The sequence below is a fragment of the Haemaphysalis longicornis genome, unplaced genomic scaffold (assembly GCF_048455015.1).
Source record: "Haemaphysalis longicornis isolate Haplotype H1 unplaced genomic scaffold, Haemaphysalis longicornis Haplotype H1 scaffold_12, whole genome shotgun sequence".
In the NCBI taxonomy this organism is placed as follows: domain Eukaryota; kingdom Metazoa; phylum Arthropoda; class Arachnida; order Ixodida; family Ixodidae; genus Haemaphysalis; species Haemaphysalis longicornis.
This window is the reverse complement of record NW_027526225.1, coordinates 112,782,903-112,926,608: the sequence shown is the minus strand read 5'-3', so window position 1 is coordinate 112,926,608 and position 143,706 is coordinate 112,782,903. Positions and strand designations below refer to the sequence as shown.

The 143,706-nt window shown below is 48.3% G+C and overlaps 4 protein-coding genes across 5 annotated transcripts; 2 read left to right on the top strand and 2 right to left on the bottom strand.

Moving 5' to 3' along the window:
- Positions 1 to 30,269: 30,269 nt before the first annotated feature.
- On the bottom strand, positions 30,270 to 36,987 carry LOC144163290 (uncharacterized). 2 transcript variants are annotated; one of them, XM_077694195.1, is made up of 2 exons: positions 32,962 to 36,987; positions 30,270 to 31,328 (listed from the first exon to the last, which is right to left on the bottom strand). In XM_077694195.1, exon 2 carries the CDS (start codon positions 31,271 to 31,273, stop codon positions 30,314 to 30,316), a length of 960 nt encoding a protein of 319 aa, XP_077550321.1. In that variant the 5' UTR covers positions 31,274 to 31,328; positions 32,962 to 36,987; the 3' UTR covers positions 30,270 to 30,313. The 2 variants fall into 2 exon arrangements, with proteins under 2 accessions (XP_077550321.1, XP_077550320.1); XM_077694194.1 differs by lacking the exon at positions 32,962 to 36,987 and adding an exon at positions 31,709 to 32,951.
- A 4,830-nt stretch (positions 36,988 to 41,817) lies between these two features.
- Mei-9 (DNA repair endonuclease XPF mei-9) lies at positions 41,818 to 103,295 on the bottom strand. The gene is made up of 21 exons (XM_077694193.1): positions 103,026 to 103,295; positions 102,823 to 102,919; positions 101,331 to 101,413; positions 98,113 to 98,235; positions 86,038 to 86,095; positions 85,567 to 85,719; positions 83,465 to 83,578; positions 82,700 to 82,848; positions 81,495 to 81,548; positions 77,266 to 77,335; positions 75,713 to 75,791; positions 74,283 to 74,434; positions 72,951 to 73,151; positions 70,227 to 70,406; positions 68,035 to 68,172; positions 63,948 to 64,085; positions 57,111 to 57,197; positions 52,598 to 52,771; positions 50,072 to 50,212; positions 46,010 to 46,111; positions 41,818 to 42,211 (listed from the first exon to the last, which is right to left on the bottom strand). The coding sequence occupies exons 1-21, from the start codon at positions 103,097 to 103,099 to the stop codon at positions 41,993 to 41,995; spliced, it is 2,586 nt and encodes an 861-aa protein (XP_077550319.1). The 5' UTR covers positions 103,100 to 103,295; the 3' UTR covers positions 41,818 to 41,992.
- Positions 103,296 to 128,379: 25,084 nt separating this feature from the next.
- On the top strand, positions 128,380 to 135,517 carry LOC144161790 (membrane metallo-endopeptidase-like 1). The gene is made up of 3 exons (XM_077692390.1): positions 128,380 to 129,597; positions 130,330 to 130,581; positions 135,434 to 135,517. Exons 1-3 carry the CDS (start codon positions 128,380 to 128,382, stop codon positions 135,515 to 135,517), a joined length of 1,554 nt encoding a protein of 517 aa, XP_077548516.1.
- Positions 135,518 to 135,848: 331 nt separating this feature from the next.
- LOC144161789 (uncharacterized) lies at positions 135,849 to 142,143 on the top strand. The gene is made up of 2 exons (XM_077692389.1): positions 135,849 to 136,313; positions 141,201 to 142,143. Exons 1-2 carry the CDS (start codon positions 135,849 to 135,851, stop codon positions 141,522 to 141,524), a joined length of 789 nt encoding a protein of 262 aa, XP_077548515.1. The 3' UTR covers positions 141,525 to 142,143.
- The last annotated feature ends 1,563 nt before the right edge of the window (positions 142,144 to 143,706 follow it).

Below are 143,706 nucleotides of genomic sequence, written 5' to 3'. Positions count from 1 at the left end.
TTTCCATAACTGAATTATTTTTGTTGGATATATAGCATAATTCGCTCTATCCGGGTTCGTTATAGCCGGGTCTGACTGTATATCCACTGTGAGCAAAATCACGTTCGATATAAAAAGTTTTAAATGCATGTCATTTTTACCAGCATTATACAAGGGTTCGATATAGGCAATAATTCGATATATCCGTGTTCGATATAAGCGGGCTTTACTGTATTTATTCGGGGAGACAGTGAAAAATGGGAAGAGCTTGAAAAGGTGCCAGGCCAGCTTGATACCACCGGCATGCTTCCTGAGAATCGGCAATGATGGTCAGGTAGGGCTGTTTTTGGTGGGTGGTGGTCGCGTGAGCGACGGCGAGTGCCTCTACTTTGGGAACTGGTAGATGCTTGTAGGTTGGTGCAGTGGCGAGATGGCCGGCAGAGTCCAGGGTGACGAGTGTGCTGTGTGAACCGTTGGGAGTATGGGCGATATCCGTGTAGCGCATTTGAGCGTCGGTTCCATGTCGCCTTGTGAGCGTTCTGACACGAGCTTCTCGCTTTCCCCTATTGAACGTTGGATGCATATGTTTTGGGATTGGGGCGACCCGAAGCCGCTGGCGAATGTGAAGAGAGATGCGTTGAAGTTCGTGAGTTGCAGACGGGGTGGACCGGGCAATGGTGCGAAGCACGCTCCTGCCAGTCGGAGGAAGGGCCAACCGTTGTAGCTGTGAAGTTTTTTGGGCTTCCAGAATTTCGCTGAGGGTATTATGCAGCCCAAGTTGAAGCAGACGGTCATTGGAGGTAAATGTAGGGAGGCCCAAGGCAGCTTTGTAAGTTTTGCGTGCTTCCGTTTACACGAAAGCCTATGTATGCATACCCCCTGTATATTAATGGTGAAAGGGTGTCTTATGTGAGGAATCACAAGTTTCTCGGCATAGTTGTCGACACAGGCCTTTCTTGGAGCGCTCATGTTAACGTTCTAAAGAAGAGGCTCTCTGCAGTGGTGCATGTGCTCAAACTCATCGGTGGCAAGACGTGGGGAACACCACTGAAGTCAATGTTACAGCTCTACAACGTGCTGTTCTTGGGCTATCTGCGATACAGTGCCCCTGTCTTTTCTGGAGCGTGCCGCACAACTACTCGGGCACTTCAGGGTATTCAAGCTCAGGCCCTGCGAAGCTGTCTTGGCCTACCACGATGTACGTCCACAGCAGCGACCATTGCCCTGGCTCGAAATCACCCTTTGGCAACCTTTGTGGACGTCGAAATACTCAGGACACATATCAGGCACCTCGCCCGTCTACCTGATCATCACCTCGCGGGAATAGCAGCGACCCGTCCCCAGGCGTCGTTCGCAAGGGTAGTAGCTGCCCACAACACCAGCGTTCCATCGAACTACACGCCGGCGATGAGACCGCTCGTTCCGCTGTGGTGTGTGATGCAGCCCCGAGTGTGCCTAGATATCCCAGGAGTGACAAAAAAAAACGTGATCTTCCAAATCCGGCCCTGCAACAGCTCGCTTTGACGTACATGCACGAGACATATAGTTACCGAACCCATGTATACACTGATGGCTCGGTAACATCGTCGGGTTCTGCCGGAGCTGTCGTTATACCACGACTGTCACTGTGCAGCAAATTCAAGATAGCCAATCTTACGACATCCACGGCTACAGAACTTACGGCCATCCGTAGCGCTCTTCACACCATCGAGCAAAGTTCGTGCCGCAGATGGGCTATCTTCTGTGATTCGAAGCCTGCACTTCAGTCACTCCAGTCAGCGCTGTGCCGGGGACCTCACGAACAGCTCCTGACAGAAATAAGAATGGTATACGACCGTGCTGCCCAGGCGGGTCATGATGTCACCCTACAGTGGCTTCCTAGCCACTGCGGCATTGTCGGCAACGAAAGTGCGGACGCTGCCGCCCGGCTGGCGCATCAAACAGCGACAACTGTACTCATCCCATTGTCTAGGACGGACGCAGCTAGGGTCCTCCGCATTCTTGCCCGGGAAACAGCTATCTCCCAATGGTCTCCAGAAGATTCCACATGCGCACGCATTGGTGCCTTTGACCCGCACCTGCAACGTCCCCTTCCACTAGGCCTCCCACGGTCTGACGCAACTCTTCTTTGCCGTCTCTGGCTGGGGGTGGCATTCACAAATGCTTACTCGTACTTAATAGGAATGGCAGCAAGGGCGGAGTGCGAAACGTGCGGCACATCGGAGACGATACGCCAAGTTTTATGCGAGTGCCCACGCTACTCGGCTGAAAGAAAAAAGCTGTCGTCAGCGCTGAGGAACCTGGACTCTCGGCGGCCATTTTCGGAGGGAAAGATTCTGTGCCACTGGCCTTCTCAGTCATCCGCTCAGAAGGCGACTAAGGAACTATTACGTTTTCTACGGGCGACGAACTTGAACACTAGGCTATAGACAGAGAGCTTCCAGTGTCAATCACTGTCAGTGCCTCAGTGCTGGGCATACGTGTCTGGTCCAACTTTTCCTCTTTTTTTCCTCTCTCTTTTTTGCCCATTTCCCCTTTCCCACGTGCAGGATAGCAAACTAGGCTCTAGCCAGGTTAACTTTCCTGCCTTTCTTCTACATTCTTCCTTCCTTCCTTGCGGATTAGGGCGTCCAGCTTGCTGTTTTCTTGGGGTCTGAGATTCACGAACGGCATTCCGTAGGTGAGACGGCTTACCATGAGGGCTTGGACTATACGGCAAGTGTCTGGCTCTTTTAGACCGTATGCAGATCCCCGGATTCGGCGTACGAGGTGGATGAACTTGGAGACTGTTCGGTGCAGTTGGGGGAATAGGGCAGAGTATGAACCATCCCAGTGGAAGGTAACGCCTTATAACCTGAGCGTGGTAACTTTGGGGATAAAAGAGCCACTTATAGTGACCTGTGGGTCAGCGGTGGGCGCAGCCGGGCGGCCTCTTGTGTGGGCGCGGAGGACCAGTAGGGCGCATTCAGATGGCTCGCAGGTTGGGCTGCAGGCAAGCAGTAGTGGTGTCGACTGCTGACTGAAGGATGTCCTGTTGTTCACCGCTAAGCCTCGGGTGGTCCAGAGAGTCAGATCATCAGCGTAGAATGCGTGGCGGAGGCCGGGAATGGCTAGCAGTTTGTCAGGGAGGTAAAGCAGAGCTATATGAAAGAGAAGAGGCGAAATAACCGATCCTTGTGTTGTGCCCTTTGCGGGGGTGTGGAAAGTAGGCAAAAGTAGAGGGCCGAGTCGGAGTGTAGCTCTTGTTTTCTCAAGGAAGGCTTTTACAAAGCGGAATGTATTTACGTCGCAGTTCGTGGTACTGAGGTTTTCCAGAATGGCTTCCTGGGTGACGTTGTCAAATGCACCCTTGACGTCGAGTGTTAAGATTGTTTTGGGGGAGGTTCGGCTCAGGTGGTTGACCACTTGTTCCTTGAGCTGCAGGAGGACGTCTTGAGTAGAGAGGTGTTGCCGAAAACCAAGCATTGTGAAAGGGTAGAGGTTGTGGTCTTCCAGGTATGCGGTGAGGCGCTGATGTACTAGGTGTTTGAAGAGTTTACCTATGCATGGGGTCAGGGAGATTGGTCGAAGAGTAGTCGGCGTCAGTGGCTTATTGGGTTGTGGAATCATCATGATCTCCGAGTGTCGCCACTGCTCAGGTAGAGTTCCCCCCTGCCAGTGATAATTGTAAAGTTCGAGGAAGTCTTGGAGTGTGTCCTCGTCGAGATTGCGGATAGTGCGGTAGGTAATATGGTCTTTTCCTGGGGCGGTGTTGCGGGTGAGGCGGGCCAGGACAGCTTGAAGTTCAGTGAAGGTAAAGGGGGCGTCTAGTGCTTAGTTAGCTAGGCCCGTATAGCATGTGTCAGGGATGGGTGGGTAGGTAGTAGGGTCGCCAAAAAGATGGTCACGGATCAACTTGAGGAGTTCTTGAGAGGGGAGACCGCTGTTGCGGATTAGTTGATGGATTCTATGGTTTGTGTATTTCTTAGTATTGTTGTTATCTAAAAGGGAACGTAGGAGATGCCACCTTATCTTTGTGTGGAGAGTGCCTTGGGGCTGATTGCAGAAAGGGTGCCAATTTCGTCGCTGGAGATCGGCGGCATATGCTTGCGCCTGCTGGGTTAGGAGGGCTATGCTCTTGTTAAGTTTACGATTATGCTTCTGCCGTTTCCAGCGTTTAGTAAGACTACGACGAGCGTCCCAAATGTGCATAAGGTGTGGGTCGACTGCCGGAGTGCTGTCAGGATGTGCGATTTCTTGGGTGTGCTTTTTGCGTTCGACGGCCTTGGTCCAGTCACTTAAATTTTGCTTATTGCAGGGATAGGGGTTGGATCTTTATGGAAGGCGGACCAGTTAGTCAGGCGTGCGGTACCCGTCCGGGTCGTTTTCTTTTTGCTTGGGAAGCGAAGATAGAGGAGGTGATGGTCACTTCCGAGTGTTTCCTAGAGACGGGACCACTGGATCCTGGAGATGTTTTTAGTGAATGATAAATCAGGTGTGGTCTCTGGTGACATTGTTGCCGGTGGGGGTTAGAAAGGTGAGGTCGTTTTGGAGGATCAACTGGTGGTTCTGGGTGGCGCGTAGGAGGGCCGCGCCTTTTTTGGAGGCAAAATGGTAGCCCTATGCAGGATGTGGGGCGTTTAAATCTCCGAGAAGTAAAGGGGCGTCCTTAGATAGGGATGTGGCTTCGCAAATCAGTGCCTCAATGTTGTGGAGGTTATCAGATGGGAGACTGTAGATATTCAGGATGAAGATGCTGGAACCAGTTGGCCTTGTGGAGATGAGCTCTACAAAGGTATGAGGTACGGTTTTATTAAGACAATGTGGTTGGGCCGGATGGGAGTTTGTACGAAAGTGGCGGTGCGATGCTGGGGGTCTTGCGTGAAGGCGATATAATGCGGTAGACGGGGGGGTAAGAGTATTGGTCTCTTGCAGGGCAATGACATCCGGAGGATCTTGTTTGGTAAACAAGTCTAGCTGGTGTCGCTTGTTGTTGAGGGAACGGCAGTTCCACTGGAGTACGACGAGGTCGGTATCCGGGGGATTAGTCATGGTAATGGTGAAGTTTGAGTTTCTTGGGTTGGTGAGTCGAAGCCAGGGAGTTCTGTATGCCTTGAATGGTCTGCTCTAATTTGTTTTGCCGTTCAGTGATTGCCTGGATGCCACTACATATGGGGGCCAGATTCTTGGTTTGTGATTCTATCACTTCCTTTGATTCATTGATTGTAGGGTTGAACTCGCCGACGCAACGCAGGCCATGAGGCGCGCTGTAGTGGAGGGCTCGGGGTTAATTTTGACCACCTGAGGATATTTAACGTGCGCCGAAATCTCGTACACACGGGCGTTTCTGCTTTTCGCTTCCATTAGAAAAGCGGGCGCCGCGGCCGGGAATCGAACGCGCGACCTCACGCTCAGCCATCAGTTCTTTTATAGCTTCCATTATTTTCGTGTCAATTAGTGCATGAATCTGTTCAGGAAGGGGTGCTGGGGGTGGGCGGCGGGGCCAGTAAAATTTCTTAGTAGAAGTGAAGATGTAAGAACAGTTTAGAAGAACTTAATGAAAAAAAAATTCGTGCGCCGCGGGACAGAGACTCTGGAACTTTTACGGGAGTGCCGGGGAATGGCAAGTTTTGTCGTCTTTGTATGTTGTGTTTACTATTATTTTTTAACATTATCGTGGTGGGTACAATAAAAGTTTATTCCTCCTTAATTTTCAATTTTTATTTACTTCCATTATTATTCATTGATTAGTATAGTTAATGACATCAATTAATAATGTTTTAATTAATTTTATTCATAAAAGACTTTGCGTACTTGTACTATCGCTTATTCTGCATTTCAAAAGTACAGAAAACTTGCGCGCACCGCGCGATTGACAAAACTGGCTCGAAAGCTGAAAAAGGCATTTCTACCATTTCTGCATTTGCTCCTCCAGTGAAGCAAATGCGAACTGACACAAGTGAAGAAATGTTATACGAGTCGACAAGAAAATAGGCACGTGCAAGGTCATTATCGCAGATTGACGAGCTTCATGACCGGCACTACAAGAGAGCGTTGTGAAGGAAAGGTTGTCGAAGAAGGCCGAGGTTCTGCAGTTCTAGACACATAACTCTTTCATAACGGCATCCAAGTGCAATTCCGCAGTTCTCCTCTTGTGCACATGGAGGACAAGGAGGTGTGTCAGCCTCTCCTTCATCATTCGATAGCGCAAAAATGTTTTTGTAGCGTGAGCTACACCGGCCGAGGTTGAGCAGTTTCGTGTGGCTCCTGGAGAGTCGTGCTGCGCATGCGCGAGGAGCAGTGACGTCTCACGGCGCACAGCTGGCGCACCGGAGCCGCCGCCACCGCGACTGGATTGTATTGGATTGTACGGGATTAAATGGATCGGATTGGATTGGAAATCGTTTCAGCAGCAGTAAGCATGATAATCAGCAGACAAACAGGAAACCTCCGACCAGCTGAACCTTAGGTCGCGCTACGTATATCCTGGCATAGCCGAGCTAAGCCACAGCTTATTTTACCCGCCTCAAAGCACGGGAATATCGCTCTCCTGGAGCTGACGCAGGCACGGGAAACGAGAGTTGCAAATACCGGACAACCTGGTCCATCATCTCACGCATATCTACAGTCTTCCCCTGCATGATCTGTAAAATGCGTTCACTTGCAGTCGGACCATTGTCGCGAGAAGCAGGAGTTGCGCTGAAAGCCTGCTGATGTCAACATCTGCAGCGTGTGCACGTAAAAGCTCATTAGGGTCGTTCGGCCAGAAGTGTCTACCTTGTGGGAATCGTGGAGAACCGCGACCTGCGATCCCGAGCCAGCGCGCGCTTCAGGAGAGACGCTTGTGCGCTGGAACCGGTCCGGCGCTCCGCTGGTTCGTCGGCGTCCCCCGAGAGATGGCGCCACCGATGTGTGCGGGGATAGGCGCGCGGGCGCGGGCGGCGCGAGCGTGCGCGCACTGGAGAAGAAAGTCTTGTCGGAGACCCGGTCGGGGCGAGATCGGCGGAACACGGCGGTGATGGATACTTGTGTCTCAGGTGGGAGCTTTGTCGCGCGCCGTGAGTGCCTGCCTCCCGTTCGCGGTCACGACCCGGACGGCGTGATTCGTGAACGCCGTCGAGCCCTGTGCTCGCATGCTTTGGGATTCCCCAAATAAACGGCTGTGCTTCGGCACTACTGTCTACTGTGTTCTCGTATCGCCGAACCTCGCTGGGCTGCCGTAGGCATGGGAGCCCGCGTGGTTGACACGCCGGGAGCTAGCGTGGTGGCTTACCCCAGAGAGCTGGCAAGGCCCCCGAGGAACCCCTCACATATACCCCACATGGCGCCCGAACGTGGGTCTCGTATTCGGACGAATTCGAGGTTGCTAGCTCTCCGAGAAATGCGTTGCTGCAGTCGTAGCCCGCTACCCTTTGTCCGGAAGACTTCGGACGAAACGCCTCGCGCCAGTCGGTTGCAGGCAGACAGTTATGATGCCCGATACAGCCGTGACGGCAAATGTGTAAACCTTCCTACACGCACCAGGCGGTGAGTCAGTAGGATACCTCCGGGCACCGCAGTCGCGGCCCGCTTGCGAGGCGGGAGGTGCGTAGGCCTTGTTCCAACATGGCGGCGGGTCGCCTTCCTCGTAGGGCCGTCCCCGCGCAGTCGTGCCGGCGGCGCCGGTTGAAGTTTCCCGCAGGCGCGGCGGACACTACCGAGCGAGGGTGCGGTGTTTGGGAGTTCGCAAGCCGCACGATGAGCCGCCGCTACTGCGCTTCGAGTCCGAGGCGGAGTGTTTGCCGATTTGACGCCTGACAAAGAGCGAGGGGGATCGCTGAAGAATCAGTCTCCTCTCGCTGCGGTGGGAAGCGGGAGCAATGGGACCGTTGTCTCCGCGCTTCCGGAGTGCGTGCGTCTCGATGCCGTGAAGTCTCCGCTCGAGATTGCGTTTAGGCAGTAAGAGCTTCGCGCGGCTCGGCAGCGGGCTCGTTGGTCGCGAGAGATCGCCAGTCTTAGTAAGAGACGGACTCTCAGGCGACCTATACCGGTGATTTGCGCCCGTAAGCCGCTGGTATTGCGGTTGGCGCTGGCTCTACGGCAGCTTGTATTGCTGCGAGTGAGTTGCAGGAGCCCCGCCTGCTTGATGCTGACGCTGCTTTGCCGACCAACGCAACGCACCAGGCCGAAATAGCTCGGACGGGCGTTTCGATGCCGACAACCCGTAATAGTCAGGCGAGCTGCCTCCAGGCGGGGGTGGCGGCTGGAGCACAGTTGCCGGACTCGTGATTCCGCGAGCAAGCGAACGTGCAAGGGGGAGTCCCCTCGGGCATCTTTGTTACCCTATTTGGCGAGATCGTCGATAAGGTTTCCGGCCAGTCACAGGAGATTGCGGAGTCCCGCTGCTCCCCACTTCAAGTTCGGGAATCGTTTAAACTGGACGGTGAGAGCGAGACCTGCAGCATACGGATACCACCGGGAGCCACGCCAGTCACCACTGCCACGGACAGCGAGGGTGGCTTGCTGAACCACCGGCGGGGCCGAGCGCGGTTCGTGGAGCTGCTACTCCAGTTGCTGCTCCGGCCTGCCGGGCGGCAGCCAACCGTTCGGGAGGACCTGCGGCCGAAGCGGCCAGGGAACCCAGGAGGCGGCGGTATCTGGCGCCTACGCGAGCGGCGCGAGCCTTCGGGCAGCCGCAGTGGGCGCGGCCGTTCCTGTTGCCGCCTCGAGCTGGGAGTGGGGGTCGCATCATGGCGCGACCCCGGCGTTCGTCGGCTGCGGCTGCAGCTACCCCCGGGCCTGCCAACCTGCTGTGCTGCCCAACCGCGAGAGACTTGGAACCATTGCAATGTGTTTGCGGATTTGTGAGGCGAGCATCGCGACGGCGGCATCGTGTGGCGAACTTTGGTGTGGAGTGGCGTTCGGTGGCTGTTTTGCTGACTTGAGACGTGACGAGTGTGGTGCACCGTGGCGTCACTCGAGCTCAAGTGGCGTCCAGTTTTAGGGGGGAGGAGTGTGGGAATCGTGGAGAACCGCGACCTGCGATCCCGAGCCAGCGCGCGCTTCGGGAGAGACGCTTGTGCGCTGGAACCGGTCCGGCGCTCCGCTGGTTCGTCGGCGTCCCCCGAGAGATGGCGCCACCGATGTGTGCGGGGATAGGCGCGCGGGCGCGGGCGGCGCGAGCGTGCGCGCACGGGAGACGGGGGAAGTCTCATCGGAGACCCGGTCGGGACGAGATCGGCGGAACATGGCGGCGGTGATGGATACTTGCGTCTCAGGTGGGAGCTTTGTTTGTCGCGCGCCGTGAGTGCCTGCCTCCCGTTCGCGGTCACGACCCGGACGGCGTGATTCGTGAACGCCGTCGAGCCCTGTGCTCGCATGCTTTGGGATTCCCCAAATAAACGGCTGTGCTTCGGCACTACTGTCTACTGTGTTCTCGTATCGGCGAACCTCGCTGGACTGCCGTAGCCATGGGAGCCCGCGTGGTTGACACGCCGGGAGCTAGCGTGGTGGCTTACGCCAGGACTGGCTGAGGTCCCCGAGGAACCCTTCACATATACCCCACAACCTTCAGCAGCGTCAGTCCAAATGCGCTCGAGGCTAATCAGTTGCTCCTTGCCAGGCTGTTCAAATCTCCGTCGGATCTCGCTGGTGATACGATCGATAGCAGTGTCACGTGGACGGATGGTGAGGTTGTCTTGACCAGCTCAGAGCGATGGACGCAGGAAAGCCATTGACGTGTTTAACAAAACATACATTTAATACACCCCCGGAAAAACCCTCAAGCAAAGCTCTCAAGCAAGTAACTGCACACAAACTATAAACACTCAAACCTCAAGCTAAACATCCCAAAAAATACAATTCAGGTCAAAACCCAAATATCTCTACAAAAAAGTTCATATATAGTCCAAGCCAAGGACCCCTGTCCTTACGTTACTAATTAATAACCGTATTTCTAGTACTCCCTCTATAGGTGTGTCTAATTACTCTGTCCCTATTGCGCTAGCCTACCCCGGTCGTTGGCACTGACATGTCGCACGCTTGCGTGGCCGCGACTAGGTGGTTGCCGTCCTCGTCTTGCTTCGATACCGGCGTTCGATGCGCTCGGTCGTTCCTTGGACGGCGTGGGCTCCGCGCGTCCTGACGTTTCCTCTGTGGCTAGCCCCTGGTAGCCGCTGCCGCTGGAGGTCCCAGGTAGTCTCGGCACAAACGTAGCCTTTCGGTGCCGGCGAAGCGAAGGTCGACGGAGCGTAGACGTCGGCCGCAGGTTCCCGACCGCCGCCGCTGGGGTCACGAAAACGCAGGTTTGTGGTGCGCCTAGGATGCCGCAGCCGATGCGAAGTCGGCCCGCTCCGGCCCAGGCTCGGATGGCATGGCCGATGGCCTGGCCGCGTCCCCCTGGCTCGTTCCTTGAAGCTTACGTGCTCCTTCCGCCTCCTGGTTTCTTGCTTCCCCTTTCTCTTTGTGCGCCTGGCTTTTAACCCCTCTGGGCTTGAACGTGGCGCACTCTCATTGGCTCCTTGCCTTTTAAATGCAGAGCATTTCTTTAACTCGCATGTAGCGTCCGCCGTCCGTCCGCAACAGCTCAGCACGCAGGTGCGCCCTCTCCCCCACTCCTCCTCTCCCGCATCACGCTACCCTCCTCGCTCTCAACAACAGGTCCGCACCCCTCCCCCTACACTATATAAAAAAAATTGTTATCGGCGCCTGGTTTCGATCCCACGACCCTGTGGGCGGAACGCGAGGTACATGGTGCTCTTCCCACTGCGCCACAAAAGCGACACAGAATCAAAGGGTACGAACGCGCCTTATAACCTTGACTCATTCAAACTACGTCAAGAAGCTGCTGATACACGGCAGCAGTTGCATCGATCTCGTCTTTACCAGTTGCTGCAACGCACGACCACTGCTTAAAGACCCCTTAACAGTACACTTTAGCGACCACGAAGCCGTCGTTCTCAGCGTCTAATACAACGACAACAGCAACAAATAAATAAATAACGACTTCCGACAACCTACTCCTTGCCTTCACTTCTCGCGTCACAAAAAAAAGAAAAATTGGGCCCATCTCTCCACGAGGGGGGACTCGAGTCGCCAAATCTCGAAAGTAATAATTAATATATGAATGAAATAATAATAATGAATAGTAATAAGCAATAATAGTTAACACATTCACTACCACCCCACCACCACCACCCAAACACTAACGTTAACGCAATACACCCACCCCCTACGTGACGCATTTACTCGAGTACCCCCTCGTGGAGAGATGGGCCCAATTTTCATGTCCATATATGGTCGCCACGCCACTGGTCTCCTGCGCGGCTTTCTCTGATTGGCTGTCCTGTGCGCCACCATACTTGAACATGATGCCTCGGTGTTTCGGCGCGGGGTTCCTTCATTGGTGCGTTCCTGGCGCGCACTTCAAATGGCCGTTTCTTCGTTCCTTTTTCTTTCCTTTTTCGGGGGATTTTGATGCCTCCCCTCTCAGGTGGTGCCCTTGACACATGACAAGCAGAAAAATACTCTTTTCTCTGTGACAACTTGCCGTCAAGCGCTGCAGGCTCCTCGGGCTTGCGGGTGAATTGAAGCTTTCTAGGCGGCTACGAAAACTCTTGGCACACGAGGTTCCTCTAAACCTAACTACCCTACTCTTGAGTTTGTCCGCTGCCATAGAACGTCAAATGAGGCGTCGGACCGTAGCTTTTCCAAGTGGTCCCAAAAAGCTTCTGCTGCTTCTTTTGTTCCTGCAGCGCGGTGAACTGGGCGTTGAAGCGTCCATTGCTCGCATGAGCCAAACAGGGGTATAGAAAGGTTAATACCCAGTAAAGTTTCCACCTTCTTAAATATTTTCTGGCTGTCTTGCTGGTGCCACTGAGAGAGGTTTGAACTTCTACCAGTCCCTGCAAAGTCGCCTGTACCCTTTCATGCTCAACGAACCTTCCTGTTGACTTTACTCTTACTGTCCACCTCGTTGGACACTCCTGCTCTTGGAAACAATCCTGAACATGAACTACTACGAATTTTCGAGGCGTTCATCATTCCGCGCATCATGTACGCAGCCCCTTACATGCGGCTAACACGCACTCAGATAGAAAAATTAGAAACGCAACTGCGCAAACCTATTCGTGTTGCCTTGGGACTCCCGAATTACACCCCGCTACATGAGATTCGACGAATGGGGGTTCACACTCCAATATCACTCCGCATAGACATCCACAAAGAAGCGCAAGAGTCTCGGCTGCGCGCCTCTAGACAGGGACGAGCTATACTCCGTTCCATAGGGGCACAAATCGAGGAACCAGAAGGCTACATTACAGAACGCCCTCCTTGGGAACACCTGCCAAGGCTGACTGTACATCCTATCCCCCGCCACATGAGTGTGGAAAACGACCACGAGCGCAGAGCCCACAGAGCGCGTGCCACCCGCCATTTAGTGGCGCAGAAGATAGACCAGGGTTACACTCCGGTCTACACCGACGCCGCCGTATCAGACGACGGTATAGTTGCTACCGCCGCGTACTACGGGAACGGACAAAGTACTCGTCGCTTCCTAGGAATTAGTGATCCCGGTCATGCCGAAGCGTTAGCCATAGCAGATGCCATCACGAACTTCACCGGCCGACGGAAACTGCTTATACTGACTGACAGCCAGGATGCGATCCGCCTCTTCTGCCGCAATAAAATAGCCACGCACATTCGCAACATTCTCGAAGTGCATCTAACCTCCCAACCAGAGCTTTCGGTTGAACTCCGCTGGATCCCAGGTCATCAAGGGATACCAGGAAATGTGGCGGCTCACCAACTCGCGCGCGAAACTCTCTTCCGCGAGTCTGAGCCTCCAATTGCGCTGCCGGAGGAATACGACCGCCACACCAGCCGCGTCGAAGAAAGACAAGCCAGGCACCAAAAGTTGGTAGACCTTCGCACCGATCAAGACACACACTGCGTTCCTCCCATCTCTTGGCCGCGATCGAAGACAAGTTGCATCCGCCGAGCTCAAGCAGGTGTCCTACGCACCCCACATATCATGCACTACATAGAAAATAAACCTGGCCACCCTAGCTGCCCACACTGCGGTCACGGGTACCCTAACAACCAGCACTACATGTGGGACTGCTTAGAGATTATACAGACAAGAAACATATACACAGACTCCCTTTCCCCTACTCCTGGCACTTGGGCGGAGTGGCTTGACCCCCCAGAGGATCCCCAAAAACAACTCAAACTCGCTCTCCGCAAGCGGACGAAAAGCGCCGGCCGGTACGCGCCCTCAGTCCGACAATTGACCACCTCCTCATTACGACTGACAGAAGAGGAGCACTGGGAGGCCCTCCTCCAACACATTGAGGCAGTTCTTGGGGGCGACTGGTAACAGCAGCTCCTTCCCCCAGCAACGCAGAAGCCTTTATAGAAGGGCAAATAAAGATGTTTCTCTCTCTCTCTCTCTACCCACAGGAGGTACAACGCTCGAATAAACAGTATTCCTGTTCTTCGATCCCAGGATTGCATTAGAAACGTCCTTTACAACGACATCGCGGCTCCTTGCTGCCTCCGGGAGTGCCAAGTCTGGGCAGTGGTTACTGCAGTGCACAAATATTCACGGGGGTTCAGAGTCCGTAATCCTTATCTGCACGCCAGAGAATCTGCCTGCCATGTGTTGTGTTGTGTAATTTAGTTGTGTGCATGCCACCAGGTGGCGCACAGTGCTAAGGTGGCCAATTTCCATTGTCATCATCAGTAACCACAGCCCGGTTATAAATAGCGTGTAACAAAAATAAAGGCTCTTTTCCGTGGGTATGAGGTGGCGTCTGCATCTCTCTGCCACGTATGGTTACTCGGTGGGCGTTGGATACAACTTAATGGCGACGAGGATAAGATGTTGTGTTGTGTGACATTGTGCTGCCCCTTTTTGGGAAGAGGGAATGTTGTGTTGTGCAATTTAGTTGTGTACATGCCACCGGGTGGCGCACAGTGCTAATGTGGCCAATTTCCATTGTCATCATCAGTAACCACAGCCCGGTTATAAATAGCGTGTATTAACAAGAAAGGCTCTCTTCTCCGTGGGTACGAGGTGGCATCTGCATCTCTCTGCCACGTATGGTGACTAGGTGGGCGCCCGATACAACACCATGTTCGCGGCCCCGTCAAAATAGTACCCCCTTAGGTTGTGGAAGTTCAGGGTTAGACGCAAGGTCATGTCGAAATCGAGGCTTCGACGCACGCCCGTCTAAATCATGCCCCTCGAAATCATGTCCCTCAAGGCTCAAAACAAGGTCTCAGCTCTGATGTGTGGCGCATTGTACATGCCAAGAAATTCCTCACGCACCACCAGTGTTGCCCCGTCTATACAAGGCGCTCAAAATGTGAATCGCTCGTTCAGCTATGATTCCATAAAATGGACTGCATCTGACGTCTTCCGTGATGCCACGCTGAACGCTGTGCGCCATAGTTTCTATGAGCTCGCTCTGTGTGCCGCGGCTCCAGCCATTTCTTCAAAACAGGCACTTTGATCGTTCATCTAGCCGGTCGAGAAGGTTTCCTTCATCCTTCGTGGTGGTGGTGGTGCCAGACGGTATGACTCATACCCACTCAGGGGAATTGGCCAGGAAAGGGGCGCTCACCGAGAGAAACTATATACTCAGTACGTACAGAAATACATTTAACGAATGAAATTAAAATACGCATTTGGGGGGGATTAGTAGTGGCTTACTCGGCTGTGCCAGGATATACGTAGCGTGAACTAAGGTTCAGCTGGTTATTCTTAGCTTTCCTGGTTGTTTAGGATTAGCTTATCATGCTTACTGCTGCTTCAATGACACACACACGGCACACGCATTATGTGATACATGTATATTTATCAAGCGGCTCCGGCGCAGCGCCACCAATCGCCCCAGAGCTAAGCTGGTTCCACAGGCGCACGCTGGTGTTGCTGCGACGCACGAGACATCGGTTCCACACCCGGCCACCCCTTGCATGACCATCAAGTGGACCGGGCCGCCACGTGCGGAACGGAGGTCGGCGAAGACGCTGGGCGCGTGGGGGCTTGGCGGCGAGCAACGTTCTGTGCGCCGTGTGACGTCACTGCTCCTCGCGCATGCGCAGCACGGCTCTCCAGGAGCCACGTGAAACTGCTCAACCTCGGCCAGTGTAGCACAGTCTACAATATCCTTCGTTTGCCCTCGCAAAGCTTGTCCCGTGCGGCATAGGTAGCGCACCGAACTGACTATTGCGCGCAGTGCCTGCCTGGCTTCCTCCTGCTGTTTGCTGCTGTGTTGAGATAATGACTGCACTATACAGGCATTCATTTTTCTCTCGTCAGTGGGCGGCTTGCGGAGACGCAGTGAAATTGGCTCTCCCCATGGCACTGAAGTTTTACAATACCCTTTTTTTCAAATACTGAACCAATTGAAAATAAAACACAGTTGATGATGATGATGATGCCGCCAAAGCTTTTCTCAACGTTTTTTTTTTTTATTTCTCCTCTTTGCTCGAAGGCAATTTGACACAAGTTGCAAAACACGACCTTGCGTTCGTAGTCGTACGACAGCCGCGTGAATTTCTCGGACCATGCATATTTACAGGACCTTCCGCTGTGGTTGCTTGGAAATTTGTAGCCCAATTTGGCGGCAGTGATCGAACTTACGGAGGCGTGTCGTCATGGCTTGCGATTTCCGCTGGAGCGCGGGCGCCGGAATTGTACTTGCAATGGATCATCGGCATTTTCAAAAGCATTGGACCACACAAACACCAGTTTGAAAAATTTAACTATAACTCTTGTCAAGAATTTGATTTCACGTAAACGGTCGGAAAGGGGAAAGGGGAAGGGGGCTTGCCCCCTCTGAAAAAATGTGGGGGGGGGGGCACCCTCCCTGTTCCCCCACCCCCCGTTTCCGGAGTCCCTGTCGCGAGAGTCAGTTACAGTGGGAATAGATTAGACTTTTCAATGAAGCGCACAAAGGCAAAGCAAACATGTTTTGTAGCGTGAGCTACACTGGCCGAAGTTGAGCAGTTTCGCGTGGCTCGTGGCGACCCGGTCCACTTGATGATCATGCGAGGGGTGGCCGGGTGTGGAACCGATGACTCGTGCGTCGCAGCAACACCGCTTGGGTTTACACACAGGAATTTGGTTACAGCCGTCCACACCTACGTCTCAGAGACAAGGCGCGTACCCTGTTAGCCGCTCTTCGTGAGTTTATTTGAGCTATAGACAGACGAAAGATGAGCCTTTTCTTCCAAATTCCCGCATGCCTTTTCTTGCAGATTCCCGCACAGTGCGCACTTTTCTTCTACAAATTCCTATATTTGTTGTGCGATTATTCTAAAAAAAAGTTTCTCTAAATTTTAGTTTCCTAAATTGGGCACATTAACCCCAATAAAGCTCCCGATCCTGGCCAATCCCCCAAGTGGGTATGCGCCACAAACAGAGGAACAACAACAACACCGGCGTGCGCCGGTGTAATGCATAATGCGTTCAAAACTTTCGACTTTTTGTCCTCAGAATGTGAGATTCTTGGCATTGATTTACTTCTGCCGGGATGCCGCCCTGTGTCATTGATAAATGTCTATTTTCCCCACGGAGTTGGTGAAGTTAGAGCTTTAGATGCGGCCCTCTCGGTTAGCCAAAAAGCTGTGGTTGTGGCGAGGGACTTCAACTCGCACCACGTATCTTGGGGATATAGGACTGACACCCCAGGGAGACGTCTTTGGGAATGGGCAGGGGATAATAACCTGCGCTGCCGAAATGTAGGCAATGCCACATTTATAAGTGGTAAATCTCGTTCTGTCCTAGACCTCACTTTTGCGACCTCAGGGATTGTATCCTCGTGGACCACAATTGACTGCGAGACTAACAGTGACCACACCCCGGTACTTTTTGACATCGTTTGCGCTGCAAAAATACCAAACCACAAAGTACATTCGTTTGTCAATGTTAATAAGTTCTCCTCGGAGCTGTGCAGAGCAATCTCAGCTTTTTCACTTATGGAGCAGACAATCAGGGCTGAAAGCGTTGTCTCAGCTATTAAGGATTCCATCCTTCGAGCAAAATTTACGGTATCCGTAGCACCGCTTGTAGCCCTTGGTGGAATGAGGAATGTACTAGAGACTTCCGGCGTAGAAAAGCCGCCTGGCAGCAGCTTTTCCACAATCACAGTCCAGCTGACTGGATTAATTTCAAATTTCACCGCGCAAATTTTAAGCGAACTGTATCACGTGCAAAGGAAACATTTAATATTGTCCGATTTTCCGCCCTATCACAACCGAATCGTAGACAAGCTTTATTCAAGTTTCTCAGGTCTAGGAAATCATCTCCCGTCTCTCGGAACACACCCTCCCTGGTTCGTACACCAGAAGAATCCGTTGAATTCTTAGAGACCATAGCGAGTGATCTACAGCTGCGGTTTGCGACAAGGATTCCGTCGACAGGCTGTCGAAATTTCGGCACGGCTGACTTTGAAGAGGTCGCTATAGGCGAGCTAGATAGCGTAATTTCCCGTCTTCCAGCGTCTGCGCCTGGTCCAGACGGTATCACCGCAGCGATGATTAAACTGTTGTACAATGAAGCCCCGGCAGACCTGTTGAATGTGGTTAATATTTCTCTTAACAACGCGTGGATACTTCCTGAATGGCGCTTGGACAAGATTTTGCTTTTTTTAAAGAAACCGGAGCTTGGATATACAATTGATAATGTTAGGCCAATAGCACTGACATCCACCCTTGTAAAAGTAATTGAGCGCGTATTGCTTCTCCGTATTAACAAGTTTTTGCGTACAAGGAACATACTCAACTGGAGACAAATTGGTTTTAGGGAAGGATGCTCTATCTGGTGGGCGCGTATAGACTTGGAAAGTCGCATCCACTGGGCCAGACGAAATAAGCAGATCGCAGCATTGGTCAAGTTGGACATTTCAAAAGCTTACGACAGTGTGGAATATGGCATCCTTCTAGACCTCCTAGCTCGCTATTCGTTTCCGGGGTACATTACTGCGTGGGTAGCGGCTTTTTTGGAAAACAGAGAGTTTTTCTGTTACCAAAATGGTTACGCCTCTTCCCGGTATAAGCAGGCACGTGGAGTACCCCAGGGGTCTGTTATCTCCCCAGTGCTGTTCAATGTGCTTTTGAGTTCCATACCCATTCACCGAGATGTGCATACATATTTCTATGCAGATGGCATCGCCTTTTTCTCTTCACCGCAAGACATTCATTCCTTATTTCATTCCATTCAATCATATTTGAATGCCCTGGAAGCATGGCTGGATACTTTGAAATTTTCTTTAAACATTGACAAGTGTGCCATCCTCGTGTTCCCTCTTACAGACCAAATATCGATTTCGTTATCGTATCACCAACAAACCATTCGTCAGGTTGATTCGCTAAAATATCTTGGAGTCATATATGACAGAAAATTGAATTGGCGCCTACACATTGAACATATAGCTGCGAAAGGCTCCCGTGCTGTAGCTCTACCGAGTGGTTCTAGCCACAAAAGAACAGGTCTGAGGGTAGATACGCTCTTGATGATTTACAGCATGTATGTTCGACCAATTTTAGAATTTGGGTGTGTTGTATTCTCTGGCGCTGCGACCTATAAGCTCATGCCTTTGGTGAAGCTGGAACGACAAGCTTTGCGTTGCTGCTTAGGCCTACCCGGTTACGTCCCGATTCGGGTATTGTACTTGGAGGCCGGAGTCCCAACGCTGAATTCCAGGTTTAAATATCTCACCATCAGTGCATTTGCAAAGTTCTTAGAGTCACCGCTGGCCAGATCCACGGTGATCACAGGCTGTGTTTGTCCAACACGCATTTGCGTTTTTCGGCTCTAATTGGTCTCGTATCCGGCGCCCGCAGGTCATTTTTGCCAATTCTTTACTTCATCCATTAAACTCCACGCTCCTATCAGTTCCCGTCTTGCAGTCTCAACCCACAGTAATGGAGGTTTCTTTTGATAACATTTTCCCGAACATGCTAAGTTGCTTCCAACCAACTTAATTAAAAACATTCTCCTGGCTCACCAGTCTGAATACCCATCGCACGTGGTTATTGCAACCGACGCCTCTGGAAAAAATGAGGAAGTTGGGGTGGGTATCTTCTCTCCGGCATTGAATTGGTCTTTTTCATTGCGTCTACCAGATTATATTCCCATATTTTATGCAGAATTTCTGGCTATTCTTCTTGCTGTTCTGAAACTCGATTCGGCGCAATCTTCAGTGATGATACTCACGGATTCCCTCTCCGTGTGCATGGTCCTTTCTTCAGAAACTGCCAGTCCCATGCTTAAAACTTTTTACTCCTTCGTTCCCACGTATGTGCGGGCAATTAGGCTTGTCTGGCTGCCTTGGCCGGGAGGTTCCCGTTTGAACCCATTCCCATTTCGCCCTTCCCGCTTGTTCCGTACCGTTTCAACCCGGCGCAAAACGACCTTCCCGTTTCGCCCTTTCCCACTTGGCCCGTTCCCGTTTGAACCCATTATCATTTCAACCTTCCCGTTTGTTCCTTCCCATTTCAACCCGGGGCGAAAGAACCTTCCCGTTTCGTATTTTCCTATTTAGTCCGTTTCCGGAATAACATACCCAGTTTATGAAACGTTATAAAAACATTTTCATATTGTTTTTCATTTGGTTACAATTCAAGTCATACCAATTAAAAAATATTTTAATCTTTTAAATTAACAAAGCCTAATAAACAAATTAACAATTAACAAATTAACAAACAAATCTTTTAAATTAACAAATAAATCTTTTATATTACACACCAATTAACAAATTAACAACAAATTAACAAACGCGTTGCTTCTGAAAACGAAAACAGCAAAATACCTAAATGCACTTAACTAAATGTATTTAGGTCGCGAGGGTCGCCCCGTGTCTGCCTCGTTTGGACTTGTTCGGTCGACTGACTGTCGTCTCTAGCTTCTTTAGATCCACCCCCAAAACACCAGGCCCTTACGTTTTATTACATTAAACGACGCCATCATGGCCGTGTCCCGAAAGAGTGTGAGGAGGAACTACTAACACACACGATCAACCAAAGGTTTATACACAAACATATATTTTATCCACACTATAGAGCTAACTTTAACTCAACTTTAACTCAAGCTTCAAGATATTTCTCAAAGGACGAGTAAATAGCTAATAAAAATAAATATTTTAAACCCCCCCCCTCCTCCAGAAAAGACAACAAATGTTAACAGTGAACTAAATAAATCAAAACTATCTGATACTCCGTTACCAAAAATGATAAAATCAAAAAGCCCAGAAAAGCGCCGCGGAAGCACAAATAAAAAATCGCAACTTTGAAAGAAATCGTATTTGGCGGACTAACACATTTAATCGTTATAATAGCACAAGTGTACATCAATGCCGAAAAGAAACTGATGAAAACTATAAAAGATAAAAAGATGTATAAAAATAAAGTAACCCTATGTATCTGGATACATATGTCACATCTGGCTATAAAGAATCGCAGTCATGAGAAGCGGCGAAAATTATAAACTTAGCTTTGCGTTTTATTGATTCTGTTTATTCCCGTCACTCTAGTATACTCAATTTGCATAATAGCGCAAACCTTCAGAAACTTAAGCAGCGCAGGGTCGTCTCTAGCCTAATTTTTTTTTACTACACAAACTTAAAATTGTAGCGGGAATACTACCTCCAAGGGCATTTCAGACGTTCAGCGGGAAGACATCATAGTAAGAATATTAGGCAGCCAATCAGCTGAATTACTATTCGAAAGTTCTCTTTGTTTCCTCGTGCAATTTCTTACTGTAATAAGTTAACTGAACGAACAGGAACTCGGTATCGTTAGAAGAATTTTCCCCACGTATTGGAAATGTGTGTTCTGGTTGAATCGTGGTGTTTTAAAATTGGAATACATTACGAATGCATATCGTTGTTCCGACCCCTTTGCGTTCGGACCTCTTTGCGTCTATTACATATTTATGTCTTTTACTTATTTGTGTTGGGCGTTTTTAAACTACGGCAACCAATACTGATGTGTTTTATGTTCACTCCTAGATGAGCCCGACCAGGCCGTAAAGTATCGGTAAATAAATAAAAAATCTGCCCATTACTCGCGCAGGAAAGGCATTAGTAGTCGATTCTCGGATTTATGCACATGTTTTTGCCTTTTTTAAAGTCTCTCCTACGGACATCTTTGATCTAGATCTCTCAAACCCGAAGACAAAGCTACGCTCCAAACAATGAGCATACGAGTGGCTGATAAATCAATTTTTGCAGCACGTACGAACACCAACTGCAGAAAAATTCAATGCGTGCATTACTCAAGATATTGGGTATCTTTCTAGTACACTTTCGCCGCTACAAATTTTGTGTCAAAAGGGCAGTATCGGCCTAAGGCATTCAGAAACTTTTATCGGCCGGAAATATCGGTCGATTCCGGAAAATGTCCTGCATAAAAGTTTTCAGTGCATGACCTGTTGCTTGTAAGCACATTTTGGAGAACAGTTTCGAAGACGGTAACGCATATTTTCAGAAATACAAATGGGTTGGAACGATGCGGGTTCAAATGAGAAGGGCGCTTCGGGAGCGGGTTGTAGCGCGAAGGGCGTTTTGGGAACGGGCTGAAACAGGAAGCGCCCAAACGGGAAGGTCGTTTCGGGAACGGGCGCACACGGGACGGGTAAAGCGGGAAGGGCGTTTCGGGAATGGGTTCAAACGGGAAGGGGTCAAACGGGAATGGGTTCTTTCGGGCTACACCCACCTGGCCTCTGTGGATTAGCCCTTAATGAAGCCGCGGATACGTTAGCGAAAATGGCATTCTCGTTACATATTGTAGAGGTGCTTCCCCCGTTTGCTTGCGTGTTGCTAGCCCGTTATCGACAATACCTGTTGGCCCAGGACGTGTCCGATCACGGGCTGCACACCTCCCCGGAACTCGAACACCTCAGGTTTCGGTGGAAAAGAAGCCTCTGCCAAACTCGCTCGTGCGAAGTTTCGCTGACTTCGTTTCGCTGTAGTGTTCCCCCACTTAACAGGTATCTATACCGGGCAGATCTAGCAACCTCACCCTTGTGCCACTTCTGCCATGAAATTGAATCGGATGAGCATTTCTTCCTTTTTTGCCGCCGATTCTCGCATCACCGGAGAAGGCTGCTGGAGGCTCCCCTGCGGCGTCTTGGAATACCACTAACCTTGCCAGCGCTTTTGTCTTTTGGAGGCACGCAGCTAGGCCGCTGCCATGGGGATGTCTGTCAAGCCATTCATTCCTTCATTTCAGAGACGGCTCGTCTGCCTTGTTAAAATGATTCTGATCAGGCTCTCTCGCTCCTCTTTCTTGTTCTATTTCGGTCTGCAACCTATATACTAAATTCTTTCTTTGACTGCACCTTTTTGCCTATCTGGTTTTTTTATAATAACAATTATAAAAAAAACTCTTCTTGGCCAATCCCCCTGAGCGGGTATGCGCCACTTTATGGGCCACCACCACCGCACCCCACGCGACCGGCGTCTTCGCCGATCTCCGTTCCGCACGTGGCGGCCCGGTCCACTTGATGATCATGCAAGGGGTGGCCGGGTGTGGCGGTGGTGGTGTTGGCCCATAAAGTTGCGCATACCCACTCAGCGGGACTGGCCAAGAAGATTCTTTCCCATTAAAAGGAGCCAGATAAGGCAAAATAGTACAGTCGAAGAAAGAATTTAGTACGTAGCTTGAAGAGAGAAATATAAAAAGAAAGAGGAACGAGAGAGCCTGATCGCAATCGTTTTAGCAAGGGAGACGAGCCGGTTCTGAAATGAAGGAATGGATGGCGTGCCAAACATCCCCATGGCAGTGGCCTAGCTTCGTGCCCCCCCCCCCTCCCCCCAAAAAGAGAGCACTGGCAAAGTTAGCGGCATTCCAAGACACCACAGGAAAGCCTCCAGCAGCCTTCTTCGATGATGAGAGAATAAGCGGCAAAAAAGGAAAAGATGTTCATCCGATTCAATTTCCTGGCAGAAGTGGCACAAGGGTGAGGTTGTTAGATCTGCCCGATGTAGGTACTGATTAAGTAGGGGAACACCACAACGAAACGAAGTCAGCGAAACTTCGCACAAACGAGTTTGGCGGAGGCTTCTTTTCCAACGAAACCTGAGATGTTAGAGTTCCGGAGAAGTGTGCAGCCCGTGATCAGACACGTCCTGGGCCAACAGGGATGGGCGATAGCGGGCTAGCAACACGCAAGCAAACGGGGGAAGCACCTCCATAATTTGTAAAGCCAATGCCATTTTTGCTAACGTATCGGTGGCTTCATTAAGGGCTAATCCACAGTGGCCAGGCAGCCAAACAAGCCTAATTGCCCGCACATAAGTGGGAACGCAGGAGTAAAAAGTTTTAAGCATGGGAATGACAGTTTCCGAGGAAAGGACCATGCACACGGAAAGGGAATCAGTGAGTATCATCACTGAAGATTGCGCCGAATCGAGTTTTAGGACGGCAAGAAGAATAGCCAGAAATTCTGCATAAAATATGGGAATATAATCTGGTAGACGCAATGAAAAAGACCAATTCAATGCTGGAGAGAAGATATATCCACCCCAACTTTCTCATTTTTTTCCGCGGCGTCGGTTGCAATAACCACGTAAGATGGGTATTCAGACTGGTGAGCCAGGAGAATGTTTTTAATTAAGTTGGTTGGAAAAAGCAGCATGTTTTGGGAAAATATTATCAAAAGAAACCTCCACTACTGTGGGTTGAGACTGCAAGATTGATCTGAAAGGAGCGTGGAGTTTAGTGGATGAAGTAAAGAATTGGCAAAAATGACCTGCGGGCGCCGTATACGAGACCAATAAGAACCGAAAAACGCAATTGCGTGTTGGATAAAAATTTCACCATCTTCCCGTGGGGAACCCTGAGTAGTATGCGAAGCAGCCATGGGGTCGGCTAAAGTCCCCATTAGCTCAGCTGCGCCAGCCCTCGTTGCATCAGAAGCAGCTTCTTGGCGGCGTTGACGTTTCCTTTCGGCTTCGCGAGCCCGAAGTTCGGGATCGGCCTGTCGCCGCTGCCGTTTCGTGGCAGGGGCTCGAGCCCTCTTCTCCGCGGTGCTGTCCGCGGCGCTGACACTGGCGTTGACGCTGACTCATCGCGGCGTTGCGGGAGGAGAATAAGGAGAGCGGAATGAGTCATTCATACCGCGGAGGTCCAGTGGCGCCCCCAGCGGAGTATGGAGCGGCTACCGCAGGTGTTGCCATTCGTTGCGCAATCCAGGAGAGGAGAGGAGCTTCGGAGAGGAGAGGAGGAATGCCGGAGAGGAGAGGAGCGTCGGAGAGGATAGGAGGAATGCCTCGCATACTACTCATGGTTCCCGTACGGGAACTTGGTGGTTGAACGCGAAGCTATCTCGTGATGGATTCTTTGGTTGGCCAATCCCTAGGGGCATCCTACCACAATCATCATCAGCGGTGCCTGGTCAGGCATGCGCAGTGGGGGTGTGGACGCCGCACGGCGGAGGGAGGGACATAGCCCCGACCATAAGATGCTCCGCATCTAAAACAGCGCGTGATCTGGCCAGTGGTGACTCTAGGAACTTTGCAAATGACTAAGGTATAGGCTTGGGCGTGTTGGTAAGCATTCTCGGAACAGCGCAAAGGGACGAGGACGAATGAATTGATGGTTAGATATTTAAACCTGGAATTCAGCGTTAAGACTCCGGCCTCCAAGTACAATATCCGAATCGGGACGTAACCAGGTAGGCCTAAGCAGCAACGCATAGCTTGTCGTTCCAGCTTCACCAAAGGCAGGAGCTTATAGGTCGCAGAGCCAGTGAATAAAACACACCCAAATTCCAAAATTGGTCGAACATACATGCTGTAAATCATCAAGGCGTATCTACCTTCAGACCTGTTCTTTTGTGGCTAGAACCCCTCGGTAGAGCTACAGCACGGGAGCCTTTCGCAGCTATATGTTCAATGTGTAGGCGCCAATTCAATTTTCTGTCATATATGACTCCAAGATATTTTAGCGAATCAACCTGACGAATGGATTGTTGGTGGTACGATAGCGAAATCGTTATTTGGTCCGTAAGAGGGAACACGAGTATGGCACACTTACTAATGTTTAAAGAAAAATTCAGAGTATCCAGCCATGCTTCCAGGGCATTCAAATATGATTGAAGGGAATGAAATAAGGAATCAATGTCTTGCGGTGAAGAGAAAAAGGCGATGCCATCTGCATAGAAATATGTATGCACATCTCGGTGAATGGGTATGGAACTCAAAAGCACATTGAACAGCACTGGGGAGATAACAGACCCCTGGGGTACTCCACGTGTCTGCTTATACCGGGAAGAGGCGTAACCATTTTGGTAACAGAAAAACTCTCTGTTTTCCAAAAAAGCCGCTACCCACGCAGTAATGTACCCCGGAAACGAATAGCGAGCTAGGAGGTCTAGAAGGATGCCATATTCCACACTGTCGTAAGCTTTTGAAATGTCCAACGTGACCAATGCTGCGATCTGCTTATTTCGTCTGGCCCAGTGGATGCGACTTTCCAAGTCTATACGCGCCCACCAGATAGAGCATCCTTCCCTAAAACCAATTTGTCTCCAGTTGAGTATGTTCCTTGTACGCAAAAACTTGTTAATACGGAGAAGCAATACGCGCTCAATTACTTTTACAAGGGTGGATGTCAGTGCTATTGGCCTAACATTATCAATTGTATATCCAAGCTCCGGTTTCTTTAAAAAAAGCAAAATCTTGTCCAAGCGCCATTCAGGAAGTATCCACGCGTTTTTAAGAGAAATATTAACCACAATCAACAGATCTGCCAGAGCTTCATTATACAACAGTTTAATCATCGCTGTGATTATACCGTCTACCAGGAGCAGACGCTGGAAGACGGGAAATCACCCTATCTATACTCGGTTATAACTCAAGAACGGCACCACCTCATGTAGTGTATCACTCCGTCAAAGCGCCGGACCCGTGACGTCTGTGCGGGCGCGTTTTGAAATGGGTTTGCTATGAATGCGTGATATCGTCTGCCTTGTCTCACGCAGTTTGTTTGTCGTCACTGGAGTCGTTTATAAGCATATTAAGTCCAAAAAATCGCGGGAACGGCTCACGCCATGTTCGAAATGTTCCTAGTAACGCCCTACTTGCGCCGTGCAGAGAAACATCCGGCTACGGTGATAAGGCACAGCGGCAACTTCCGGTGCCGTTCTTAAGTTGTCACCGAGTATAGCTCACCTATTGGCGGTGAGCGCGACCACGGGCGGCGCTGCGGAGCGCGCCTCCGTGACGTCGGCTTAGGGATTCTCGCATTTGTCGTCTGCTTCACTCGGGCTCGCTCTCTATGCTGTTTCTTTGCGCGCGGTTGAGATTTTGTGCTTGTCCGCAGCAGATCTCGCGAATGCGCAACTTTTTTTTCGTAACAAAAGACTTAAAATAGCGTAAACTAGCTCAAGGCGTGATTTTAAGTATAGTTTTTGATACCGCTCCGGAAAAAACATTGCCGACGTCGCCCATGCATTGCTGCGATGCTGGTCCTGTGCGGAGCGCGAAGAGTCGGAGTTAGGCGTCAGTTTCTGTGTTCAGCAGTCTTTGGAACAAAGGTAACAGCCGCAGGCTGACAACCGACAACAGCGAAAATGAAAGACCACAACAAATTCCAGGCCTTCGGGGCTGTCGGCTTTGGCAGAAGGCATTACGATTCCAGCTAATCGTATGTAAGGTAAAACAGATTTGGAAACCTTGCCTAACACTCGAAACTATTGTATCAAGTCACTTTACGTTGTTACGGCATGAAAGTGTGCCGACATGCACTATGGGGCACAAATAATGTAGGTTGATTTCCAAATAACCTGCTGTGTGTAGGCGCGTGCTGGTTTTATACCAGGCTTCTAACCAGTATGCAGGCTTATTGAGCAAAACGAGTAACCTGTAAGGCAAACATACAGTAAGACTATGTTTGCTTAGATTTGGAGGGATACTTCGATACATTTGCCACAGCCATATCATCCCAATATTCAGATAGGCGTTATAGTAAAACTGCACTCAAGAGGGGGAGGACTAGGAGGAGGAGAAAACTTTAACAGTAAAATCGAGCTGGTAGGTGGGCAGGCTCCTCAGTCCAAGACGAGAGAGTAAGATTCATTCTTCAATTCACCGAACGTCATCCCGAGTAGGCCAGGATTTGTTCTTTGCGACTGAAGGGGTCTGAAAACAATAAAGAGCTGTCTGGACATATTCACTGGTTTCGAATTGTGTTATACTGAAAATTGGCATTTGTACTATTTATTGCGTTAGTTAGCAAGTATATCAAGTTTTCAACACCGTAATGATGTCATAACTTTTCGGGTTGAGATTGAGTTCGTTACGATATCGATGGTTCGATAGAAATTAGGTGCGCAATTAAACGCCGCCATCGAGTACTGTGGACAACGTTATCTGCGCCGTAGCACAGATCTTATTGCATTGAATATTCGCACTAACTTTGTGAGCCTCGCAAACATCCCCAAACCTTCTAGGACGTTTAGGACGGTGCAGAAAAATGAATGCGTTGGGCACCGAAAAAAAAAACGTTCATCTAACAAAAACGAATTGAAAAAGAAAACACCCGTTTTATTTCCTGCTGTGCGACCCGCTGCTTGATGCGTAGCATTAGACTGTTGAGTCTTCATAAGAGCATCTCAGAAATAGTTAAGGGAAGCCTACGCATTTTGAATACTTATCGAGGAGCTATGAGCGCTGAAAGTCGCAAATACGCTAGATAGGACGAGGGCGAGTTACACACGATTGTCTGAGCGATGCTCTCTGAAAGTCATTCTCTCTCTCCTCGTGTGTTGTAAAATTGTGCGGGACAAAGCTTGAAATTATTCAGAGCCGCCAGAATCTGATTGAAAACACGCTTTTTAAAGCACCAAAGCATCAAAGCGGGCGATTTCTAGCAAAGGCACTGCTGCCAGTCAGAACCGGACGACCGCGGCGCGGGTGTAGCAGCGGGGCGAATGTAGCAGACGACAGCGGAGCGGGTCCCTAAGCTGACGTCAGATCCAGGGGGCGCCACTCAAACATCTCACCGCCAATAGCGACCTGTTCAAATTCAGCCGTGCCGACATTTTGCGGCTTGTCGACGGAATCCTTGTCGCAAACCGCAGCTGTATATATTATGGTCTGTAAGAATTCAACGGTTTCTTCTGGCGTACGAACCAGGGAGAGTGCGTTCGGAGAGACGGAACATGATTTTCTAGACCTGAGGAACTTGAATAAAGCTTGTCTACCATTCGGTTGTGATAGGGCAGAAAATCGGCCAATATTAAATGTTTCCTTCGCACGTGAAACAGTTCGCTTAAAATTTGCGCGGTGAAATTTCAAATTAACCCAGTTAGCCGGACTCTGATTGTGGAGAAGCTGCTGCCAGGCGGATTTTCTGCGTCGGAAGTCTCCAGTACATTCCTCATTCCACCAAGGGCTACAAGAGTTGCTATGGACTGAGAATACCGTAAATTTTGCTCGAAGGATGGAATCTTTAATAGCTGTGACAACGCTTTCAGCCCTGTTGTTCTGCTCCATAGGTGGAAAAGCTGAGATTGCTTTGCACAGCTCCGAGGAGAATTTAGTACCATTGACAAACGAATGTACTTTGTGGCTTGCTGCGCAAACGACGTCAAAAAGTACCGGGATGTGGTCACTGTTAGTCTCGCAGTCAATTGTGGACCACGAGGATACAAGCCCTGAGGTCGCAAAAGTAAGGTCTAGGTCAGACCGAGGCTGACCACTTATAAATGTGGCATTGCCTAAATTTCGACAGTGTAGGTTGTTATCCCCTGCCATTCCCAAAGACGTTTCTCTGAGGTGCCAGTCCTAAATTCCCAAGATAAGTGGTGCGAGTTGAAGTCCCCCCCCCCACAACCACAGCTTTCTGGCCAACCGAAAGGGCCGCATCTAAAGCCTCGCAAACTCCGCGGGGAAAATACACATTTATCAACTACAAAGGGCGGCATCCCGGCAGAAGCGAATCAATGCCAAGAATCTCACATTCTGAGGAAAAGAAGTCGAAAGTCTTAAACGCATTACGACAGAAGTTAATAGATATCAGTGAGCCGCCACCGCGACCTTGACGGTCCAGGCGGAAAGTTCTGTAGTTAGGGGACATAAAAATTGTGCCGGAGTCCAACCAAGTTTCCTGTAGAATAATTATTTCAGGTGCAAACCGATGGCTCGTGCGTCGCAGCAACACCGGCGTGCGCCTGTGGAACCAGCTTAGCTCTGTGGCGGAGCCGCTTGATAAATATACATGTATCACATAACGCGTATACCGTGTGTGTCATTGAAGCAGCAGTAAGCATGACAATCAAGCTAATCCTAGACAACCAGGAAAGCTAAGAATAACCAGCTGAACCTTAGCTCCCGCTACGTATATCCTGGCATGGCCGAGCTAAGCCACTGCTAATCTTTTTACAGAGGACGAGGCCAATGCCACTAAGGGAGGTTGGCCAGAAAGAGGGCGCTCAACAAGGGAGACAGTGCAGGGAAATAAGAAATGTATAAATATCTATTGCGCAAAGGGGTGGTCAGTGGCCCAAGAAAAGAGCGGGTGGTTTGGAAGGGGGTGCAGGGCTCTTCTAGGCTTTAAACCCTTAGGGCTAAGCCTGATTCTCTTGCAAACTCAGACAGGGAAAGTAACGTCGCCTTGGCATTCGTGGCGTCGTTTACTCTTCATACGATCGCACTTGTCGGGCGTGTCGGACTCGGACCCAAAGTTGGCGGAGGACCTGACACGACCTCCAGGACAGGGCAGGACAGGGGCAGTTGGAGGTCAGTGGCAGAGCCATTCGTCCTGCAGTGGACCTGAGTAGGTGGATGATGATGGTTTCCCCCTCGCCAATGAGCATGCCAATAAAAGGGGATTGGTCACCTGAATGAGCAAAATTAAAGGACCCGCGAATACAGGCGGGATTGCCCGATGTTTGCCCACTTCAGGAGGAGGTGAAGCGCGTTAGGACGCTCAGCTTTTGTAGCGTGAGCTACACTGGCCGAGGTTGAGCAGATTCGCGTGGCTCTTGGGGAGCCGTGCTGCGCATGCGCGAGGAGCAGTGATGTCTCACGGAGCACAGCTGGCGCGCCGGAGCCGCCGTATACCCACCGCGATTGGATTGGAAATCGTTTTAGCAGCAGTAAGCATTATAGAATTACCGACGGAATACGGCGCTTTAGGCTTTTATTTGGTGCACTAGATCGCAAACAATTGATGTATGTTTTAAGCCCATAGGCCGGTCATAGTAATCGAATGGTATTAAGTTGTGAGAACTCGCTCTTATCGAGAACGTTAACCGCTGCTGTGCGGACGAACGCACGACACGCGGCAAGAAACGAGAGCGGATGCGAGTGTTGGCCAGTGGCAATTTAGGATGGTTTATTGGCCGATGTTGGTCCCGGATCTTTCACGGGTTGGGCACCAAGATGAGGACGACGGTGGCCGTGTAGCCAGGCATTCCCCGGAGCAGCAGCTGTTGCATCTGCGGCGTGAGTCCGGTGTTGGTCAGCGGCTGGGACATGACGATGGGAGACTTGTTGCCCGGCATGGCGGGCATGCCCATGCCGCCCATGCCCATCATGCCCATGCCGCCTCCGCCCATCATGCCCATGCCGCCCATGCCCATCACGGGGGACATGGGCCGGGAGCCTCCGCGGTTGAGCCTCTCGCCGCTCATGTTCACGACGACCGTGGTGGAGGGAGTCTTGAACGCCATCGGGGATGAGCCCGGCCCCAGGCTGGTGGTCTGCGGGCCCATCTGCTGCGCCACGTCGCGGGACTGCATATTGCCCCACATGCCCATGCCCATGGGCATTTGCATGGGCCGCGGCGGGGGCCGCCCGTAGCCGTAGCCGTAGGGGTCGTCGTAGGGACCGGCACCGAAGCCGGGAGCAACGCCGCCGCCACGGCTCCGGGGCGGGTAGCAGGTTATGTCCACGTAGAAGTCGTCGTCGTACCCGTCATCGTACATGGACTGGGCCTCGCTGTAGAGGCCGCCCATCCGCTGCACGGGGCCGGCGGCCCCTCCGCCAGCGGCCGGAGCAGCGCCAGCGCCAGCGCCACCCGCAGCGGGAGCAGCGGCAGCGGGCGACGCCTTGGGAGAAGAACCGGCATCGGAGCCACCTCCGGATCCAGCATCCTCGGTAGCCGAAGCTTCGCCCTCCGAGGCATCTCCCTTCTTGGGCGACTTGCCCTTCTTGCCCTTCTTGTCCTTGGAGCCGCCCTTCTTGCCCTTCTTGTCCTTGGAACCGCCCTTCTTGCCCTTCTTGTCCTTGGAACCGCCCTTCTTGCCCTTCTTGTCCTTGGAGCCGCCTTTCTTTCCCTTGCCGCCTTTCTTCTTGGCGTCATCATCTTCCTCCTCGGGCATGGTCGCGGTCGGCGAAGGGTGGCCGCGGCGACGAAACGGGCCGCCTCAGCGGAGGCTGCGACAAAAGCGGCGCAAAGAAAACAGCGCTTAATCAGCAACCAGGACGATAACCGTTGGCCCGAGCGCGAAACACCGACGAGAATCAAAGCAGCGCGCGTGAGAACCAGAAACGTTTTTTAAAAAGCGTAAAAATTAAAAAAAAAAAAAGAACACATTTATGTGAGCGCAGCACGCGAGCCGCTGAGCAGGCGCGCTGGTGGACGAAATAACCCGATCGTCCATGCAGGACCGTGCGCGAGGCCCGGTGTGCCACGTCAACCCAGCCGAACGTTCGAACGCGCAGCGCCTGGCTCAAACACCAAGAAATGGGAGGGGGGCCAGCCCGAAGGCGAAGCGGAAGGCAGACCGCGGCGCCCTAGGGGTGGGCAGGCCTACCTGGATGGAACAGGGCGGGCTCCAAGGAAGCCTAAGCAACCAGCTCCCCGAAGGCAGCTGGCTGGGCCCAAGCTATAGGGCAGGAGGCAGCCCGGGCGTGACCGGCCACTCCGACGAACGCGTTCCGACTGGCGGGCGCAGCGGGTGGGCGCGAGGGGCGTGCATGCGTAAGCGGCCACGAGGGGCTCGCGGGTGGCACAACGCACGTGCCTTTACCGCCCATCATCATCGTCGTCGCCGTTATCATCATCACTGATGGATAGACAGTGCAGAAACCGCGGGTGGTTCAAAAATGTTGCGGAGAGGTGCCTATATAAAGAACGCATGATTCGCGAGCCTTTTTAAGTTGCCGGTTTGTATCACGAACTAAGCCTGAAGGTCGTTAAGTGAGGAAACACGTGGCTGCTGCCCAATCAGATCAAGTTGCTAGGCCAACTACCCACGATGTTTTTTTCTTTCACTTTTTTCTCGCTAAAGGCGCATAGCAAGAGGTAAGACATCTATGCCATCCCGTAACCATGATGCTTCCAAAGCACACAATGTGACAGTCTCGTGCTAGCTTCGTGTACTCAGTGGTTTGCTGCTAACCTGCATGAATGTAGTTTGCGTATTCAGAAAGTCGCTTTAAATCAGATTACGAAGATTCTAATTAACGAGATACGAGCTGAACAGTGTTTAAGCTAAGACTAACACTGCCACTGCCGTGTCTGACTCGCCCTTTCACTTGAAAGCTCAAGTCCCTGTGCGCCCAGCTTTCAGCAGCCGGAACCTAGCGCCGCTAAGGAGTTTCTGAAAAAAAAAATAGCAAAGCCCCGCTCTCGATTCCCGCTTCCAAGGGTAGATCCACAAAAGGGTTGCCAAGTGCGCGAGGACTACGTCGCCTGCTCCGAACCTTGCACGCCGGAACGACTCGAATGCTAGTTCGCGAGAAATTAAAGCAAGCCTTTTGTGCCACGAAGAACGAGCCTAGCTGAAGAGCTGCAAGTGTGCTATCGAGCAATGGCACTGTCCACCCTAAAAGCGAATAAATGCGCTAGCCAGGAAGAGATTATAAGCGCGCGAAGCCGGGCGCGAAGGAACGGCCACGTTGCGTTAAGAGCTCAAGAAAGAGGAACAGGTAGGTGTAGCAGCTGCGTCAGTAATTCGAATTCAGGTAGTCGCGGAGGGGACCGCGGAGGACCCGACCTGTCGAGAACGGGGGCTCGGAAGACGCGAGGAAGGGACACAGGACGAGGGAGGGGCCGCCCACTTACCAGGCGGGCTCCTCGGGGCAGGCCGTCGGCCCTGGCGGACGCTTCGGAACGCGACCGGTCAGCTGGCGCGGGCCGCGGCCACTGCTCGTGCAACGGAGCGAGCCCAGCTCGCGCCAGAACGAGCTGCCCCGCGCCGTCGGTTGGTTGGTTGGTTGGTTGGATCCTTAAGTCATCGCGCGTACCCACGCGGGGGATTGGCCAAGAAGCTGCCTGTGATGATTAGGCTGTTACCCGGTTTATTTTAGAGAGAGAGAGAAAAAAGTGAAGTACGAAAAAAATATCGAGAGAAGGAAAAGCAAACCTTTGGATAGAACAGGATAGTCAGGAAAAAAAATGCGAATGAAGATATAGCTGTCTAGTAGAGCATCCGGCCTGTCGCCGCAACAAAGAAGTGAAAGGCGATCACAACATCTCTGTGGCAATCTTTAGAGTGGAGTTATTCGCTGCGAATCCCGCATTACACACCCATTTTTATGGCCGAATTTTTAGCAATTAATAGCTCTCGCTCTATGCAAAGTACCGCAGCATGTATCAAAAATTATCATATTATCTGATTCGATGGCAGTTGTTGTTGTTGGTCCAAAAAAATGGCTCGTACCCACTCAGGGAGATCGGCCAGGAAATGGGCGCTATATCGGCGTTAACTTCCTCTTCGGAATCTCCATTGTATCGCACACTATTATTTTTTCTTCCCAGGCACGTGAAGGAAGTACGCTTGTCTTGGGTCCCTGGCCATACGGACATCAGGGGCAACGAGCAAGCGGACCATTTAGCTAATCTCGCCGTCACAGCTCCCATTCAATTCGGAATTCCTAATCTGGCTCTATTTGCATCTGCGAGACTAAGACGATATTGGCATTTAGACGCCACCCGTTCCGATTCGCTTTTATCATTTGAAGAGTTCCAACATTAAAAGTTCGGGTGGAATGTTCATTTTTGTGGCTCTCGGCAAGGCGAGGTGACCTTCACCGAGCTGCACTGCAGGGTTCCAAGGCTTAATTTCTATCTGTTCAGATCAGAACTTTCACCTACAGAACTATGTGTGCGGTGCCAGGTCCCCGAAACAATCGAGCATTTTTTTCTCGACTGTCGCCGTTTCTCAACAGCTAGACAACTGTTTTTGAAGGAGCCGATTGAGCGATTGGGGTTGACTTTATCGATAACACTTATATTATCTATTGGCGCATCAAAGCTGGGGTTTGCAAGAAGGATATATAATTTCATTCAAAATTTTCTTTCTGCCTCAGGTCGTTTGAATTGCTAAACGGTGCTGATTAATGGGTAATTCGGGTTTCATTCTTAACTAAGTTTCCTTTTACACCCTCTTTCCGGAAATAAGTATTTTGAAGTCCCCACATTTTTAACCAGTTTAGCCCTGGCCAATCCCCCCTTGTGGGTACGTGCCAAAATATTTGAGGACATCATCATCATCATCATCCTAGGACGGAAGCACCCAGGGAAAGAACAACGGTTAAAGATAAAGGGAGATTCAGCCGATTAAACGTGTATTCAAGGTGCGTGCGTCGCATCGAGGAAAAGCTGCGGCAAGTTAAAAGAAAGTGTTCTATAGTTTCGAGGGCCTTGCAGGATGGGCATTGGGGAGAGAAAGCTTGACCATCTTTGTGTAGATAAAAATTTCAAGGGGGGATTTAAAGGGGGGTTGGTTGGTCGGTTGCCTCAGACCACGGCGCATACCCACGCGGGGGATTGGCCAAGAAGCCTTATACCTAATCAGGATGTGACCTATATTACTTTAGATCTCAGAATTTAGAAAAGACAATGCAGAACAGATTTCTTTATATATATATGTATATGAAATATGAAAGTAGAGCCAGGAAGAAAAATTAAATAAATGTGAACGCTTAGCTGGCTAGCAGAAAAACCGGTCTGTCGCCCGCAACATAAGAGTGAAGGGCGGACACACCTTCACCGAGCTGCACTGCAGGGTTCCAAGGCTTAATTTCTATCTGTTCAGATCAGAACTTTCACCTACAGAACTATGTGTGCGGTGTCAGGTCCCCGAAACAATCGAACATTTTTTTCTCGACTGTCGCCGTTTCTCAACAGCTAGACAACTGTTTTTGAAGGACCCGATTGAGCGGATGGGGTTGACCTTATCGATAACACTTATATTGTCTATTGGCGCATCAAAGCTGGGGTTTGCAAAAAGGGATATATATATATAATTGCATTCAAAATTTTCTTTCTGCCTCAGGTCGTTTGAATTGCTAAACGGTGCTGATTAATGGGTAATTCGGGTTTCATTCAAAACTAAGTTTCCTTTTACAGCCTCTTTCCGGAAATAAGTATTTTGAAGTCCCCACGTATTTAACCGGTTTAGCCCTGGCCAATCCCCCCTTGTGGGTACGTTCCAAAATATTTGAGGACATCATCATCATCATCATCAGACCCCTAGCGCGGCAGCGCCTAGTGACAGAACCTCGGAAGTAGATAGCGGAAGGTGGAGGCGCTTATAAAAGCTTGACTCCAGATGCGTGCGTCGCATTGGGGAGAAGCTGCGGCAATTAAACAGGAAATGTTCTATAGTTTCCAGTTCGCCGGAGAAAGGGCATTGCGGAGATGAAGCCAGACCAGATTTATAAAGATAAAAATTTAATGGGGGAATTTTGCACCGAAGTTTAGCGATTGCTACCTCGCATAGCCTTGATTCACAAAACATCGGTTTCCATGCATGACGAAGGTGGCTATAATCTTCAGAAGAGAAAATGGCGTGTTGCCGATAAGCCTGGACTAGTTGTAAACGTCTAAATCTCTCCCCCCAATAGAAAGCCATCATTTGGACATTGCACGACCACAGGGCCACCAAGAGACATACTGGCTAATGGATCAGCCACTTCATTGTATGAGATTCCTGCATGTCCTGGAGCCCACACTAGCCTAACCTCACAAAGCAGACGAGGAACAAATGACCGGAATGCGCCGTCGATTTCCCAGAGCCATAACAAGAATGGCTCGTACCCACTTTGGGGGATTGGCCAAGTCTGATTGCGGCTTCATCGTTGACGAAGCATATGAATTCAAACTAAGTACTTATTACCCAAAATTTCACAATACGCTTCCCTAATTAAGTTAATTATTTTCTCGCTTTTTTGTGTACCATTTATTTCCTTTGTAACACTTTTTAAAGCGAAGCTGTTAGCCTCCACTTAGAAGGAAAATTTCGTGTCGTAAACAAAAAACCCACAGGCAGGACCCAGCAGTTCTCGCCCAAGACGCCGAGCGCACGCGTCCGGCTAATCGGGCATGCATCGTAGAGCTCAGAATTCGTTACAAAAACACAAAACAAGCATCGGAACCGCATTATGGATAGGGCGCCTGTGAATAACGAGACCCCCCTACCATGTGTTCCTGGTAAAGATTACGTTTGCAGATTATGTTTGAAGGCAGCTAGGCAGGACTAGTGTCACTAAATAGAGCAGTCTTTGCCCAAGACGCCGAGCGCACGCGTCCGGCTAGGCAGCACCCAGCATTGGCCGCCGGAGAAGCCGAGCGCAAGCGACAAGCCCGCCGAGACTACGAGAAACATTTAATACCTTACCAGATCAGCATGCGTAGTGGTTTACAGCACTGGACATTCACGTTCGCAGGGCGAAATGGTGACCATTTCTTGGTATTAATCTCGTTTTCAGGGGTGCACGAAATACCCTCTTGTTTTGGCCAATTCCCCTAATAGTGGGTGCACTCCATTTTATTTTACGGCACCACCAGCAACTGTGCTATCGGCCGCATTGAGTTTCTCGAAGGCTTTGCCCAATAACAGGAGTCCAACCCCGGCGATGCAAAAATAAAGACGTTCTCTCTAACACACAAAATATGTAGAAAACTATATGCTGGTATGCGTACTAGAAGGCCGATACGATGTCACGAAGATTTGCCAGTACACAGGGGCCAAGTCCCCGCTTTTTCCTTCCTCGCAACCCCTGTTACTGGCCACCCATCCCCCCCCCACCCCCCCTACTTGGCCCACGGGTCCTCCCGTTCCATACTAAAAGTGCCACTACTGCCTTTTCCCCTTTTTTGATATATTTTTTTATATTTGCTAATTCCCTCAGGGGGGGGGGGGGGGGTGCGTCATGAAACAAACAAGAAAAACGAGGGTGGTGGTGGTGGTGCCAGACGATATGGCTCATACCCACTCAGGAGGATTGGTTAGGAAAGGGGCGTTCACCTAGAGAAACTATGTGGCCCATAAACTGACGCATACCCACTCAGGAGGATTGGCCAAGAAGATTTTTTTTTTCATCAAAAAGAACCAGACAAGGCAGAACAGTACAGTCGAAGAAAGAATTTAGTACGTAGATTGAAGAGAGAAATAGAAAAAGAAAGAGGACCGAGAAAGCCTGATCGCAATCGTTTTAGCAAGGAAGACGAGCCATCTCTGAAATGAAGGAATGGATGGCGTGACAAACATCCCCATGGCAGTGGCCTAGCTTCGTGCCCCCAAAAGACAAAAGCACTGGCAAAGCACACCCAGCTTGTCGGCATGCTGTAGCAGCTACCAGCATCTGATGTACGGTTTTCCATCCAAACTTCTGCATGCGCAGGGGGGTAGGGGTCTCCCTCCCCCGCCCTTTATGACCTCTGGGTAGAATACAAAACCAAAGGGAAAATAAACGTTTATTGGAGCAAGCAGTGCTGGTTGAGCCCTTACTCGATGGGATGCGCTGGTCTCAGTCGAGGTACCCTTGGGCCCACACACGGGTAACCAGATTTGTCTAATCTGCGTGGTCAGAGCTGGTCTTCTCCCACTTGTCAAAAGAAGAGTTGGGGATGGGGTCCAGAGACAGGACATGTTGGCGGGCCCACACCATGTGGTAGGTGCTATTTATTAGAAGGGCAGAAGCGACAGCAGGAGAGATTTAATGGAGGATTATTTTGTTGTAGCAGGTATCTGCTTGTCGGTGATGCCAGATGAATGCTTCCTCCTTGGTTAGTCGAGGGCGTCTCTGCCACGCAACAGCGATACATAGTCTCTCCAATTCAGCAGAGCCAACTCGTGGTTGTTGTTTATCAGTGCCTGTGCTGCTTTCGTTCACGGCTACACCTCTTGGTTTCTGCTGACTGTTGTGTTTGGGGCCATTCAATCGTACATCAGACACCGGGTGTCAATCCTGTCAACTGCTCCTGCCATAATAATCATTAGTTCCCCTCGTCTGTAAATTAAATTTATTTTTCTTTTGCAATTTCATCCGTTATCTCCTTTTTACCGTTTCCCCTTCATGTTTATTTGTACCATTCCGTTCTTGCCTTGTATGGTCCCAAAAAGCGGGGGTTTCAACCCTTACAATGCCTAACCTTTTCTTGCGGTACAATCGTCAAAACTGTTAACAACAACAAAGCACGAGGTGCTTGCCTACGCACAGAATGGCAGCTCACGTTAGCCACAGCCGTATCTTTGGTACCTGGTTATCGGCCCTCACAATGCTGCCCTACTGCACTCGGGTGCTTCAGTGCATGTGTACAGCCTGGCTTAGCATCCTGAGAGCTATCGTAAGCTGCCGCTCTGTGCATACACTGACACCTCATTCTTTGTTGTTGGTAACAGTTTTGATGACTGTACACTCTCCATGGGAATGTGCCATAGCGGAAAAGGAAGCCACACAAAACGGAGGATAACTAACTTGTCTCTGGAAGTAGACCCGACAACTGATGCCTGTTCTGGCTAATGCCATGAAATTGGATGGCGCTTATCTAGCCAGGCTCCCAGAATTATCTGGCAACCACTGCAACTTCTTATCTGCTTCGGTGGGTCAGTGGCTATGCCTTGTGTGGCTGTATGGTCACAGGTTTGAATTGTGGCTGAGGAATTAGGTGGTGATTTTTGTAGCCGAGGTGAAAAACAAGATTCCTGTGTGTACGAGTTTCGGACACATGCTTAAAGATTGCCTGGATGCTTTGATTAATCTTAGCTCTCCCCTACGATGCGTCCCACAGACCAGGTGTTTTTCAAGTGCAAAGCTGCAGAGCTTTTTTTTTTTTTCTCTCTCTCTCTCTGCAACCGTGTTTCCTGCCGACACTGATCGGCAGCGCGCAACCTGATGCAAGGAGCATTGTTTGTGCTCCTGTACTTTCATATCAGTGTTTGCTAAGCAATAGCCTGTAATTGGAAAGAAATGAAATAATACGACTTCCATCTTTATCCTCTATCCACTACATCTAAGTCCTCCCCCACACAGCCCCCCCGTTTTGTGAAAGCCACATGCCCTCTTGGCCAGTCGCCTCGTCTGTTCACGCACTTCGTCGGCCGGCTACAATTCAAGACATGATGATCAACCTCTACACATTGAGGCCTGGAAACAGCATGCATGCGCACATTATCTAGCCGTCGGCTTCTCCAAGCAGCATGCTTAATGTTAGACAACTCCTTTAATGGGGGACTTGGCTCTTAAAACAATTTCTTCTAATTTTTAAGTAAACTCTGTGAAACTTGTCAGTCTTGCAGCTTTTTTTCCCACTGATTGCAAATATGGCATTATTTTTTAAGTCAGTCAATTAGTTGCCAGGATAATTAGATATAATTAGCAATTTTTGGAGGAACAATAGACAAAACAGTGTTAGCCACAAAACTGCAATCTTTATATTTTCCAATGCTATGAACCCTGGTGAGTGCAATAAGAGAATTGGATTTTCGATGCACTGCTTGGAACTGATTTTACAGCTCATTAAACTTTGGTTTTTGAAATGGGCATTTAAAATGGTTCCTCGCAACTGGTGCCATCAAAGTTCAATGAGCTGTAAAATTAGTTCAAAGCAGTGCATCAAGACACCGATTCTCTCATTGCACTCACCGGGGTTCATAGTATTGGAAGATATAAAGATTACAATAGTATGGCAAACACTGTTTTGTCTATTGTTTGAACAAAAATGGCTAATCATCTCTAATTATCTCGGGAACTAAGCGACCAACTAAAAAAATAATGCTCTATTTGAAATTAGTGGGGAAAAAAAGCAGCAATACTGACAAGTTTCCCACAGTTGACTTAACAACGAAAGGAAGCTGAAGAGCATCTATGCAGCTTTGCAGCATGTTTGCCAAGCTATTGTCAGAGACTGAATGTTATTGTATGCAGCGCTGCTTTCCTGTTACAAATGCATGCATGCTGTCGCATTTAGACAGCGCATTGACTAGAGTCGTTGTCACTGCTGTTGTTCCTTCGAGTATGCACATACCCAATCAGACGATTCGCCAATCATCAGTGATTGGAGGAAGAAAAGAAGGTTCTTTTACATACCCACAGTCAGTTTTTCACGTTCGTTTTATCGTAGTCATCATCACCATTATGACTCCATTAGCGTCCCCTGCAGGGTGAAGGGCTCTTCCACGCTCCTCTCAATGCTCCCATATTGCAATTGCCTCATCCATTTCTTGCATCAGAATTTTCAGATTTCATCCCTCCATTGAGTAAGCGCTCTTCCTCCGCCTGTGCCTGGCTTTCTCCTCAAGCTAAAAATTCAGAGCAGCAGACAAAATTTACCTGCATCCTATTAGAAGAGGCCAACAGAAATACATGCGCCACACGATGCAATGGCTCAAAGAGACTTGAAGTGTGGTACTTAAAGGTGCCATATTTTCAATGACTTCCAAAATTGTTTCCTCCGTGTTTCTTAACACCACAATGTTTGCCAAGCCACAACACATTACACTTGCACTCAGTGGCCAGCTGGCCAGTGCTTCTCTGCAAGGGCACGTGTCATCTGATAGCCATGACGATGGTCAATCTTTCCCCCTTCGAATGCCGCCAATTTTGCCGACACCTGAAATTTTTATTTCATGGCCCTCTGAAGATTTCTCTGCTTTCTCCTTTTTTCCACATTAAGACTTCCCGATGCAGGCGATCCCTCGGACATTGCACCATCTTGTTCCCAGTTTTTCCTCATTGAAAAATTTACGACACTCAACATTTACGACAATTTTCAAGGTTGGGTTTTCTGTGGGGATTGCCCTGTACTTATAACAACCAAAGTCAAACTGTTCGAAATAGTGTCCACAAAAATGCGCCTCTCTCTCTTCAACAATTTGTTGCTCTTTACTTAATCGACTGCTTTCTGCAAGTTCTACCCCCGTCAAGGATCTCCAGAAACAACAATACACCCCCTGATTATGTGCAAATCATTACACAGCCAGACAGCAACGACATAACACCAAAATAGCAACAGTAAGTAGGGGGAAAGCAAAGCCAGTTGTTTGCACCGCACATTTTCACTTGCTGTACAGCCACGCCAACACTATTAAAGCGAGGCCACAACCCTCCGCCCACTCTGGTACTAACAGAGAGTGTTAAGAAACTGTTTTTATCTTCACCGTCAAAACCTATAGACCATTTATAATGTAACCGCTTATATCGCGGGACTGGTTATAACATGGGTTTTCCTGGTCACCTGTAACTCTCCCATAAAGCTGAATCAGGGTCATTTTTTGAAAAACGACCCTAATGCAATCACACCCCCCCCCCCCCCAACCCCTTCGTTCCCAATTGAGAAAACTTACCTTGAAGGGAGAGTTTTCTGGAAATGGAAATTCTGGAAATGGCAGCTTAAAGGTATGAGCAAGAAAGACATAAAAGGCAATGTCTAGGCCATATTCAGGTAAAAAAAAAAAAAGTGCTTCAGCAAAACATGAAGCTCAGAATGCGGAAGCCTCTATGACAAGCCTAATGCTGTAACAAACATATTTCTTCCTAATACAGCATGCCAGGCAGATCACCTAGTTATAAATGTAACCAGAGTATAGCCTTTGTCTTAATCCTTTAACTATGCACCACTTGCAGTGTTATAAAATTTTTGATGATTACGAAAAAAAGTTTGCAGTGATAAAAGTGACAAAACAAGTTTCACCGAAGTGAACCATTATATTTACCGCAGTGCTGCATTCAACTCAACAACCTGAACTCCAACAAGAAAGGCACCTCTGCTGTCAAAACATCCAGATAGCACTTCAAAGCCGATGTAAGAACGTACGCAACGGTCTATGTACATTTGTACACACACAACAGAAGAGCTGCAGTTCCAGCTACTTCTTGCGATACTTCCTCTGTGGAGCCAGCTTTTGTGGGTTGTGTTCCATGGGGATGTGGATGGCTTGCCAGAGAACCTTGGCCTGCGTGGCGTTCCCCATTGCCGACGCCAGCTCCTCTTCAGACGCCTTGAACATGTCTGCCAGGCTTGTGAACTTGCGCATCAACAGGGTGTAGTTCTTCAGGTTCACTCCAGGCAGCTGAAGCAGGAAGTCCTAGTGTTGAAAAGAAAGAAAGAAAGAAAGAAAGAAGAATCAATTATTGATTGATTGATTCAAACCTTTATTGGAGGAAAGGGGAGGCCCGGAGGCCGTGCATGGGGGAATGGGAAGTGAAGGGATGGGGGTAGCAAAAGCTCTTCGTCGCACAATTGAATGTCCCTTCTTTGAGCACTCATTTTGCGTCCATGATATTAAGGCTCTTCGCAGGATGGGTAGTCACCCCCACGCTACACTAATCTCGCAAGGCCACTCTGTATACCATGTACTCTGTAGTCCTTGTATACAATCTAGAGCCTTTCCAACCACTTGGAAACACTCAATTGTTGCACCCATATTTAAGTCTGGCGACCCTTCCCTTGTGGTCAATTATCAACCTGTGTCACTGATTTGCTCTCTGTCCAAAGTTCTGGAGCTTATTTTGTACAGCCGCCTTTACTCTTACTTCTCCCAGAAGCTGTGTACACAACAACATGGCTTTATTCCTCATCGTTCACCTGTGACAAATCTGTGTGCTTTTCTTAGCAAAGTGGTCCCTGCAGTACATTCAAGACACCAAATTGATGTAATCTACTTTGATTTGTCAAAGGCATTTGACACTGTGTCACACTCCTTGCTGTTACAGAAACTGGATAACTATGGAATATGTAAGATGTACTTGATGCTTTTTGAAAGCTACTTGTCTAACCGTACAAACATTGTACGAGTTTCGGGCTGTTTCTCTGGTGAATTTCGCTCAACTTCTGGAGTGCCTCAGGGAAGCAACCTGGGCCCCTTGTTGTTCTTGATTTTTATCAATGACTTGGCTGAGTGCATGCAACACTCTGAAATGCTCCTCTTTGCTGATGACATTAAGATCTTTTGGCCTATAGACAGGGCTGGCGAGTGCTCTCTTCTACAAGATGACATTAACACCGTGTCAGCCTGGTGTTCAGCAAGCATGCTTCGCATCAACCCATCAAAGACCAATGTGATATCATACCATCGCCGACAGGTGCCGATTCAATTTTTGTATAAGCTGCATGGGGGTTCCATTATTTGAGCGTCAACAGAGCGGGACTTGGGTGTGCACATTGACGCATCACTAAGTTTTAAACACCACATTGAAAAAACAGCCAGCGATGCAATGAAATCCCTTGGACTCGTAACACGTATCACGAAAGAGTTCACTGATCCTACCTGCTATTTGTCCCTCTTTTGGGCTATTGTACGTTCCCGGCTAGAGTACTGCTCGGTTGTATGGAACTCTGTTCCTCAATACTTGTCACTGTCTCTGGAACGAGTCCAGATGAGATTTGTTCGAATCTATTATGATCGTTACCTTTTCAGGAAAATATATTACGCATATGACAGAATACTCGACCACACTGGATTAAGCAGACTGAGTGACAGAAGAACACTCCTCGATATGTGCTTTCTTCACAAGCTCATTCATGGAGCTGTTGACTCTGCCGATTTGCTAACTTCCATCAATTTTCATGTCCCCACACGATGCCGTTCCTCGCCGCTACTTTATCCTGCCGTCAATCATAAAAATCCTGTCCAGAGAATGCAACTCCTTTACAACTCACTTGAAGCGCCTGATCTGAGTATCTTTGATCGTTACAGCACTTTTGTGCAAGCTGTTAAAAATACATCTAAAGCCTGAGTGTGTACTTTTAAATTGTAAAATCATGTGAGTGAGCCATGTAATGTTTATTCCATTGAGGTTATTTTCATTTCTCATGCTCTTTTTTCGCATCTTCTGAGTGTGTTCTTTTGCGTTGTAGAATCATGTGTGATTCAGCCATATAATGTTTGTTCCATTGATGTTATTTTTATTATATCTTTTTTCTGCATTGTACACATCTCCCTTTCCTATCCTTTCCTTTGTTTCTCCTTTGCACCACGCTGAAGGCATCATGCTGTTTGTGGGCACTTATCTAAATAAATAAATAAAAATAAATAAATAAATAAATAATTGCCTAGTGCTTGCAGAAAATCGATGTCGTGATTTGGAGGGTGCAGAGTGTCCGTGTCTGAAGGGACGTGATGGAACAAACCCCGTCTTTGGAGCGCGAAATGGCTGCACACCCACATGAGGTGGTGAAGGTCAGATGATATGTCCTCTTGGCAATAAGGGGGTGGGTGCCCATTCGGATGGTACCATTTCCTCGTAACAGAGGGCGTGCGGGCACTGTTACAACAACACAAACAGCTTGTCCTCAGTTTATTTATAACTGATATTAGCCACTCCCAAGGCTTCGCGAAGGCTGATGTACAGTCCTTGTCAAAAGTTTCTAGGCCACGCCAAGAGTTAGTAGGCCCCCCAAAACTTCAAAAATACAAGCTTGCCCTATTAGGTGAGACTGAAATGTTATACACCAGAAAGCTGGTGAAAGCAGTTTATTTCTTACTGCCATAACACAGTCACACTTGAACGTTAAGTTCCTGCTTTCCCTTTTTTGTGGCCTCAATTTCTGTCAAGGCCTAGAAAATTTTGACAAAGACTCTATTTTGCTTGGAAATGCAAAACGCCTCAGAGTACTAACCTCACCAATTCGGTCAGCCCCCCCTGGCATCACAATGAATACCAAACAGTTTTTGCCCTGAATGACAGTACCGTCAAGCAGCCAAACAAATTTGTCACCGATACTGCCTTCTTGCTGTCACAACTCTCGTCTTGTCAAATATATTACAGCCCATGTTTGACGTGGCAAGAGCAACACTTCCATTTTTTTCCCACTTGACCTTACACACAGTTTTCTTACATTGTGGAGCGAAGCACCCGCCAGTTTTTTCTGCCAACCTTTTCTGATACCATCACGTTTTAAGAATCATGAAACGATTGGCGTTCGACGAGCGTTTACAAACCAAGAAGTGAGCAGGACTCCACGAGCCCTTTATCTAGTCCTCCCATTAAGAGACTCTTACAACAGACACTGATTCACTTCAGCAATGTTTTGGAGCAAAAGGTTAATCATCATCATCATCAGCAGCAGCAGCCTACTCCAGTCCACTGTACGGTGAAAGGCCTCTCCCACTGACTTCCAACTCCTCCTATCCTGTGCCACTCGAGTCCACTCTTGGCCACCGCAATTCCATATTTCGTCCCCCCATTGGGTTTATGATTATTCGTTCCATGGCCCCTTGAGCTGACCAAGTTTTGCCTCTTAGTTGCTTAGTAAGGCACAAAGTTCCAGCTCCGTATGTCATCCCCAGCAGCATGCACTGGTTGTAGAATTGTTCTTTTGAGTGACAGAGGTAGCCTACTTTTCATTATTTGGGAGTGCTCTTGCCGAGTGCTCCCCAACCCATACTTATTCTGCGCCGGATTTCTCCTTCGTGGTTGGGGTCAGCACTAACCATCTGTCCAGGGTAGTTATATCCCTTTTACTTCTTCTAGCGTTTCATTTCCTAAGCTGAAGAGGGCCTTTTAATACGCGTATTTCTCATTACTTTCGATTTATTCATTTAATTTTAGCCTCATGGCCGTGCTTTCTGAATTTAGTTCCTCAGGCATTTTTTGCAGGCGCTCTGCAGTCTTGCTTAGCAAGACTATGTCGTCTGCAAACCTCAAATGACTCAAGTATTCTCCGTTTATCCTTAATCCTGTGTTTTCCCAGTCAAGCTTCCTAAGTACCCCCTCCAGAGATGCTGTGAACAGTTTCGGCGAGATGGTATCTCCTTGTCTTTCGAATCCGAATCCTTGTCTTTCGAATCTGTCGCATTACTTGCGAAAAATTATCCTTCAAAAGAAAACCAGCTGGATACATTAGGAGAGCATTTGCTGCTGTGGTGGACAAACAAAATTACCTGGGGGCCAGGATTGTACTTCTCGCTCGACCTCCCGCTGTCCTGGAGCTCTTTCTCGGTGACTGCTTGCGCCTCGGACACAGTCGGCTCTTCCTTGCCATGCTGGACGTAGAAAAAGAGGAAAGAATCAGCATTGTGGTTCAGTGTACAGCGCAACAGCTTCACCGGGTCGCGCTAAGCGCCAGGTGCCCCACGTCATTAAATCGAGTCAGTCATTCTGTCTCAGTGCGAATCCTGTCAGCCAAGCTCACAGAGCGAAAGAACGCAGCACGAGAAAGAAAGAGCGTTGCTAGGCCGCTAGGCACAGTGGTTGCTGTATGTGACAATGGAGAGTGTGATAGCTGCATAGGATGCACAGAAGACGACAGCATGGACACGAGGTTAACATGTATAGCTGGGTTTCGGCTCACATGGCCTTATCTCCCCATGCTAGTGCAGCGTATCGCCTTGGCTGCTTTTATCGTCTTGCAATAGTTAAGAAAAATGGGCGGGCCAAGCACTCCAACTGATGTGGATGTTCCGCATTGCAGTTGTCAAGATAGACAGCAGCATATGTGACATCAAGCTCAACATGCGCCCATTGACCCCAAGCTCCAGCGTACCAAAGACGACGAAGGGGTGCGCAGGATTTACACTGACGCAGCTCTTCAAGATGATCAGGTCGCCATAGTGTGGTACTGCGACAAGACCAAAACTAAAGGAGCCAAGGCTCTCCGTGGTACCCCATCGGTGAAGGAAGCGGAACTGAGGGCGTTACTACTAGCGACGGAAGGAACGCACAGAATTGCCGCCACAAGCCCGACTAAGGCACCAACCACTTTCCTTCTCTACACGGACTCCAAGGAAGCCGTGAGAGATTGCGGCGTTACTACTAGCGACGGAAGGAACGCACAGAATTGCCGCCACAAGCCCGACTAAGGCACCAACCACTTTCCTTCTCTACACGGACTCCAAGGAAGCCGTGAGAGATTGCGGAAAAAATACCACGCGCAGTCGGATGGTCGCAAGAATTCGTGCAGTCGCAAGGGACCTTCGACAAGTCGGCCGCACAATTACAATTCGCTGGGTCCCTGGCCATAACAGGATACTGGGCAACGAGGAGGCACACAAGGCAGCACAGGAGGTGCTTTCCAACCCCAATAATTGCCAGAAACCTCTGTCGCAACCGACGAACGTCTTCCCCGCTCTCCAAGCGTCGACACCTCCATCTTTGGAGCTGCTGCCCGACGAGTTGGAAGAGGACGGGTATGACTACAAGGAAGCCATTGCCAAAGCACGTGCTGAGCGACGTTCCGCGCTTCGACTTCGTCTACCCGAAGAGGATGACCCTATCCCATCCGGCTACAACCGGTGGGCAACGGTCACACTCCGACGAATTCGGACGAACACTGCCTTCGTGCCATGATGTTACCATCATGGCACGCTTTCGTCTACACCCCAGCGACGGTGCCTGCAAACTCTGCGAATCACCTGACAGCCAACAAGTTGCTGACCTTGACCATCTGCTATGAAGCTGCCCTGCCTTGAAGGACCAGAGAAACCGCGCACACGCGCTCATTCCTCCTCAAGTCAGGCCACACACGCTGCGGGAGTGGACCCATCCCGAAGGGTCTACAGAATACAGGAAGATGGTCCTCGACTCTTTCCTCGTATATGTTCGAGAAGCCGCCGTGCAGTACCACATTTAGCCGGGACACTCACTGCCTCCCCCATTGTAATTAGGATTAATAAATACATTTTACAACAACAACAAAGTGGTGGATAAACTAATTTTTAGAAAATAGAACGACAGAAACAGCAAGATAACTAAGAATAACGAAATAAAACATGCATCAGTTAAAAAAGAAAAAGGACAGCAGTGCGTTCAATCAACAGAATTGGGGCCCCATTTACACAGCAAGGAGGGATCCTAAAGAAGCTTTTGCAAATTGTGTGTTTTAGTTCCAGCTTTGCAGCTCAGCCGTCACGGCGTGCTGCCTCAATGCGAACTTTCAAATTCTTTAACTACCACAAGGCAAAATTTTTATGTAAATCTAGCAGGTGTTTTTTTGCCATACACTTACCATATTTCCTCAATTCTAAGGCAACAGATTTGAGGAATATTATTTAAACGTGACCAGTTCCATCCAAACCCCCAAAAATTCCGCAGAAATTCAGAGAATTGTCTGCTAATGCATAGCCTTCTTATACCGCTTGTTTTGAGTGTGAGTTTCTACAGTCAAATTTTTTGGGTGTTCTAACTCCTGTCCGACCAATTATCTCCATTTACGCCATAATAACAATTTGAAGTGGAACCTCCGCGAAATCTGCATTATTGTGGAAATGTAATTCGTTATGAGTCTTTCCATTTTTGGTAATCTTTGTATTTTCCTTATTTTTTAGTTTTTCAGAATTTCGCCCAACCAATTACCTCCATTTACATTATTATAACGATTACATTTAGAACTTTCCCGAAATCTGTATTATTGTGGAAATGCAGGGCGTTACATGGTCCTGGCTGTGGGGGTACTCGGCCAAGAATGCTATGCATTAAAAGTGGCTCGCAGATAGCACCACCTGGAGGCTCCACTAAAGGGAGCATTTAAGCCAATAGTATCTGCACCCGCAGCCAACCAAAGCGCAAACGACAGGTCGCCATTTTGATCATGCTCACACAGTGCAAGGGTGGATGCCAAAGTTTCTATATCAGGTTGGCAGTGCAAGTTTGCCTACTTGGTGCCACTACATCAGTAGCAATTTCATTGTAGTGACACATTTGAACAAACAAAACGTTACCCTCCCTTCTTTTAACCAAAGTTGAGGGAAGCACAAAAGCTTTTTCACATCAAAACCTTCGCTAAAACTGCGTCCCACATTCACTGAAAGTGCTACCAATAAATCATGAAACCTTCAAAGACCCAAATATGCGACAATTTTTTGCGCACTAAGTAAGCACAACTACGAACTATTTACACGTATACCGACACGTGGTTTACGAGATAAAGGTATGCTACGGTACTCCTCCTTCATGATCGATGCGTGTATTGTCTTATCTAGAAGTGTTCCTTTTTCACGCTTATCAAGCAACCGTTTTGACACAATAGAAGCCCGGTTTCATGCACATGCCATGCGTCCAGAGGTCTTATCAAAGCTTTTCGACCGGCCAACCGGTCTATGGGGAAATGCATCAGTTTTTTGACAGGACGCCACTAGTTCTACTAGAAAGCTTTCGCTTTAAAAGTTGTGCTAGTGGCCGAGAGCGCGCCGAACATCTAGGCAAGGTGTGAACTCAGCATTGATAAAAGAAACGTCTGCTTTGGGGGAGGTCTCGAGACAAGCCTGGGATGACATCCCAGAAAGCTTGAAGGCAAGCTCACTCAACAAGTGCACCATTTCAAAGGCATTTGACAGCACCGACTATTGCTCCTGCTCTACGAGGGTGGAAGCTCCAGGGGACGAGACAATGAAGCCAGCAACGACAACAATGTTGAGTGAACCCGAGCAGGTTAGTGGTTGATACGGTACCGTATTTACATGATTGTAAACCAACTCGAATGTAGGTCCACCCCCCCAAAAATGCATCCCTCAGAAAATCGTATCCCAATGATACGATTGATACAATGATACGGCCTAGAAAATCGTATCACAATGAGAATCTCTTCCACAACTACCAATACCCCCCATTCGGCAGCTCTTCTATCAATGATCAATGCTCACAAAACAGCCGTGCGCTCATGGTGCGCGCAGTAGATGTTAGCAGTTGTCCTTGTCTAATTTGCCCGGCTTACATTCAAAATTTTTTTTTTTCTGGCCTTCCAAAATTTCAGAAGTCAGCTTAAATCAAAGCCAGCCTAGATTTCAGTACTTTTTCTTAGATTGAGTGCCTGATTCTGCTTTCACTGTTCCCTACACCCAAAGTTCTTTCCTTAAAATGGAACCAGTTGTCGCTAATTTGTTCAAAAATCAATAACATACTGTTGCCTACAACAATTAGTTTTGCATGGCAAAGATACAGCTTCCTTACAAACGTTTCCTTCTCGGTGGATGAGAGGGCAGGAAAAGGAGGCGCTGGACACCACTCACCTTCAGGATGTCGAAGATCTCCGCCGTTGCATACGGGCTCTGGCACCACAGTAGCCGCAGGCGTGGGAAGTGCATGGTAAGCAGGATCAGCTTCGACACAAAGTTCTGCGAGCTGGTCTCTGATATAGGCAGGTGCTTGCCCTGCAATAAACGTCAAATGTGCCGTTGTTTGCCCCCGAGTCCACCAAATACATGAATCAGCTCTCGAAAGCCAGACAAGGGGTGAGGTTGGAAATTTGGGAAGAAACAACCAACCACCCACATCCCCCTACCTACAAACACAAGACTACATTTTTCGCCAAGATGGTTTTCATTACAAAACAAGGTATACAGTCAACTAGTTACAGTGACTTTGATGAGACCGCCACAAATTGGTCCCATAAGGTGGAAAATAAAATCCCCTTACATTGAAATACGCATACCCTAATGAGTCCACAAGAATTATTTGAATTAAGTGATGATGATTGATTTGATTTGATTGTAGTGCTTAACGCGCCGACGCAACGCAGGCAATGAGGCGCGCCGTAGTGGAGGGCTCCGGATTAATTTTGACCACCTGGGGATCTTTACCGTGCGCCGAAATCTCGTACACACGGGCATTTTTGCTTTTCGCCTCCATCAGAAAAGAGGGCGTGCGACCTCGTGCTCAGTGAATTAAGTGATGGAATCACTGGATTAAAACAGGTGGAATTATTGGATGTCAACTGTGTTGTGCAGACACTGTGACACTACAGCACACAGTGTAACTTCACGGACGTCTGTGCTCGAGGACGTGGGTTCGATCCACAGTCGCGGCGGCCGCTTTTCTGATGGAAGCGAAAGGCACAAACGCCCGTGAGTTCAAGATTTCAGCGCGTGTTAAAGATCCCCGAAGCCCTCAAAATTAATCCGGAGCCCTCCATTACGGCACCCCTCATCGCCTGTGCAGTGTCAGCATGCTGAACACCACAATCAATCAAATTCATGGATGTTAAAATTTTTGAAGGCGCTTCTACAACAGCCCATTAGCCCTGTAATGACCTGCCTTTTTCACAGTTGCTTCCATTGCCATTCTGGAGGTCACAATCAGTGCCTCAGTCATACTTTTTCTTTATTAATTAATGCAAAAGCATTAAGTAGCCCATTAGGAAAAGAAGTGGCCGTTCCACAAACACAGGACGTAAACTTCCATTGGCGGCAACGCACTCCACAGCGCGTGCCTCAGACATACAAAAGAAAATGCGCGCACCTCATACCAAGCATTTGTGACAAACTCCAAAGCAGTGAAGCACTGCCCTTTGCAGCAAGGAAAACAAGACGTGAACAAACAAGAGTTGCACCCTTCACCAAGAGATGGCGCTGGATGAATAGGGAGAAAGTGCGAGGCCTTTCAAAGAGACTGAACACAGAAAAGCTTGAGCAGACCGGAGAGTACCCAAACTCGAGACTAAATACCACAGAAAGTCGCCTCATTTTTTTATTCCTCAAGCTTTTCGTTGACAGACTCTTTTTGATATGTAAGGCACAATACATTACAGTTTTGCAAAGATGGAGGAATTAACCATGCTGTTTTAACAGCAAAGCTGTTGCTGGCCATAATGTATGCGGTGTCAGTGTTGGAAAACTTATTCATAATTACTCCTGCCATTTACTACGCACGTGAGCACGCGCCTCACGAGGAACGCCCGGTGTCATTCAGGCTTGCACGTGGCGCTCGCAAAAAATACCAAGAAAACAGTTCATGCACGTCCGTGCCTCAAGGGGAGAGCACTAGACAGCTTGCACTACAGACGCCCAGTTCGCAAAGCCGGTTGTCGCCGGTTGTCGCCGGTTCTCGCGCATGCTGACGTGCTCCACTTTGGGAGAAATGTGAACGCCTGCGGACAAAACGATCCGGGCCCGCCAGTCATGCATGGGGACGACGACAATATAGATGGATATGACGATGACTACCACTACCACAGTGAAAAGCGATGACGGAACATGTAAATAAACAATTTCAAACACAATGCAATGCGTGGAGGTGTGTCCTTCAGTACTTACATGGAAAGAAATCCTCCAGCTTCACCATGGTTCAAGCCTTAGGCGAATTAGTGCAAGCTTCGCAAATTTCTTTACCTGCCGTGGTGGCTCAGTTGCTAAGGCGTTGTGCTGCTGAGCACGAGGACGTGGGTTCAATTCCCGGCCGTGGCGGCTGCTTTTCTGATGGAGGCGAAAAGCAAAAGCGCCCGTGTGTACGAGATTTCGGGCATGCTAAAGATCCCCAGGTCGTTAAAATTAATCCGGAGCCCTCCACTAAGGCGCACCTCATCGCCTGCGTTGCATTGGCGCGATAAACCCTACAATAAATCAAATCAATCAATCAATTTCTTGTATTCTCAGTTTTCGTTTTTGACTCGCGCAGAAGTGCCAAGAACCAGTCGAGGCTGTTAGCTAAGTTGTTTCTTGGCAAAGCATGCAGACTGTGAGCCAACCACGGTGCCAAACACTAGCACTGGCGGCCAGAGACAATGCCGGCTCTAACATGCGTTCTAGCCCAACCCGTACCTGGAGGCTGAAAGGCTGGTTCTGGGTGAATTCGATGAGCAGCACGGGGCGCTTGTAGTAGCGGCACATCGCCTGCGCCTGGTTGTAGAGCCGCCCGCTGTTCAGAGACCCGATCAAGTCGTTCAGGCTCTTGCGTTCCACGCAGATCTCCGGCGTCAAGATGTAATCCCCAACCTGGGACCAAACACAAATGTCAAACCGAACAACATTGAACTCGCTCTCAAACAAAACACGAACCTCTAAACTGATCAGTCAAATCCGCACACTCCTCCATTTTTCTACTATTACCAAGCATACTATTTTTGCGCAGGGTGCGTGGTTTTTAAAAAAGGTGGTCAGTATGATGCAGCACAAATGTGCAATAAGAGCGTGTCCTTTTTTTTTTATGCAAAGGTCACTTCCCTTTTTCACACAGTGTTTTCTATGTGTGGAACAGCCTCTGGCACTTAAGTTCGCACATTTCTTTTCTTTCTTTTATTTTGCGAATGCCTTCTTACTTGGCATTTAGTCTTTGCATTTGCAACACACAATTACCCACTGTGGTGTCTCAGTGACTAAGGTGAGGTGCTGCTGCGCCCAAGGATGCGGGTTCGATCCCAACCAAGGTAGCCATTCTTTTTTATGGAGGCAAAAAACAGTAACACCAGCGTGTCGAGATTTCGCCACACATCAAGGATCTCCAAGGGATTCAAATTAATCTGAAGCTCTCCACTCCGGCGTGCCTTATAGCGTACATGTAGTTTCGGCACGTAAACCCCAACAATTTGGAAAGGACTTACACAACAGAGTTTGCACAAACGATGAAGACATGTGGACATACCACGCAAGAGCCGATTCCAGTGCCCGAAAAACACAGGAGTATACTCTTGCAACTACCAAATGCACATGTAACAGTGCCTCAAAAAGGGCATCCAAATTGATTGATTGTGGGGGTTAGCACGCCGACGCTACACCTGGGCTATAAGGCGCGCCATAGTGGAGGGCTCTGGATTAATTTTGACCACCCAGCGATCCTTAAAGGGGCCCTGCAGCACTTATTATTGACTTCTCAGAATGTATTTTGGGGGTAAAGTCTATTGTCCCAGGTTTGAAACTACACACGATGAGAAATCAGGCATAATTGTTCCCTCTCAATTCGACCGCGGATAACACGAAAAAAAGCTGCGTGCTCTCTCGCGGAGAGGGGGGCGGCTCGCGGCATTCTCTTCGGCGGCCTTCATTATATTGCAGGCCAAGGAGTTTTCTACTTTTTTACGCAATGTGGAGGGATTCCAGTCTGGTGCCACAAAAAGCAGGCATGGCTGCCTGCTCGCAAGCACGCACTCAGGCTGGTAGGGCCTTTTTGAAGCAATAAACGTTTCTTGTCAAGTGGTCTGGTTGAAAGGGAAGTATTGAGCTCATCACTCAAACTCCGTGCGCACTCAAAACACAAAAGAAACGCCAAACCTCTGCGTACAGGTTCAGGCATAGAAGAGGTTGGTGCACAGCGTTGACGACGGCAGATCGTCACAGGAAATGCTAGAAATAAGCCACGAAGTTGACCAGCGACAGCCAATAGGACTGCCATGGCCTCAATGACGTCGTTAGGCCATGCCAGGGTTGCATAATGAGGAAAATTGAAGACAGCGCAGTTGGTTTTTCCGCGTCTTTCATAACAATTTGCGCGCTCACTGCTTCACGTGCACGTCTAATATTTGGCTCAGGTATTTCTGGTGGTGTAATCTAAGCGCCGCGCAGGTTTACTTGCACTGCTCAAAGAGTGTTGCAGAGTCCCTTTAACGAGCGCCGAAATCTCGAACACATGGGCGTTTTTGCTTTTCACCTCCATCAAGAAAGCAGTCACCCCGGCCGGTACTGAACCCGCATCCTTGGACTCAGCAGCACAATGAAATGTCTTGCTTAGACAATGAACTACCAAGGGCAAAAAGGTCACCTTTCTAACCAAAATGATTGCAGCTGCTTCTCTGTGAGCGTCCTTTATGTGTTGTTGCCTTTTACAGGTGACAAACTTTCTTGCAAGAAAGCAAGACATGAGACCAGTGTTTGTCTTAGTGGTCTACACGGTTGCTGGACTTCAATACACCTGGACGCACACAGATCCAAGTGCACCCATAACCTTCACTTGTGCAAAAAGGGTACACCCTCATCCCCACTGACAGTACAAATCTTCGGATCATTAATTACACATGTTCCACAAAGACATTGTTTGCTGAAGAAGGAAATGTTTGTCCCCAGTCATAGACTAGCTACCACTAGAGGGCAGTATTTGAAAATCATATATGCATGGGTGGAACAGGGTACATGGGTTTGGGAGCAGTCCTGGGAGCAGGCATAAACTGCATTTTGCAGTAGGCTTGGAGCAGCCCGAAAGCCCATTTGGCGGTGGGCTGGCACAGGCTGTTGTGCTAACCCCCTGCCAATTGAGTTTAATCTATTCATCTACTATATCGGGTGCTCTGTTGTGCACTGGAACTTACTCCGAAACAGGAACTCAGTTCTCGTACAAAATCCAGAAACTTACAATATGCCGAGTTATCTACTTTTGGCCCTAGAGAGAACGCGTTATTACCGTGCTAAACCCATAGGGTTTAGCACGGTAATAAACCCATTACTAAACCCACAGGGTAAACCTCACATGCATAGTCGAAGGCAGTCATTTAACAGGCCTTACTTTGTGTCCAGTTGGCAGCAGTGTTAAGCGAACTCACGGCGGCATTCCATAAAGTAGGGCGCTTGCTTGCATTTTTTCTATCAAACAGCGGTTTCAGTGTGTGCAAACCACAATAGCTTTGCCTTCGACCGTCACAGGGTGTCGAGAGTCGACGAACATACGTAGTAGACTACGTAACGAGAGCACGTTAGAAGGCGTAATTAATGCTGAACCATCCTCCACATAAGCAAAGCCAATCCCAAAGTTCACAGGCGGAAATGAGTAATTACCTCACAACAGCGGTGAACTGAATTCACAAGCAAGGGCAAAGTGTCCAGGACCCTGTTTGTTCAAGACCATGCAACTACGCTCGTCAAAAATGGTCAACTAAATTGAAGTTCACCTCTAATAAACTACAACCTATCACGCGAATATTATTCTGTTTTCTATCCGTCTGCGATGTGACACAAAAACATTGCACTCAGTTTTGGTCATTTTTCACCGATTCTGGCGCAGCGGCCGGCACGGGCAAACGAAACCCTGCAAATGCGACACAAATGAATCAAAACTGAAAGCGGAGACGCGCATAGTGCCTGCAGCCTTACAGCTTTTTGCGCTCAATGGCACAAATGGCGCAGCTGTTCAACCCCTGTATATGATCCCTGTATATGACCACAGCCATGATAGTAACTTCAACACGGACTCATTGAGATGAAAGCTACTAACATCTCAAAGTAAAGACTTGAAAGAACAATGCACTACACGAAGGTCATGACCAAATTTATGACAAGCCAAGTATCCCCGACTAAGTTACTCGCTGCATGGACCCACAATCACATAGCTGCCTTTGTTCAGCAACTCACATCAATCTTTAACTGACACAAGGCCTTTGAGAAAGCGAATTGATACTTCACATTTAATGTCCACCAGGAGATGGGCTAAGGGAACTGTTAATAGACAGCTGTTGCTGCATGCCCACTTTTACAGGCACAATTACAGTCAGTCCCCTTACCAAAGTGCACGGCCTCAGGGTTTAGGATTATACAGGTCATTCGTGACTTAGATTATCACTTTGTTGCGCAGACTGTGAGTTCCTCTGTGTCAGTGAGCTAAGCTCGTACAAGAACAGTGGAGGGGTTAAGGTGAACAAACGCTGTAATACCTGTGCTACACGAGCATTTGAAGGGACATTTGAGTCGAATGGCCTTAGAAATTTCAAATGCCGCTCAAACTGGAAGGAGTTCTGCCGATCTGCACCACAATTCTCAAAGGCAGTTTAAAGTTTCTGAGTTCGCCCGTCATGTTTTGCCCTGTTTCGTTCTTGAAAAAATTTAATTTTAGAGTTAAAATGGGCAAAAAAACAATTATTAGTAACCAAATTGATAACAATCTACAAGCGTGCACAAAACCGCCACTTTTATTTATTTTTCTTCGCATCGCTCGTGCTGAGTACTAAGTTACCATGTAACCGTAGAGCGAGTGGCAGAGAACAAAAACAACTTGAAAATTATGAAGATTGTGTACTTTAAACACCAAGTTTTACTCATAAATAATTGTTTTGGAATTGCAGCATGCAGAAACTGCGGCCCAGGGTACGACCGTTTGCGTTTCAAAGGCTTTTGAGAACCTCAAGGGTCGTTGGTGGTGCTCCTTTGACCAAAATGGCATTTCAACCAAAGGCCTTTGAAAAACGTCGTGTAACAGCTCAAAGGTGCCATTTGAGTCAAATGACATTCGACTCAAAGGCCTTCAAAACACCCGTGTAGCACTGTTTTATTATATTGTCCACATATGTGAGTCCACTTATATTGTCCACATATACAACCAGGCAATAAAGAGCTATTAGGAAGAGCGTTTTCATACCTCTATTGTGACAGGCTGGACACTGATGCCACGTCTGTGGATGAGTGAAGGCAATTCACTCCGAAACTCTCGCAAGTCCACAATTACCTGCAAGGGCCAAAAAAAGCTATATAGGCACAGAGAAGATTGTACACCACGCAAGTTATCATTAGGGCATCCCAATGATGCTTCTTCTACTTGCAAGTGTTACGGGATTATCGATCTACCGCAGTCAACCAATGAGCAAACAGCGTGCACCAGAGTGCTGTCAGTAACTGGGGTGTGTTCATAACGTGCAGGACACTCCCAGAAAACAAACACTCCTCTTTGTGTTTCAGCCCTTACCGGTTGACAGATAAACATCTCTACAAAGTAACAGCTTTGTACCTATAGCATAAGGCACCGGGCAGCCATATTGCGTCCACGTTACTCACGGGCGATAGCTGGGTCTCTAAACACGCCAAGACACGTTAAGCACCAGGCGCCAGCAAGCGTCCACACCATAAATGTGCCTCCAAAGCATGTCCCCTTGTTGTGATGACAAATGGTGCTACACCACGTGGACACCCTAGTGTAGACAACATCTCACCGTTTCTACCGACCAATGAATGGCAGGCGTCATCACCTAAATTGGGTGCTCACGCAAATGGCAATTCTTACGTTCGAAGAAAATACAAAGTAAACGAGTCATTTGTCCAAAGAATTGCGAATTGAGCCAATATTTTCTAATGAAAGCAAACAGTTTGCACTCGCCTATACATAAACTGAATGTTTATAGTATATATTCTCACATGAACCTGCGTTTTAGGGATGCCGGCTTTTTCGCTCAATGAGCCACATAACACTTTCGCACCAAAGAAAAGTCACAAATGGCGGTATCACAAAATTTTGTTTCATTTCTAGGCACATGGGCCATTCATGCACAAGGCACAGAAAATTGGGCCAGGCTTTTAGAACCTCACAGGCACTCCCTGTCTACCTACTCGTGTGGCAGTACCTCATATATAGGAGATAAAATAATTTGTGAATGGTGTCGGCTTTTAGTAGCGACACTGCATCAATTTATTGTTATGAGCATCCGCCCCACAAATACCCGCACTAGAGCCACTAGATCAGGTTTCAGAGTATCGGCACTCTTTTCTCTCATTGTTGTATGCCGTCAACAGCAGTCATTGGTGGAACCACGTCACGTGACATTAGTTTAGGCCGGAAGACTTAGGGGTGCTGACATCTTGGTGCCCCTGTGTTGCCACGTGAGCGCATTCTTTGATAAATCGTGATTTTCGGAGCGCAGTGTGGCTGTATGACACGTCGAGGGCGAGTTAAAAGCCCAAGGCAAAGCAGCAAAGTCGTGATGCTCTGTACCCGGTTGTTTCAACCGGCCAGACAGTGGAAAACAGCTGCTTTGCTTCCCGCTACGAAAGAACGGCTGTGGCCTAGCTTAGCCTACAGCCACTAGTAAAGCATGCCGTGCGGGCTTAAAATCCTCAAAAAGTAAACACAGCTGTCATGGTTGCCAAGCGCTGCCCGGACTAATTCCGCCCGCCAATGTCGGCCGGACTATGGAGCATAAAGCTGGCTACTCCGGTGTCAGGCACCATTATGGCTGCCGCCTTGCGTCAGTGTCGTTGCTCTTAACTCTTTCGTTACCACGCCTATTCAAATCGATCGCCGGTGGTCGATGATTTATACTGCCTATTTCGACATGGTGTAGTCCTTTCTCGTACCCCTATTGCGGCCAGTAGTTAGTCTAGGTTTTGCACTTTTGGAAATCGTTTTTAAATTTTCCCGCTCCGGCGACATTGAGATTTTTGACGGCATTTTTTGCGAGCTGAGGTGCGTGTGTTTTTGAGGAAGGGGGCGTGGCTGCTGCACTTGACAAAAAAAAAAGGATGCGGATCGTGGTTACGCTGCATTACCATAATATTTTTTTGTCAACAGGTTCCTGGCAAGTCAAGTACCAAATAATGTTGTCAGCTTTGTAATCCGACAGCGTTGAGAGGTGATAATTACTTGAAAATGACACCAGCTATTCACTATAGTGATCTTTGATTTGGAAAAAGGGCAGCTTTATTCTGCCAAAGCTTATTTCTGATGGTCCCCCGCATGTCTAGCAAGTGTGCCTGGCATCTTCAGCCACTTTCCAGCAGTTTCAGTTTTGTTTTTGCGTTGCGAAAATCTTCTTTGGCGCTATTACACAGTTACTTAACTGCGACCTCATTTGCCATGGCACGTTCGTTGCCCGCTACTGTGCCTCGAAACAGACGTGCCGATCGTGCTTACACTTTATTTACGTCTTACTGCTGCGATAACAGCTCCCGCTGAAGTCAAAACCTAATGCCAAGTCATCGGGTATTAGTTCAGACGAGGAGAACGCTTTCAATTGGCCTTGAACACCACCAGCTGTTCACCGGCCAGTTTTGGTTTCATACGAGGGTATTTCCGGAGGTCTAGTGTCGCTGCTTAGAACTGTCTAGTCTGACAAAGTCTCCAACAGCGTTGTATTTGCTTCTTTCCAAAATTGTTAGGTGGTGCTGCAATGCAGTAGGCTCGTAGTGCTTAACTCGCTTCGTAGCACGACGGCGGCTTGGTGAAAGCTTGCTGGGCACGATTCTAGCACATTGTACCTTATTCCTGCAAGCAGGGCTACCATAGCGAGTCAGAACATGATAATAAACCACAAATGAAAGTTCTGACTGATAGGTGGGCATCTGAACATCAACAAGCATCCACCACAGAGTTTGGTTTTCAACTCCAAGCAGATTTTTTTCGTAAGACTTGATTGCCTTCAATATTGTGATAGTCATAATCATTGACAAAGTGTTTTTACATCACGTGGAGGCTAACTGGGGCCTTTAATAATGTCAACCCACCAGATTTCTTCTAGAGAACCATCCAAAATAGCAAAATTTGAAATACTGGTTGGGCTTCACCACAAGGCACGGGCACCAGGCAGGCTCACATTTTCTTTTATATCCAACAAATCGCACCATGAAACTCAATTTTTTTTCTAGGAAGGGTTTTTGAAATGTTTGCCTACAAAATGTATATTCTAATTTTTTCTACTACTGGAGGTTTATTATACACAAGTTACTTTTTTTAATTTTCTTCGACGCCTGGACAAAAATTTCGAATTCGATAATTTTTTTCGCTATCATTATTTATGGAAACATTATTAAAACTGGTGTCGTTGCAAAGCGCATGGAATCATCTGCATTTTATTTCATTGCAATGTGTGTACAACCAATATGTATAGCACAGAAAAAATGTTTTGTTAGACCCCTCAAAATTGGTCTATTTCCCATGATAACGAATAAGCATAGCTTATTTAGTCACTCTAATCCGCACTGCACACATTTCACACACAAATTTTCGAGACAGCGACATACACGGCAGCAGTTGACCGGACGGCCACAAAACAAAACCGACTCCACTGCCAGTTGTCAAATGCAGTTCGTGCCACCATCAAGCGCTTACACAGATGCCTGGTTCTGCTGGCCAGCCGCTGCTGAACAACTTACACCACCAGTGGCTACTGCCACCACCAATTTAACATTTTTCAGTCCTTTGCTGGCTTTAATGCTAGAGTACAAACCAATTACATGCATCAGCTCTCCCCTCCCTTTCACTTGCACCTCTCTCAACACCATGGCAATCCCAAGAATCTGCACGAACTCGTGGTGAGAGTTTTGATCCTAAAAGTTCTTGTCCAACATTTCAGGCCCAAAAATTTCAGAATAGGTTCTGTCAAGGGCATTTCACGCCTAACTATGAATTTAGTGAAACAGTGCACATGCTTTCTTGTCTAGAAGGTGTTGACCGGGTTTGGTTTTGCGCACCCACACCACCAGTGTGTGCTGTTGGCCTCAACAAAGAGACAAGGCCCCTTCCGAACCCTTTCCTTTCATCCTTCAGCGAAGAAAGTTGCAGCCCATGCTGCCAATTACTACCTTCCCCTACAGGCGCACACGCATTGCGGGGAAGCCTGTCGTTACAACTGAGGGCAATCGGCACAGTTGGACAGTGGTTGTAAAAGCTCAAAGCGTGATAAAGCTGAAGCCTAGTAAGGGATGCATTTTGCATGTCTCCTTCAGAAGACCATTCCTCAGAGCTAGCACGGGGGTAATTTCCACCCCGCAAGTGCATTCAACCAAGTTGAACTCAGTGCAGTCGAGTATCTACAGTCAAAACCGACTATATCGATCCCGTTTACACCAACTTATCCTGTATATTCAACTATTTCTGCACATGGAATATTCGAAATGGGAATACAGTCGAACCCCGCTTCAACGAAATATTTCCAATTCCCCGTCAGCTAGCCATAGAAGTCAATGCAACAAAGTCCTCGCCACAACGAACCATTTGTCAGGCTTGCTTTCGCTTCAACGAAATTTTCGATGATTTGGGCTGGGTTTGAACAATTATTTGACAATAAAATAAGCATAGCGCCAACTATCTGTAACTTTTTATACATTCAGGACGCTTAGTTTCACCGAAAATGCGCGTTGCGACCACACCGCCACCCAAAACAAAAAAAATAACTCATAGGCGCACGCCATTGCTTGATGGTGATAACGATGTGGCTGGCCGTCTTTACACGAGGCGCAGGCCCGCTTCGCCAAGGCGGAGCCCCAGAGCTACAGCCAATCCGTATCCAGTTGAAATTGCATGAATGTGCTCCGCTGCTGGCGCGGTGCCGTCATGTATGCGTTGTGAGCAGCTGTCCTTGCCGTTTTCCTTCTACCATTCTTCATAGCCAAGAGCAAAAATCATGTTTGCGCGTTTGGTCTTGAAGCCTAGTCATCCTATCTTAGTCACGAGCGCACGGTCCTGTTAACAAGCGTGCACGTCTTGCCTGCCAAGGTCAGTAGCTGCCGTGCCCTGTCAGAGGATAAGATAACAGCACTGCTCCTGCCACAAGCGAGAGGGGGGCTTCCCACGGCCTAGCAGCTATCTGCAAGTAATCAGCTCGGTGGGCACGCCTTGTTGTACAGGGATACGTTTTGCGCCTGCATATCTTCACCCCCCTTCGTAACGCGTTCTTTGGGTGGTGAAAAAACATAACCATTGGTATGTTTGTTATTGGTATGTTATGTAACATTGTATTATGCTGCCAATGTTGCGGAAACGCACGGGGCTATTTTTCTGGCCTTTCCGTGGTGTGTTGGGGCAGATTTCGCCTGAACGAATTTTCGCTTCAACGAAATTTTTCGCACGTCCCGTCAATTTCGTTGTAGCGGGATTCGACTGTACCTATATAGAAAAGATTGCGCTTATATCAAACAATAATATGATCGACCCCCGACATATCGACCTGCTTGAATATTGAGCTGTTCAAAGTAGGCTTGGGCAGATGTTATGAAAGGAACTATCCGAAACTTCTTCAGACATGCTTGCTTGCACATGCTGGTGATGACTAAGCAAATCCTGAGGAGTGCAACGAAGCCATCAATGGTGTTGCCAAAGTGTGGAGCGAGCCGTCGGAGTTGCTGAACGCCACTGCCGGATCAACAGTCGGTGAGTTTATGAGTGTAGATGATGGTGTCGCAGCCACGGGAGAGGTTTTAAGACTAAATTGCCCACATCACACCGAGCGCAAGTGAAAGCGGATGCAATGACGAAAGCAACGACGGTCCTCAGCCTACATGCTCCGAGGTGATTGGTGCACTCGCACTAGTCCAGCGCTTCTTCGCAAATGTGACAGTTTGCGGCCTCAGCTACTTTGACTCTTGAACAATATGGAGAAGTGCATACAGTCGCAGGCAGCAAAGTTGTTCAAGCAGAAGAAGATACAGGACTATTTCACACGTAAGCAAGGCAGTTTCACCAATAAAGCGTTTTTATAAATGGTATTTGCTTTTATGAGGGCCAATTCCTTAGCCTGCTTATACTGAATTATGTCCTACATTGAACTGATAGCTGTTTTAACAGCAGATCTGCTGTTACTGGCTGTAAGTAGGCAGTTGCAGGGGAAAATGCCACGAAAATTCTGGGCGCTCATGAGCGCGCGCATCGCGGCAGTGGCTTCAGCAGCGAGCGAGCGAGCGAGCGAGCGAGCGAGCGAGCGAGAGCGAGAGAGAGAGAGAGAGAGAGAGAGAGAGAGAGAGAGAGAGAGAGAGAGAGAGAGAGAGAGAGAGAGAGAGAGAGAGAGAGAGAGAGAGAGAGAGAGAGAGAGAGAGAGAGAGAGAGAGAGAGAGCAACTACAGCGCTGTCGTCAAACGCTACTGCGCATTAAAGAAAAACAAAAAAAACTCCAGCGCTAATGCTAAACTTGAAAAGACACCCTGCTTGAGAGAGGTCACCGCAGCCACCGCATTCACTAGAAGCCATTATGGATAATTGGAGACATGGCTACGAGTGTGCCAATCCTTCTTCCCGAGACGATGACGAAGAGCTGGTGGAAGTCTACAATGCTGAGGATGACTTTGCATTCACCACTTGCCGCGAAGAAGACAACGACCTCTTCGATGCATATGACGACGATTACTAGCACCGCACCTATGCAAATAAACAATGACACTGAAACTTCGCTAGGTGTCCGGCAATGCTCACCCACAGCAGCTTCCCCAGTTAAGTCTTGCAAGTGAATGCAAGCTTCCCTGAATTTTTTTTTTTTTTGTGAGTACAATGTAACCGGGTTTGACTGTATATGTATTTTCAAACTTCAAATCACTCCAGAAATATCTAGGTTTCCGAATACTGCCCTCTCATGCAATCCCAAACAAAATACTGCACTACTTGCTTTGGTCTTTGGAAGTTTTTAACATTTGCACACTCCTCCTAAGCAACACTAACAGCAGGGTTCTAACCCTACGACGTTGACCTGGCATGCCTGATTTATGAGCAACAGGTGCTCACCCTTCGCGAAGTCGATGCAGCCTGGACCGCACCGCCCGCCTTCCGCGAGCTCACTGGCTCGTCTGACCTTCCAACGTCGTCCACAAGGTCGGGGTGATACTCCCCTTTTCCGTCCTGTTCCTCTGGGATCACCATAATCTGAAAACGTGGAGGTTCGTTAGTGCTTGAGCTTCAAGCTTACTTCAGCCCAAACATTTCTTTAACACTTTCCTGCACACGCCTATTCAAATCGATAATATTACTATCAACGCTTTCAAGTTCTAATTTTGACGTATTCCCATTCGAATTTGGCGCTTTCTGAATGCACTCCGAGAGCTGGCATCATCTACTGAGTAGTAGAGACACTTATATCCTTTTTAATTTATTTTTCTGCACGCTGCAATTTTTTAAAGCACGACCCGTGTCATGACGGCAACTCGGACGATTCAAAGATGGCGTCGACATCACACGTTACGGCGTCAAAAAATGCCACATTTTTAGAGATTTGGACACACATGCATCACAGAAAACCAAGGTTTTGTGCAACGCATGTGCGGTCAGCCTGTTCTTCACAAGTTCAAGGAATTGCGTTGCATGGTGGCACGAAACCCACTAGTACAAACATTTTTTTTTCGAAAGTTCAGAAATTTTACAGTTAGGCGTTTGATATTTGCAGGAGTTTTGCACTGATAGTATACGTACAAAATCTATAATCTTAAATTTTTGTGTATTTTTTTTCTGTGTGGAGCAACACCGACGTTTTTGCTTATTTTGTCGTGTTTGCCCCGAAACTTTTCTCTACAGCGTTCTTTCTTTCTTTTCTTTTTTTTTATTTCAAACAAAAAATCCTGGTTGAAACGATTTCGACCAGGAAAAAAATTGCTCGCTAGACTACCCAAAATCACTGCTTTTCCCACGGGCAAGAAAGTGTCGAACACTTAGAACAAGAAAACCATGAATCATAAAGTGATGATTAGTCAGTTTTGCATTCTAAAACCTAAATACGGGTGTTGATGGACTCTACAACAAAAATACTGACATATACATGCATCCTACGACATTCGTATACTGGAAGCTCACAAGGTCAATGTCTTTTGAAAGTACGTAAGCGACATTAACCCAAAGGAACACACACATAAATACGAGCTAACAATCAGTTTAAAGCATTGCAGGTGGGCGCAAAAGAAAATTTTACGTAGCCCACAATTCGAGCTTGCTACCGATGCTCGTAAGACATGCTCTTCAATTTCATTCACAAGAAGGCTAGCTGTTCAAAGTACGAGAGCAAATTAGCAATGACTTAACGTCACGAGAAGATACAATAAGTCAAATGGACATACAGTGTAATCTTGATGATACGATTCTGGGTGATACGAATTTCGGGATGATACGAATTTCCGAAAAGTCCCGGTGAAGTTGCATTGTTTGCAATGGGAAAAATTTCGGCTGTTTACGAACGGACCTGCGCGGCCCGGCGGATGATACGAACGAGCCGGTGAGGCGCCCGACTGCCGAATGAGCAAGTGACGGCTCTCTCTCCCTGTCACTCTTTCTCCAGAAACGGCTGGGCTGTTGTTTTCTGCTCGCGAAAACGCGCCGCGCACGCCCCACGCACGCTGACACCGCCGCGAAACCACCCGCACGCTGCGCCCGGCGCAGCAGGCGGCGCCAACATGGCGGCGGCTTCCGCCGCGAAGTGGCGTAGGCGCTCGAGCGACCGCTTCTAACTGCTCTTTAAAATGCAGCTCAAGGCAGACACGAAGTTGCTTGTGCGGTAAAGGAGCTGATAATGCATGCGAAAATGGTACTATAAAACATCATCTGCGCCGCTAGTGAAAGCGCCCATGAAATATTTGCCGAGGTGCTAAGCCTAACCAACTCCGGCGGAGCCAACGTTTTTAGATTAGGTCTAATCTAAATTAGGCCTAATCTAAAAACGTTGGGCGGAGCCAAGCCGGCTGTCTTGCGCGCTTCGCAAGTCGTCAGGCTCCTCCAATCTGCCACGCGCGTCGTGCGTCATTTTCTGACCGAGGTAGGAGCTACCGCTGGCGCGAAATCGTTGATGCGGGTGTGAAAATACAGCGCGCACAAAGCCAAGGCGCGCGAATCGCGTGCAAAAACACACCATGCGGTTCACGCTTGACTGTTGCGGCGTGTAGCGAGCTTTGGCACCGTGAATGAGGAGACGATGCGCGAAGCTTTACGCGCTCCAGAAAAGACTGCTTTGCGACATGGGGGTTAAAAAAAGCAGAAAAAATCACAAATTTCTTCACGCGAAAGTAAGAAAAGAAATAAACAAAAACTTTTTACAGTGCTCAATTTTTTTGTCTGTGTTGGTTCATACGAATTTCGGATGATACGAATAATTTTCGCGGTCCTGCAAGATTCGTATCATCGAGATTTTACTGTATGTATCAATAAAATGCTACATCAGCAGTTCGAACCGCCATTAAGTTAACCTTCGTGTTCCCAAAGTTATGGACAAGGTGGCAGTAATAACCAAAACTAAACTGTTACCTGCATTTATTACCACTTAACAAGGTCAACCATACATACCTCAACGGTTTTTTGAGCAAGCACCCACACTTAGTTTTAGTTACAATTACAAATTGAGCATTAGGGTCTGGATGAAAGAGAAAACGTGAGTAAACTAAATAACCTAATAGCAAAAATTAAATACCCTAATAGCAGAAATATCATTCAGGGCATTAATGATTTGAGCTTCTGAACACATAACAATAACAAAAAAAATATTAAACTGACAGCCTTTCACGTAAGTAAGTGTAATTTGGCTGGGTTAGGCTGGAAGCAGCATTGGCCTAAACTATTTCCATCGAAACTCAGCCTGTGTTATTCTTTCATCTGCACACATGACCTGTGACAGTGGATGTACAGTGTAGACCACATATAACATGACCGGTTATAGTGTGGGACCGGATATAATGCAGCTTTTTGTGACCACCAGTTTGCCTTCCATAGAACTCAATGCCTAAGCATATTGCTTATGCTCAAAACACAAACACAAAGGAAGGTAAAGCCACGCGCGCCATTTTTAAGTCCCTACAGCAGTGGCTGATGTGGAAAAAAAAAAAAAAAGGACCGTGCCTCTGTCTATAAGTGCCGTGTGTTCGAGTGATGATAAACAAATTACTTGAGAGGCACGTTGCGACGTGGTCAAATTCGTGCATGCTTTGCGGTACCGCTTATAGTGTGAATTTTGATTTGATTAACGGTTTTGATTGATTGATTGATTGATTGTAGGGTTTAACGCGCCGACGCAATGCAGGCGATGAGGCGGGCCGTAGTGGAGGGCTGCGGATTAATTTTGACCACCTGGGGATCTTTAATGTGCGCCGAAATCTCGTACACACGGGCGTTTTTGCTTTTCGCCTCCATCAGAAAAGCGGCCGCCGCAGCCGGGAATCGAACCCATGACCTCGTGCTCAGCAGCGCAACGCCTTAGCTACTGAGCCACCGCGGCGGGTGATTAAGGGTTTCAACATGCCGACGCTACACACGCAATGAGGCATGCCATAGTGGAGGGCTCCAGATTAATTTTCACCACCTGGGGACCTTTAAAACGTGCGCTGAAATCTCAAAGACACAGGTGTTTTTCCTTTTCGCCTCCATTAGAAAAGCGGCCACCGCGGCCTGGAATCGAACCCATGCCCTTGTGCTCAGCAGCACGATGATGCGGATTTTCGCAGCTCTTGTGACATACATTATAAGCGGTCTGCACTGTATATATATATATATTTTTTTTGCCTTTTGAAAATGTCGAGTGGGTGAGGTAGGAAATGAACAGAAGGATTGCCGCAGAGAAAAATAACTGCACAAGAAGATTATTTTATGCGGAGCAACTTCAGAACCACTGGGCATTTACCCAAACCTTCGGTGAGAAGTGGAGCAAAAAATGCAGCTTACAGATGGAGACGCGAAGCAACTGACAGCCACTCACAAAATACTTCCTGTATTTCAGAAAACGTATAACCTTGGCCCAATATCGTGTCACAGTTAAATGTATAGAGCTGCTGTCTGTGAAGACCTACCATAAAGCATGTTAATCCCTAAACTTTGAGGTGCCAACAGGAGTTGTTCTGGTACCCACGCTTTTTTCCTTGATGAGGAACTCAAAGGCGTCCTTCTCTCGGCGAAGGGCGGTGAGGTAGCGCTGCTCGTCGATGGAGTCCTCGTACATGAGGAAGTACACACGCAGCACCTCCTTCGCCCTCGTGGCTTGATACATCTGCGGGAGAGGCCCAGCCTTGAGTTCACGGGGTGCCGCACATTGAGGGGACAGTGGTAGTCAAAGGTGGCAACGTGAGAGCAAATAACAAGATTCGCAGTTTTTCATACATAATAATGTCCTGGCCACCCATGTTCCAATTTTTTTTTGTAAATGGGGCACGATTGTTCGTTTGAGTATACAGTCAACCCCCGCAATAACGAAATCCCACGGGTACGAAATTCCCGCAGCAACGAAATATTTTCGCATCCCCGGCCCATGTATTTCATATCTCGCGGCAATGAAACATTTTTGGAAACTGGTCCCGCGTTAATGAAATTCGCTGCAAGATTGGTCGGCATTTTACCTACCCATTGGAGGTTAACTGTGTACAAAAAGTGCTCAAATGCATTTTTTTCTTTTTGGACTCAAGGTGCATAAACTTCTGCCACAGCACACTTGCATGGCCGCCGCCATATTAGTTTGCAAAAGACCGCGCGGCGCGCAGCCAGCGGCCGGGGAGGCAGCCTCGCAGCGGCACCACCAGAGGGCGACACATAGTGACTCAAGTCGCGGCTTTGGCTTGGGCTACGCTAGCCCGCTACTGCTGAAAAGTGCGTGTGCGTTTGTTTGTGTGCGGCGATCGGCATGTTTGCTCTCAGTAAAATGCCTTCGCAAGCCCAAAAGTGGGTTTTTATCGCAACGAGATAAGGCAGCCATCATCGCCCAAGTCAGTGGCCCAAGTAAAGGAAGGGAGTATAAAGGGAGGATAGCGCCGACGAGTTTGGGAACGCCTGCAACTTGCTCAACCATTTTGAAAAGCAAGGATCCCACCACTTCTCAATGGCGCACGTGCACAAAACGAAACAGTGATGGATGTGGCCTTTTTGGACGTCAACAAAGTGGTGCCCACTTAGTTTTCTATATTGGTGTAACGATGTGCCACTCTGTCTGGCAAATTCGTAAAAGAAGAAGCTGGGCTTCGCTTGCATGATCGGACATACTCGGTGCCGAGGGCCAGGGCGAAAAACGTGCAGAGAAGGTGAACCCACGGAATGTTTTGGATGCGTCCGACATGATCTCGTCGTTCTTAGGCGCGCACGATGACTAGCAATGAACCACTTGTACAGTGAGAGCTGAACTGTGACGTTGGCTGCAAGGTAAGGCTTACGAAGTAATATAACCGACTTTAGAAAATAAATTTTTGGTTTGTGGCCGATTTTCCGGTCGTTTATGTTTCATTCTCGCGGCAACAAAATTCCCGCAGAAGCGAATTTTCTGGCTTTCCCCAGCAGTTTCGTTATTGCGGGGTTCAACTGTACTGTTAGTTTATGCTTTAATCCGAGAAATCGCGGCAGAAAGTCAAGGCTTTTCTTGGTAACGTGAGACATAGATCATTACGGAAAATTCAGCCTACATGATCCTAGGGGGAAGTTGGAGTAGTATGAACTCAGAATCTGTAGTGCAGTTAAAAGCAACTGAAAGTTCAGAAATGTAGTGCAGATATATATGTAGAATAAGTTTTATTTTGAACATTTTTTTTAGTACGGTTTCGTTCAGGAAATCATCCTTTAGATTGCCTCTGCCCCTGCCGAAGATATCGCTTCCAAAAACTGTTACAAAACCTTTAGCCTGTGCAACATGTGTAGCAGAGCCTACTCTTTAGCATTATCGTCCCTTGCAAAATAACTCTGGCTACTTCTTTCACTGAGAAGAACTGTGAGTTGGGTGAGCTGGTATAGATTCACGGCAGGTAGAAGCACTAAAAGTCGAAGACAACCAAGTACACAGGACGAAGTAAGAGATAAAGCGGTGCTTCCTTTGTAGCTAAGCTATTCGAAAGGGCAAGCCAGCGAATTTTGGTATTTGAGCATGGGTGATCACGTCACCTTCATTATTTTAACAGCTCAGATGAGCAGTATCACCCATCCCATTGACTGGTTAGAAGGCAACTGTCTCCGCAGCACCCCACTTTCTTCACTCTTTCCAGCCGTCAGCCGTTTTTTGGTGGCCACAATGTGCTTCGACACGTACACTCACACAGACATGCGCGCTTTCTCCCAGTTTCAGCTCACCTCAATTTCTCTCACTGTGGAGATGTTGACGTCGTAAAGGATGATGTATTTCGGCTCGCACGAGAGAAGGAGCTGCTGGAGCGCAAACGGCGGCGACTTGAGGGGGTGGAAGACGGTGTTGGGAAAGTCCGGCGGCATCTCCATCCCCTCCGTCTCCGTCTCCGTCATGTCAGACCCTTCCTGCAGAGAACCCACCACAGAATGAAACATCAGGCGTGCACACACTCGCATCGCATCAGCTGAAGCAGGTGCCTGCTTTAAGGGGGCACACTAGTCTCAAACCAGAAAAGTTTATTTTTGCACTTATGATGATCAAAATTGAGGGGCGTATGTAGTTTTTCATTCGGATTGTAGATATAAAGTTTGTTTTTGTATAAAATGACTGGATTCAGATTTATCCTGATTTGCATATTTGATTTTTTGACAGCCCTTGCGAAAGAACTGCTGGAGGAGGAGGAGGAGGAGGTAAACTTTATTTAGTCAAGCTCTGTTACGGGGACGTGGTGGCCGCTGGCTTTAGCCTGGCGGCGACAATGGCAGCCCGATTCGTCAGGGAGGCTTGAACCTCCGGATCAGAGCTGCCCTGCCCAGCGCCCTCTCCCAGTGCTCGTCGCATGTGATGGAGGGAAAAGGATCATTGGGACAAGCCCACATGGCGTGGGATAAGGTGGCGGGAATGCCGCATGATGGGCAGTTCGGGGAGGGAAATAAGGACGGATGAATGCGATGGAGCAGCGCGCGACAGGGGAGGCTGCCTGTCTGCAGAAGGCGCCACGTGCGTTCTTGCACGTTGTCGAGACTGACGTGAGCAGGGGGATATACACGGCGGGCGAGGCGGAAATGTGTCGCTATGTCGTGATAGCTGAGTAGGCTATCTCTAGCTGATCTGGCACCGTGCGAGGGGACGAGGCTGGGGCCGGCTCGGAAAGTGAACCCTCGAGCAGCAGAATGGGCCGCCTCATTACCTCCTAGCCCGGCGTGAGCAGGGGTCCAGATCAGTTCTACTGAGGTGGAGGGGGGATTTTGAGAGAGAATTTTGAGTGCCTGTGGGGATACGAGCCCCTTGGCGAAATTTTGAATGGCCGTTTTCGAATCCGAGATCACAATTGTGGGAGTCGGCCGGTGCGTTAAGGCAAGCGCTATTGCCGCCTCCCCCGCCGTTGCAGGATTGATGGTGCGGACAGAAATTGAGTCAACTGGTGGGGCATTAGGGCGGTCAATGATTGCTACCGCATACGCATCATAGTGGCGGTAGTCAGCCGCGTCCACATAAAGAACTGCTGGAGAGATGCAGCTGAACAAGGTACCAGTGCACTGTGCACAAATAAGGAGTGCAATACGACTAACAGTATCATTCTATCTGGTCTGTAGCAGAAGTTACGACTGTTCGAAGGTTGGGCTTGGAAGGTGGGAACCAGAAAAACCAGAAAAACCCCCTTACGATTTTAATGCGGAAGTACTGGTTGAAAATTTGGCATACCTGGCATACAAACAGCGTAAAAACTGTCCGACAGATGGAACAAAAATGGCCAAACAATAGAAAAACAAAAACAGTGTAATTAAGTTGAAAACAAAGTTCCGTAAATTTGTGTTGGGGTGGGATATGAACTAGGGACCTCCCATACGCGAGACAGTACGCACCCCCAGCAGCACCGCAGCTTGGCGAATCTAGTTGACTGCTAAAGGTGGATTCAGTGAAAGCATTTCGACCCTGAACTTTTGGATGTGTTGGAGACATGCCCTGATGTCTAAATGAGTAATCTGAGCATGGTGATTGCACAAGTAGCAATCAGGTGAACTGCAAAGTATGTCGCCGCTACAAAATGTCCTCTGCTTGGCGATGGAAATGCAAGTATGCGCCGAGTCATAGTAGCCAAGAGAACAAAAAAATGCGAAAGGAAAAGGATGTTGATATAGTAATGAGAGACCACGTTTGACAATTGGATACTCATGCTTCCGTGCTAACTACAGCATAAAGAATGCTTGGGTGTCCTCAAAAATTACTGAAGACGATAGTCTTTCTTGGGGTGCTTAAACACAGAAATTTTGGTCTGTCTGTCTGCCTGTGACTCGATTCAGCCACCTGGCCAAAGTAAAATAGAAGCTCTGCAATAGTCTCATATACCCACAGCCAAATCTAAACATCTAAGTCCGGTGTTAATGTTCATACTTGTCAACATTGTTGAACAAGAACAAGGCATTACAATAATATAAGGCAGAAAATCAATGTATAGGTGATATATGTAGGGTCCCTTAATTTAAAATTTTACAGATGCTTGGTTATACTGCATCAACTGCAGAAAACCGTCGCCTGCTGTTTCCCACGCTACCTGGCGGCATTTGAGAAATCAAACAGCAACAGCAACGAAAGGTTTCACTAGATAGGTCTCACGTTCCGCTTGGAACGCTCGTGCAGTTGGGAATCATGGTTCTATAAACGTTGTAGTAGGGTGCCTCAATTCTCACGCGTCTCCGCCGTACAGCAGCGCTAGCATCGAGGCACCCGACTTGGAGCAATGGAATGCGGTAAACATAAACTGACTTCAGCAAACATCTAGCGTGTTTTCTTTTGAGGAACAAGATGGGAGAGTAACAGCATGAGTGGTGAGCGGGAAAGAGAAGGGAGGCATTTACTTGGCAGGGGCCCCCACCAGTCGACTATCGTCTTTCGTCGACATTTTCAACGAAAGGAGCAGATAAGCGGCCTTTTTTTTTTTTTTTTACCATTTCCGAGTCTTGGTTGCCCTTCTTGCCCGCCTCGCCCCGGCCGTGCGAAGAACTGTTGTTGGCCTTCTTCCTTTTCTTGCCCGGCCCTCGATCTTCACCAGCGGAGGAGGAGAGGGAAGGAAGCTGCACGCCGTCTTTGTCCCCGATGGCCTTGCGGTACAAGTTTTGCAGAACCACGTCGGCCCCGCAGCACAGGTACTGACATGTTTGAACCACAAAACAAACATGGCATTATGCCCACAATTAAAGTGAGGGGGAGGCGGGGTGCACTGGAAGGTGACAGAATGGCTAACTAGCAGTGAAAGATGCTAGAATGGAAACAGTTTTTTTTCCTGACAGCTTAGAATACTACAGTTGAACCTCGTTATAACAAACACTGATACTATAGCGAATCATTGGCTATAGCGAACTAAATACGAACATTGGTTGGTCACGCTTCCTTTCAATGACACTTATTCTTTTATAACGAAAGTGAAACTTTGAGTGCTACATGCACTACCGGATGTAACGAAGAAATATTTGACCAGTAGGCTTAGAAGCTACTTGGAAAAGCTTCCAGCGTCCGAAACTGCAGAAGTAGAAAAGGCCCCTTTGTTCGTGGACACTGAGGAAAACTTCATCCTGCTCAGTGCTGTGAATAGCCACCAGGCAAAGATCACGTCCTTCCTCGAAAAAATAGGAACGCAGGTCTGTTTTGTCAAATGAACTTTGTTCTGTTGCAATTTCCCGTTTCATGTTCTGGTTCATTGAGCTTGAAGTGCCACAAGGAGAAAGATAAGGGTTACCTTGTTTATAGTAGGTCCGAAGATTAGAATAATGCGTCTTTGCATCAAGGACATTTGTGGGAGCCAGATTACCGACTGGTTTGAACCGATTTTTAGCTCTACCGTTACAACGAATATCGGATATAGTGAACTTAATTGCTGCTCTGATACTACTTCATTTTAACAAGGTTCGACTGTATTGACATAACAATCATGAAAACAAAGGACAGGGTGAAGCAGCTTGCAGAACGAGTGTATAACACATCGCTGTGTAATACTTCGAAAACTCCAGCTTGGCTAACCAGCGTTCGTGAGCTGCCGCCCTACATTTGTGCAGCAGCATCATGACATCCCTATATTCCTACACCAACTTATGATGATGATTATCATGATCACAATGACAACGATGCACCGTATGCATCGTAGAAATACACATGCGCTTATATGTGCAAATTTTTCCTGGGATACCAGCCATACATACTGTTCCATGATAAAGCCTGGCCGTGGCACGCAGCATAAGCACAGAACTCCGTGGCTTGGGAAAGGGCAACGAGGGCGGACTCACCTCGGAAAGCTGTCCACACGTCCGGTCGTCCTCTGCCACGATCAAGACGGTGTTCAGGTCGCCCCGGCCCTTGTTTTCGTGTCGAATTTCAGCCAGGATCTCGGACAACGCCGCCCACTTTGGACTGTGCTCCGGTTGGAACGATGGATCCACTGCACGACAGAGATTTTTGGCCCCCGCTCTCCACTACACCGTGTTGCCATACGTTCCTTAAAGGAGCCATGCCGACAAAGCACAAGTTTGGTTCATTCGAAAGATTGCCTCGTTAGAATCATACTGACACCTGTTTTAACGTAAACTTTGCTCAAATAAGCTATATAATTAGAAACTAAGGAAATGGCCATGCGACTCACTAGCTCATTTCCTGCCACAAAACCTAGGATGTCACCTGTGGCAGCTCTACAATTGGCTGAGGCCGGCGAAAGCAAGTGCAAGTTAGGCAGGGCTTATAAGCTTGCAGAACAAGCTATTTGCACTTAAATTAAGGGTACATTTTGTATATAGCAGTAAGAATGGTGGGGTAAACAGTGAAAGTTACGAAAGTACACATAAACATAGAAGTACTGATGCGTACTGCAGTTAGTACTGCGTGCACTACGCTTGCTTTAGCCGCACAGCAGTCCGCCGCTTTGGAGTTGTCTTACACGACACTGGCCGACTGGCGTAAGCGACGTTCTTTTACGTGACCCTGCTTGTCAAGCATACTCCATGTTTTACAAAACAATTACTTTCTACCGTAACAATAACAAACCAGGTGCAAATACGGTCAAAAACAAAACGGCAGAAAATGGCCCGCCGCGGTATGGTGGCTCCATCTAGGTTGACTAATGGTAAACAAGGCCCCCGCAATCGGTTGCAGAGCGGTTCTTGTGATGTCATCGCAGACGTCGCGAAACACACGATTTGGCGGGAGAACCAAAATTTTAACCTAAATTGATTAATTTCTCATAGAATAAAGCATCGTTTGCTTCTGAACAAGTGCTGCGGGCACTATAAAACACAACATCTTCCGAATAAAAAAAAGTTGTATTTTGTCTACCTGGCCCCTTTAAGTTAGAGCTTCCAATCAGAGGCAACTAACCACAAGCAGTCATGCTCCCATACTCGATTGCAACATTACGTTAGCCCCAAATAACTCCCCGAAAACAGCAGCATGCCTCCATCAAGCAGTTTTTAAAAGAAAGGCAATACAATGCCTACCACCTCGTCACTTCTTCAAAGATCCCTCAACTATAAAAGACTAGATGTAAGTTTGCAGTACCCCTCCATTCACTTCCTAATGGAAACAAAGGTCACAGCCCAAACTGTAATGTGAAAACACTTTAGACCAACAAAGTGTCTCAGCTGGTTTATAAGGTGTATGTAATGTCAGAAATGCGGATGCCCACCTGATCTGCACAAAGTGAGACACCAATGTTTTCAGGTCTCACCTTTCTTGTCCGAATTCTTTGACTTCGGGTCTTCCTTTCGCGGCCTCTTCTCCAGCCCATAAACCCTCGCCTTTGCTTGCTGCAAAGACAACGGCATTTTGCATCGTGTGCGTGACGGCTATAGCATGCACAGATGTACAAATTTGACTGCCTGCGAGACAACACTGATTCTAACCTTGCTCTTTTCTGGCTCCCTTCAGCCAAGTTTAGCTATCTCAAATGATCAAAATGAATGTGAGAAACAGCCTTAAAAGAAAAGGAACACACTTATAAGCACATGCACCATTTACATTATATAGAATTCAGCACTGGTTGAAAAGACACACCGCATTTTACAGTGTGTAAGCCACAGCCCCTATAAACCACTCTTGCACAAGCCTGCGATTGCTTTCTGTGCAGATAAAAATCTAAAAAAAAGACTAAGGGGGTAAGTAAGTTTTCTTCTATTATTTTGGAACCTACATATAAGCTGCACCACTGTATAAGACACACCAACAAAAGTTCTAAAAAAAGTAACCAAAACTTTCTCTTGAAAATACGGTAAATCGAAAAACTAAGCCTTCAGCCGCTAAGATGCTACTTCGAATGTCTTTGAAATGCAGAGCACTTTAGGTGCCTGCCTTGTCGTAGTAGCTTGCTCGCTGGACCCAAGTATAGCCACATGGCATATTGTCATAGCGGCTGTCGTCGCGGGGTCCCACAGATGCTTCGAAAGCTAAGCGGTTTATACAGTGATAAGCTCGTGCTCGTGCTTGTCCTACATCTCTCCATTGTTTAGTGCAAAGAAAACTATAGGTACATTTGAGGCAAAATATACGTAAGTAACCAGCAGCGTCCGTGTCCTTTTAGTTAGGAACACTCGTAGGGTTGGTTTTTACGATAGTAAGCGGAAAAAGCAGCCACGCAAGAAAAAAATGCCGCGTTCAAAATGACGCCGAAAGGCTCCACGTGGAAAAAAAAAAAAAATGGGCGCGTTCAAAATGACACAGAAAGGCTCCAGCCCCGTAAGAAAAAAATTACGCGCTCGAAATGACGCAAAACAGCTCCAGCACATGAAATTAAAGCAAGCACAACAAAAGGAACAGAACTCCCACTGGCGCAGTTTCAGGCAGGGGCACGCGAGCACTGCAAAGGCGGGAAATTTGAAATGCATGGGGTAGTAGCAGTGAGCGGATAACGGCGCTACAGAGCATTATGGCGAATCACTGCTCTGCACTTCCGACAGCTTTCATAATGAGTGGAACGGCTTTAATTTTTATTTGTTTGTTTGTTTTTTCACCTCTAACTTATTGTATCAGCAGTTAGTTTTGATACTTCCCAGCAAGGTGATTATGCCAGACATGTAAAGGAAAAATTTTCTGCACTCTTTTGCAAGGTTTTAGAAAGGACATACACCTCAAAACTGTGAAGGTTCACCTTATGATTGCTTTTAACATAAACCATAACCACAATCAGGTGCGAATGCTACGGGCTTAACACCTGGCACCTCGTCATAAAGTACATAAAGCTACGAACAAGTCAGCATAGACGGCAAAATGAAGATGGCCACTCACAACGTAGAGTGTCTCGGCTGCGTCCAAGAAGAGCCAATCAGAGACGTGCGTTGCAGATGTGGCACTGTCACTGAAAGGCATAGAAAGCATAAAGATGCCACCCAATGAACCACATGTTCAGTTCAAATTGCAAATGGTTCAAACCTGACTACATGACAGTGATCTTAACCCTTTCAGATGGCAGTTGCTATTCCCCCCCCCCCCCCCCCTACAAAATTTTTGTTTGTTGTTTCTATGCTGAGTATCTCAACAAGTAAGATGAATTGGCAGGTTACTGATCAGAACACAACCTTAGTTTTTTTTACGGTCATGTACAGCATTGTGTACATAGTGTCACAGAGGTCAGGAGCGTCAAGTAGCGTTGAATATTTCCACACGCGTGTATATCTAGGTCACATGCATTGTTTCTATATATTTTAGGGCCGCAAGTCTTTCAAGAAAATGAGGAGGAAAAGTTGAAAAAGCTCACCCGCTGAAGCCGTCACGTGCGTCACCATTTTGTTCATGGTCTTAGTAATTTTACCAGCCGCAATATGGCCCTAAAACCTTCATTGTTAGACGAAGGATAAAAATTATGCTAAACTAGCAAAAACTTTCAGCTTTGGCATTTGTTTTTGTAAAAAATCGCAGGATTTAAATGTACGCAGTTGTGCACATAGCGTCTGGAAGGGTTAATGCGCTCAGGTTAAGGTGAAAACACAAAGCACCTAACATAATGAGAAGGTAGGTCCAATCATGCACTAATTAGTGTGCTGCACTTAAATGCAACAGCTGAATGCATAAGGTTGAAGGAGCACTGAACTAGTTTTGAGCGATAATTTTATCGTACAGTCCGCTTCCTTTATTCATCAGAATACCGTGGCCGAAAACAGCCTGCATTGCGTGGGACATGCCACCTTAGCGTGAAGAAACATATGCTGTAGTAGCCGCATCCAACATTCTTACAGTTGATATTATGTTTTGGCAGAACAAAAACAATGCCACTATGTGGTGGTGCCCTCAACTAACCGTAGCAGTCTATTAAAAAGCAGTTTTCATAACACTATGCAAGTAATGCACAGCTGGAGTCAACCGCAAACTGTACGATTTTTCGAAATAATTTTTGGTTGACTAGACCAGTGTGCCACGCAGAATAGTACGATAGATGTTGACACAACTATGCCCATAAGCTATGCTGACATTTTTCTGTCAACTGCAGGTTTTCCCGCTCAATTTAATCCAATTGCCATACAATTTATACCAAGTGCCAACCAATTTAATCCGGTCGCCAACCAAATTATTCCAGCTGTCATAAGGTTGTTCAGGAGTGTTTTGTGCGAAATTAGGCCAGCTTTGTGGACCTTGTTGCGCGTGGTGTGGTGAAAACGTGGTTTTTCTTGATCCATTATGTGTGAAATATCTTATGCGCACAGCTTAATAAACATTTACTAACAAGCACAAATCACGAGAGCGGTCTTGTTTGACTGTTGGTGCCGTGTGTTGATTGTCTGCGAGATCGTCAGAAGTGTCATCTGCTCGCGAATTGTTACTCCAGCAGACTTGCCAGCGTATTTTACGCGAGCACACGATACTTCTGACGCGAGCAGGCGATATTATAATTTGGAAATAATACTTAAAATTGCAGAAAAACATTCATTAATAAGGGCATTTAACTCTCTCGGGACCACCGGAAAATTGACCAATTTTTAGGGGTCCAAGGAAACATTTTTTTTCTGCTAAAAAAATTGGTTAGGCACTAATTACAGGAACACAAAATGCAGATTATTTAACGGTCTTTCCAATAACACCAGTTTCTTAAATGTTTTTACATATCATAATTGTGAAAAAAAATATCAAAATCAAAATTTTTGTCAAGTCGAAAAAAATGATAAAAAATTCCCCCGCATTTCCCCGAGGGGGAGAATGTGAAAGTGCGAATGCACGGTTGTCGGCCCGCTTGCGGCGCTTGCGCTCGGCCCCCGCAGCCCACCGCCTCGCCGCCTTCTCTTCCATCGGGTTTGTAGTATCACGTGTACACCACGCAGTTATCAAGCCGCTATAACGCCGCTGAGTCGCCAACGCACGCCGCTGACGACGTAGTTTGAATGCGTTAAAGATATAAGGCGCGTCACTAACACTGATATCAGCGTCGCGTCCGTGGCTTGGTCGGTAGAGCGTCGCGCTGCGGCCGCAAAGTCCTCGGATCGAAACCTGGCGCCGGATGCTGTTTCTTTTTTAAATATAGAGGAGCACTGCGGACGCCGACGCCGCCGCCGCCGCCGCCGGCGGTGGATGGTTTGGGGTCGCTTATAAAGTGCATTCGCACTTAAAAAGGAGTTGTGTATATCAAACCACCGGTAGTAGAAAAAAATTAGAATATAAATTTTGTAGGGAAACATTTCAAAAACACGCCCTAGAAAAAATGTCGACTTGCGCAGAACAGTTTGTCAGATATAAAACAAAAAGTCAGCATGCACGGTGCTCGTGCCATGCAGTGAAGCCCAACCTCCAATTCAAAATGTGTGATTTCTGGTGGGTCTATGGAATAACTCTGGCGGTTTGAAATTATCAGAGGTACCAATTTGCCCCCACATAACGTAAAAACATCCTATCAATGACTGACTTTGCATTTACAGCAAGCACAATATTTGGGACAAGCACGCGATGCGGAAAAAAACATGCAAGAAGTTGAAAATGGAACGCCGTGGTTGATGCTTGTTGACGTTCACGGTCAGTTATCTCTCAAAACATAAAGCTGAGCTTTATTATCATCTTCTTACTCGCAGTTGTAGCCTTGCTCGCAAAAATGAGGCACGATGCACTAGAATCGTGCCCTGCGATCTTTGGCCGAGTGGCAGTTGCGCGATGAAAAAGATCAGCACAACGAGCTTGCTCTATTGCAGCGCCACCTAACAGTTTTCAAATGAAACAGCACAAAAACTTATCAGAGACTCCGTCCGAATTGACAGTTCAACTAAGCAGCAACATTAGACACCCGGATATACCCTCGCATAGAAACGAAACTGGAAAGCGAACAGCTGGCAGTGTAAGGCCGGTTTGAAGCACTGTCCTCGGCGGAACAGATATCTGGCGACTGGGTGTGATCTTTTGACTTGCATCTGAAGTTCTTATCGCAGAAATTGGGTTAGGGTGGGGGGAAAGCAGGAGCGGCGTGCTTTGTTCGAGGATCAGTCGCGGACGCTCCAGGCGCCATTGCAGGTAGCCTTGAAGTTTGGTAACTGCGTAGTAGCGCTAAATATGAATTTCGCGGTGCAGAAACAAAACCGAAACCGTTGTAAACTGTTTGCGAATGGTCCTGGGGTAAGTAGAACTACCACAGAACTTAGAACAACATGCCCAAAGGCAATAAAACTGCCTAAAATCATAAAGCAGCTTTGCAACCAGGCACTGCTTGACATTTTCAGCCGATTTCTGGGATTATTACTGACAGAGTGCGAACCTGATGATTGAAAATTGTTCGCTGGTTCACCCTTCACGCACTGATAGCAAAAAACAAACGCTAATAAACAGTAATTACGAGTGGCATGCATTCTTCGTTGGTAGCAGTGACACGCGATGACCACGCCCCTTTTCCACACCCAGGTGATTCAAAAGCGTGTCAAAAATCACGTTTCCGTTGCAAAAATGAAAACAAAACTGACTTTGAAAGTCCATTTTCTGATCTAACTCCAAACAGCCTTACTTGTTCGAGCAACGCCTGGAACACTATGAAAAGGCGCTCCCAAAGCATCGACCAAATTGAACGATTCTGAATAGGCGCGGTAACGAAAGAATTTTAAGTATTGTGTTTTTATCAAAGGAACTTCTAAAGGCCTTGTTACGCGAGGAGCTGACGATGCTTCTGACGCGAGTTATTGACGGCACTTTCGCAAACGACCAGCTCACAGCACACGGCACCAGCAGATCAAAAAGTGTGTGTTAGTAAATGTCCATAAAGCTGTGCGCACATGATGAATCAATAAAAACCATGTTTTCACCACATCTCGCACCACAAAGTCTGCAAAGCTGTGCCTAATTTTGCACAAAACACCCCTGAACAACCTTTTTTTTTTTTTGACAGCTGGATGAATTTGATTGGCACCCGGATTAAATTGGTTGGCACTTGGATTAAATTCACTGGCACCTGGATTAAATTAGCTGGCATCTGAATTAAATTAGATGGCACTTGGGTAATTTTAAATTGAGCGGGAAAACCCATGGTCACCTCAACCTGAGGAAAACTTACTCACTGAACAGACTTGACGAGGCTGTAGAAGGTAACGCTGTCGTGCTGCGTCAAGTACCTGCAAGATATGCACTTCAAGATTAGGCATGACCACAACAAGCCCCGCTCATGTTCACAATCTCAAAGGCTGCCGCAATTATCTGCCCGATAAGCAAGCAGACCGAACAGTGGTAAACAAATCTTGGGAGGAAGAGTTGACAGCGAGGTTTAGTACAGCCAAGACGTAAATAAGAAAAAAGAAAAAAAAAGAGTGGGTGCTAACTGAATAACAATATTTGTAGTAACAAAGGATGCCTCATATTGGCGCATAAAGAGTAAACACATAAACAGAAAATTTCTCAGGGAAACATTATTGCCGTTAGCAAACTGCATGTATTGTGACTTCCCCAAACCTGAAAGGAAGAAATGTCATTAATACACTTTGGGGGGAATGGCTGCTATGAAATAAATCGACTTTTCTTGTTTTTTACACGCCATTCAAATGTAGCAGGAATTTCCAGCTAGGAAAGTACTCCTTACTAGGTAGTTAGGCCAGTTCTTCCCTGGCTACAAGACGGCATCGCTGTAGTACTTAAAGAAACCCTGCAACACTTTGCATAAGCGCTTTCACTCCTTCCTTCGTCTCTGGAAGCACTGCGAAAGCTATAGTTTCGTCAGCACGGAGCGGCACTGCGCGATTTGCTCGTCACACCAGATACGCCTCCCGTTTCTGCTGTGTTTTTGTAGCTTGATTTTTGAAGTTGCTATCGAAATGCGCTCATTGCTGCAACTGAATGAAAACTGGCCAACAGCCGTTACATGGCCTTAAGACGTAGTTCGAGCTATCGAAGAACGTCAATAACGGGAAAGGCAGAAAAATCTTTTGAGCGAGTTTACAAGTTATCTGTTTACAAGTTATCTGATGGGCATGGAGCAGTAATTTTTGGCCAAAGTACCTTACGACCCCCTAATCTAAGAACTGGGTGTGTTGGGTTACTAAGTTGTGCAAGCATTTACGATTTCAAAAAAAAAAAGTTGAAAAAAAGTGTTGCAGGGTCCCTTTAATGTACAAATACCACTTGCGAAGTCGTCTCTCTCATACCTGCCTGGTTTACAGCCACAACCAAATTTGCACGCACAAAGGAACAAGGCATTAGCAACTGCCGCACTACCACATTTGTGCCGCCTGCGAGGTGGCGAGGGTGAAAAGAAGTGTGCATGGCCACTCACAGCAGCACCGTGCGGAGCGTCTTGATGTCCGAAACGAGGCCCCGGGTCTTCTTCCCCAGCTGATGCCACACGGGGTCGAGCTGAAACTTGATCAGCTTCTCAAACGACCTCGCGATGGTGTTCTCCACGGTCATGTCTTCCATGTCGAGCTTCAAACAAAAGGGGGGGGGGAGCTTTTTCGAGACAGCCAAAATTACGCCTGTATTTAAGATTTCACACGTACTCGGCATTCCGTCATGAGGGTAAGGCAAGCACCCCGTAAAACTTCTTTTTACAGCCTAATAACACTGCATAATACGTGGCTTTAACCACAGACTAGCAGTCATAAATGACGGGACACACAAAGCCTACGACATTTCTGCCCCTCAGTAATATTGTTACATTACAGCAGGACACAAACCGAACGACAGAAAATGCGAACGATGTAGGTATTTACAATTTGGCCATGGAGCCGGAGCACGGTCTAAATACAACACACTGCATCCTCGTCGTCGGTGGTAGTGGATGACCTTAGCGCTACGCGCAACTTTCCACTTCTTTTGTTTTTACGCTACTATTTCCAATATCCAATTTTTCTCTTTGCGTTCTATAGATTCCTTGACCCACGAGTACTTCCCTTTCCTTTGTTAATAGATTCCTTGACCCACGAGTACTTCCCTTTCCTTTGTTAATCAGCGACCATTGCCCACTTCGCTTAATAAAGGCTCAAGTGCACTTAATAGGGAGCAAAACAAACAGTACTAGCAGAAACCTTGCCAGCCTTACCGAAGGATTGGCTTTCTTAATTTCTCTCACACAGCTGGAAATGATGTCCAGGATGGCCATTTGGATGGTGTTCATCGCAGGAGTCATTCCAACACGGATCTCTATGACTTCCGGCTGCAAGAGTACAAAATTAGTACACAGGAACTCCCCTCCTTCTGGCATGCCTGCACCTGCAACAACAGGGCTTTTTGCGACTTGCAACACAATGTTAGGCGATGATCAGCATTGCAACACAATGTTCAGCAATGAAAATGGAAACTTTGACACTGTGAATTCAGCTACTATAAAATGTGGCAGGCTTTTAAGTTGGTAAACCATCATTTCTTTACATTACTTACGTTACATTACATTTGTTCACCTTACTGTAATGTTTACATTAAAGCAAAAGAAAAAAAATCAGATTTCATGCTTTAACAACCAAAGCACCCGATCCGTGCGACTTCATTCTGGAAAACCTCAAGTGTATTTCTGTGGCAAAATTTTAATGCTCAAGCAATTTTTATTGTGCTCTCAGCGACAGACTCAGGCCCACTCCACTAAAAGAAACTTGAAGTGGCACGATTGAGCGCTTGCGAGCACGGGTCAAACCAGCGAAATCAGCACTGTCCCTATGTGTTCTATGATTTAAAAGTAGAGGAGAAATATAGGCTGTTGCTGCATGCACTATATTGCCGCGAACTATGCAATGGGTTTGTTTGTTTGTGTTTTGCTTTTACCGCTCAGCTGCGCCGGTCTGTGTTATCTGTGTGCCAAAGGAAGCGCGTGTTCCATTCATACTTTCTATGCCGTATGTGTTATCTCTTCTGATAGGCAGAGCGTTCCGAACTAGCGTGAACAGCCTAGAATAATATTCTTTGTTCTGAATGTAATTCGACGGTTCCAGAAACACTCGCACCTAAAGATAAATTCCCGTGGACCGACGCCGCGGCATTCGAATCGTCGACGTTCGCCTTCGCACGTCACTTTGTTGATTGCTGTTTCGCCGCCTGTGTATTCTTCGAGTTGTTAGGGGAGCACAAGTTCGCTCCAATAACTTGTTTTCCTTGAAGACAACTGCGTCGTCTCCGGCTTCGTGACAATATAGAGTTTCAAAATGCCCAAACTCCAACAGACCTTGCTCAGCATAGCACACTGACTATGTTTATGAAAAACTGTTAGCTTGCTACGAAAAACCTACAGCTCAGATGAAAATAGCCAAGGCACCGCTACCGTAGCAGCTCTTTTGTCCTGTCCTATGTGCCACGCTATTTTTCACATAGTTCTTGGCCCGGGCCATCATCGACGCATGTCTAGTTGGGTGCACCAACATAAGTACAATCGTCAGCTTCTGTTTAAGGGGGCACATGGGTCTTTGGGGCCGAAAAAAACGGTCAAAAAATTGTTTCCTTGGAAATGGCGTTTGCGGCATCCGCGGCCATTTTTCTATCAGTCTGCGATTTGCTCATAACAGGGTGCCATATTTTATTGTAAATAGCATTTAAAAATGCAATCTACAGCTCAGTTCGCATAGAACTCGATGGTGAAATGACACTTTTCTTGCAACGCTAAGCTAAAATTTCACCCTCGGATATGTCGGCTCCCACAGCAGGTACAACTGCAATTTTTTTTTTTTTTTTTGCTTTTGATACCTAAATGTGCGGAAAATACAATTTTAGAAACAAATTTTTTAAACGGAGGCTTTGGAAAATTATTATTGCGTTCAACTGACCCCACCTCTGAGCCATCTCTGGCAGAACGCGGGAGGAGTGAAGTTCAATGTGTTGTAAAATGACCAAAAATAGCTAAATCAAAAAAAATTCTTCCAGCATTGTATTCTTTAGTCGTTTGTCTGCCTAGCCACGGGGTAATCACTATTCTGTATGGAGTGGTTATTTCGTAATTGTGACCCAAAATAAGAGCAATCAATCACTAATTATCTAAACAAATAAACAACTTGCAAAAAATCTAACTGCAGATTTGAAATCGGAAAACAGAAAACTCCAAATTGCTGTGCAGTTTCATAAAAATTGGTTTGTAAATAAAAAAAATAGCATTAGGACCGAAAACACTGCCGAAAAATAGCCAAAAACACTGCAAAGAGGAGATAAGAAGTGTTGGCCCACCTTTCTCTTGTCTAGTGAAGTGATAACGTCGGCTTGAAACCTTGGCCACAGAAAGAGCTTCTTGACGAAAAGATTTCTCATCATGCGCTGCACTTGCGAGAAACCGTGGGTGAACGCAACCGCACTGTCCGAGAGTCCCTTGACGAATCCTTTCTGAAAGCAATGAAGTCTCTTAGTGGGCTTGAGTTAGCTTTGCGAGCCTTTCGGACTTGCACACCTCCAGTTGCTACAATTGCACGACATCCATTTAAGGCCAGCCCCATACAACTCCACACGGCTTCATTTTTAAAGAGACCCTTTTTACGTAACTTTAAGACACTTTTTAAATAACGACGTCAGTACTAGACAGCCTTACTGAGCATCTCTTACGTGTACATTAGTCACAGGATATCAATTTTGAAGCTCGCTTCAGGCTTGTATTCACAGCGCACAACAATGATACAAGTTGCAAAGATGAAGCTTCATGCATACCTTGTTTTTCTGCCTGTACAATCTTAGAATGAAGGCTTCTTGGCACGACTCCAGTGTTCTGAAAAGGCCGTAATTCTCGAATCAATTGCACTGTATCACATTCACACTTAAAGGACCCCTGCAACGCTTTTTTAAAGGTACTTTTCTGACCCTACTTAGGTTCTCTGTGATGTTCAGATACAGACGCAAAAAGATCTACTAGGATTAGTGCACAAGCAGAAAAGTTGTTCAATATTTATGTCCACAAATACAGGCAAACGCGGCACTGGCTATGTATTGCCTGAAGCCTCCGGATATGACGGCGAAATGCATGGACCCTATGCACCCTACGATTGGCTGAGCTTGCAATGCTTTGTATGCAGTAAACTCCCGCTAAGACGAACTCAAAGGGACCATGATGGTTCGTTTGTCTTACCACAAGTTCGGCTATCAGAAGCTCTCCCAAAAAAAGGAATTGGCAACACGCCCAGGTGCATGCAAAAACAGTAACCCCTCGTTATACGCCTCGAGCTTCGCGATCGCTGCGCCGCCTGCCGCCGCTTCTCCGCGGCGTTGACGGGATTTGCGCTGCGTGGCTGATAGGGCCGCGTGCAGTGTTTAGGTTCTGTTTCGCTTCTTTTCGCCTTTCCGCGCCCTGTAAAAAACTTGTTATGGTGACGTCTATAGGCAAGGAGTACGTTTAGGTCACTTAAAAAGCAGCCGCGTCTTCGTAGAGTACGCGATCGCCTGCAAGAGCTACCCGGGGACGCGGTTCTGCGTGCTTCGTCGCCGCTCTTCCGGGCGTCGGCGACGGTAGCAGCATATCACCCCTGTCACCTCCAAAACATCAGGCACAAATGAATTCTACTGTCGCCTCGTTTAGACCTGATACTGGCACAATGAGAGGTTGGCTTCATTTTGCAGCGTGGAAAACGAACGCGGCTTCGTTTCGCATATATACGCTGCAGCAAAATATGTTTCGCTGATGTGATTACCCAATCCCGGACAATAATTTATGCCTTTTATAAGAATATAAACCATACGAAAATGTAAAGTATATTCCAAGCCTGTGCGTCGTTAATCATGTGCCCACAAACGACATATAGCAAAAACCAAGGAAATGAAACCACAGAAAAATAAATGCTGTGCCAATGCGGAATTTAAAAACATAATAGCTCTAACGGAAATGAAAAAAAAAACAGTGCGGCTTCTGGCATGCTAAAGACGTTCGTCTAAACTTAAGCCAGGTAGGTTTCACTAGACCAACTATACGCGAAATGCACTGCTATTTCGCGAGAAATCGATGAGGGGGCAAGGAGGGGGACGCCGTGTACAAATGCGGAGCGGAATCAAGCAATGAACGTTTTAGTAATCCCACACATAAATCTCGCGTTCACTTTCCTTTTGTTTTTCTACTTCAACAAAGAGCTGATCGTACGGCGGACGCAGTTTTGGAAGTATACAGGGTAGGCTGTTCAACAAGCGATGAAATGTGTCGTTGGAAGAGTGTGGTATGTGATAAGGCCCTCTGATTTCAGTTTCTGGTTTATTCTGCAGGCTCCCTGTGCCATATGACGATATTTCGAAGAAGCATTTAGTCGCGGACGCGGATTATATTGTAAGCCTGTCTCCGCGCTGCTCGCAGAGGATATATGTAGCAAATGAAGTTCTGCGGGCGCGCACCTCACGACAAGACGACTCTGTCGTGTGCTGATCCCCGAGTATAATTATGCATTATCCATCGTACTTTTGTTGAATATTCCCGAAATTAACACAGACTGGCTTGTAAGGTGGTGATCATATCTGAGGTATAATATTGGCAAACGTAACTGGTGTGCTGTCAGGTATGAGTGCTCCGCTGATTATGTATGCGCACAAAACCGATTTAAATCGTAGTGTATAGCCGTAGCATGAACATCTGAGGAACCGGTGGTTATGGAGACATGGCTATTGAATTCAGGTCAGTGTAACTACAATCGGCTCCATCATACTCGGGTTCCGCGACGCTGGCCTGTGGCACACACCTGGCGCTTATACACACCGAAAATACAACACTAAGATCGCGTCGGAAACAATTACTTTCTCGTAAACACACACCCCATTTGCGAACAGGGCGACTGCTCCACACAAACATGAATTTCAAACGCCCACAAACGGTAAATCTCAGTCGTGAATGTGTCGTAAAAGCAGCGGCGGCACTGGGGAGCGCGGCGCGGACTCCCGCGCCTGCTTTCGAAACGGGCCGCTAGGGGGATTTCAGTGGCGCCCCTACAGGCCGCGCTCGAGGCGTATAACGAAACCGCTTTACTCGAAACATTGCTTTATTCGAAATTTCTTCTGGCCCCAACCCAAACGCATCCAATTTTGGCCGCATTACTCGAATCACGCGAACAGGTTGACCCGCTTAGAGCCAAGTGGAGGGTGGAGGCGTCGTCGAGCAGCAGTGACCCAGAGGAGAGTCAGGCTGCCATCATGGCAGGCCAACGTAAGCTGCTGTCTCCCCAGTGATTTTCTCGAGCCACTCGTACCCTATTAGCGCTATCTGACTATAAACAAATGACCCAAATCCGCAATATGGTAATTGAATTTTGTTCCCAGACATTTATCAATGTCGTGGATGCAATGTTGCGAGAACACTGACACTCAATCTATAGAAGTAGCAGTGCCGTCGACAACGCGGCGCCGAAACACTTTTGTTTTGCAAGCTTCCAGGCTTCACACATCAAGAAAAAATTCCCAGTGACGCGAAGAATCGGCAAGTGCTTTCCCTAATTAACAATTGTCCCAGCCACGGGAAGATTGACAACCTCGAGGAGCTCGCTTTACTGCAACCTATAGATCAGGGTATCATTGAAACCACCCGGAAACTGTACCACAAGGCTCTTATGCACGCTAGCCTTTTCCGCAGCGTTGTCAGCAACCCTGACGATGACCAGCTTGATGATGACCGGACGGGCAGCGATCTACACGAGGCTGTTCATAAAATTTTTGTTTTGGCGGACGCTGCAGCTCCCGTGGTCGCACCAGCGACAGATGCGGAGATAATTTACGCTTGGTGGCCCCGACGAGGACAAAGAGCCACGTGAAGTGACAATATGGTGCAGACGCGGGAGTTCCTACGCGTGCTGTGAAATAAAGTTGAATGCATGGGCGGCAACCATGCAGTCATGCAGTGCTTGGTCACAGGGTTCGTACAGGCTTCAAAAGCAAAAATTCAAGGGTTTTCAAGGACTTTCAAGGACCAGAAAACACATTTTCAAGGTCCCCGGGATTATTTTATAACTTTTTCAACACAATGCAAAAGTTTTTTATTGCACAATACCTAAGCACATTAGTGCAAATTTAAATAGGCGCTAACGGGTTCGTGAATGCTTCCCAAGCTCTATTTTTTATTTCATGGTTGGTAGTTAAAGGTTTTTCTTTTTTTTGTGTTTTTGCTCCGGCTGTTCGATTTCAAAAGTTCGTTAATGTTGCCTGCATCTCCTGCTTTGTCAGCAAAGTATCAGTTGAAATTAAATCCGCAAGTGTTGCTGCAAGGCAGGATGAACAATGTGCACGTCCACGATTTGCACGTAAAAGCAAATGCAGATGGAGCGTATGAGGCACAGCAAACATGCCAGGAGCGAGCGTCCACAGACTAGATGGAAGATGCAAGATAGAGAACAGAAGCTGGCTTTCACTGGATTGTATAGTGACATGGATTGGTGACAAGTGCCTGCTCCCAATGTTGCCTTGTAATAAAAAAAATTCACCAAACCTGTCATTTCACGCAATACACTTAATCTTGATTGTTACAATGTTTCTTTACATTTGTTAGCACCTAAAATCCACGACAAACACTTTAAATTCTTGTGAAAAGGCAGGGCTATTGATTCTCTCCGGAAAAATCAAGGGTTTTCAAGGACCATTTAAAAATTCCAGGACTTTCCAGGCCTTGAAATTGACACTTCTAAATTCAAGGGTTTTCAAGGTTTTCAAGGACCTGTGCGAACCCTGGGTCAAATTGGAGCAGGGGTTGCTCGCGCCCGGCAAGAACATTAAACAGCCGAAACTCACCGTCATTTCTCACCTGAACAAAACATTTCCTTCACTAAATACATTGGGTTTTGGGTCCTCGCAGTTGCGGTGCAATTAAAGATTAACTTTTTAGTTTTTCTCGATTGGTCGCTTATATCGAAATACCGCTTGTAACGAAATTTTTCGCCGTCCCGTTGACTTCGTTATGACGAGCGATTATTGTATCTTGCTCCAAGACGGTGAATGAAGTAGACTTACAATGAAGGAAAAAGACAAAAAAATCATTCATTTAAGTGCGAAACTTGATAGAAAACTGTCTTCAAGTGCTCGTGCCTGGTTTTATCCAGTTGAAGCGGCGACGGAGAGCGTACACCCGCTACCTCAAGCAACAACGCAGCAGAGACACAGAGGGAACTACTCACTTTCTCGGCGGTGACACAATGAAACTCGCGATGTGAACCGACACACATTCACATGCTCCCGCTGAGAAACGGCATTGGTCAGGGGAGCTGCAACATTTGCGAACAAGAAGACTCCGTCGTTGCTTTTTTTTACATTTTCTATCCTCCCAGTTTTGTGCCTCTCTCCTCCAGAGCAGAGCGACCACAAAACTTTTTTTCTTCTTTTCTTTGCCACTGGCTCCACGGGTTGAAGGATGGGAGAAGTACCAGGTAGCTTTATTCCGGTGCCTTTTTTTTTTCTCGCTCCCTCCCTTCTTCCACTCCGCGAATTCACTCCGTGCTGCAGTTTTCTGGTTGCGTGAATGCCCTGGTGCGCCCCTCCAAGACCGCCATGTTCACTACCCAAAATCCCCAGCAGTGGTGGTCACCCCAAAAGTTGTTCTTCTTAACCGAAAAGTACGAGCAAGACTGTTCGTCTTAAATCTTTTCTTTTTCTTTTTTTTGCATGGGGTCAATGAAAAATGAAACAAACGTTCCCATGTTGTTCGGCATAAGCAAGGATTCGTCTTACCGAGTTCGTCTTAACGGGAGTTCACTGTATGTCACTGTATCAACCAAACGAGCCTAAATAGTGCTAAGTACGCATTTTTCTCCTTAGAGGAAGCATAAACTGAATTGCGGAGGAGGAGGGGGAGGAAAAAACTTTATTCAAACACAACATTAGGCGTCAAAAAGGTCCCGGGCCAGGATCACCAACGCCAACTGGTCCGTCAGCTGGTTCGAGGCTAGCCAAGTCCACCACGTTGAAGGAGGAGGGTGTGGATAATAAAAAGGACATACACTACTGCCCGCTTGGAGTGCTTGTGTGCCCTGCCATGCCGTGTTACAATGAGCTGCTTTCTATGCTCTCAGTGTCGCCAAACGTCCAGCGTCTGCGCACGCTTTGCTAAAATGCATGCCGAATCATCCGTCTGCAGTCCATATGATGGTGTCTATGCTCGGCGGATATCAGCGTCGACGCGAGAAGTGGCGCAGTCGGCGAGCATCGCAAAGCGGACAGAAGATTCAGTGCTCTGCGAGCATCTCGACGTCCGGAGCCAAGCTTTCAGACTGGGAAATGCCGTTCCATTGCCACGAGATCGGGTGCCATGAGACAAATTCAACCAAGCTATTTTTGTTGGAAAGCTGTTACCAAAGACAACTGCAATTATATGGTGGGGCATTCATTGGCCCGCGTCGGCAATGTCACGACTGTGCGATAGCTTTTTATGAGTAAAATGAAGAGGCTCTGACCTAATTTCTTGTAGTATTAGCATGACGGGGCTCATCCGCAAGATTGGTTCGTGATGAAGAAATGTTATCACGGCCAGAATATCAGAAAAATGACAAAAACTATACACACACAGATACTCGTTGATGCCCAGGCATTGTATGCCAAGTCCTTGCACCTTGCCTCGTGGCCAGAATGGCCGAGCAGTTAACGCATCAGACTTTGCTTCTGAAGTTCAGTAGGTACAGTTGAACCCCTTTATAAGAGACACGTATTGGGGAGAAGTTTCTGTATCTTATACGAGATGTCTCTTATAAGCAGGGAACCATGTTTTCACTTACTAATCAGACCCGAGTTCAATGTGGGCAACGTATGACTAAAATAAGCTCAAAAGAAAGCAAAAAGATTCATTCTAATGTATGTTTGGCCCCCAGAATTCATGAAACAGTCCTGAATCTTTGTTTGCCTCATGACTGTATTTCCACTGTTTTTTACAACTGACTCGATGAGCTTTTTTTACTTTCAATGTTTGTGGAAGATGAACCGTAGATGTTGAGTTCACAATCCTGATGAATAGCCAGAGCGCACAGCTTCTTCCGGTGTGGGCTCAGGTTATTGATTACGCTTGCTGGACTCAACATCTGCGATGCTTCTTGATTAGGAGCTACGCGAGTGGGAGAGCCCGCATGTGCGGTCGTGCTCCAATGGATGGCAGTAAGCTTGAACCACTTCTGTAAGTTGCATTTCCATTGGCAGGGCTTCTCATCGTCATTTCATAGCTGACTGAACCACTGTGTGTTTGCTGAAGTTATCATAAGTAGCGACTGCAGGCGTCTGTCGTCCACCTGTGTTTCCACAATGGAAGCAACTGCAATTAGTGACTGGTGGCACTGCATCTGAAGTTAAAATGTCTGTTACAAGCCAGATGGCTGATTAAAGTTCAAGGATGACTTGTCCCTTATAACCAACTATCTTCCACATCCAATGTCTGTTATAAAACAGGTCAATTTAATGGGAAAGATAGGGCAGCCAACCATGTGGGTGAATAGTGTCTCTTATACCCATTTGTCTCTTACATCCGTGTCTCTTATAACCAGGTTCAACTGTAGTTCAACCCTGTGGAGGCACAGTTTTTGTTTTGAACACCTCACAAGTTCTTTTTTAGAAACCAGTATATGCAACTGTTTCTCGCCCTTTGTGAATCCACAAGTGGAGTTCACGTCAAGCCTCAGCAGCAAGGCAGCGCACACACTTCCCACTTAGAATCACTCGGGGCATTCTATAAGGTAAGTCTTGCTATGAACAGCGTCGCTGTTAAGGGGGCACATTGGTCTTTGATCAAGAACTTTGCTTTTACGGTTACCATGATAACAATTGGAGGACATACATATGTAGTTTTTCGTTCTGATTGTCGTTATAAAATTTGTTTTCGTGTAAAGCAACTACGTTCAAATTTATTCGGATTTTTAGATTTGATTTTTGACAGCTTTTGTAAAATAACTGCTGGAGCGATACAGTTGAACAAGGCACTAGTGGACTGTGCACAAATGAACAAGCGCAATAAGACTAACAGAATCATTCTATCTGGTCTGTAGCAGAAGTTACGATCATTTGAAGTTTGAGCTTGGAAGGCAGAACCGGTTTTTCTGGTTTATGGTCGTAACTTCTGCTGCGGACCAGATAGAATGATTCTGTTAGTCTTATTGCGCTCCTTGATTTGTGCACAGTTCACTGGTACCTTGTTCAGCTGCATCGCTCCAGCAGTTATTTTACAAAAGCTGTCAAAAAAATCAAATATAAAAATCCGAATAAATTTGAATGTACCGTAATTACCCGATTCTAACGCGCCCCCATTTTTAACGCGCACCCGATTTTCCTGGCAAAAAAAAAAAACGAAAAAACTTGCACCTCCGATTTTAGCGCGCACGGAACTTTGTGAGCAAGAAAAACGAATGCAAGAGAAACGGGCGATTTATTTCATTAAGTAATCTCACTCCTCCTCACTCTCCGCTAACCACATCTCGTCCTTGGTGCCGTCAAGCGCGTTCGCGATGCCACACTTCTGAACGAACGTTCAACCATGGTCGATGGCATCGTGGCCCACGCCTCGCACGCCCATCCCGCGAGCTTCTCCAGAGGCGCACGCTTCAGCCGACCGCTCGTTTTGAACGCGTGAGAGCCGCTGCTGCCATTGCTGTTATCAAGCGCGCAAGTGGAACGATTTGACGATTTGTGTGAACGCCGATAGAAAAGCCTAGGCGCATAGTATGTTCTAGGCATGCATTCGAAAAATTGTTGCTAAAAGCTTTGGCGCTATCTTGAGATGGCGATGGCGATGGCTGGGACGAAATTTCCGCTGTTTCGGCAGTTTCGGTTTCGTATCCGATTCTAACGCGCATGCGATTTTTCAACCTATTTTTTCAGAAAAAAAGTGCGCGTTAGAATCGGGTAAGTACGGTAGTTGTTTCACACGAAAAAAAACTTTATATGGACAATCAGAATGAAAAACTACATATGTATGTCCTCCAATTTTTATCATGGTAACTGTAAACATGAACATTTTTGGTTTAAGACCAGTGTGCCCCCTTAACCAAAAATAGCCTGAGTATGGCAGAGTTCAGAAAAATGAGCCTAGCAACACACATCAGTGAAGCAACGGAAAGGCTACTTCAGTGGCCTCTGCTTTCTACTCGTCAACACTACATTGGCGCGGTTGTCACGGTGCCGCTGAACGACACCGTCAAGAGGCGCGGAAAGCGTGGACCCAGGTCAGAAAACCATGGCCTCAAAACTTCCAAAGTACGGCGTTTTTCGCTTCCCAAAGTGTCATCACCGGGGAGAGCGGAAAGCGAGAAGCAGTCCCCGGGTTTTTGAGAGAGAGAGCAACCTTCAATTTGCTTGTATTTTTAAATTTGAAAATGGAAGCACACTTTCATTTTTGCGCCAATCTTGATAATTCTTTGTGCGTCTATCTCTGCATGACAAGAAGAATAGGTGTAAAGCCTGAAAAGTACCTAAAAGAAAAGTGTTGCAGGGCCCCTTTAAGGGGGACTCACCTGTTAACATTCCTATGGGAGGTACCACATCATGACACATGTACAGAGGTCAAAACTGTTAAAGGGACACTGAAGTGATATGTAAACATTGCGGGATTACTAGCGCAAATTGTAGTCCGGAGTCCCCAGGTCATGTTTCGACCACTCTGGGCACGTTTACGCGATTTTATTTAGTAGAAAAATTAATTCGAAAATGCTGTCCTCCTCTCTTTACGCTCGCCCATTTTCTGTGGCGTTTTCGTGTGACGTCGGGAGGAGCCGAGCTCGCAATTGGCTGCGCTACTGCACGGCTCCCCGGCCTTCGACAGAGTCAGTCGGCCCAGCGTTTCGTCCGTCGGCCGCCGACGGGTCGTCGCAATTCGTTCGCTCAGTTGAAACCATGGTTGAAACGAAGCCAGGACACGTTTGTGAATGGAAGAATGTGCCTTTCTTTACTTGGTTAGTTTGTACACTGTATTTAGCTCCAAGTCAAGGTCGCTTCACACAAGCGCTGCACAAGTGCACATGCGACGCTTCGCTGACTGGTACGCCAGTAGGAAAATATAAGGCCTCTTGAAGGCGGGAGAAGAGTCAGCGAAGTCAATATAGGTACTAAGGAAATGAAATCAACTGATACTTTTACCGTACAGCGTAAAACTAGGGTGCGGGAAGCACTTTTTTGCGCTGGGCAAACAAACACAGCGGCCAGCAGCACGACTACGCATCTGCGAACGCTTTTCCGTCTAAGGAATGCAATTGCTAGATGTGAGATATTGTGGAAACTTGGGGGATGCTTACTGCACGAGCGCAAAACAACAAATAGTCACCTAAGCTGCTTGGAATGCTAAAACTAAATAAAAGTGTGAACTGGTTATACATTATATACTCTATATTTGCAAGGTCGGCAGCGTTGGCCTGTGGCCGAGTCGTTTGGAGCGCTAGGTATGTCAGCGCGAATGTTTTGCAAGTCACAAGTTCAAATCCCCGGGGGTACGTGGTTTTTTTTTTTTTATAAGTTAACTTTTTTGTTTTCCGCCAATGTTTTCTGTACTGAGTTCACCTTTTTTTTTGGGCCGCAACGTTCATTGCTCCACGAACTAGTTCACAGAACGCGCGCAGGCTGGCACTGGCGCGCTAGCGAGTTCTCGTTGGCGTGCTGTTGCCATAAGCACCGACTGCTTGCGGGCAGTGGGCACAGGCCAGAATAAACAAACTCTTGGCCTGGTGCGAACACGCTTTTTACGATACAGGCATGAGTGAGGCAAGCTCCAAATATAAGGGGAAAGCGCATGGCATTTGAGCGTCTGCGGGGACGCGGAGGGCATTCATGCACTGCGTAGGCCTCAACTAGTGAATGCTACGGTTCCAAGCCATCCTGGGAGGCTTGTCTTATGCATTTTACAGCCGACAACATGGCAGAAGCGCGGTATGATGATTACTGAGATATTGAGCATGCCCATCCAACAACGCCATTGGTTGTGTTTTACAGAACCGAAACCGAAACCGAAACTTGTTTGATTGCTAACCTTGGGCATCGTCCAATCACAGTGCTCCCTCCTCCCAACGTCACAGCCTTAGTTGGTGCAGCCGCCGCAAACCGCGCATGGTAGTTTTTCTTCTTTCGCGCTTTGTAAAATAATTACCGATTTGTCAACCGGATAAACGATGAAAAGTGTGCTAATTTGAGCCAGCCTACGCAGTGCAAGCAAAAACGGGAGCTGGACAAATTCACTTCAGTGTCCCTTTAACAACACGCTAACGCGTGGCTTTCAATACATGCAGCGCAGTCTGCTGATAGCCACCGGCATGACCAGTGAGATTAGGGGACGGCGCTGCGGCAGCTAGGCATGCGAAAGCTATTGCCGATTCTTCCTTGTTTTGGGGGGAGAGGTTCGACGCGGAACGTTCCTCAGCACGCCCGCCGCCAATGCCTATATTAAACATTATCTGACGGTGATAACCAGCGCAGTCTCGTTTTTGCCTTTGGTATGGTTCCGGTATAGAAACAAGTTGAATGTGGGCCAGGCATGGCCATTCTAACGTAGGATGTGCCGGAAAGGTGTAAGCATAAGTTGATGCAGCTGATAAGTTGGTGCCTGCACATGCGTGCTAAAACTTCGCCGCACCAATAATAAACGTCTTGAGGCAATTTCTGATCCAACGGTTATGAGTTCGCCTTTCCTGCACAACCTATGTTAGAATGGCTGTGCCCGACCCCCATTCCACTTTTTTTTATATATATCGGAACCATACCAAAGCTGAAAACAAGACTGCACTGGTTATCAGCGTGAGATAACATTTAATATAGGCTTTATCGGCGGTTGTGGTGAGGGACTTTCGGCGTGTAGCTTTGCTCCCCAAAACACGGAAGCATCAGCCATAGCTTTCCCATGGCAAGCTGCTGCAGCGCCGTCACCTAATCTCGCTGGTCACGTTGGTGGCTATCAGCAGACTATGCTGCATGTATCGAAGGCAACGAGTTCGTGCGTTGTTGTTAACAGTGTTGACCTCTGTACTTGAAAACCACTGGGCACCATTACGAAAAGTTTTACAAATACATAGAAATGTTCACAACGGCCTAGCTTACTCATTTTAGAAATTTAGAAATATGCCCTTTCTGTACTAAAATAGATAAAACTCTCGCTTGCTAGACAGCTAGCACCATCTAATGAAAGCTAGGTAAACAAAAACAGGTTTCTTCTTTATTTTTTATTTCACCAAAGAAGTAATATATTCCTAAACGAAGCAAACTAGGCCTTTGAGAACGTTTCCATTGATTTGTAAGCTTTTAGTATTGACACACCATGCTTTTTAAGCTCGTGGGTCATGAGGTTAGCAAGTCCCGTAGGAATGTGATCAGGTGAGTTTCCCGGAAAGGGGCCATGATGATAAAATACAACTTTGTTCAATTTGAAAGAACTAGCGTTTGCTAACTCTCCGCTCCATTCCAGCCACTAAAGACGTTTAAACAAAAAATGCAAGAAATATTGAAAAACTTTCGAATTTCGCACTTACTGCCACGCTTGCTTTCAGTATCATCAATTTGCTAACTGAGCATTAGCATTCAAGTGACACAATCAAATGAAACTAGAGGCCCGCTACAATCGTCCAGTGATGTTTCTAGGCGGTGGCATCGGTCGGCAGCCGCCGATTGCACAAACAAGATTCTGTGACATCATACAGAAATCTCCAGAAGGTGACTCAGGAGTCCCCACTGCCTGATATGTTTTCTTTAATTCATCTCCGTTAATTGTTTAAAGTTCAGGACAGAACTGGTATTACCGTTACTGGAAAAAAAAACAGACTTTTTAATGAAGCAAACTTGTATTTCACCTTCAAAGCCCCTTGAAGAGTTCAGCTAAGGTGGACTCACTTGTGAGCACGATACACTATGATTCCTGTGATGAGGTCTATGGGGACTCGTTCCATCAGCATGTCGACGACAAGGATCCGCGATGTGACGAACAGTGCCCCTCCAGCCAGGTAAACGTCAGTCCTGTAAAGAAAGCACGCATTTAGGGCATTCCTCAAACTCCACACGAGATTAGGGACGACAGATTGACATCCTCTCTCTTCAGAAAAAGAGCCAGCCTGGTATTACTAGTTTTCAATACGACCGAGCATCCATGAATTCCTTGACTCTTATAAAGTTGCAATCTCTCTCGCACAAAGTGCATCCCAGTGCCCAAAGTAGAACAAGACAAAACCATATCGAGGCTTGCAAACTCCTATTTGTTTATATTTATTTATTCAATTACCCTTAAGGCCCGAGGGCATTGCAGAGGGGAGTGGGTGCATACACGTACTACATACAAATAAAAATTGCGATCAGGTAACATCACTTGATACAGCGTTCAATTAAAGGCTACATACAGATAAAATTAGTGACAGCAGCTTTAAATAAAACAGCATCTTTTGTACCAACAATGTCATAAGGAAGACCCTTCCAACAAACAGAAGTACTGGCACAAATCAGTCCTGAAAACACTTCGTGTGCGCTGATGGAATCCCTACTTTGTGACAATGATCAATATGAGTGGCAATGTAAGTTGGTGGGTACATTAATCTATTTCTGAGTAACGCGTTGCTGTAAAAAATTTTATGAAATTGACACAGCCGAAACACTTTCCTGCGAAGAGACAGTAGGGGTCATGATAGTGTTGCTTTCATTTATGTGACACTCACAGTGCAATAATAATTAGAAAGAATGAAGCACACTGCCAAATTTTACACTATACTCGGTGACAACTTAAGAACGGCACCAGAAGTTGTCGCTGTGCCTTATCACCGTAGCCGGATGTTTCTCCGCGCAGCGCAAGTAGGGCGTTACTGGGAATATTTTGAACATGGCGTGAGCCATTCCCGTAATTTTTTGGACTTAATATGCTTATAAACGACTCCAGTGACGACAAACAAACTGCACGAGACAAGGCATACGATATCACGCATTCATAGCAAACCCCTTTCAAAACGCGCGCGCACTGACGTCACGGGTCCGGCGCTTTGGCGGAGTGATACGCTACATGAGGTGGTGCCGTTCTTGAGTTGTAACCGAGTATAGTTCCAATTCGTAGATAAGCGATTCATCACCAGGGTCCCAGACAGATGCTGCATATTCCAGTTTGCTGCGCACCAGTACCTTGTAGAGTAAGAGTTTCAGTGGAACAGGCGCCTGATTAAAATTTCTTCAAAGGTAGCCTAACATGCTATTAGCTTGAGCTGTAATATATTCAATCTGTGTCTTCCAAAATAATAAAGAAGTTACGTGTATGCCCAGATACTTATAAGACTTTACTGCTTAGAAGAATGTTATTAATGTGCTATGCGCTGGTACTAGTGCTGCAATGGCTGGCATGCATGTAATTGTTAATGTTTAACGTCATACCCCAAACCTCGCACCATTCCTGAACCCGATCAATGTCAGCCTGTAATTCAAGTACGTCTGAACGACCATTAATTGCCCAATAAATTATGCAGTCATCTGCGAAATTATTGACCGAAGTAGTAATGTTCAGAGGCAAACCAGAAAGAGCAATGGTCCCAACGTGGAGTCCTGTGGAACCCAGGAGCCAACAGGGACCATGGGCGAGTCAGTTATTAACCGCTACGAATTGGGAACAGTCACTCAGAAAAGCAATCAGCCACGCAAGGACGTTATCATCTAGATTGAGGCTCCACAATTTTAAAATGCGTAAGTCATGCGGTACTTCGTTAAACACTTTTCAGAAATCCATAAAGATACAGTCAATGAGTGTGCCATGGTCAAGAATAAAATGCAAATCGTGAGTAAAACATATTAGTTGCGTTTCACAGGAAAATTTTTTTACGAAACCCATGCTGTGAAATGGTAAAGAAAGAATTGCTCTCTAAAAATTTTGCAAGCTGCGACTAAATGACATGTTCCATTATTTTGCATGGTATCGAAGTCACTGATACTGGTCTCCAATTTTCTGGACAAAATTTATCACCTGACTTACGGAATGGAATAATTCTTCCCACACTCCAACCATCCGGAAGACAGCCCGCTTCAAGAAATTACTCAAATATATTTGTTAGGATTATGGAGCCGTAGATTTGTGTTTATCAGAAACTTGGGAAGTAATGTTGTAGATTCCGGCGGAAGATGAGATTTTAAGGTTTTCTATCATTTTTTTATGCCTGTTGCATCGAAACTCACTAACATACAGTGATCACTCGCTCAGCCTACCAGTAGGTGCCCTGAACAGTACCTCATCCTTGTACGAAGTCAACATGGAGGTAGGGTGGCAGTGCCCCCCACAAGACTGGATTCCCACATCAAATGATTTAAACTAATACCCGTGCCACACGTACACGAAAAATGACATTAAGTGCCTTAAGATACCGAATGACATTATTTGGGCGGGCTGTGCTAGACGCGAAAACGCAAAGGCATTAAATGTGTTAGGCATGATGGTGATAATGGCCAAAAAGAGAAATGCGCTCATATTGTAGAAATTTTTGACGTAGAGGAAAACGTCTTACAAAGGTTTAAAATGTTTTTTGTGAAAGAAAACTTTACGAGAAATATGTTTTTTAAAAAATGGTGTGCGCAATTTCTAAAAGCGGCATCAGCAGCTGCCATTGCCTGCCAGCGGCAGCCAATTACAAAGAATTCAAAATGGCCTGTAACACGACGTTTTCTCTTTTGCCGCGGCTTTAGTGAAATTCGTCATCTTCAGAACTTCGCCACCAAGAGTGCACAAAAAATTGTCTTATTTCGAAGTTCAGCTACGTTTCTGCGTCAACACTCTGGTGCTGAGAGTTTTGTTGGTTTTATTTGGTGCTCATCGCATTCGATAGTAGGCAGATTTAAGGTGTTCGTGAAGGCGAATGAGTTGCGCAGAACTCCTTAAACCAAAAATGACATTATAGAGAATGGCATTATTTGTTTGCGTGTAGCAGCGAATTAATGGCATTAAAACTTAAGGCCTTAAGCACTTAATGTCATTTTTCGTGTACGTGTAGCACGGGTATAAATGAACTTGCAACGGTTTACGATATCGAAAAGGCTGATTTAACGTGCCACAACGCATCGCATTCAAGCCCGTCTGAAAAACTGGTTATACTTGCCTCTCCTTGGTACCACAGTCCGATGTTATGGACTTCGGCAAAGGATTGACGTTGTCCGCTTGAAGTTGGCTTATAAAAAATTCCTGGAAAGGGTAACGTTTGACATCTTTAACTATGCGAGAATAAACCCTGGCCAAATTTGGAAATTTATTCATAACGTCATTAGCACTTGAAAATAAACAATACTTCGCTAAATAAATAATTCGTTAAGTAAACACTGCGTAAATATCGTAGTTAAAGGGGCACTGACACAAAATTTTGAAGGCGAGATAACTTCGGAGATAGATTGGTGGGAACACATATACATCATCTGCAAAATATCAGCAGCGAATACAGCCTAGAACATATTTAAAATCAATTTTGAAGTGCGCGAAACGTAACCGAGCAGCCAGCAGAGGACCACGCGCAATTGTAAATAAACAACATCCAAACACGTCACGAGTTTGTGTTTGCCGCTTCCGCACTACCGGCGTTTTCCGCCGGCTCGCCCGGCTCGCCGCTCCAATCGGAGGGCCAGAGGGCGGAGCTTCTGCTCTCGAGAACGAACGACCTGATCGTTGGCGGCGGAGGCGCCGTGATTTCGTCAGCTCATCGGGCAGTTGGCCGCGACCAAAGTTCTAGAGCGATTCCAGGCACTCTGTTTCTATTACTGTTTATTACCATTAGATGCGAAAACGCGCCGGAGGCACGAAACGCTCACTGAGCTAGCCGCACGGTCGCTGTGCAGGCGGCGGCCACGGCCGCGAAGTGGCCCAGGCCGGCGCAGGTAGCTCGAGTGATAGCTTGTTACCGCTGCACGAAATTGTCCCTAAGTCCCGCCCATGGTGGCTTACATGAGAAAGGAGTTAATGATGCGATGACGGGTTGCATTAGAAAATGTCATCTGCACCGCTTACGAGAGCGGCACTCGAATATCCGCCGCAGTGCTGAGCCGAACACATCTGTAGGCGGACCTGTAGGCAGACCGGCCGGCTGCTCGCAGCGCGCGTCTTGCCGCCCACCGTCTCGAGCGTCGCGCGTCGTTCTTTAGCCGCGGTAGCATTTGCACTCGCAGCGCCTGCGTCACATCCACGGTCGCTTTCTAATTAAGCGCCTCACGAGATCAGTACGTGGGGGCATTCGCAGAAACTGCCGTCGATGGGGATTTGACAGTGCTACGGCGGCTCTGCTCTGTGATATCCCTCCGACGGTCACGTGGTCAGCTTTGTTCACACAAAATCCACAAAATCCATCGTTTCGCGGCACTCGCTGAAACCGAAACTGCGACTGGCCGCATTAAAAATGCCTCTAATTAAACAACCGTCGCACGCTGAAGCAAATGAGGTTTCTACAGGTTATAAGTAGGTCACTAGCTACTTATCGCAACGAAAAAAACAAGATGCAAAATTTTTGTGTCAGTGCCCCTTTAAGCTTATTCACCTATCGTTTCAATAAATTATTAAAAAGTGTTGAAGAGCGCGAGCCATTCAATAAAAAAAGCTCAAACGCTTACCTCTTCTTCAGCCGTCGTACCCAGAATAAGTACGAGGTTCCCAGGGTCGTTGTGAACCTTAATTAAGCTTAACAGCAAGCGCTCTATCCCGAGGCCCCTGCAATGTGCACGGTTTAATTGCGTGGATTAAACATTATGCGGGCGATGACAACAATTTAAAAATGCACATAAATAAACAATACTTGGAAGGCGTCATATCTTACTTTGCTACAATTACGAGGCCATCCTCGTTGTGAAGGTCCAGAAACATCTGGGTTTCAAACTCGAGTAGCGACATGGTCCGGCTGCTCGAGTTGCTTCAGGGGTTTGACGGGCACAAATTGACCACGCAAAGGCACGTGTGAACACGCACAATTACCACAGATGTGTCCGGCTATCATTTATGCCCAACCTACTCACGCACAAACGTACTACACACAAATATGCCGTCGCTTTCGAGTTCTTTGCACGCCTCGACATGTCGCTTAGGGGAGCGCCATTTTGGTTGCAACGACAGACGCTAAGACGAAGCCGCAGCCGAAGCCAAATCTCTTCGGAACCGAAACAAGAAAAAGGGATTTTGAAACTTTTTAAGGTCTTTTGTTACAATACAATGATTTAAAATTGCCAATGTTCTATTGTCCTCTGGATTCTAAGTGCGCCACAGCTACACCTTGCTAGAATACTGATATGGAAGAAAATGACAGAGACGAAATAACCAAACCAACTTTTTAATGGTTTGAAGGTTCTCACACAAAAACTATTTCATGCCGAGACGCACTGCGCTCTCTACAGAAGAAACGCTGGTTGCAGTACCGGCGTTCTTGCATTTGCTTCAACGCGTGCTCGCTTTCAGACCAAACACTTGCATCTGCTCACTAATACGTCACAACACCGGTTCAATAATAGCGAAACACGCAAGTGCATAAAGCAAGCTTGAAATTGCCGAGTACGATCCCAGAATCCTGCTACCACTGCCTGTGAGCATGCGCTGGCTGCCCAGCGTAGTCAGCGTAGTGTCGTTTTCGTGCGGGGGCGCGTCAACTTTCACAATGCCTTCGAGGCTGTGCGCATGGTCGTCCGCAGTGCCGTTCGGCTTCTCTTTGACGGGCGCACCACGCGGAAACTCGCGCACCTTCAGGATCCGCAGAGGCATAAACTTGTTCTGGTCAGTGGACCCGGCGCTCGCGTTTGGCGGGTAAACGAGCCCCAAACTTGCGGCGATTCCTTTCGGCGCTGCTTCAGATACGGCGGCAGAGAGTGAATTGTTTGGGCTTTGGGACGGCAGCAGTTGTCCGACGCAACGTCCATTGTTTTCTAGAGTTCCCTTGGGACACTGGCACGTCCGCGAAGGACCGCACTTGCCGCCGATGTCCTTGCAGTCGTCGTCGACCACGCAGGGGCCGCTGATCCGTTTCCTGGGCGTGCATGCAACATTCCCCAGCGGTGAAGTTTCCTTCTTGAATGTCTCAATGCAGTCGCACTCCCCTTTGCTGCCGCAGTGAGAGTTGTTGGACGCGAACAGGCACTGCTCGTCGTAACTGCACGGCCAGCCGAGGTGCGCGGCTGCTCGGCAAGTGACGTGCGACGAGTTCAAGGACACTGGATGGCCGCCATCGCAGCGACACGATAGCGAGCTGCCGCACACGGCATTTCGCGCCGAACACTCCGAGTCGTTGCGGCAGAAGTTTCCGTAAGGAGAGTCCAGTTCCACGCGCTCCTTCAGCAAGTTGCCGTCAACGCTGGCGACGCATTCGAAGATGTACTTTCCCGCCGGCGCCGGTAAGGCTTCGAGTCGGTCCACCTGAATGCGCAGCGACTTGAGGAAGAAATCTTTGCGGCCTGAAATGACTGAGCGCTGCACGACGTCTTCTATAGGTTCGTCATTCAGTGTCCACACAATGCTCGCCGAGTCGTGGTAGCCGGCACTGCAGAATAGCTCCATGGCGCCGGAGTTCTCGATGACCGCCGGCAGCGGGTACACTGACAGCCGACCGAGCTCTACCTTGACCGTCGCAGGACCGTTTGCGGTCGTGATGGTGGTATTTACGCTAGTCGTTGTCGTCCGCGTTGTTAGCGTAGTCGTCCTCGTCGTAGCCGTCGTGGAGGCCGTGGCATGCTCGCTCGGTTTAGCCACGGCTTGGGGCGCTACGGCGTCGACCTTTGCTACTGCAGCGGCTGGAGGCACGTTCGAAGGCAGCTTTAACTCCTGCGTTGGTTTGACATGAGCGGGATTGAGCTCGGGCGGCCTCGCAGGCAGCGAGTCGTTGCCACTGCTCGGCTGTCCAACATCTGGCACTTCGTACTCTTCGTACGCCGTGCCGTTGATTATGGTGATGTTAACTCCCGCCAGCGCCGCCGCGGCTGCAAGCGCTTCGGGGCTCAGCACTTCTGCGAGGTTTTGCACATCGTTAGGAACTGCTGCCGGTGGGGCTTGAGACGCCAGCACTACCTCGTCGGCGTGGACGCGAGGCAATTGCTGGAGACACAGCCAGGACAAGATGGCCGCTCGCAGCATGGTGGGCGGCAAGCTGCAGGCGTTTAGTAAGCTTACTCGAGCCTTTCAGCAAGGCAGCAGCCACTGCCGTGTTCCAGACATGCGGCCACGAACCTCAATCCGCGCTTGATGGTGGCGGGATCCCGACAGCCTCCGCCAAGCGCCGCGCCTCCGCTTGAACCGACTTCGTCGTCGTCGTCGCTTTCGTCCGCTCACTCTGGCGTCTCTGAATTCAGCGTGAACGGGCAATACTGGGGAGGTGGCTACAGGCGGCGCTCGCGTCCAGTGACTTGGGTAAGCAGGCGGAGTAATCATACGGATGAGAATTTAGAACAGCGAGGGGAGAAAGGAGGCGGGTGGGGGCATTGAGTTTAAAACATGGAGGAGGAGGAGATGGGAGGGAGGAAGCAAATCTATTAGGTTAACTTGGAGTAGGGCACGTAATAAAACAGGCAAGTCGGTTGCTGACAACCGACGCGCCGATTCAAAGGGAGAGCCACTAATCATCACCGTCATCATCTGCTTTCTTTGCGCTCAATCGACTGTTGAACCAACGCGTTGGTTGAACGCTGCTTTGGGGACCTACTCGTTCGGACGCACGTGCTTGTTTGAACGGGCCTGGTTGGGCTATGTAAAGCGTTCCCTCACCGCCTCTTCAGGTTTTAAAACAGAAACGAGAGGAGAGTTTCCCTGGATAGTTGTCGCATATTTGTACCTGTGATGAAACAAACGCGCCTCTTAATTCTTTTTTAGCACAAGTTTTGAGTACAAGTTAGATTGGATCAGCAGCACAAGTTTTGAGTACAAGTTAGATTGGATGAGCCATCAATTGAAGCTGAAAACGAATGTTCGCGATTATGAAATATAAGCACCGCGAAGCCGATGCTTTGGTTCGGTGCGCTACTGCCCTTGTGGTATGTTGGGGACCAAGTTTTGAAATGCTGGCGTGTGGCCTTCACAATAATTTGAATTTATGCTTCGGCGCTATACGATACTGTCCAAAAACTTGCCGAATACGTAACCATTCGCTGCTGCCAGAGTAATAGCACACAACGGCTAAGATCAAATTCGAGTTGCGACAGCGTCCCGAGGTGGCATATAACCTTTTCTCGGTTGTATAGAATACCCCCCCCCCCCCTTTTCTTTTTACAGCGAAGCTGTTTATGGCTAAGTTCAGGACAAGCTTGCATCCGTCGACAGAGATACGTATAAGAATCTTCTTCTTCAGAGCTAGTCTGTAGCCCTCGATCTAATGTAGGTAGATTGAAAAAAAAAAAAATCACGGTGAAATTGGCAGCTAAGAGGACTGTTTCATTACGCCGAGTTTCATTTGCTCGTCCTAATTAGTTCATAGCGAAGTTGCAAACGTTGCAGAATTCCCGTCTGCTGTCAATGCATGCCCACCTAAGGGGCCGAAATTGTTACAGAAAACGGCTATAATTCTTGTTTCGCGAAACCATCCCGAAACTAACTATAACAGCCGAACCTCGTTGTAACGAAGTAGTATAGTGTCGGTAAATTAGTTCGTTATATCCGATATTCGTTGTAACCGTAGAGGCAAAAATCGGCTCTAATAAATCGGCAATTCGGCTCGCGCTAGAATTCTAGATTAAAAAAACGGGTTGTTTTAGGCTTCGAACCCACAATAAACGACGTAATCCTTATCTGTCTTCTTGAGGCATTTCAAATTAAACAGACCGGAACGTGAGAACGTGAAATTACAACAGAGCAAAGTTCGCCCGGCAAAAAAGGCCGGCCTTCTTATTTACTTGAAGGAGGATCTGGCCTTCACCTGGTGGCTTTTCGCAGTCTGAGCTTAATGAAGTTTTTCAGTGACCACGCAATAAAGGGCCTTTTCTACTTGTACAGTTTTTCAAGCTGCTAAAAAATGGTTGTTTTGACACACTTTTTTTTAATTTTGCTTTTAATATGCTAGCTGTCGAATTTTGAGCCTCGTGGAAACCAAATATTTCTTCGTTATAGCCGATATCGCGTGGCTCTAGAGGTTTCGATTTCATTATAAAAAGCATAGGTGTAATTGAAATGAAGTGTGACCAAACAAACTTCGTATTTAGATCGCTATATCCGATAATTCGCTATATCAGAGTTCGCTATAACGAGGTACGACTGTATATACAATTGGCCACTAAGAAGACTCTATCAACACGCCGAGTATCATTGGCTTTTCGTAATTACGTATACAGTTCACACTCAAGTTGTAAATATTGTAGAATTTCGCTTTCAACACATGGTGTTAAGTTCGGCTGTTAATACTAACTATGTAGCCGTATTGCCTTTATTTAACCTAAAAGAAGCTATCGTACGTACATTCGTCGCTCGACGACACAAGCCACACAGTTGGGTCGGGGCCGTGTTTCGATTGCTGCTTGAGCTGTCAGAATCCCGCTGATTTCACTTGTTGCAACCTCATGTTTCTTAAACGATCTCATATTTACAATTCGTTCGACTAGGCGTGAGCTAAGCGTACGTCCACCAAACTCTTCCAAAGCGACCGTCCGCTTTCGAACGACGGACACGGTACGTCTCGGTACCGTACGGCCAATTTGCTCCGGTTTACGGTAGGGTTCTGCGCATGCGCGGTGGCGTCCAGACGGTAGACGTTACCGTACCGGAACCGTTTTTCCATCCACCGCGCATGCGCAGAACCCTACCGTAAACCGAAGCCACTTGGCCGGACGGTACCGAGACGTACCGTGTCCGGCCGTCGCACCAAAGCGGGCGGCCGCTTTGGAAGAGTTTAGGATACGTACGATTGGCTCACGCCTAGTCGAACGGATTGTAAATATGAGATCGTTTAAGAAAAATGAGGTTGCAACAAGTGAAATCCACGCGATTCTGACAGCGCAAACAGCAAGCGAAACACGGTCCCGGCCCAAATGCCGTGGCTTGTGTCGTTGAGCGATGCATGTCCGATAGCTTCTTTTAGTTAAATAGAGGCGATACGGCTACATAACTAGTATTAACAGCAACATGGGGCCCGTCTACAAATCGGCGAGTGAGGAACAGGCGGTATCAGTGCGAGGGACTCTCAAATACAACGAAAAACTAGAAACAGCCAGCCTGTGACACCAGCTCAGTACATACGGCGATACGGCTGGCTTAGTGACTCTAGTACGCTCATCATAGCGTTTGTCCCTCGCACTATTTCTATAATTAGGAACAGCGACACTCGCCGTAATTGCATGGGTGTCGATTAATCGTGGTTTATACGTGGTGATTTCAGATCAGATGCACAAAGGGTGACTTGAAATTTGCTTAAAATTTTTATATCGTTACCTGATTATTGTAATGTCCAGATTCACCAATATTTTCCCTGCAAATTTTTTGTCGAACTGCAAAAATGTTTACAACGCTTCAAGGTGGACCCCCCTCCCTTGCTACCTGCCGGTGCGCCTCGGCCAACTTTAGCAACGTTCGTCTATCTAAGAAAATGTTCATACGGAGCAATTCGCAAATTTCATGCTTCCGCGGAAGCATGAAAACTGTGAAGTGGGTTATTTCTTTGCCCAGTTCATGAACAAATATTCTATGCTCACCGTTCCGCAAAATTGATGTACAGTCGTCAAAAGTGTTAATAATAACAAAGAAGCGGGTGCCAGCCTACGCACGGAGCGGCCGGTTACGATAGCTACCGGCACATCTTCGGAAGACGAAAATCGGTGCTCCCCAGGCTGGCTTTCTGCACTCGGCCGCTTCGGCACATGTGCACAACTTCGCTAATTACCTAGGGCGGTATGGCAAGCTGCCGCTCTGGGAATACGCTGGCACCTCGTTTATTGTTGCTGTTAAAACTTTTGATGACTGTACATACACGCTGACCGTCTGCCTTCCCACAGTGCACGAGTGGGCCCTAAGGTTTGCGTGTGACAATTCGCTGAGCGCTAAAGTACGAAACGCTTGAAATATTCTTTGCTTCGTCTCTAGACTAAGAACCAGAATGTTTTGTCCACTTATCCGAAGTCTAAATACAACAAAAGCAATGTTCGTGTCGTGTGCAGAATCTAGAGGGATCGCTTGTTTTGACCGTTGGCGCTATGTGTATAAAAAAGACCCCCCAAGCGCTGTAGTTCTTTCCTGTTTGAGCAGTGAATCAATGTTGTCAATCTGCTCGAGTCCTGTACTGTAACCTCGCCCGTCGGGGCATTGTTCTTTGGCTTCGGCTCATCTCTCGCTTTGAAGTAAACAGTTACGTTTGCCTACGGCTTCTGGACTTCTTCACGGCTGCAACATTGGCTGGCCGCTCGCTTCAAATCACGCTACCAAACGTATGTCGGAGGCGACGGAGCTCGGCTCGGGTCGTCCTTCCCGTATGCAACAAGAGCCACTAGATGAGGTTTCAGTGGCTCTATATTGCAGCGTATTCCCTGAGTAACACGCTTTTCGTAAATGAAACATCCGTGAATCTGCAAGTTGTTGCCTAACATCCAAAATACATCCAATTTCAGACGTCCCAATGAGCGTATGAAAGTGTTAAATACGGACGTCCCACGGACGTACACGGCATGCCCATCGGCTCTGAAACGGACGTCCGCTAGAGCCAGAATGGACGTACGCTGGACGGCCGACGGATCGTACGGTGGTGCTTGCGTACGGCAGTGATGCTTACATAGGATCCACCCTTCAACGACACCATCAAGAGCCTCACCCAATCGGCAGGCATATTATGCGCCCTTGGGCCACAATGATCGAGGCCGACCCATTTATTGTGCCGTCAACTGAAACGTCGATGACGCCGTGTAATGAACGGAGACCACGCACGGAACAGGAGCGAACTCCAAAACCTTTTACTAGGAATATAACATGGATCCCAACAACATTTGCAGTCACCGTAACACCGACATCGCTGTCAGAGGCCCACATTATCAGACATCGACCCAGATAGGCGACACCACATAATCCCCCAGCAGAAAGAAAGGAGATGTACAGAGAGGATAAAAAAAATACAGACGGAGTGCCCAAACTCCGGTGCATGCTGCACCGACTGGCCGCAAAGTCGGTAAACTGCACGCATGCGCAGTTCATCCAGAGCTTTTCAAAGTGTGGCCTTCTCTTCGGGTAAAATCTACCTTGGTCATGAAGCCACACCGGTCATTTATTTTGGGGCTCCTTTTCCCGCCCCGTCGCCACTTAGTAGGATCATGGTGGAAGGGTATCATGCTATCTGCAATCAGCCTGCTGAGCTCTTGACTCTCGAATGCAGCGGGTAACAGGCACGAGACAACACCACTCTGTTGACGCGTGTAAGCACGAATCAACAGAGCTTGTAAATTAACATCATATTCATTGCGCGTTCAACCCCAGATCAAAATGACACAAAGGTAACACAGCCCTCCCAGAGCAACCTTCTAGTATTTTAACACGAAAGTGTTTTATTCCGGGATACACGAACATTTCACTGACAATATCCGTCACGGAAATGACGCCAGTACTACGAAGCAAGCGGCAAAGGGTGCACCGCTGCACGTAGGGCCTCATTGCGGGGAAGCAACTTTTAGTACTAAAGACTACGTTATACTTAGGGTTGTTCGTTTTCGGGTTTTATATTTCAACACGACAGTGTTTTATGCTGGGATACACCAAGATTTCACTGACGTCATATCCGTCACGGGAATGACGCCAGTACACCTTTGCCGAAGCGACACGCGAGCAGGACGTCGCTCGCCAAGCACACCCACAAGACAGCCGCCTACCCGCAAATCATGTTCAGCTGCAGATTTCGCTGCACATTTCACTTTCATGTTTTACCGATTCCTATGACAGAGGAATCAACCACAGTTTTTTTTTATTTACAAAGGATACAAAGACGCCGAGTTACGCTTTAGCGAATTTTGGTGTATGGGGGATAGGGGGTAGGTTATGGGAATCGGGGAAAACGTTTGCTAAATGCAATGGAGTACGGAGCAGCAGTTGCCCACAACCATATAAGCAACGTTCTAGACCAACATGTAGATGGCGCTGCATGTGTGCAGGAAGTGGCGAGCTTGTACCCAGGGGGAACAGAATCTCGCGATTCCGGCCCTGCAGACAAAGGAGACTGAAAGAGAAGGAAGAAGAACGACGGAGCGGTACGGCGAGCTAGCAGCACCTGCCTTCCCAATGAAACGCATCAGGCCCGGTACCCGACATGGCGGCGAGGGCCCGAACAATGACCAGGTCGCGGACAAACTCCATCCCTTTGCAGATTTCGCTGCACATTTCACTTTCGTGTTTTACCGATTCCTATGACAGACGAATCAACCGCAGTTTTTAAGTGCGAATGCACTTCTTAAGCGACCCTGAATCACGCGTCCACCGCCGTCCGTCCGTCCGCACCACATACCCACTTAGGGCGATTGGCCAAGAAGAGTTCCTAATTTCTCTAGCACATACCCACTTAGGGCGATTGGCCAAGTAATCTGAATCACGCGTCCACCGCCGTCCGTCCGTCCGCACCACATACCCACTTAGGGCGATTGGCCAAGAAGAGTTCCTAATTTCTTTAGCACATACCCACTTAGGGCGATTGGCCAAGTAATCTGAATCACGCGTCCACCGCCGTCCGTCCGTCCGCACCACATACCCACTTAGGGCGATTGTCCAAGAAGAGTTCCTAATTTCTTTAGCACATACCCACTTAGGGCGATTGGCCAAAAATCGGGCGTGAGAAGGGCTAATGCACCCGCTTAAAGGAGTACTGACACGAAATTTCAAAGCTGAGATCCGCTCTAGCAATCAAGTACAACGACAACACAAGTAGGTGTCTGTGCATGGCACATACCCACGTGGGGGATTGGCCAGGAATCGGGCGTGAGAAGGGCTAATGCACACGCTTAAAGGAGTACTGACACGAAATTTCAAAGCTGAGATCCGCTCTAGCAATCAAGTACAACGACAACACAAATAAGGTGTCTGTGAATAAATGCATCTTTCTTTCTTTGTAGTTGTGTGTGTGTGTGTGTGATCTCTCTTTCGCGAACATTACCGAACCGCGCAAATTCAACTCCTGCATTCGCACTTTCACATTCTTCCCCTCGGGGAAATGCGGGGAAATTTTTTTAGATTATTTTCTGGAAAACCGCAGGGGCTGATGCAAGCCCGAAACAGACACTACGTAATCCGGTCAAGCCATCGTTTATTTGTTTATTTGTTGCCTAAGTGGAACATGTGCGTGTTGAATGTGTCTATGTCGTTCCGCGCGCTCAGCCGATACACGTTGTCACACGTATGTATTTTTACTGGGTTGTGCATGGCCTGTTAGTAAAAGCACCAAGTACCTAGGCAACTGGTTACTGTTCTGAAAGTAAGTGCCACCACCTGTTTTTTTTTTACTCAGTGTCTAGGGTGCCGTCCGACGGCACTCTAGCTGACCGCTGCAGGCATGGCTACAGTGCCGTCGGATAACATTCGAATATTTAAGACCTGGCTAGCACCGCCGTAACCGTCTGTTGTTGTAGTCTAGAGGATCCGTCTTGTCTTCTTGATCCCAAGGACGGTGGTTTGAGACAGGCTGGTGCCTTAATTTTTTTTTTTTTCACCTTTACCTTCAAACAATAATTTTCATGGCTTACGTTAGTTTGGGTGTTTTAATTGCTTTCTTTGTGTGCGTTAGGTCATGTTATGCTATGTTTAGGTTAGGTTGGGTAGCTTTGCGTTATCTATAGCGATGTAGTGCCAGCCGCGGCAATTTTGTTAGAAAACGCCGGTGGACGTCGATATAGTGGAGTGCTTATAATACCGTCGGACGGCACCTAGACACGGCTTTTTTTTTAAGTGCAAACAGCTTCCGGCTTTATTACCCCCCCCCCTCGGAAACGCAAGGGGGGGAGGAGGAGGGAGAATGCATACAGTGCATGGCCAGAGATATGTAATCACTTTCCGGGCAAAACGTAGATGTGCTTTTCTCGTTGGCTGATTGAGAGAAATAGAGAGAGAGAGGAATCTTGGTCGCAACATTGACTCCACATGCCGAATGAAGGATGTGCAATGTCTCCTTAAACCTTAGACGAAATGAAAGCTGCCAACTCGTCGAATATTAATCAGTTGGTGAGAGGGAAGATTAATCTGAAAAATTTCCGCAGTTCATTTTATTTCTATTACTGCTTAAACCTCAAGACTTCTAGAAATATTTATATGTGTTCATATATATTTTAAAAAACAAAACGCAGATACTCCAGAATCCAGTTCATCCTGTAATGGCTACTGTTGCGACGCTGTCATCCCACCGCTGACAACCCGTTGTTGCGACCGGGTGGGCCGAGCCGAGCCGAGCTCCGTCGCCTCCGACATACGTGTGGTAGCGTGGTGTAAAGAGAGCGGCCAGCCTCTGTTGCAGCCGTGAAGAAGTCCAGAAGCCGTAGGCTAACGTAACTGTTTACTTTATAGCGAGAGGTGAGCCGAAGCCAAAGAACAATGCCCGGACAGGCGAGGTAACAGTACAGGACTCGAGCAGAGTGACAGCATGGATTCACTGCTCAAGCAGGAATGGGTTATAACGCTTGCGGGGCCTCTATTTATACCCGAAAGCGCAACGGTCAAAACAGCGTTCACTCTACATTTGCGCACGCTCCAGAGTTCGTGAGCAGTCGGTAGCATCGGCGCACGTTGAGTCCGAGAGAGAGGGGAGAGAGGACTCCGCTGCGATCGCGGGGCGTCTGTGTCCTTGGGCGCGTCTCGACGTGAAAGTATGATTCACCGACAAGATGGGGCCTGTTTGCAAATGCGCACGCAGTGGCTTCACCGCCCAGCCGAGGAGTGATGCGGGACAGTACGGTGGCGGGCCGATTCGTAACTGTACACTTCAAGTCTAAATTACAGCCCAGAAAGCATAAATTTTTGCAAACCATCAAGCGGGCGCATACCCTCATTCGCAGTCATGAAACTCTGCAGCCAATAGGGACAGTAGGTCGGCGCATACCCATGTTCGCAGCCGATTCGGGGTATGTTGTGGGTGGTTATGTTGACATCTAAGCCAATCGTAAGCCAATCGGTACCATCGCAGCCACACCTCTGACGCCAAATTTTCGCAGAATATGAGCCATGTAATCGCTCTAAGAATGCACCAACGGCAAGGTTTGGCATAGCATAGAATTTATTAGCATAGCATGGCTTATTATATGTTGCTGACCAAAAGGCATGTAAAGCTAAGTTAAAATGTTCCAGACAGCGCCCACAGCTGCGATAAAAAAGCAAAGAAAGGTCTGATTCAACGTATCGTTATTTAAATGCATAGACGTCGGCGACCGTTAGGTGGCGCCTGATCGAAAACCAGGACCATTCGTCAAGATCATCCAGCTGCACACTTCGGCCACCAACTTCATGGCATACGACTCTCTTTCTGACCACGCCCACAGCTCGCATGAAACCGTGCATCGTTCGGAGGATTTGCAAGCTGTCTCGAATCATACGCAGCGCTAATTTCTCGTCAACCGCTGCCAGCCGGCAAACCTCGTCCACCAAGCCGGCGGCGGTGTTAGAAGCGATGAATTCGACAGCAACGGCGCAGTGTCCTCTATGTTTTTCTCCCACGACGTAGTGTGCGGCTTTCATGACGAGGTCACGATTACGTCGAACAACTTCTTTCACTCCGAAATACTCTCTTGTGAGGGGCATCTGCTTCACGTAAAAGTGAGCGGAAATGATAGTGTAATTCTCCGAGAAGTGTGGCAGCAAAGCCGTCAATAGCGTTTCCACGCTCGCAGCGTCTGTATTAACTTGCACTTCGTTAATGCTCTGGCTCGACCTCATGATGGTAGCGAAAAGGTCAGTCTCTTCTTGGGTGAACGAAGCACACTGGAGAAACAGCTTCCTGACAGTGATATTTTTCGATAGCGCATTCAAAATTGTTTTTCTGCAGACCACAGCAGTCGAGGTAACCGCATTTGAACTCGCATGGAAGCCCAGCGTAAGATGTTTGAGAACCTTGGTTTTTTCAAGGTACCCAGCAATCAGAGAGCCGACCAGACCTTCTATATTACCGAGAGCGAGGTCAAATTCAACAGTCGTAATACGATCACATGACAGCACAGCTGGTAATGCCACTAAAAACCAGTGCATGTCTTGAGGGTTGTCCAGGGAGAAACCAATCTTGCAAAGCTGCTTGCATTTTGTCATGACCACACCTTGCCTGGATTCTAAACATTCCTCATTGGGTGTGCAAAAATTTTTGCATCTAGCACGATGCCGCCGAGAGAAATAGCAGCCAAGGTCTTCGACAACCACTCGTTTTAGGCTGGTGTTTACTGCCAACTCTTCAAAAAAAGCCTCGCACTCTGCTGGGCAAAACCCGGAAAGGTTCAGCGTAAGCTCTTCAAGTGATCTGTTATTTTGAAGTATCGACAGCCAAGGACGAATGCGTTCTGTCTTAGCGCCAAAATTGCCGGTGTCGTATAGTGGCTGTGATAGCGAAGCGCCGAACTCGTACCACGCACAATATTCCATTTCAAATTTTCTGAGAGTCGTGGTCTCCACAAGAAATTTTTCTATCACGAGGGCTGAATTGTTGTCTACAAAGAAGGAGCGCAGAAAGAAGCTTGTAAGGGTTCTGTTGTGGGTTAAGGATTCGAGCACGTACCGTAACTCTCGCGACCGCCAACTGGCGTCGCAGTAAATTCCGAGGGTCGTCAACACCCTGTTGTTTTCGAGGTACTTAGCAAGGGACGCTTCTTGACCTGGCGCATCCCGCACCAAGCAGCTCGAGTTAAGAAAGAGCCTGGTAAGGGCAGTGTTGTTTACCAGCGCGCCACGGAAGCGCTGTCCTTCCAGTGGGTCCATGAAACAAGTGGGAATCGAGAGGGATTTGAGGCACAATGACTTCACCACGAGCAAGCACAGGGCTTGAATCGTCCCACCAGGCAATGCACTGATGTTGCACTCAAGCTCTTCCAGCTGAGACAGATATGGGATCACAGGCGCAAGATTTTCCAGGAGACGATAGGTCAACGCGTGAGATGAAAGAAGCCGTAGGCTTCTCAGTGCTGAAGAAGCCCGAAGGCTGGAGCTGATCAGGGGTTCGTATTCACATAGGGCGTACCAGGATTCCATTTGAAAGGCGGCTACGCAGTGATGGTTTTTGAGGAGCAGACACATGAGTGTTACGGCGTGCTGCTTCTGCTCCTCGTCAGGCTCCCAGCCTACATTATCCGAAGGGCCCAAACACAGCTCTATGGGAGAGTACGGTCTCAGTTCTAGCCGAGCAACAGACAGAAATTCGTTCCAGACGCTGAGCTCTCTGAAGATGTGGCAGTGTTCGCCATCTCTCGCAGTACAGATTTGCGGGGACTTGATCGTCTTCGCTGTAAAAGGGCTTCTGCACCTATGCAACTCGGCCAATTCCAGCACCATGTCCGTGGGATTCATTATTTCATAGTTTTGCTGGCCCAGGTAGTCCACTGAGCGGCCGGCTTTTCAGACGGGAGGCTACAATGAGAGAGAAAATATGCAACAGGTCAAGGTCCTTGACTAGCAGTGTTGAACAGAAATATTGCCGCCCTTTAAAAACGTACGTACGATGTGCCACATTCCACTCATTGCACGTCAAATCGATAGCCTGTGAGATGAATAGATTTATCCATAGGAAGTTCTAGCTTGTGAAAAAATGAGTGGAGCTTCTGGAACATTGACCTTGTTTTAAGCGTTAGATACATTTTCAATAATGTGCAACTTTCACACAGTGAAATATTTTATGGTACAACGCGGTCAATTGCGCACGTGTAGGACAGTGTCGAACGCAACTGGCATAGACCAAAAAAATTGTGCCCTTCCACTCTGTGAAGAAGGATGACCTGCAAAGCTAGACGCAGTCCACGGAGTGCCCGAAACAAAGCACGTTTGTTGTAATTTGCGATGGAGCACACTTCCGAGCCACTTCCGATGACGCACACTTCCCATTAGCTGAATGAACCTCTGAAGTGTCCGAGCTTTGGTCTTGAAGACAAACATGAAGCTGCCTGTGTTGCCCCCCCCCCTGCGTCGTAAGCATCTTACTGTTTGTGTAACACACAAACCCAATCCGCTCTACCACTAAGGACTTCGGACTGGTCCCATTTGGCCGTTTAAAGCCCGTGTTTAAACCTGGCACCAGCACAACGGACATGCCATCCATCAGTAGGACACGAAACCTATAGCTGCGCGTGCACGCCCACCCACCCTCCCTCTCACTGTTTTCCACTACAAACCTGCGCACGCATAACCCGGTAACCATTCATGTGCGCGCGCTTAGAAGTGACAGGCGCGGTCGAAAATATCTCCTAAAATCCCTCTGAAGAAGCGATATTGGCTGCACAATGGCGTTGCAAGCGGGCAAGTTGCTGTTCATGCGGGAGGGACTCGCAGCTACTCGATGAGTGGAACTTAAGGCCGTAACGGCGGCGCGAGCAGCTTTGTTTTTTGCCCCCGTTCGCGCCTGTGTTCGGGTCAGCGCTTCAATTCTTGCTCTTCTTCCTCCAAACGTACGGCATCATCCGTCCCATAACGATTTAGCACCTGGAAGCCATTGAGCTGTATTCTCGCGTACAAACATGCGGCTGTCCGTCTTCCTTCCCCCTCGTATGCATCTTACTGTTTGTGTAAGATGTCTGTGCGACACATCAACCCACATCCGAACCACTCTATTAAGGACAGCCGACTAAGCGCACTCAGCCATGTGATTTCGACATGTAAATCTCCCACCAGCACAACCGGCATTTCATCGGTAGCGGCATGAAGCCTAGGTGTGTTTGCACGCACCCCTTTTTCCGCCTGCAAACCGCGCACGCATGAACCGTCAACCGACCGATGATGGCGCATACTTAGGCCTGAAAGACACCGGCGAGAATATCGCTTCGAAGGCCTTCCAACATGAAAAAGAAATATGGGCGCCCGCCACCGTTCTAACTGGGCAAGTTTCTCCTAAACCGGGAGGGATTCGGAGCTCCGTGGCGAAGTGGAATTTGAGCGGAAACGGCGACGGCGGGTTTCGGTCGTTTTAGGGGGCAGCCCGTTGGCAGTGGGCTTCGCGGGAGCGGTGTCTGTTTATGTCCGCGTAACCGAGTGGCGCAACAGCGACGAAAGAAAGAAAATGGAGAGCAGCGTCTAGCGAAGGGTGAGGTGGAGTACGACACGTGCGGCTACGGCGTCATCTCTCACTGCCTTTCCCTCACACATGTCTCAAGCGTCCCCACCAAGGACGCCCTCCCTCTGACACTTTCCGCAGACGCTGTTCCATTCTCCGCTAATCCAAACTACGTGACATTTGCGCAGGACGTTCAAACACGATTTGCAACAACATGCTCCCTGCTCCCTTGTGCGGGGCTAATCCGAACCTCGCGGCATTCGCGAGGGAGCTTCAAACACGATTGGCAGCATGCTGGCCGGCGGCGGCGGCGCGCTGCGTGGTAGCAGCAGGGTTGCGCACGTCGCCGTGCGTTCGGTGATCACGCGAACACTTCCTGAGACGCACCTGAAATGCGCCGTGCCCGAGAAGACTACAGCTTGCCCTGCGCAAAAATTTCATATTAGGGAGTATAGTAATCGTCGGCGCATTTTTGACGCCCATCCGCGCTTCTGTTTATTTTTAGATGCAAAGCATCTCTTACCCTCCGTCGTCCGGCGTCCGCACCTCTCCTCTCCACAACAGCTGTGATAACGCCGCTTTCTCTCCCCTCCTTTTCTCCACACCACCTGTGCGCTAGCGTAAGCTGCTCCTCCACTCCTCTCTGCACACCAGCCGTCTAATCACGCGCATGCGCGCTGCTCCCCCTCTCAACTCCCTCTGCTCTGCAGATAAACGCGTCCGCGCTCCGCTCAGTTGCTTCTTCGGTACTGCGCCGTCCGATGACTGGAAATGGACGCCAACGATTCCGTCAGCGAACTGGCTGGCACACCTTCAACTAGCGCCAGCCGGCACACTGTTAGAACCGCGAGCACCTCCGAAGACAAGGCTGCACAGAGGAGAGCTCGCGACGCCGAACGTAAACGGCAGCGTCGAGCAGCGGATTCCTCGCTCCGAGAACGAGAAGCCGCTTTGAAACGCCAGCGGCAAGTAGCTGATCCAAATAGCGTTCGGCAACGTGACAACGCTTCGAAACGCCAGCGTGGAACAGCGGATTCCTCGCTTTGAGAACGAGAAGCCGCAAAACGTTCCCCACTGCTTGATAAATAAAGAAGACATTTAATACGCTACTACACGTGTCTTTACTCTAACAACCAATTAACACGCTACTACTCCACGGCTTTGCATCCCCTCAGGGTTCCCACGTGGGAAGATGGTGTAATTTTTTTTGCAATCATCTGATAACCGCAATACCGCCGTAAGCTGCCGATTGCGCAACTTGCCAAAGTGGCATCCGAGGAGGCGAGGGGAAAAATAGTTGTGAAAGACGTGTCAGCGGTGGTGAGGAGGAGCCCCGGAGCGGCGTCGAGTAAATCGATGACACCGGAATGAAAACTGGGGGGGTTAGACATATGCTGCTTTGCAGTAAAATACGTAAAAGTTTCAAAAGATATTTAACCTCGTAGTACTAGTAATGGAAAGCATTGCACCAATACTTCTTCTGGGCGCATGCACAATTTGCGCGCATCAGCACAGTACAGTATCTCTGCTAACGCTGTGCGTTAGCAAAGATGTGCGAAGTGTTCGAATTCGGCTTAGTGGGCGAGTTCAGCGAATGACGTGGCCGAGCATTCGATTTGAACGAAAAAGGGCATCTGTGCAGGGACATTTCGCAATGCGCAAAACGCCACTCACTCTTTGCGTGTTGTCTCTGCGCACATGCATTTCTTTAGTCAAATCTTAAGTTGGGCTTCGCGATTCACCAAATTAGCACACCTGGTCACCTCAATTGGTCATTTGGCAGCGCTGTGGTGAAGACGACCTACGGGTACTTCTTATAGTGCAAGGCACCTGTGTAATCGTTGAACTCAGCTGTGATTTATAAGTACCTTCTCCTGGAACACCTGGAAGGCTCGCTAAGAATGACAACACCTATAGCGGCAGCACGCTGTGTATCAAAGGTGGGTAATGGGCGAATCGTTTTGGCAGGATGTATCTTTTTTTTTTTTGCTGTCTTCCAGCTGCAAACGTAGCATTATGCAAGAGACAAGTATGACCTAGTAACTAGATAAAAGCTTATTCTAAAACACAGTCACCACGGTTGTTAAATTGAACATGAACAGCTGCTGCACAATGTCAACATAAGGGCTGTATCATGTGTTTAGTTCAACCCACATCCGATAGCTAAACATTTTCCCTACACTTCCATGCTGGCGAAGGAGCTGCACATCCTCTAGCAATTACCGTTTGTTGAAGACCTTTTCGCCCGTGTTGAGAACGTCTCTGGGTGCAGGCTGCAGCTTGTGCGGTGAATTCACTGTAATGATGATGATGATTGCACTATGGTTGTAATCAAATGCAATGATGATATTGAAATGATGATGCAATCATCATTGCATTGCAATCATCATTGATACCATAGAGAAGCGAATGCGATTTGCTTCATAGCTACCATATTGCGGGAATTTTCCAAGAAGGAACCAATGCAGGTACAAAAACACTTCCATATTTGTGTTGAGCTAGTTGGTATTTAAACATCATGGAACATAGAGTGCTGAACTTTACACGACGACCACAGCATTAAAGGAAAAAAGGACACGCGAAACGGTTGATGCGCTACTCGCAACTGTGAAAAGTTTAATGAACAAGACAACGTATAAATGCCCCCTGCCACCTCGTATCACATACCAGCGCGCATGCGTGTCTTATCAATTCATACAACTGTTTTTAACACGAAAGTGTTTTGTTCCCGGATACACGAAGATTTCGCTGACGTCATATCCGTCACGGAAGTGACGCCAGTACAACGAAGCAAGCGGCATGTAAAGGGTGCACCCCTACAAATAGGGTCTTTTGCGGGGAAGCGACCTTTAATACTAAAGAGTAATACATTATACTTAGGATTGTTCATTTTCAGGTTTTATATTTTAACACGAACATGTTCTATGCCGCGATACCCAAAGATTTCACTGGCGTCATATCCGTCACGGAAATGACTCCAGTACATTTCTGCCAACGCGACACGCCAGCAGGACGTCGCTCGCCAAGCATACCCTCAAGGCAGCCGCCGACCCGCAAATCATGCTCAGCTGCTGATTTCGCTGGGCATTTCACTTTCATGTTTTACCGATTCCTATGACAGAGGAATCAACCACAGTTTTTTTATTTACAAAGGATACAAAGACGCCGAGTTGCGCTATAGCGAATTTTGGTGTATGGGGGATAGGGGGTAGGTTATGGGAATTGGGAAAACGTTTGATAAATGCAATAGAGTACGGAGCAGCAGTTGCCCACAACAATAAAAGAAACGTTCTAAACCAACATGAAGATGGCGCTGCATGTGTGCAGGAAGTGGCGAGCTTGTACCCACGGGGGAACGGAATCTCGCGATTCCGGCCCTGCAGACAAAGGAGACTGAAAGAGAAGGAAGAAGAACGACGGAGCGGTACGGCGAGCTAGCAGCACCTGCCTTCCCTATGAAACGCATCAGGCCCGGTACCCGACATGGCGGCGAGGGCCCAAACAATGACCAGGACGCGGACAAACTCCAGCCCTTTGCCCGTACACCACTTCCAGCGACAACCGGCAGTCCCCTGGACGCGTTCCCAGGTGGGCCCAGGAGAGCCACGTACACCAGAGCCATGCCCCGGAGCGACTCCCAGCTGGAAGGCAAGTCAACCAGAGATTCAATTTAATTGCCCATAGGTGGTATTCATTGAAAAGTTTAGCTGTCAGTTGTTTGGCTTGGCAACACGGGAAACGACCACAGACATGACCGCTGTGTCACGGACATGGCGTGGCTTGTGCCACTGCGGCCGTACGCCGAATAAAAAAAAAAACACCGGCGTGCGTCGTCTGCTCTGTTTCAACCCGATTCTCAACGGTGGTGTCAACGGAGATGCTATTAATCGCACTCACATTGGACTCGAGGCATTACTTGCGTTCGGTGGAGTAGTGTTTGGAACGTCCAACACAAATTATGTGCTTAGCATGGACAAATACGCCATTAGCCCGACGTAACCATGCAGTGACGGCACACTCACATGGTTGCCTGCATGCGTGCCTCGCCGGCGAATACAAGCTATAGGCGCCACCAGCGGGGAGGGCGTGAGGAGGACCGCGAATTGTGAAGGAAATTTGAATGCGGTAGCATATCTTTCACTTTCTGAGTGCCCGCAGTGTCTACAGCAGTAGCGGTCCCAGAGATTGGTTTTGGGAGGGGCGATTTTTTTTTGGGGGGGGGGAGGGGGGGGGCGAGGCGAATAAAGAATCGCTCCTCTCCTTGCGCCAATTCTGTGGAAGTGGTGATAACCATGGAAGCGTGTGTACGCGTATGCGGTGCAACCCACAGGGATTTAACTTCGCGCAAGTGGAATGCTTAAAAAGACTAAAAATAAGAAACTGAGGACCTCTTTGGGGGGGGCGACCGCCCCCTTCGCCCCCCCCTTGGGACCGCCACTGGTCTACAGCCCAGAGGGACCGATCGAGAAAATGAGGAGAGCTCCATTTTCCTCTCACCCCAAGCAGGACAATGACCAGAGTTAAAATGAACGACTTCTCACGTTTAGATCCCGCCTCCAAGACCGCGCACACTCACAACATAAAGGTGGAGCACCAGCTGCATTTTACAGCGCAGCCGCGATTCATTCAAAGGGCTACGAAGGGGGATCTATACGCACGACGCCATGCGTTTCGGCAATTTTGTGCACCCCGTGCCAGCAGCGATCGACTTAACAGTGACCATGCCGCACTGCCTCTCGCGCAGTCGCAAGAACCTCCTTTACGCCTCCTGGACGGTTGGCTCTCGACACAGCGCAGGCCAGGCCGCCCCCCGCCACGATGGCCACGAGAACTCCATTGCGCCATCCACCAATGACGAACACAGCGCAGGAACTTCAGGTGAGTACCCGGGTGTGTGTCAGGCCATGCGCAGTCGCACGGTGAAAATATTCGTGCCAGCAACAACCCACAAATTGTGTGTTGGGAAGAGGTTATAGTAAAGTCAGGCGCCGTCCTTCTGTTACAAGTTGCCTCTGTGCTTCATCACCGCAGCCGGATGTTACTCCGCAGGGCGCAAGTAGTGCGTTACTGGGAATATTTGAACACGACACGACCCTTTTTCATAACCTTCTTGACTTAATATGCTTATAAACGACTACAGCGACGACAAATAAACTACGTGAGAAAAGGCAGACGATATTACGCATTCATAGCAACCTCCTTTCAAAACACGCGCGCCCGTTGACATCCGGGTCCGTCGCTTAGGGGAATGACACCGTACACGAGCAATTGCCGAATATAATCCCACATCGTTGGCCTACCCTTTCCTCTTCCCCAGCCCTCTATACGAATAAAAAAATTCTAGGTGCTGGGTAGCCTCTCGCTTAAATATCAAATAAATACTCATCAATAAATATTTCGTAATTGCAAGCGATAGGGATTCGACGCCCGTTCTCAGCACGACGGCGCATTTTGCAATGAATTTGCAAAAAAAAAAAAACAGAAATGAAGAAAGCCATTCGGAGGTTTAAGTAGGGGGCCCACACTGCATGCTCCGTTTTGAGCTGTTTTTATCTCGGGATTTTTTGCTCCTTACTTTTTCACCCGTCACCACCACCCGTTTTTCTCGGGTCTATTTTTATAGCGCGACTGTTAGTGTTACCTCGACCGCAATCTTTTGTGATAGTTTGTGTTCCCAGCTGAAGCGGCAATAAAACAAGTACACCAACCAGAAGAAACTTGTTACCGGGACACCGACCAAAGGTTCTTTTGGGCGGCGTCTTCGTTTTATTGCAACTGTCCCCCGACCAGACGAGCTTCCGTCACGCCCTCGCCTTTGGCTGAAGCAGGTGCAAGCATATCGTGTATACTCCCTGAAAAGTAACGGCGTAGTAACAGTTCCGCTGTGCCGTAACCGGATCAAGAACGAATGTGTATAATTCTTTTTCTGATGATTCAGCCTTTTCAGCACGCTGCCCGGCCTGGTACGAGCAGCGCCCGGCGGCAACCGGCAAACCAGACCACCTGTGACAACAGAGGAACGCCTGGAAACTACCAAAGACCAACGCAAGAAGCCCCAGCGGAAACAATGGAAACAGCAACACCGCTTTTTTGGGGCTCCACGCAAAGCTTTGGGGAGACCACTTTCGACATACACTACAGCGACGATATGGCCCCGCGCGATGGTCTATCAGGGAACTCGCCGGAAGGCGAGACATACGGCATTTCGCTTCGCGAAGGAATTTCTCAATCAGGAATAGCACCGCCTTTCCCTCAGCTCTTTTTCGGCACAGCGAGACCAGTCACGGCTTCCATTCCGGCTCTAAGTAAAGTATCTGGGTCACTGTGTTCTCAAAAAGGAAGCAGCACTTCAATCGGTCAGCGGAAACACAGTGTTGACCAACGTTCTACCGAACGCGCGGACGAACGAGCCGGCGCCAAGGTCTCCAGAGCAGCCGCGAAGCGTTCAAAATGCACCACGGACAACCACAATACACCCGCCCCGATCATACCACCGAGGCAATCGAGCCTAGGCTCAGCCTGGTGGGAGTTGTCAGACAGCGAAAAGTTGCTAGAGGAACGTACGACACTGACAATGTGGTTACAGGAGGTACCACACCGCCACGCGATGGAGCCAGACCAGTGCTACCCGACCGCTGTCAGCTCTGTCCAACGAATAGAAGCAGTCGGACCACCCGCACGTGGAAGCCGTGAGGGAAGTGTCCGGCCTCAAGCATCTCGGAGCTGTGTGCCAGCTGGACAAGCAATCCAGTCACAGCAACAGCCATTCACAGGTCAACGCCATCCAACCGGTACGCTCTCCGTGCCGCGTATCGAGACCGTCAAGTCTTCTGCGGAAAGCGGACATGAGCATTCACGAATTCGACGTAACCAACATGACATTTCAGACTTACCGCAAGTTAAAATGCCACCAGTCTGGTCGCATGAACAACTGCCTGACGGGACACCCCTGCGGAGTGATGGCCAACCGCATGTTCCTCGTGCTGCTGAGCTAAAAGACGAGGCTACTGCCGGGAGTGCCCCAATCACAGCTGGCAGCCTCACTTGCTCAAGCAATGATAAAGCCTTAGTTCCAGACGTGCCGACTAAAAACCTCAGTGAAAGCTCTCGGACACAGGCCTTACGAAATCCAGCCCACGAGCCAGGACCTGTCCGAGTAAATTCAGTGGGGCTACTGTCAGGCTCCACCACTAAACTACAGCCTGACTACCCCGTTATGGAGAGGTCGGTAACCAGTACTCCACCAGCGGAAAGGGTAGCGTCGGTTGGCTCTAACGGAGACGTTGTCGTCGTCGAAACGTCATCTCCGCAAGCCATCACGTGGCACAGACCCCAATCTTCCGGTCACTTCGATCTGGCGCCGGAACACAGGCCGTCAACCCTGACGGTGCACCGAAAGGACTCTCGGCGCTCTTCCGCGAATCTCCTTGCCTCTACCCCTCGGCCGCAGTCGCCCAACCTGAAAAATGGACATTCAAGCGCAGTTGGCTACCAAAACCAACGGCGCTCGCAAGAGGCTCATCCGGTTTTGCATCCAGTTCCCGTTTCACTGAATGTTGAGGACCGACTCGTTGATAATACACTTCCAATGCCACCTTCGCAAGAGCTCAAGCCAATTTCGCTTCATGTTCTCGTACCACTAGATGACGAAGAACGACTCATTGAGGAAAGACCCTCGGTGCAATTACTAGAGCTAGTGCCTGCTGGCGCAGCCTTTAAAATGGTGTACGAAGAATCGCCTGCAACAGTTTACGAGAGGAATCTTCGTTCGACAGAATCTGCAGCTTCGCAAGAGCGACATCCAAGTGTGTTTCCAGCGGCCCTGCCGCCTGGGGACGAGAGGGAACGTCTCGCAGCAACGGCCTCAGTGCCAACCGTTGAGCCCGGGAATCCAACAGAATCGTTGCTGCGAACGAGAGTGCGGACGATGGACTCCCCGTTCATTCCTCCTCTTGAAGTAGCTGAGCAGCCATCGCGCTCAGGTCTCTCCGTCGGCGCACTGAGCCGCTCTTCTGACGGCAAGGTGCAGGAACAGGTTTCGCTGAGAACGGAAGGCAATGACGATCTTCCACCGACACTTTCTGGCCCCGACGCATTTCGAGAGCTGCCCACGGTGGTTGGGTCTGACGAACAGATCCCCGAAACAAAGGAAAATCCGTCAAAGCGACTTGTCAAACGCAAACATAAAGCAAGAAGCAAGTCCACCCAGGCTGGCACCAGCGAGCACCCACACCCTGCGCGTGATGCGTGTGGTCAATATGGTCGCCACTCACTCGGCAGTCGGCGGGGTGCAGCGCGCCGTGTCCCCCCATACCTCCGCCCCCTGGAGCAACAGGCTAGACACATCATGAAGTGGTTTTTGAACGCAGCTCCTTTGGTCAGCACCATAATCAAGAGAGACTTACGTGAACAAGACGGGCAAGCGAACGCAGCACTCTCCAAAGCGTCTGGGCCCAGAAGGAGGCAGACGACGAAATCTAGCCGGTCAAGGTCACGAGCAGTTACTAAAGTTTGGCACTACCGTGAGCACGTGGCCGACGAAGTGGGAGACACTGCAGTGTCGGCAACAAAACTTGACTCATCATCACCGGACATCTCCTGGATACATTCCGAACTAAGGGCGTCAACAACAACGGTTAAAGATTCACTCACTGTGTCGCCAAAAACAGCGACCACAGCAAAAAGTTCACCAAGAAAAAAGAAAATGCGGCCTCGTGCAACTCAATCTGAACGCCAGAAGGAAGTTATAGCGACGCCGTATGCTGGCGCAATGAAAACGCCATCACTGCACGGCCTCATTCGCGACGCAGGAAGCTCTGCAAAGAGCGCGGAAGAATCGCCAACGAATAGAGGTTTACTTCCGGACAAGGCAACACAGCGAGAGCAGGCAACTTTAACACTAATAAATCCTCCAGCTGGTTTAAGTGCCGATTCGTTTGAGGCACCTTTCTACATCACTCCGGAAAAACAATTTGTGAGCTTCCGCGTTGCAGTGGCGGGAAAATCAAACTCCGCGAAAGAAAAGAAGGTGAAGAAAGAGTCTCCTGCTGGTGCTTCAACAGCGCCTTTAAATCCTGAAAGTGAACACAGAAGTCCGTTGGAAAAGGATGCAGGAAGGAAATATTTATCCCCAACAAGCACAATGGGAAAGAGCACGGAAGGAGAAGCAATGTCCCCTTCTTCTAAATCCGTTCCTCCTACTGAACCTGTAGCTAAAGACAAGAAGAGGAGAAAATCTTTATCCCAAAAAAGCACAAAGGGAAAGAGCACGGAAGGAGAAGCAATGTCTCCTTCTTCTAAATCACCTTCTCCTACTGAACCTGTAACTAAAGACAAGAGGAGAAAATCTTTATCCCAAAAAAGCACAAATGGAAAGAGCACGGAAGGAGAAGCAATGTCCCCTTCTTCTAAATCCGTTTCTCCTACTGGACCTGTAGCTAAAGACAAGAAGAGGAGAAAATCTTTATCCCAAAAAAGCACAAAGGGAAAGAGCACGGAAGGAGAAGCAATGTCCCCTTCTTCTAAATCCGTTCCTCCTACTGAACCTGTAGCTAAAGACAAGAAGAGGATGAGAAAATCTTTATCACAAAAAAGCACAAAGGGAAAGAGCACGGAAGGAGAAGCAATGTCCCCTGCTTCTAAAACGGTTTCGCCTACTGGACCTGGAGCTAGAGACAAGAAAGGGCAGCTTGAAGACAACAAAACCGGGGGAAAACCAGCCCGAACGAAAAGGGAACGGCAAACAGAGTCTCCCTATTCTCCTTCAGCTTCGCCTGCGAGTCCTTCATCTCCACATGACGACGGCGCCGCCGGGAAGAGCGTGAAGAAGGGAGACGTCGCTCGAAAACCGCATGACAAAAAGTCGTCTTTGCGAACTCCTCACAAGGGCGAAGAAGAAGGGCACAAAAGGAAGAAATCTGGCGCGAAGAAAAGCAAGTCGAAAGGGCGAAGTAAATCGCGAAAAGGCAAGAGGCACGGTAAAAAGACCCGGTCGTCCGAACGCCCCGATCGCTCACCCAAATTGATCGTGTGCATGATAAGCGCGTCGTTCTGCCTGCTGCTGTTGGCGCTGCTGCTGATCTTGGTGTCATTCATTATCATCACCAAAGCCACCAGCAGTCCGACAGAGTCCCAGCCCTCTTCGACGATCCCGAGCACCACTGCCACCCAATCGGGGCAAGCCGGAGACATCGTTTACTGCGACAGCGACTACTGCAACCGCGAGGCCGACTACCTCTCGTCTCTGCTCAGTGCCAGCAAGAAAACGTGCGACAATTTCTACGAGCACGTGTGCGAGGCCTGGACGAAGGCGCACACGGTCAAGGGAACCGGAGCCGGCGGTGGCATATCGACCGACACGCTCATACAGGACGCCCTCACCAGGGACCTGGCACCCTTGCTGGACATCTCCAACCGCAAGGATGTGCAGCTGGCGGCGTCCCTTCGCCGAGCATGCGCAGATCGCAACAAAGCCAACACCGGCCTGGACCGAGTGCAGGATCTCTACAAGGGCTGGAAGATCGGTCAGTGGCCCAGGACGCAGGAAGCGGGCGTGGCGGACGTGTGGACGTACGCGGGTCAGCTCGTGCGGGATCTGGGTCTCGAAGCCCTCGTCAGAGTATCCCTGGTTCGCAATCCTCGGGGCTCCGCCGCTGAAGCGACTCTGGCCGAGCTGAACAAGCCCCGGTTCATCTTCTCCTGCAACGACGCTTCTCGACAGAGCGTCACGAGAACCTTCCGCATGGCGCTCAGGGATCTGGCCGCGGAGATTTCCCAAAGCGCCGGCGACGCACTGCTCGATGAAGTCATGGCCGCGTTCGTACGCCTCGGCTCCACTCCGTTAGTTCCAGCCATGCCGGACACCGACGCCACCGCGGCTTATGTCGCCAAGCTTTCGGACCTCGATCCGGGGTATCGAAACCTGCTGGGCGCTGCGTTCGACAGGGTCGACTCGTTCGACAGCGCCGAGGCCACGGTCGTCGTGCGGTCTTCCGACTACGTGCGTCATTTCCTGGCCACCGCCATGCGAGAGCTCCGACCGCGAGCCACCCTAAACTACCTCGGCTTCCTGGTGCTGGTGCAGCTGGCGCCTTTCCTACCCGACAAGTTCGCGTCTCTGCGCCAGCTGTTCGCCAAAAGCGTCCGCGGGCGGACGTTCGAAGACGTGTCCGACACTCAGCTGCTCTGCCTGATGGCCGTCGAGCGAGTCCTACCTGCCTGCTTCTCACGTATCCTTTCGGAACAGAACGGGGTACGACACTTGCAACTCTGTATGACTATTTCACAATCAGGTGTTTCGACCCGAATTCTTGTTAGTTTAGGCACAACAAGCAAAAATACACAGCGGTTTCAGTGTGTTTTGCTCCGGTCCTTCCATTATGTCCCGACGACATGCCTCAATTACATGTTTCAATGCAAAATATCGAGCTCACATGGTGCAATGCCACAACACAAAGCTCATTTTTAGGAGCAGTTGAACCGTATGTGCGCTTCCCACTGAGTCTGACGAGGCTAAACATATGATTCTTCATCAAAAATGCGATAGGCGCGGGGACGTTAGGCGCGGGGACGATACTGCGTATCATGACATTTTTTTATGGCGCGATACCACACTACAAAAAAAATGAAGAGAATCGTGTTAGGCCTCGTTATTGCAAGTTTTTCCTTGAAGAAAGCGACTCCACAGAGTAAAACTTAGTCTGGAATACACTTCAAAATCGTTGAAAGACATTCAGGTTAAAATTTTTGCTCAACATATCATTCTAAAACCGGCCTCAATCGCGTTAGTTACATAAAGGCACCAGAATACACTTCTGCACTTCTGCACGACTACAGAGCACCACCGCGGTCCTCCACTGCGAAGTTCCCGCCGCTGATGAGGTCACGCGGTTTTTCGTACCAATCGTGTTGACGGCAACGACGGAACCTTTTCGCGTTTGATGAAACTTATCATAACCCGGAGTTGTTGTCTCCTCCTTCGAAGAACGAGCGCGAGGACACCAAGGAGCGCGTGCGGCAGCTGGAGCGCATCTTCAGCCAGAACCTGGCTTTCGTCTCGTGGGTGGACGAGGCGCGGGCCGTGCTTGCGCGCTACCAGCTCAGGCGGAGCCCGGCCCTGCATTTCGGCTTCGACGGCGACAGCTGCTCTCCGCCCGGCCTGCGGGAGGAAGCGGAGCCGGTGCTCTTCTACCGAGACGTGGCCCGAGGCCGGCAGAAAGAAGAAGAGCTGAGAGCCGTGAGCATCGGGCAATATCTTCTTGCGCGCATGTCAGTTCAAAGAAGGGCAACCGAACGAGGCATACACAAACGTTTCAGCAAGAGGACTTGTCTTCGTCAGGGAAACAGCGGCCATCTTAAAGGGACACTGAAGTGATATGTAAACATTGCGGGATTACTAGCGCAAATTGTAGTCCGGAGTCCCCAGGCCATGTTTCGACCACTCTAGGCGCGTTTACGCGATTTTATTTAGTAGAAAAACTAATTCGAAAACGCTGTCCTCCTCTCTTTACGCTCGCCCATTTTCTGTGGCGTTTTCGTGTGACGTCAGGAGGGGATGAGCTGGCAATTGGCTGCGCCACGGCTGCGCTACTGCACGGCTCCCCGGCCGACAGAGCCAGTCGGCCCAGCGTTTCGTCCGCCGGCCGCCGGCGGGTCGTCGCAATCAAGGAGGTTAAAAAAATTGCTTGGTCGCAATTCGTTCGCTTAGTTGAAACGAAGCCAGGACACGTTTGTGAATGGAAGAATGTGCCTTTCTTTACTTGGTTTGTTTGTACACTGTATCTAGCTCCAAGTCAAGGTCGCTTCACACAAGCGCTGCACATGCGACGCTTCGCTGACTGGTACGCCAGTAGGAAAATATAAGGCCTCTTGAAGGCGGGAGAAGAGTCAGCGAAGTCAATATAGGTACTAAGCAAATAAAATCAACTGATATTTTTACCGTACAGCGTAAAACTAGGGCGCGGGAAGCACTTTTTTGCGCTGGGCGAACAAGCACAGCGGTCAGCAGCACGACTACGCATCTGCGAACGCTTTTCCGTCTACGAAATGCAATTGCTAGACGTGAGCTACTGTGGAAACTCGGGCGACGCTTACTGCACGATCGCAGTACGACAAATAGTCACCTAAGCGGCTTGAAATGCCAAAACTAAATAAAAGTGTAAACCGGTTGTACAATATATACCCTATATTAGCAAGTCCTTTGCGTCCCGCTCCGTGGCCTAGCAGTCTGGGGCGCTATGAATACGCCGCGAAAGTTTTGCGAGTTACGAGTTCGAATCCCCGCGGGTACGTGCTTTTTTTTTTTTTGTAAGTTAACTTTTTTGTTTTCCGCCGATGTTTTCTATATTGAGTTCACCTTTTTTGGGGCCGCAACGTTCATGGCTACACGAACTAGTTCACAAAACGCGCGCAGGCTGGCACTGGCGCGCTAGCGAGTTCTCGTTGGCGTGCTGTTGCCATAAGCACCGACTGCTTGCAGGCAGTGGGCACAGGCCAGAATGAACAGACCCTTGGCCTGGTGCGAACACGCTTTTTACGATACAGGCATGAGGGAGGCAAGCTCCAAATATGGGGGAAAAGCGCATGACATTTGGGCGTCTGCGGGTACGCGGAGGGCGTTCATGCACTGCGTAGGTCTCGGCTAGTGAATGCTACGATACAAGCCGTCCTGGGAGGCTTATCTTGTGCATTTTACAGCCGACAACATGGCAGAAGCGCGGTACGATGATTACTGAGATATTGAGAATGCCCATCCAACAAAGCCATTGGTTATGTTTTACAGAACCGAAACCGAAACTTGTGTGATTGCTAACCTTGGGCATCGTCCAATCACGGCGCCCCTCCTCTCAACGTCACAGCCTTAGTTGGTGCGGCCGCCGCAAACCGCGCATGGTAGTTTTTCTTCTTTCGCGCTTTGTAAAATAATTACCGATTTGCCAACCGGATAAACGATGAAAAGTGTGCTAATTTGAGCCAGTCTACGCAGTGCAAGCAAAAACGGGAGCTTGACAAACTCACTTCAGTGTCCCTTTAATTGGCACGCCTCCTTACATTAGGGTGGGCTGAGAGAGAGGGGGAAGCAGAATGTAATAAGAGGGTTGTGTAAAGGAAAGTTTGACATGCACCTAAATGCAGCCATACGGCTACACAGGAAAGCTATACAGCTTTCTCGGACACTTCGCAGTTGAAGAAAAATCCTGGACCAGGCCGAATTTTTCTTCAACTGCGAAGTTTCCGAGAAAAAAAGTATAGCTTTCCTGCGTAGCCGTATGGCTGCATTTATGTGCATGTCAAACTTTCCTTTACAGAAACTTACTCCACTTTGGGGATTTCCCCTAAATCTGGTCGATTAAGAGGGTTCTATTGATTGAATCGGAGTGAGGTAGCGAAAGAGGAACGCGGATATTCTTTTTAGAAACGACAGCCGGCGAAAGGGAGTACAAGCTTGGACGAGGTTCTTTGTGGGTTCCGTCGTTCCGCTCTCTATTCTATAAGGGAGCGAACGGGGAAGGGGATGGTGCAGTAAAGGGTGACGGGGAGTGGCAGTAGAGCAGGGGGGTTCCCGCTATGTCAAATAATCGCTTAGAGACTCAAGAACGAAGTTGATGTGCGCGAGCAGTTGAGTCGAGGCCACACGGAGGCTCAACAAAATGTCCCAGGCGGGCCAGGAATGGGGGAGAGGTGGTCTCAGCGCAGCAGTTCATACTAACATGCAGGGAAACCTACGGGTCTCAGGGGGAAGTTATGGAAGAAATACGAACGTGGACGCGAGGGTATTCTAAGAATGTATGGATAGCGGATGGGCCGGCCCCACAGCCTATGCGTCGTGAGGGGGAGGTTGCAATGGGACATTGATAACAAGATATGGAGTGAGAGGAATAATGCCTGCCGAGTGGTCGTGCCATCTCGTCCTTCTAGGGAATTGTATATTGATGGTCGCGCAGGTTTGGTGTATAATGGCGGTATATAATGCATGGTGCACATCCGGTGCTATCTTTCTTGTAGGTTGTGTAGTTTCGGTTATAGCATTGGAGATTATTCCCGCAAACTAAATGTTCGTGGTTATAATAAAACAAAACTTTTGGATACCCTAATAATAGAAAGACTATTTCAAACTTACGTTTATTACTGAATGTAATCGGGAAATTGAGGTCCGCTGCCGCTTTTTTTTTTCTTTTTTTGAATAGCTTGCTAAAACTTATTCGCGCCAAAAAATATGTAGTGTCATGGCAGTTTCGGACAAACATACCATCCGAAACTGCCATGACACCTGCCATAAGCTCTTACAAGGTCTTGAGAGTATTCCCCACTGGTCTCGTTTGTGACCACTGCCAGATATGTGATTTCGAATAACTGCCGTCATCAAACTGTGGAACTCGTGCGCTAAAATTATTTCGAATAGAGCGGCTTCTGGTTGCTGCGGTAGAACACGGCAACTACGAGACTGCATAAGCAAAAGAGCTGGAAGTTCCGTTCCGGCTCGGTTCCGGACAAGCAACCACGGACGTCCGTGGGGCGTCCGAAATTTAGCCGAACATCCAATGCCCAGTTTGGACGGCCACTGTACGTCCATGCGTGGATGTACACCTTCGCACGTACATTGGACATCCAGAAAAGGATGTACAAGTCCGAATGACATCTAAACTTACAAGGTTACTACGAAGCATCAAATAAAGGCTTAAATGAATATAATAGCAAAACGAAAAAGCTACTTTGCTTTTCAATTAAGATTTTGTACATCAACACCCTGACTTGCATATTTGCAAATTTCATCTGAATATTTCTAATATTAAGCCTAATGTTTTTACTTTTTTGAAGCGCCTCACCTCCAACGATGGGGGGAAGGATAGAACCGCCAACCAAACATGTGAAGTAAGTTCAGCCTATCTTCCTGGTAGTGCGTTGGTCTTGTGCGGTGCAGTATTTCGCTGTATACGAACAGAAGCTTCTCGTTATGTGATTCTGGAAATTTTTACTGAACATCCAAAAAGCATCCAATTTTGGCCGTCCGACTGAACGTACGGAAGTGTTAAATTCGGACGTCCTATGGGCGTACATATGGTACTATTATGAGCAATATGAAAGGGAACACAGGAACGCGTAGAAAACACCCTCAGACCCAGCTGAGTGATATGCAGCGGCCGCCGTCGGAAACAAAGTGGAAAGGGGAACGCTGTTCTAACAACTGTTCCCATTCCCGCCGTGCGTCTTATCGGCTGTCGGACGACACCATATTACTGGAGAAATGACGTAAGCTGCTGCTTTCTAGAAATGCCAGCGTGTTGGGAGTGCCAGCAGGAAGATGCCCTCCTTTCCCTCTGTGTTTTTCACAGCGTCATCCGCGTATCGCTCCTAGCCTGCTTCGAGGCTGTTTGCCACGCGTTCGATTCCTGTGTTCCCTTTCATATTGCTCATAATAGTACGTCCATCGTCCCTGAAACGGACTTCCGCTAGTTCCGGGATTGGCGTACGGTGGACGGCCGACGGACGTCCGGTGGTTGCTTGGGGAGCTAACGTTGTACGTTGCACGCTTAGAAGAAAAGGGCATTTACACGCTCTGTGCGGTCGCAGCGCTCAGAACGTGTCACAGTCACCCTAACAAAAATAGCGTTTTTACACGTGGGACTCGCTAGGCAGAATGTCGGGCCGCCACGGTAAGAAGCATGTTTTGTCCTCGAGGCTCATTCGATCAGCAGTCCTGTTGCAGTCCCAAAGCAGTGAGGTTTTCATCACACGTGGGCGACCACCGCATGCGTCAAAACAGATGGAACAAAGCGAAAGGTCGGATTAGCATGAGTTGTGCTATAGAGGGTCGAATAAGTATTTATGTGCGCACGTGGAGCCCAAAGTCCAATTTTTCACGGAAGGGTGCACACACGCACGTACGCGCGCGAGCAAAATTGGTTTGTGGGCCTCTCGAACCATGGCCCCTCATCGCGGGGGGTTTGTTCAGTTAGTGGCGAAAGGGGTGAGTGAACTAACAGACGGGTAATGCAACGAACCACCTCAACGGTGGCGGTTTATGAAAATACCTGGAGAAAAAATTGTCTGGCGATTACGATAATGTATAATGCGATATTTGGGCGCAGCAGCAGTGCGCTGACGCAGCACTTACTCGTACGGTTCTCTCGACGGCAGCGATGATGAGCCTCTGCGTCTGCGGCGTGAAGTGAGTCTCAGGAAGGCACCGCGAACTGCGTCTTAACGCGAATGCACATCATAGTCACGCGCACGCCCCCCTCTCATTTCTGCCAAGGGTCGCGCCGTCGAGCGCCTCGTGCGGGCACAGCATATCCCTCCCCTCCCCCACCGCACACTTTCGGAGAGCGCTGGCTCGCGCCGCCACGGCGAACAGCCCTCTCCCAATTTCGCGACTCTCACTTACGCCAGTTACGCCGACAACGCGGCTCAGCCCAGAGACGGCCGCCGAAGGGCTGCTCCCTAAATCATTCTTAGACCACTCTATCCCCTACTTATGCCGCTGTAAGCGCCACTGTTGACGCGATGCATGGTCTGGCGCCTCTCCGTGCATTTCGTACGGCGGCAATACAGAAGAACCAGACCGGTGGCCAGCCGGCGTCGTCGGACCTGTCGACGTGGCCCTCGTACGACTGGTCTCGACGCACCGTGCACGTGCCCGCGGCACTGTTCAACGCCTCGGTGCCCACCACGGGTCCCGTGTTCGCGCTGCACTCGTCCCGCTACTCGGTTCGCACCTACCGGGCCCTGGCGCACATCCTGTTCCGGTCGGCGTCGGACGAGCTGGACGCGGCGCTGTGGCGCCAGGATCGGGGCACCGCGCTGGCTTCGCTCCTGGCCTGCTTCGAGTGGGACCTGCGGCAGCTGCCCAAAGCACTCAGGGCGGCGGGCATCGACGACCGGGGGGCCGTGGCGCCGGACTCGGCGGCGTCGCGCGGCGCCGTGCTGCAGCAGACCGTCGCGCTGCAGATGGCCTTCCGCGCTTTCAAGGTATTCGCTTCACTGACGGCACGTGTGAGAATCCCTAGCTCCCTTAAGCTCCATTCGATTCAGACGCGATTCCCTGCAACGCCTGCAACGGTGCAGGATGCGCTGCACCAAAGCGCTCGATTCACCGCTGCACGAGTGGTTCCCTGCACCGCGTCGCTCGATTGCTCATGGTGCGGCAGCGGTGCCGCCGCGGTGCAGAGAATCGCTGCACCTGCTACGGAGGAGGTGCAGCGATTCGGTGCCGTGAGCGTTGGGGCGTTGCGGGTTGGCAGGCGGCTACCGGCAGTTGCGGCGACCGCGTGAAAATGTCCGTCGAGCTCGAAGATACGCGGGACGAACTTAGCGTCGCCGCTGATGCGTACGACGCAACCCAGATGGCCGTAAACATCCAGTTGTAGAGGACGACAGGCGATGATGATTAGCAGACGACTATGCCTGCACCTCGCTCGATTGTGAACACGCAGGGGCGCTGCTGACGGTGCAGCCGTGATGCACGGCACCGCGGAACCACGCTGCTGCACTGCACCGGCACCACAGAACTTTCTCTGCAACGTTGCCGTGCACCCCTTCTGAATCGAATGGAGCTTTAGATTCTCGTGAGGCGATTGCTTTGAACTCTTTTATGAAGATGAGTGTGCTAGCGTGCAGCCCCGCCGCCAGAGATGGCTGTTCGCTAAAGTGACCAGACGTCCCGATTTAGGCGGGACACGTCCCGGTTTTGCGGCTCTGGTCCTGCTGTCCCGCAGCCTACTTGTAGGGTGGTGTTTTGTCCCGCTTTCGGCCGGAAATATGTAAAACGGGTATCAAGCGCAGTGTCGATAATGAACAGCTGGACGAATTAAAGAGCCGAAAGAAACCGTTTGAGGAACTTCAAGAAAAGAGTGCACACGATGGAACTGAGCAAGAAAGTGTTGTGTGTTCCTTGCTTAGTTCGAATGTCTGAGCTGTCTTGTTTAAGTTACAGTGTTGCATCAATCCGTGCAGCACACCCTTCTGCGTTTGAGGAACACTGGGTGGACGTGCTTCCGCACTTATTTACTTATTCAGCAAATAACGCATCATTGCTCGTCGAACAAGGCCGAGAGAACTACGAAACGAATTATCTTCCAGTTAAAACAAAATTTCACTGAGCCTTAGTCTCCCTTGAAGCTATGGGCCACGTTCTTCCTTACACCTCCCCCCCGTCCCGCTTTGGGGTCCGAGGAGTGGTCACTTTACTGTACGCACGTACGCGCGCCTCCACTGTCACGCCATGCGCCGCAGACAATGGCAACTTCAGACCGGCGCATACCCGTACGGTTAAAACCCCATCTAATTAAGTCACAGGAAGCCACGAATTATTTCTTTTAAGCGAGAACTTTGTAAAATCGGGACTGTCTTCGATTCCACAAATCGATGTCTAGAGAGAGGCGCATCTCAACAGCTACATGGCATCGCAATTGCGACGGCCACGGCGCTCGCCTGCCGGAAATTTAGCGTGCGTTAACTCTTTCGCTACCGCGCCTATCAAAATCGATCAATTTGATCGATACTTTTGGGAGCGCCTTTTCATAGCGTTCCAGGCGTTTCTCGAACAAGTAAAGCTGTTCGGAGTTAGATCAGAAAATGGCCTTTCAAAATCAGTTTTGTTTTCATTTTTGCAACGGAAACGTGATTTTTGACACGCTTTTGAATCACCTGGTTGTGGAAAAGGGGCGTGGTCATCGCGCCTCAAGGCTACCAACGAAGAATGCGTGCAACTCGTAATTACTCTGCACCAGCGCTTGTTTTTGCTATCAGGGCGTGAATGGGGAACTAGCAAACGATTTTCAATCGTCAGGTTCACGCTCTGACAGTAATAATCCCAGAAATCGGCTGAAAATGTCAAGCAGTGCCTGGTTGCAAAGCTACTTTATGATTTTAGGCAGTTTTATTGCCTTTGCGCAAGTTGTCCTAAGTACTCTGGTAGTTCTACTTACCCCAGGACCATTCCCAAACAGTGTACAAGTTTCGGTTTCGTTTCTGCATTGCGAAATTCATATTTAGCGCAACTACGCAGTTACCCAACTTCAAGGCTAACTGCCATGGCGCCTGAAGCGTCCGCGACTGATCCTCGAACAAAGCACGCCGCTCCTCATTTCCCCCCACCCTAACCCGATTTCTGCGATAAGAACTTCAGATGCAAGTCAAAAGGTCACACCCAGTCGCCAGATATCTGTTCCGCCGAGGACAGCGCTTCAAATCGGCCTTACACTGCCAGCTGTTCGCCTTCCAGTTTCGTTTTCATGCGAGGGTATATCCGGGTGTCTAATGTTGCTGCTTAGTTGAACTGTCTATTCGGACGGAGTCTCTGATAAGTTTTTGTACTGTTTCATTTGAAAAATGTTAGGTGGCGCTGCAATAGAGGAGGCTCGTTGTGCTGATCTTTTTTAGCGCGCGACTGCTACTCGGCCAAAGATCGCAGGGGACGATTCTAGCTCATCGTACCTCATTTTTGCGAGCAAGGGTACAATTGCGAGTAAGAAGATGATAATAAAGCTCAGCTTTATGTTTTGAGAGATAACTGACCGTGAACGACAACAAACATCAGCCACGGCGTTCCGTTTTCAACTTCATGCATGTTTTTTTCTGCATCGCGTGCTTGTCCCAAATATTGTGCTCGCTGTAAATGCAAAGTCATCCATTGACAAGATGTTTTTACGTTATGTGGGGGCAAATTGGTGCCTCTGATAATGTCAAACCGCCAGATTTATTCCAAGGAACCACCCAAAATTGCACAGTTTGAATTAGAGGTTGGGCTTCACCGCATGACATGAGCACCGTGCGTGCTAACATTTTTTTTTTATATCTGAAAAACTGTTCCGCGCAAGTCGACATTTTTTTTAGGGTGTGTTTTTGAAATGTTTCCCTGCAAAATGTATATTCTAATTTTTTTCTACTACCGGTGGTTTGATATACACAACTCCTTTTTTATCATTTTTTTCGACAACTTGACAAAACTTTTGATTTTGATATTTTTTTTCACAACTATGATATATGAAAACCTTTAAAAAACTGGTGTTATTGGAAAGGCCGTTAAATAATCTGCATTTTGTGCTCCTGCAATTAGTGCCTAAATAATTTTTTAGCAGAAAAAAAAAATGTTTTCTCGGACCCCCCAAACTTGGTCAATTTTCTGCGGTAGCGAAAGAGTTAAAAGTGCGCGGTGAGAATAGAAAGTTTTAGCAGTCCGTCGGTTCCGTCGTGTACGTGCGTACCGTGTCAACCGAGACCCGTCTGGGCACTTGTGCATTCGTCGCGGTAGGGGAATTAGTTCCGCGACCGGCCTTCGCCATGTCCACGCATTCGCCACGGTGGGGTGCGCCTCCTCGCCCTTCCCCGCGCGCAGTCGCAGTCGGGTCCTACGTACACGACGGAACAGACGGCCTGCTAAAACTCTCTAATAATAGGCTAGCCGGGGCTTGTCTCGAGGTCTTCGCACCCCAACAGACGCGCTAAACACACTACAGTGCTTTTTGTTGTATACCATTTCCCCGCTTGACTCTCATGTGCTTGACTCTCATACCTTGAACTACTTAAAAAGAGCTTCCTCCAACTTGTACCCGCCACGGTGGCTCAGTGGCTATGGCTAAATTGTGCTGCTGGGCCCAAGAACACGGGTTCGATTCCCGGCCGTGGCGGCTGCTTTTCTGTTGAAGGCGAAAAGCGAAAACGCCCAAGTGTTCGAGATTTCGGCGCATGTTAAAGATCCCCAGGTGGTCAAAACTAATCCGGAGCCCTCCACTACGGCAGGCTTCATCACCTGTGTAGCGTCGGCGCGGCAAAGCCCCCATAATCAATCAATCAATAAATAAATCAATCAATCAATCCTCCAACTTCGGGGCGGTCAAGTTCTTGTCCTTCGATGCAATTCCAGACGAAGTGCATGGATGATGGCGTCCTTTTCCTTCAAGATTGTGGAAAGCGTACTGACCGGGACGCCGTTGTCTGCGACCACAGGACTGCTGAGTTTATGTCAGAGTTCCGTAAAAACGAAAATATGTAGATGCCTCATTCTTTTGTCTGACGTGACGCAATAATCTTCGTGGCGTTCTGATGAAACACAAAGTTACAGCTTTTTAAATGTCTGTTTCTTGAAATACTTTGCTAAATCGGGAATGGTGCCGAATATATTTCGTTAGTTCGGGTTCATAAAAGCATTAGGCCATAAAGGCACCAGCAGGGGAATCCGAATTCGTTCGTTAAATCAAGAAAATCGTAAGGTTAAGTTTCGTTATATCGAGTTTTGACTGCACTCGCAGCCGTATCAGGTGTCATTTTTCCGGCGCACACAACGTCGATGCCGGCTTTCTCGCTCGATGGGGCATTTAAAGGGGCCCTGCAACACTTTCGACAAACGCTTTCACTCTTTCCTTCTCGTCTGGACGTACTGTGAAAGCAACAGTTTCTGCCAGCACGGAGCGGAACTGCGTGACTAGCTCATTGCGCCAGATAAGGCTTCCATTTCTGCTTTGTTTTTGTGGCTCTTTTTTTAAAAGTAGCTATCGAAAAGCGTTCATTGCTGTAACTGAAGGAAAACCGGCCAACCGCCGCTACATGGCTTCAGTGGCGTAATTCTGACCGTTGAAGGACGTCAAGACCGGGAAAGAGAAAAATCTTTTGAGCGATTTTCCAAGTTATCTGATCGGCATAGGGCAGTAATTTTTGGCAGAGGTACTTATAATTAGCGACCCCCTAATCTTAATTACTGGGTGCGTTGGGTGACTACGTTCTTCAAGCATTTAGATTTAAAAAAAAAAAAGTAAAGAAAGTGTTGCAGGGTCTGCATCTGCTTTCGCATATATTGTCCATTTCGGACTACAGATCGCGCAGTAATGTACGCGTCCCCTTTTGGTCGTGCGCGCGCAGAAGCTGTTACGCGTCGACGACTTCCGCTACACCAAACTTCCCGATCTGACGCCTGAGCAGCTCTTCTTCATCTACTACGCCATCGACAACTGTGAGAGCGGGGACGTCGTGTACGAAGAACAGCTAGGCCACCGCCTGCCGGCCCCGTACCGCGTCAACGTGCCCCTGCGCCACGTGGCCGAGTTTGGCGACGCCTTCCACTGCTCCGCCGGGTCGCCGATGGGCCAGATGCCGCAGTACGCGCTGTGCAGCGTTGTGCGACAGGACGTCTGGCACAGGGGCCTGGAGAGTTCGCTCGAAGACGAAGATGACGACCAGTGGTAGATAGAGCGATCGGAACGCCCGCCTCGAGAGGGAAGGAACTTGTATTTTACCTCCGCCTTACAAATTGGGGGTCCGGTTCGGCTTTTTGTTGCCGCCCATACAAATGTCAAACATTGCCCTGTCCGGAAATTTTATTGTGGTCACAGTTAGCTGCGCAATTTTTATACTTGTGGCCTAACAACGTGTATGACGACATATAAATTTAAAAGTGCGTTTTTAGACTGTAATGTTCCTAGAGCGCGACGTGCGAATTTAACAAAAGACACCTTCCTTTGCCCTTGTACATATTTTGTGCGCCTGCAGGTGCCGTACGATGTGGGACTGAAAATAAGAATCATAAGCAAAGCGCAGAGTAATGACAAGATGGGCTAAGATTATTAAACCAAAATTTTATTTAGATGTTTACTGAGCATCTTACTTTACATGGCATTTTTTTTTCAGCGGAGCTGCTATAGGGTAACTATCCCGTTTTTTGCATGCGTAGACCGAGAATAGCCGCTCCCCACCTTTCCCTCTGGCACAGCCTCTCCTTTCATCCCCCTGTTCACCTCCGATGCTGCGTACTTCCACACAAGATGGTGCCTATTGCTCCCGGAAAAGATGACTTGCCAGCAAGGCATTTTTGTTTAAAAGTGAAGCCGACTGTAAGGAGTAAGCTTGATCTCTGCAAGCAAGCTTTCCCGCACAGTGTTTCACAGTGAAGCCTACCCACAAGTGGCAATGGGAGCGAAGGCGGCGGTGCGAGACCACCGACGACGATCGGGCCGATCACACTGAACGCTTTCCCGGCGCGGTTTGAGCGAAAGTGTGTGGCCAACCAATAACCCAGAGACAGCTCCGCTGGTCACCCACCTTCACAGCTTGGAATGGCACTGAATGTTTTACCAATCCTTGAGTCAAGCGGCTATTTCTGTCGGTCCAGCGGGACCGCATGCCGTGATGTAATGAGGTGTTGGGCAAGTGCGCCTACCCAGACAGGTTCAGTACGCTAATGGCTGAAGCTGTGTGTGGTCTGGTTGGGTAAGCCCACATCATCTAAGCGAATGTCTTGTAGTTTAGCGGAAACTGAAAAATCATGGTTTGAAAGCGACAGCCTATCCATATTGAACTGCAACATTCCCAATACTCGTAAATATGTTGATCAACTTGTTTTCCTGTCCCAACTCTCGTTTGTGTATGGTGTTATTACGGTAACTGAGACCTAGCTTTAAGGAAGGTGAAACCAGGCTATGTGTGTTTGTCTTTGCCAAGAGATGGTCTATCCTGTGGAGGCGGCGTTGCCCTTTTCTTACAGTATGAAATATAATGTGATTGCTTGAGTGAGATCTCATGCAGTAAAAATGCTGTTGAATCTCTCTTCGTTTACCTCAAACTTGGTGTTACTGAAATCATTGTGGGGGCTGGAGTCTATGAAATTCCGATTGCTGACCACAATCCCACATTTGTTCTTGCCGAGGACGTACTTATATCTCCCTTCTGAAAAGCTTTCTGAGTAAACCAGGTTGATTACGGACATGTTAGTAGCCTTCTTAAATTTATTAATTTCAAAACCCCACATGATAAAGACATTGACGAGGAATGTGAAAACTTCATTCGTTGCATACAGAATGCAGTTAACAGTTCCACGAGGGTATTATCAAGTCAATATAACTACCATAGGTGGATACAAGATAAAACAAACAATACTTATGACTGTCCATATAAATACTACAGAAACGTCTGTTGAAATGATGAGGAAAGCAAAAAAGCAGTATAACACAAAACTTATAACAAGGCACAAGGGCAATTCTAAGCTCCTGTGGAAAACCATAAAAGACGTAACAGGTATACATCAAGTAATATGTATTTTCCCTGATGATGTCATGGTATAAGTAGCAACTGGTATAGGTAACTTGCAATTGGTAAGTAGTAGCAATTGGTAACTAGTATTGGTAATTGCCTAACTAGCTTCTTCCCACCCTCACTTGTTAATTCAGATTTTCCAAGAAAGGTAAATGGAGACTTTCGCCCTATAACAGAAGATAAAATTTTTTCAGTGGTTAGAGGATTTCCAATTAACAAAGCAATTGGCCATGATGGCATCCATGCAAAGGTTTTAGAATACAACATTGATGTACTGTGCACCCCACTGTGTCACCTTTTTAACCATACCTCCGAATCCCACTGTTACCAAAATATACTA

Coding starts and splice junctions, on each gene's coding strand:
- LOC144163290 (XM_077694195.1), bottom strand. CDS start 31,273: ATGCCCGAGGAGGAAGATGATGACGCCAAGAAGAAAGGCGGCAAGGGA.
- Mei-9 (XM_077694193.1), bottom strand. CDS start 103,099: ATGTCGCTACTCGAGTTTGAAACCCAGATGTTTCTGGACCTTCACAAC. Junction 83,579..85,566: donor CTTCACTAGACAAGAGAAAG/GTGGGCCAACAC, acceptor GTACTCTTGCAG/CCGGAAGTCATAGAGATCCG. Junction 52,772..57,110: donor TCCAGCCTGTCACAATAGAG/GTATGAAAACGC, acceptor GTTTGGTCCCAG/GTTGGGGATTACATCTTGAC.
- LOC144161790 (XM_077692390.1), top strand. CDS start 128,380: ATGATAAGCGCGTCGTTCTGCCTGCTGCTGTTGGCGCTGCTGCTGATC. Junction 129,598..130,329: donor TCCTTTCGGAACAGAACGGG/GTACGACACTTG, acceptor CCTCCTTCGAAG/AACGAGCGCGAGGACACCAA. Junction 130,582..135,433: donor AAGAAGAAGAGCTGAGAGCC/GTGAGCATCGGG, acceptor ATTTGGGCGCAG/CAGCAGTGCGCTGACGCAGC.
- LOC144161789 (XM_077692389.1), top strand. CDS start 135,849: ATGCATGGTCTGGCGCCTCTCCGTGCATTTCGTACGGCGGCAATACAG. Junction 136,314..141,200: donor TGGCCTTCCGCGCTTTCAAG/GTATTCGCTTCA, acceptor GTGCGCGCGCAG/AAGCTGTTACGCGTCGACGA.